Source organism: Salmo salar, chromosome 04, assembly GCF_965601325.2.
Source record: "Salmo salar chromosome 04, fSalSal1, whole genome shotgun sequence".
Lineage (NCBI taxonomy): Eukaryota > Metazoa > Chordata > Actinopteri > Salmoniformes > Salmonidae > Salmo > Salmo salar.
In genome coordinates this window covers 26,705,467-26,849,081 of record NC_138294.1, presented here as the reverse complement: position 1 = coordinate 26,849,081, position 143,615 = coordinate 26,705,467, and the positions used below count along the sequence as shown (strand labels likewise).

Sequence of the window (143,615 nt, the reverse complement as noted above, 5' to 3'; positions counted from 1 at the left end):
TATTTCTGTATTTTAAAATACAAAGTACATGTATTTTAATGAAATACCTTTTCAAAACACAAGTATTTTGTAGTTTATTTTGATACATTGATGTTTATGGCATTCATTTTTGCCCATCCCTGTTCCCTATGGGCACTGCTTAAAGGTAGTTCACTATAAGGAATATGATACCATTTGTTGTTGTAGTAGTAGTAGTAGTAGTAGTAGTAGTAGTAGTAGTAGTAGTAGTATTAGTAGTAGTATTAGTATTAGTAGTAGTAGTAGTAGTAGTAGTAGTATTAGTAGTAGTAGTAGTAGTATTAGTAGTAGTAGTAGTAGTAGTAGTAGTAGTAGTAGTAGTATTAGTAGTAGTAGCAGTAGTAGTAGTATTAGTAGTAGTAGTAGTAGTAGTAGTAGTATCAGTATTAGTATTAGTAGTAGTAGTAGTAGTAGTAACTGGGGTTAACCTTTGAATATTATCCATTGATCTGATAATTACCCTTATGACCTCCTCTCTCAGTAGAGGGTGAGCATTTCTACTTCCTTAATTTGTTGGATTAATTGATAGATTAGAGAGGGTTTAGTCTAATCCAGGCCAGTTTTAGTCCTCACTGCAGGCGGCCAAACATTGCCCGTTAGTCTTTTGAAAAACTGCCTCTGTGATTAATGACTACCGCATGACATGTACTATTGATTTAAAAAAATCGAATAAAATATTTTTGGTAAATATGGATTCCAAGATACCAATTTACTTTCTTTGCTGTTGTTTCCGTGTTATGACGCATCTCTCTCTCTCTCTCTCTCTCTCTCTCTCTCTCTCTCTCTCTCTCTCTCTCTCTCTCTCGCTGTCTCTCTCTCTCTCTCTCTCCCTCTCTCTCTCATATAGTAACCATTGAAATGAGCACATTTCCCCCCCAACCTCTCACATCATCCAACTCCACTCCTGCTACCTCCGGTCCCATCACTCCCATCACTTCCTGTGAGTGTAATATCTCCACTTCCTGTTCCTCTCCGACCAAGCCCAAGTCTCTGCCACCTGCGCTGGGTGTTGTCAAGGTCAACTGGAAAGGAAAGTCCTGTAAGGGGGACATACACCTGTCTCTCCTCTTGCACCATTCCTTACCACTCTGTTTTAACAGTTTGGCTAATCATAGCCTTCAACTGGCAGAGTTGTGTGAGAGGAAGGGCTGCGAGGGCTCCCCAAAGTGGACTGAGACCCCTGCTAGGTCTGAGGGTTACCAGATCGATAGGGATGGAAGGGTTACCAATAACTCCTGTACAACACTGAGGATCCAATGCGTAGGTGAGTCCTGTATGTTTGTGCGTCCTTTCTGTATATATTCCTCTAAGTGACTGACCGTCACACACGCATACAAGTACATGAATGTCTCTGTAAGTACACTTTTTGTATATTTTTGGAATTGTTTTATAAGGTGCTATAAAACAATAGCCTGGTTTCAATGTTTAGGCTGTCTTGCCAAATGACCATATGAGTTGGTAAGACAGCAACAAAAGAAAAACAGATCTGGGACCAGCCTAGTAAAGTCATGGTTAAATTTGAATCTCATCTCCTCTCCACTCCAGACGTCCCAGATCAGTTAGTGGGCTATAAGGTGGTGACTGGACTGCTGTGTGTTCTGGTGCTGGTGGTGCTGATGGTGCGTTTCGGGCAGCCCTCCCTCAAGGCCTTCCGTAAGAGACGTGAGTCCCAGAGACCTGGGCCTGTATCCACAAAGGGCCACAGAGTAGGACTGCTGATCTAGGACCTGTCCATATACTCGTATTCATGATGATCTAAAAGGCCAAACTGATCCTAGATCAGCACTTCTACTCTGAGACGCTGTGTGGTAACGGGCCCAGATCTAAACACTTAACACATGAACGTACGTTTAGGATGACAACAAAGTACTTCAATTACTGCAATAAAGTACTTAAAGAAAAAAGTCCACAGTACTTGGACCAATCCAATAGCGATTGATCAAATAATGTGTCGTAAGGTCATTTCTGAATAGAAAAGGATATTGATGCCAGGGTTGTTATTGTTATTGTGGCATTTATTTTATTCATATTTTGTCAGTTATGGATCAAGTGTTTTTTTTGTCACAACTGTGTCATTGAGGCATGTTATCTTGGTGTTGTGTGTTGGTAATAGAACGTTATAACATGACCTTTAATCAACATGTCAATGTCTGTGATTCAGTGTCAGACAAGAGACAGAGTCGGTGGATCGGACCTACGCAGAGCCAAAGTGGTGAGTCAATGACTCCTAGACACACGCACACCCACCAGGCCAAGTCGCAGGCCTAAGTAGGAGAGACGTGGAATCGGTGAATAATGCGTTGAGTTGATGAGTTCATGTTACACACACACAGATTTTGGTTGTTCTCTCTCAAATAATACAGCATCTTGGCAAGCGTTGTAATCCGTAACCACCTTTCCCCCTCCTACATCTGTCTGTCTCCCTCTCGCAGTCTCCTACCATAGAGGGAAGGCTGGACTCCAACTTAACGACAACACAGACAAGAGACACTCCTACCCTGGTGAGGCACTCACACACACACACACACCACACACACACACACACACACACACACACACACACGCGCACACGCACACGCACACACACACACACGCCCGCGCGCACACACACACACACACACACACACACACACACACACACACACGCGCGCAAACACACACACACACACACACACACACGCACACACACACACACACACATACACACACACATACACACACACATACACACGCACACACATACACACTTTCCATTCTTCTATTAACATGGGCGGAAGCCTAACCTGAGAATTGTGTGATTTACACAAACTTTGAATGACGCACGCATAGCCGTCTCAAGTTGGTATTGGACCCTAACGCGTTACGTTCCCTCTCGTTCTCCAAGGATTGGAGAGGCTGACGGTGAACACCAGCCGAGAGCCGTCGTCTAACAGAAACAGTGATTATGACTCTTATAACTTGTGATCATCATCATCAGTCATATTCTTCATCCTCCAAGACAATATACTGTACATGTATTTTTAATATTTTATTATATTTTTTTATGCTAAATGTAATATTTTTTTACGCACATAATCTCATTTTTTGTTGTTTCTGTATGTAATTCAATCATTCACTTCTTTAATTGAATAAAAAGTCAAGTTTGTTGTTGAATAAAACGTTTGGACCTCATACTGATAACTGAACAGGATGTTGTAAGTGAGAGAAAGAAAGAAAGGCAATGAAAAGCAGGATAAAAGAAAGAGGGAGAGAAAATAACGTTGCGAGAAAGAACGGGGGGATAAAAAAAGAGATGTAAATTGGGTTATGTAGAGACAAGGGAAATGATGAGTGAGTGGCTTCGCACACACACACACACACACACATACACACACACACACACACACACACACACACACACACACACACACACACACACCGCACACACACACACACACACACACACACACCGCGCACACACACACACACACACATACACACACACACACACACACACACACACATCACACACACACACACACACACACACACACACACACACACACACACACACACACACACACACACACACACACACACACACACACACACACACACACACACACACACCGCACACAAACTTCTGCAACGATGTGGCTTCCTGTGCCTTTGACACCAACATCCTGTTTCTGTTATTTCTGTCACACTTTCATTCCATCGTTCTAAATTTATGTGCATCGGTACACCTTTGTCCCTCTTCTTATCCTCGAACAACCTCTGTAATCCCCCTCTTTTCCCCCCCATCTCCGTCTTCCTGTCCTCTATTCATTTGGCTGTCGTGTCTACATTTTTCTCATTTATCTTCTCAAACCAAGACTATTGTTGGTGGAGGAGATTGTTCTTCCGTATCTTTTCACGTCTCTTTTGAGTTGAATGAAATAATGTTTTCTGTCTGGAATGGAAGTGGAGAAGATTGGCAAACTAAGCCTCAGTCATTCTTCTGTGTGTGTGTCTGTGTGTGTGTGTGTGTGTGTGTGTGTGTGTGTGTGTGTGTGTGTGTGTGTGTGTGTGTGTGTGTGTGTGTGTGTCTCTAACAGGGCAGTGTGTGACATAATATGTGTGTGTCTGTGAGCGAGAGTGTGTGGGTGTAGTTTTGTGTCTTCCTCTCTGTCAGGTCACGCTAGACTAGAGGATTAAATCTGTCCCGTTAGAGGAACAATGACAGATGACAACAGATTACACACAGAGATTATCTCAGAAAGAGGGAGAGATGTGGAGTGAGAGGGTGATAAGTGAGGGGGGAGAGGAGAGAGAGGGAGAGCAGAGAGAGGAGAGCGAGAGGATAGAGAGGAGAGAGAGGAGGGGAGAGAGAGGGGGAGAGAGGAGAGGAGAGAGACAGGAGAGAGAGAGGGGAGGAGAGGAGAGGAGAGAGAGAGGAGAGAGGATGGAAAGACAAAAGTATGATCAAGTGAACCTGCTGTGAATCCAGTCACTTTGACGCATTAAGTGAGTGAGTTCACAAAATACAACACGCATGATGAGCATTAACAGGCATACAGATATTAACATAGCTCTCTCACTCACAGATACACGCACAGATATGTCAAGCAGCATACACACACACTGAAATGACTGTACTCAGTGAAGTTCAGTCCATGTAAATGAAGATTATTACGTTACTAGGATGTAGTAACACCTCACCATCATTCATCTTATATTGCTCATTCTGATATCTCTTAATTTCTTGTTTTGACTTTTTCTGTGTGATTATTTGCGTATTCATATTGTAATGTTAGACACTTACTGCCCTGCCGGAGCTAGAAACATAGACATTTCGCTGCACCCGCTTTAACACCTGCTAATATCTGTATGTGACAAATGCAATTTGATTTGATTTGATTTTGATTTTTTTTAAATTGTAAGAAAAGAGAGACGGGGAGAAAAAAGAGAAAGGAAGTCAGTGAAGTGAATGAATAATGCCAGGATGCCAGGTAAAAGAAAGGAGGCGGAATGAAGAAGAGAGAGAGAAAGAGATGGATCCAGGAAGACGACTGGGAGTGTTTCCGATTCTACTAGTAATATGAGAATGCTTTGTGAAATGTAATGCTATGGGTTTTACGCTAATCCGTCCGTGTCGGGGACATGGGCCGCGTCTCAAATGTCACCCTATTCTCTATATAGTGCTCTACTTAGTGCACTGTGTAGGGAATAGGGTGCAATTTCGGGAGCAGGCATTGTCCCTAAGCCCCTTCTGTCGGTGTATTACTGGTGTATCACTGCACAGAAGTGCAGAGAGAGGGATCAAAACTACCCAGAATTAAATGAATATTGCGCCTCTCTCGGAGTCCTCTCCATATCTCTCTATCTTGTCATCCTCCTCTCTCCCCCTTTAGTTTTGATCCATCCTCCTCTCATCTCAACATATTTCCAGACAAATATTCTACACCCACCTACAGTTTTGTTTACGTGTACAGTATCTGTGTTCTGTAATGGCTGCCGTCAGATGACTGTTGTGGGGGAATCAAAGAAGTTGCATGAAAACATGGAGTAGTGGGTGTTTATACGGTGGTGGGGAATGCTGGTACTACCATAGTTAGAGAGAGAGAGGTGGGGGAGAGAGAGAGTGGCGGGGGAGATAGAGAGAGACAGAGAGAGAGAGTGACGGTCGGAGAGAGAGAGAGAGAGAGAGAGAGAGAGAGAGAGAGAGAGAGTGGCGGGGCAGAGAGAGAGAGAGAGAGAGAGAGAGAGAGTGGCGGGAGAGAGAGAGAGAGAGAGAGAGAGAGAGAGAGAGAGAGAGAGAGAGAGGAGAGTGGCGGGGGAGAGAGAGTGAGAGAATGGTGGGGGAGAGACTGGCGGGGAGAGAGAGGGAGGGGAGAGAGAGAGAGTGGTGAGGGAGATTGGGATTGGGGGAAAGCGAGGAGGAGAGTGGAAGAGCTGAGGGGACAGGCAGAGGGAGAAAGGTTTGGCGGGTTCACTTACAGATCTGTAATTTAATCAAATATGAAAGGAAATACGGAGGGAGGGAGGGAGGGAGGGAGGGAGGGAGGGAGGGAGGGAGGGAGGGAGGGAAAGATCAACAGAGAGGGAGAGAGTTCATATAGGATAGTGAGAGGAAAATACGGAGGGTTAACAAGGGATAGGATGGATGTGTTGATGACAGAAGGATAGAGAGATAGATAGAGGGAGAGAAAGAGGCATATCCGTGTTCTGTAGCAAACCCCATCACAGGGTCCGCATCCGAAATTGCACCTTATTCCCTCCATAGTGCACTACTTTTGACCAGAAAAGAATTTGGACACAGTCAGGGTATGCAAGTGTTAATGTCACAGAGAGAGAGAGAGAGAGTCAGGAAACATATAAATATATAAAACAGTCTGGCCACGAGCATAAAAAAAAGAAAAGTTGAAAGAGATTTATTTACTTTAAGAGACTGACTGTGTAGAGGAGAGTGGTTTAAACCCCTGATGCACCGCATTTAGAATTAAGCCTCAAAATTATTCAACTATTAAACATGAGCGGCTTAATGCAAGCAGATACATAGACCATCTGATGCTGAACAGAGTTGAAATCACTCCGAGATGAGAAGAGAGAGAGCGAGGGATGGACGGAGAGATAAAGACTGGGGGAAGGGGAGTGCTTAGCTAAAACTTTAAGGTGAATCAATCTTGCAGAGAAAGAGGGGAGAGGAAGAAAGAGGGGAAGGGAGGGGGAAGGATGCGGCAGAGGGAGAGAGGGATTATTCACCATTTCAAATGAGTAAATCCGTATTGTGTGAATCTGGCACACACAGAGAGAGAGGGAGCGAGGGTGGAAAAGAGAGAGCATCACCTCGACAAGACCTGAAGATCAAAGAGATCCTCAACAAAAATAGAAGGAAAGAAGAAAAGGGGAAGAACAATAACTGAATACAAAAGTGTTTTCATGATCTAGAATCTCTCTGCGTTGGACTTGGAATAAGCTTCTCTGCAGTTACAACCACCAGATACCAACCAACTAAAGAAGGCTTCACTTTAAAATAAACTTTGGAACAGCGACAGGAGCTGAAGCCCTGAACATGCGATAACAGAACATGAAAGAGAAGCGAACGAACGTGGCATTGGAATAAAGAGAAACTCAGCCTGGACACAGGTGTAGAAGAGAAGAGAGAGAGAATCGAGTGAAGAGATAAAAAGAGAAGAGAAGGAAAGCATCAGAGGGTATATTATTTCTGGGTCATCACCCCCGATGAGAGGACAACACCTGCCAGGTGACTTCTGTTGTTAAGCACAGCCAGGTGGGGACAGTGTCGCAAATAACTATATAACAGAATTATGTAAAATATCATATGTCACGTTTCAGTTTTGATAGTTGTAATTATATGAGGCGCTGTCAGTGCATACGTGGTTGATGTAGTAGTAGGACACTGTTTTGTCAACCACTAGAGCCTACCGTTTCATGAAGATATTGATGATGTAGGACCTGCTGGTTTATGAACGACAGTTTTTGGTGCATGCTCAATGTAAGCCTCCTCCAGGATGCATTTTTTTGCATGCGTGTGAACCTGAAACATCACGACACCTTCTCAACGCCTCAGAGCTGTAAGGGTGCTATGACACTTTTGGGGTTGTGTGGTTTTTTGGGATCCTTCAGGGGTGCAGTGATGGGTGAGCACAGCTGCCCCAGTGCATTGTGGGGGAGAGAGGGTGTGAAGGTACTCGCGCTCTATTCGCTCCTAGCAGTCGGTGAGTGAGGTTATTTTTCTTCCAAAAATATATTGCATTGATATACGTTTTCTGTGAGTGTATACGTACCAAAAATGTAGTTGCTACCTTTTTCATGTGTTTAAAATAGCTGATATGTGTGATTTACATTAGGTGTAGGCCTAACAATTGATGTGAAATTGATGTGAAATATACCAAAGAGAAGAGATACACAAACATATCAATATTTCACTCCTCTCCTTTTCTGTCGATCTCTTTCTCTCATCCACCAGTACACACATCCCATGCCCAGCCTCCCCTCCCTCTCTCCCTCCCGGCCAAAATCGTTGTCCCCCCTCCCTGGCACGCTCTGCCCCTGTTGCAGGCTGATCTGGGCTCACTGTTCTCCAACTCCAGCCCCTTCGCCTTCTCTCAGTCCCTGCTCATGGTGCCTCCGGCTGGGGAAGCCTCCAAAGCAGGGGTCCGGGCTTCCTTCGGGCCTTACTCTGTCAGCCAGGTAAATCAATTGGGATTGTGCTCATTGACAATCAGCAGAATGCTGCAGATCTCTGCTTATACATTTTGAGAATTAGTTCCATAGATTTCATATTATTCCTTTGTCCTGAGAAGCTGCAAGGTAATATGTAACGCAGAGATCTTCCTCTAACCCTCTCTCGCTCTCCTTCTCTCACTCCTCAGCTGGTCTCCGGGCCCATCCTCCCCCTCTCCCCTCCTCTGTCTGCGTCTCTCCTCTCTAAACACGTGGAGCGAGAGAGGGATGAAGGAGGAAAGGAGAGGTACCGGGTGCGGGTGTTGTTCCATGTGCGAGGGGACGCCAGCAGAGGGAGCTGTATCACCCTCCACGCCTTCAAAGAGACCGAGGAGCAGAAGGCTTCCTGTATCACACAGGTGTGTGCGTGCGTCCGGGGCACACACTATATTTCGCCACCATCACCTGTGACCATTCAAAAGACTCAAACCGGACTAAACGTTTTCTTTGGGACTCCAGCGGGACTCTGAAGGATGGATATGTTGTATTGTGTGTTTGTTACACTGGCCAACACACTGACATGTTCTGTTCTATATAAAGTATGACCCCAAACGCTCACCGATACCTCTCTTCATCCATTTCTCCTCTCTCCTTCCCAGCCTCCATTGGGTCTGTGTGTGGTGACCCTGGCCCTACCTAAGGACTGGTTTGAGGTGGACCAGACCAGCCAGCCCTACCTTGGCCCCAGCCAGCATGCCAGGCACACACACCGACACCGCACCCGTAATCGGGGACGACGGCACGAGGGTGTTGTCGTCGGTGGAGCCGATGGCATCCCCTTCCCAGGCGCCCTCAGATACAGCCCCGCCCACACCGGAGACCGCATCCAGTTGTACTACTCATTGTTTGGCACAGCGTCCAACATCAAACTAGCACCCCCTAGGTGTGTGGAAGACAAATTACCACAGTCTCAGAGACAGTTGATTTATATAGGAGCTGTGACTCTGAGGAAGTACAATAAGGGGAGAGAGGCCAACAGGACCAAAGAGGAAATAGACTGTTGCAATGGACAGGAAGAGGAAGAGCTACGGTTGGATTCCAACGTGCTGATTCGCTATCGCAGGGGACCGGTCCGCACGGGACAGCCAATAGGGATTTCTGTGAACCTGAAGGCCAATTTCAATGCAGAGTTTGTTGTTATCCGGTAAGTCTTTGTTACGTGATGCTCTGTGATGTAAGTGATAATCCAGCAAATTGAAAAGGGAGACCTGATGACGACCTAAACACATATAGGAACACAGCAGTGTGCAGGTTCTTCTCTTTCACTGATAAATACTGTATTCGTAGTATGAATAGTATGAATACAGTATGTAGTACATGTACATTGGGGCCGGCAGATCGCCTAGCGGTTAGAGAGGAGAGCCAGCAACCGGAGGGTTGCCAGTTCGAATCCTGGGTCCGACGGGAAAAATCTGTCAGGAAGTGAGCTGGCAACCGGAGGGTCGCTGGTATCAAATCCTAGATGCCATTGTCTGCCGTTGTGCCCACGTAACACCCCACAACAACAGCTCCCCGGGCACCTAGTGTGACAGCCCCCCGCTCCTCTCCAGAACCTGCATATGTGTGTGTGTGTCTTTCAGAGGGGTTGGGTTAAAAGCGGAAGTCAAATTTTGGATGAACATTAAAGTGACCTTTAGTCACCTTTAGTTCCATTTTAGTCATTTCCCAGACGCTCTGATTCAGAGCAACAAGCAGTAAGTCACGCTACATCTGTATGTATCTATTCCAGACTGAAGGTGAAGAAAGGCCTTTTGTCTCTGGTTGCCCAGCGCTCTCTGAACTCTGACCTCTGGGTTGTGAACCTGGAGAAAACCCAGGGCTCCAAACATGACGTCATCTCCATCATCTGCCATAAACTGGCGGGACACATGGACAGCGACAGGTATTACGTCATCATATATATTACTGTACAATATTACTCAGGTACAATGTTACCTCAGTGAAGGAACGTATTCAATTTAACCGGTTTGTGACGATACATTATTAAAATTGCATGCAAGTGATACCACATATGTGAGAGAATATTACTCTATTGAATATTATTTCCATCAAATCGCTTTTTTCTTATCCTCCCCACTCTTCTCCCTACTCTCTCTCTCTCTCTCTCTCTCTCTTCCCCACTCCTCACCCCTTTCCCTCCGCTTTCTCCTGTTGCCGTCCTCCCGCCTCCTCTCCCTCAGTCCCGCTGCTCTGCAGCAGGTTGCCTGTCTGTCAGTGGACGGCTTGCGAAGGAGTTTCGGGGTTGCCATGACTGTATCGGCCAGCTGGTGGGTGGAGTACTCAGGCCGTAATAACCCTCCGCCACCACACGGCGGAGTAGTGAGTAGCTTCTCCTTCACTGACAGAGAGATAGTGGGCATCTCTCCCATAACTGAGGTAGGTAGAACTTTATTAAATCAGGGCCAGTTTCCCGGGACACAGAATCTCCATTGAACATGCCTCTTATTCCAAAAACTCTTAGTCAGGAAAAATAAACATGCATCTTAGTCCAGAACTCTTAGTAAGGGAAATTGGCCCACGGTGTATTTGCTTCTTCTTGTTACATAATCTGTATGTACTATGCAGTAGAATAATGGATAATGCGATAGCTACAATACATCTCCATACATCTACGGTCCCTTAGTGTTTCGGTGGACTGTTTCTGCCTTAAAAAGCTCAATATGTTTATTCCTAAATAAGGCCAATAAACTGAACTTGTTGTCATCAATACACAGAGTGGCATGATCATCAACACGGCCATCTTGACCAGCGAGCCAGTGTCACTTCCTGTCATTGTGCTGGCAGTGGGGCATGATGGGAAGGTGTCTGATATCACCGCGGCGGTGAAGTGTCAGTCGTCCAACGATGATATCATCAAGGTAACCAGACAGGACTGTACATACTGTATACGCACACACACACACTCACACACAAAAGATGGCACAGCAGTGGAAAGCAGCCATTTTACGGGTTCCTGACCAATTCTGCTATTTTGTGGGGGTTTTTATGCTGATATTAACCGCCATTATTTCCTATGACGAAAACAGCTTCTGGACAACAGAACAGCAATCACTAACCTCGATTTGAATGACAATTTGTACTTCAGCCAGTTGGCACCTCTGGACGTCGGTACCTCTGGACCAAGCCATAATCCCTGGGACTCAAAAGAGGAAGAGAGAGGCAAACGAGCCGGCATCCTGATGAGACTACGTTGGCGAGCAGATAAACCACCTCTACCCTCTGTTCTATTGGCGAATGTAAAATCACTGGAGAACGAACTGGATGAGCTCCGTTTGAGAATATCCTATCAACAGGACCTGAACGACTGTAATAAGATGGGTGTGTTTTCTTGTTAACAACAGCTAGTGCGCGATCAGGAGAACATCCCTGGTCATCCCTACTGCCTCTGATCTGGCGGACTCACTAAACACATGCTTCGTTTGTAAAGGATGTCTGAGTGTTGGAGCGTCCCCCTGGCTACCATTAATGTAAAAAATATATGCTTTTACTTTTGATACCTGAGTAAAAGTCTAAAAGTATTTGGTTTTAAATATACTTAAGTATCAAAAGTAAATGTAATTGCTCAAATATACATAAGTAGGATTTTACTGGGTGACTTTCTTTTTTCATTTTCTATTAAGGTATCTTGACTTTTACTCAAGTATGACAATTAGGTACTTTTTCCACCACTGCTATTTACCAAGAGAGTTTACATCTATATTTTTTCCTAGCTGTTTATTTACCACCACAAACCGATGCTGGCACTAAGATCACACTCAACGAGCTGTATATGGCCATAAGCAAACATTGCACATCCAGAGGCGGCGCATCTCGTTGCTGGTGATTTTAATACACGGAAACTAAAATCAGTTTTACCTCATTTTTACTAGCATGTCAATGTGCAACTAGAGGCGACAAAACTCTTGTTCACCTTTACTCCTTACGCAGAAACGCATACAAGGCTCTCCCTCGCCCTTCCTTTGGAAAATCTGACCATAACGCTATGCTCCTAATTCCTGTTTACGAGCAAAAACTCAAACAGGAAGTACCAGTGACGCGCTCATTACGGAAGTGGGACATTGAAGCGGATGCTAAGCTACAGGACTGTTTTGCTAGCAGAGACTGGAATATGTTTCGGGATTCCTTTGATAACATTGAGGAGTTTACCACATCAGTCACTGGCTTCATTAACAAGTGCATCGACAAGTCGACGACATCATCCCCACAGTAACCGTACGTACATATCCCAACCAGAAGCCATAAATTACAGGCAATATCTGCTCTGAGCTAAAGACTAGAGCTACCGCTTTCAAGGAGCGGGACATTAATCCGGATGTTTATAAAAAAATCCTGCTATGATCTCCAACGAGCCATCAAACAGGCAAAGCATCAATACAGGACTAAGATCGAATCCTACGACGCCGGCTCTGATGGTTGTTGGATGTGGCGGGGCTTGCAAACTATCACAGATTACAAAGGGAAACCCCGCCGCGAGCTGCCCAGTGACGCAAGCCTACCAGACAAGCTAAATGCCTTCTATGCCCGCTTCGAGACAAGCAACACTGAATAATTGCATTATGAGGCCTAAAGTACGGAAATAGTATCCTCTGCGTGCATACTTCATATTTTGGCGAATTTAGTACAACATCCGGGAACTTTTTGGCATAATAACTATATCCAGACTATGACCAGTAAGCATACTATATACTCAATACACGTCACAAATAGTAGGGTTAGTATGATTATTTCAAACAGTTATTGTGTATTTATTCCTCTTGTTATTATTTTTATATTTTTCTCTCTGCATTGTTGGGAAGGGCCCGTATGTAAGCGTTTCACTGTTACTGTACACCTGTTGTTTTACTAAGCATGTGACAAATAAAATGGGATTTGTTTGGATTGATTTGACACACAGGCACACACAATCCTCCACTCCCTTTATCACAATCTGACTTTATTCAACAGGTGTCAAGTGATTGCTCAACCCTCTTCGTCGACGGAAGTGAATCAGGGGTGGGCAGCACCTGCGTAGGGGTGGAGTTTCTCCTGGGCACGCTCAGTGGTTCCCTATGTCTGTCCGTGTGGGCTCCTGTCGTCCCACTGCGCGTCTCACTGTCCGACAACGAGCTGAGCGCCATTGATGGCTGGAACCACTACACGGAGAACGGGTGAGTCCCTGTGCGTGCGTGTGTCTAGAGAAAGATGAAGACACACTGAGCAGGAATTACATAAAGCAGGATTTAACAATGTCATGCCATGCCATTAACATCAAGATTCCTAAAGCAGTTGATAGAATGATGGGGATTGGAACAGTTGGAACTCCCATTTTTATGTATTTTTATTTAACCTTTATTTATCTAGGCAAGTCAATTAAGAAGTAAGAATTTTTTACAATGATGGCCTGGCAATCTGTTCCCAGTTCACCTCCTGGTCTCCTTTTAGCATAATATCCTTTCCTAATCCGTCTTTATCTATCTCAAGACAGATCAGGAGGTTGAAACACCAAACCAGGAATGTCCAGTGGTGGAAAAAGTACTCCCTTTTCATACTTGAGTAAAAGTAGAGATACCTTAATAGAATATGACAAGTGTAAAAGTGTAAAAGTATTTGCTTTTAAATATACTTAAGTATCAAAGTAAATGTAATTGCTAAAATATACTGAAGAATTAAAAGTAAAAGTACGAATAATAAAGAATTCCTTATATTAAGTAAACCCGACAGCACCATTTACATTTTTTTATTTATTTACGCATAGCCAGGGTCACACCAACACTCAGACATCGTTTAAAAACAACGCATTTGTGTTTAGTGAGTCCGCCAGATAAGAGGCAGTAGGGATGACCAGGGATGTTCTCTTGATAAGTGTGCGTATTGGACCATTTTCTGTCCTGCTAAGCATTCAAAATGTTACGAGTACTTTTGCGTGTCAGGGAAAATGTATGGAGCAAAAAGTACATAATGTTCTTTAGGTATGTAGTGAAATAAAAGTAGTCAAAAATATAAATTTTAAAGAATAGTACAGATACCCCAAAAAACAACATAAGTAGTGCTTTAAAGTATTTTTACTTAAGTACTTTACACCACTGGGAATGTCTGGTAGAACAGTGAAGGGTTGTATCCCACTTGGCACGCTATTCCCTATATAGTGCACTACTTTTGACCAGAGCCATATGGACCCTTGTCAAAAGTAGTGCACTATATAGGGAATAAGGTGCGATTTGACATAAACCCAAGGTCTACTGCCAAAAAGCGTCATTCACCATACAAACACTACAGGCAAACAGCTGGTAGAAGAGTCTACTAATTCCCTAACCCAGAGCCTTTAAATAGGCTCTCTGCATTATCCACCTTTTATTCCTAGATGGCACATGCTCAAAAATTCAAACACAAACATTATGACTTGCTGTCACATCTCAACCAGGTTTGGGGTCAGTTCCATTTCAACTCCAGTCAATTCAGAAAGTACACCAAAATTCCAATTCCAATTATCTTCAATGATTTTCATGAGGAAAAATGGGAATTTGAATTGGAGTTTGGTTTACTTTTTGATTTGACTGGAATTTACCCCAACCCTCAACATATTTAAGCTTATGATGTCTCCATTTCTGGTTTTGCCCAGCTTCTATACCACATTCAGATGTGTATAATATCTCTCTCTCCTCATCCATCCATCCTTCTCTCTACCCCCCACCCCCTCTCTCATACCCCCCTCTCTCATACCTCTTTCTTCCTCCCTCCCTCCCTTTCTTTCCCTGCTCCCCAGCTGTTCTCCAGTGTATCAGAGGTCCACGGTTCAGGTTCTGACCCAGTTCAGTGCTCAGGGTGGCCAGGGTCAGCTGAACTACCTGCTGGGCTCCTCTGATTGGTTTGTGGATGCCACAGAGTTGGTCCGTAATTGGCTGAGGGTAGAGAATCCTCGCGTGGCGGTCCTCGACAAGCAGAGCAATCTGATTGGTCTACACCCGGGGAAAACTTCAGTTCATGTGAGTACCATAAACTCAGCAAAAAAAGAAACGTCCTCTCACTGTCAACTGTGTTAATTTTCAGCAAACTTAACAGGTGTAAATATTTGTATGAACATAACAAGATTCAACAACTGAGACATAAACTGAACAAGTTCCACAGATATTTGACTAACAGAAATTGAATAACGTGTCCCTGAACAAAGGGGGGGGGGGGGTTAAAATCAAAAGTAACAGTCAGTATCTGATGTGGCCACCAGCTGCATTAAGTACTGCAGTGCATCTCCTCATGGACTGCACCAGATTTGCCAGTTCTTGCATTGAGATGTTATCCCACTCTTCCACCAAGGCACCTGCATGTTCCCTGACATTTCTGGGAGGAATGGCCCCAGCCCTCACCCTCCGATCCAACAGGTCCCAGACGTGATCAATGGGATTGAGATCTGGGCTCTTCGCTGATCATGGCAGAACACTGACATTCCTGTCTTGCAGGAAAGCACTCACAGAACAAGCAGTATGGCTGGTGGCATTGTCATGCTGGAGGGTCATGTCAGGATGAGCCTGCAGGAAGGGTACCACATGAGGGAGGAGGATGTCTTCCCTGTAACGCACAGCATTGAGATTGCCTGCGATGACAACAAGCTCAGTCCGATGATGCTGTGACACATCGCCCCAGACCATGACGGACACTCCACCTCCAAATTGATCCCGCTCCAGAGTACAGGCCTCGGTGTAACGCTCATTTTTTTGACGATAAACGAAAATCCGACCATCACCCCTGGTGAGACAAAACCGCGACTCGTCAGTGAAGAGGACTTTTTGCCAGTCCTGTCTGGTCCAGTGACGGTGGGTTTGTGCCCATAGGCAACATTGTTGCCGGTGATGTCTGGTGAGGACCTGCCTTACAACAGGCCTACAAGCCCTCAGTCCAGCCTCTCTCAGCCTATTGCGGACAGTCTGACCACTGATGGAGGGATTGTGCGTTCCTGGTGTAACTCGGGCAGTTGTTGTTGCCATCCTGTACCTGTTGCCATCCTGCAGGTGTGATGTTCGGATGTACCGATCTGTGCAGGTGTTGTTACACGTGGTCTGCACTGTAGCGCTGTCTTAGGCGTCTCACAGTATGGACATTGCAATTTATTTCCCTGGCCACATCTGCAGTCCTCATGCCTCCTTGCAGCATGCCTAAGGCACGTTCACGCAGTTGAGCAGGGACCCTGGGCATCTTTCTTTTGGTGTTTTTCAGAGTCAGTAGAAAGGCCTCTTTAGTGTCCTAAGTTTTCATAACTATGACCTTAATTTCTCTACCGTCTGTAAGCTGTTAGTGTCTTAACGAACGTTCCACAGGTGCATGTTCATTAATTGTTTATGGTTCATTGAACAAGCATGGGAAACAGTGTTTAAAGCCTTTACAATGAAGATCTATGAAGTTATTTGGATTTTAACGAATTATCTTTGAAAGACAGGGTCCTGAAAAAGGGACGTTTCTTTTTTTGCCGAGTTTATAACACGAACAACTAATATGATGTTGTATTTTGAATAGCATGGTGAATTTTAGTTGAGGGATGGTCATTACCAAAGATGAGATCTGACCAAATGGGAGTAGGTCACATGAGACTAGGAGTAAGTAAACTTGAACAAGATACAAACAGCAAGTACCTTTATTGACACCCCTCTCTTGTCTCTCAGGTCATATCAAGCCAATGGGACGGTGTGCTGGGTAGCTGTGATGTCATTGTGACCTCTGAACCCGTGACCCCTGGTGACCTCTCAGTGCAGGTTGTGGGAGGACTCGGTATGTCAATCAATGCAAGCCCTGCCCACCCTGCTGTTGTCACAGCAACAGTGACCGCATACAACATTCTCTACAACCATGAGCAGGTGAGTTCTGTGTTTTTCTTTAACTTCACTAAAACGTTTTAGTTTTACATAACAGTAACTTCAGTGGGACGTTTTTTTCTTCAAAGGTAGGACATTTGTGCTTCAGTATAGCATGATACTGAACATTTCTCTTTCTCTCTCTCACCCTCTCTCTCTGCTTCTCTCTCCCTCCCCCATCCTTCTCTCTCCCTTGCCCTTCTCTCCCCCCTCTTGCTGCTTCTCTCTCGCTCTCTCTTTCCCTCCCCCCTTCTCTCTCTCCCCTGTCCTTCTATCTCCCCCCTCTCTCTCTCCACCAGGAAGCGTCCATCAGTGTCTGGCTCCAGTTCAGTGATGATAGCGCCACGTTGCTCTCCGCCTTCAGCCGTGGTACCTTCGCCCTGCGCCTCTCCTCATTGGCAGAGACCGTGGTCGCCGTGACGCCCGGCCCGTCGCTGCGCATCGTCGCCCAGGGCGAAGGGGGCGGGCCTTTACTGAAAGCAGAACTCCTGGTCCCCACCTGCAAGCCAATGGCGAACTCCGTCGACGGGGACCTGGCCAATCCGAAGGAAGGAAGCGGGACCAGGAGGCTGGCTAAAGGATCTGGTTGGATCAGGGTGAACCTGGACTCTGACCTTCGTCCAATGGGGAGCGAGGAGGCGAACTTGGAGCTGCTCAACATTTCGGACATGTTGATGGAGTCATCTGACAGGGATGTTCAGTACAGAAACTTCCCGGACAATGACATCATCATAGGGAACGTCACTGCCGTCAGCGGTGACGACTACTATGACAAGGCCGGCGATGGGATGATCGCCAGGAACGACCTGGAGAGAGCGGTGTTGACCCCGAATCACGAAGAGAGCGCGGTGTACTTCTCTCCCGGGGTGGAGCGAGAGAGGGAGGAGAAACTGGAGGATAAAGAGCTGGAGGTGGGTGTCGGGGCAGTTCTCTCCCTCCTCTGCCTCTCCGCACTCCTCTTCCTGGTGAATTGTCTGCCCTGTGCTTTGAGGGAGAGGAGGAAGAGGAAGGACATGAACGTGGAGGGGGTGGAGGGAGTGGTGGAGGAAGAGTGGGAGGAAGGAGAAGAGGAGGTGAAGGAGGAGGCGGAGGCAAAGGAGGTTGCAGAAAAGAACGAGAAAATAACATCATACCCCAGGGTAATATCACTTCACGAGACTACTACAGAAGAGAACGAGGGACAGTCAGATCAAAGCATGGACCATTAAGGCTGCATCCGAATAGACACCCCAATCCCTTTAAGAGCCCTGGTCAAAAGTAGTGTACTATGTAGGGAATACGGTGCCATTTTATTCAGGAGAGAAAGGTAATTGATAAAATCAACATTCTTAGGAAAATTGACTATATATTCCTGTCACTGTCTCACCAACAATGTATCTTAATGTCTTATGTCATCTTCGTATAGGCTAGTCTTTTTCTCAGTTATTTCTTTCTGAATGTTTGTCTATCACACATATACACTAACTATCCAACAAATATGTGTGCAGAAACAATGCACGTACACGACTACATATCTGCCATATTTATTTTATTGGTATTATTTCACATTCATCCATGTACAATTTGTCGTCATATCTTTTCGATTTAGGGCTCAATGCAATCCGTATCGCTGAAGTTCACCGCTATATTACAATTGAATTTTAAATGCAATGTTCCCACGTTTGCGGAGACTGAATATGTCAGTTCAATTGGAAACGACTTTTACATTTCAAGCACGCTGTAGCGCTGAACTTCGGTGATATGGATTGAATCAAGGCCTTAGGTCTATTGATGGAATAGTATAGGGGTTGAAAAATCCTGGTAATTTTCCCAAATTTCCCCCCCGGAATGACTCCCACATGCTTATTCCATTTTACATTTTAGTCATATGCTCTTATCCAGAGCAACTTACAGTAGTGAATGCATACATTTCATGCATTTTTTGTTTTTGTACTGGCCCCCCGTGGGAATCGAACCCACAACCCTGGCGTTGCACACACCATGCTGGCGTTGCAAACACCATGCGCTACCAACTGCGCCACAGGGATTCTGATTCCAGAGATTCTCCAACTGGGATTTTTGTAAGAACCGGGAATTTAGGGCAAGTTACCAGAATTTGCAACCCTAGTCCTGCACATTCTAGTTTTCTGGTTGATCTCCTAATCAACCAAACGGAAAACCCCACTTGTAAATAGACATTATAGAATAACTCATGTGAAACATGTTATTCTCCTGCTTGGCAAAGGTTGTCAATTAACTTAAAATGATTTCCTAACAATAAAATATTTCTTTTTGTATTTGATTTAGTGATAATTAGGAAAAAGTTTGATTACTTGATCAACCTTTTTTTTTTGGTCTAATTTATCAGTCAATCTGTTCAGAGTTTGTGTTTGTATACTGATGTGATTGTGCCTAGAGGTATTTGTCTGATCTGACCAGACCTCCAGCCAAGTGACTGGAGGAGAGCGGTCTGGCCCACATGGCTGGCTTAGAGCTGTCATGTATCCAGCTACCTCCAATTGATGCTGGATGACACAGAGCACTCGGTTCCTGGCAGTCTTCTCCAGCTAGTTCGACCCCATGCCGGTTGTCTGCCTCAAGCTTCAGTCTCCAGGTGTTTCTTGGACTATGGACCTGACCAGTAGAGGTCACAAACAGTGCTATTTCCCACTCCCATGTTGCCGCCTAGTGTGAATAAGGAGTGGCTCAAATGTAAGGCTTTCATCTCATATGCGTGGAGTTGTAGGTTTGATCCCAGGTAGAGCCTGTGGTTGTGTTGACACTGATGGTTGATGGACTGTGACAACTAATGAGGGTTTTGTATTTGAGGTTCCCCTTCCTGTGAACACCAGTGGTGATGGGGGGGGGGGGAGAAACTTCTCGAAAGAGTAGACACTTTTTTAAAATACTGCTTTTTCCTTGGGTTTCCCTTCATAACCGCTGCTGGGGACTGTTCTGGAACCACAGGGGGAATCCCAGGATTTAACCGCCCCCGCTTATTGCCTGCTTTCGGCCGACACACCAATCCCCAATCTCTTTTTTGGTTTAACACCCCCCTCCCCACTTTTCTCAGGCGGCCAGCACCCCCACTCTGAACCCACTCCATGCCGGCATACTATCAGTGTTGGAAACAGTACTAAATTGTCATACTTGAGTAAAAGTAAAGATACCTTAATAGAAAATGACTCAAGTAAAAGTCACCCAGTAAATTACTACTTGAGTAAAAGTCTAAAAGTATTTGGTTTTAAATATACTTAAGTATCAAAAGTAAATGTAATTGCTCAAATATTCTTAAATAGCAAGACTATCAATCAGTTCAAATTCCTTATATTAAATGTCGTGGAAATTCAACACAGGGACACTCGAAGTCAATATTAAATAAATCACTCTTTAATTGTCAGCAAGCTGGAGGTCACAGTCAAACTTGGATGCACTTTCAAACCCTTCATTCTGGGTTACCCAATCTAATTAGTAACTGATCCAAGCACAGGCAGGGACCAAGGATTATTTATGACAAAAATATAAACATTTTCAAGGCTGTCCCTCCAGTCCATACATTTCCTTCACATAAGCAAACCAGGTGGCATACATTTTTATTTATGGCTAGCCAGGGGCACACTCCAACACTCATACGCCATTGACAAATAAAGCATTTGTGTTTAGTGAGTCCGCCAGATCAGAGGCAGTAGGGATGACCAGGGATGTTCTCTTGATAAGTGTGTGAATTTGACCATTTTCCCGTCAAAATGTAACGAGTACTTTTGGTTGTCAGGGAAAATGTATAGAGTAAAAAGTACATCATTTTCTTTAGGAATGTAAATAGTAAAGTACAGATACTCAAAAAAAAAAAAAAAAAACACTAAAGTATTTTTACATAAGTACTTTACACCACTGCATACTACCTCATTAGTTGCTTGGTGGGAGGCACCAGCATGACCCTTTAAGCCACTCCAGAGCTCTAATATCAAGTGTTTGACCATCATCAGACTTGCCAGTCTTAACTTTGCATGAGTGAGGCTTTGAACCCCCATTGTCAGTTTGGAACATGTATTATATTTCTGTTCGGTGTATTCATTTGTCTCGGTGTATTGCACTCGCGTTTAAGATGGGAATGCAGTAGTTTAAACCTCACATTCCTGTAGCCACTAAAGAAATATGATGGTCAATTTGCCATGGGCTTGATGTGACTGACTGCTCTGGGATTTAGTTAGAATTCTCTTTTCACCACAGCAGTCTAGCAAAAGCTCATGTCATAACAGTACATTATCATAGATCAGAGTTATATTTTTCTTACAAAACTCACAGGAAATGTTGGGAGCTTGCAGATTGTGATTCTGGACAGGACATCTCTTTGAAACAATTCAGTACAAGCTTGTACCCACATTTTAGGTATGCCGCATGCCTACAGTAGCCTTTAGGCCAGGATCCCCCAACTGGCGCCCTAAACTATTGCCCGTGCATGGTTTTATTCGGCTCCCCAAGTTTTCTGTGCAAAAAGTGATTTTCATTTTGGAAATCTGTTCCCAAGTATTCCCACCCATAATAGAGATGTGATCGTATACAAAATGTAAGCAATGTTGGAAATGATTATGTTTTAGTCAAATATATCTGTTTGGGCTTCTTGTGGTCAATTTGCAGTCTAGAAATTGTATGAAAAGTAATTGGCTGAATGTAGTTGATGATCCTGCTTTAGACCGGTCCCCCCCCCCACCCCCCTTAATAAAAAGTAAACCATGAAGCACTGCATTTATTGATTTAGTGCGACATGCTGAGTCACATCCAATAACTACTGTGAAGCAGCTTTCATTTGCAAAGACAGACAGACGATACATGTCACATTAACTAGATTGTTGGACAAAATAATACAATTCAAATTAAAAATGGTGGAGTCATTTTGTACCTTGTCAGTCACTCCCTTTAGATTAGTGATGTCTGGACTACGGAGTCCTTCACTCATTAGATGAACTACGTGCAGGTGGTTGTGACCGGAGGTTGCTTCAGAAATAAATTGCCCACAAAATATTCAAAGTATGAGCACGGATTGGAGCAGGCGACCAAAATCTAACAACGCAGATCATAAAACGACCCCAACACTTACAGCGTGATTCTGCAACAGAAAGCAAAGACAGTCGACTACCATTTTCAATGAATTTTATGCAAACGAAATCAATTTCTTGATTCTGGATTAATACAATAATTCTCCATCTTCACCAAGGGCACAAAACAGCACATTTGTTTTACAGATTGTTTACAGATCTAAAACAAGTCAAGTACAGATGCAAAAGTGATCACATTATGGAAAAAAATATATTTATTGTGCACATGCAGATCCTTCTACACATTACATGATCTTAGAAATGGTCAATACAAAATGGAAGTTAACATGCTAGACAGTTGATAATATAACATAACAGCTACGACCAGCTTCTGAGCACTGCAACGTTTCTCTGTACAAATGTGTTGATGTATTTATGCCCTCTTGTGGATTCTTTGTGTATGGCAGGTGCTGAGATGATTTCAGGTCAGCCTCCTTGCTTCAGCTTCAAGACATGTGTCTTGAGGTATCAGTCATTTGAATCTCAGTTTACATGTCAGGTGTATCATCAGTGGTCCAGAAAAAAAAAAAGAACTCACCCTGTGAGCCTCCGGGATACGGTTTAAAGGACACTAGGCTACATCTTCTCATAGGTCAGTTCATGTCCACAGGTGTTACAGACCTTCCTGTAGAGATCCTCCTCTTCATCCACTAGCTCCTCGGGGCCGTACTCGTGCTGGTGAGCACTGGTGTCCTTTGTCCACACGCTGCTCCTCACTGCCCGGCGGAGCTCTGGTCACAACAGAGAAAAAGAACAATCCAATTAATGATCAGTAACAGGTGTGTAGGAATTATTCAATAAAGACAAAAGAAAAACCTGCACACCTGTTTGCCAGTAGCACTTGTGTTTTTGTGTTTACAGCCTTCTGATACATAAGCGCAATAAAGCCCCCCAAAAAAATGGCAAGCACAGTAGCTTTTTCGTTTTAAGTCAATAATGAAGAAATAAAACCTGCTTTCTATAATCCACTGGATGTGCTAGTGTTTTCTCTATGTTACTGTATCTCTCAGAGTTTTGTAACGAGAAAAGGTGACTAATGGGGAAATTTAAGATCACTAAAGTTCATATTCAGTTTAGAGTGATTAATACAGTGTTTAGCATGTAAATATATTTTCCCTTTAAGACACATTATTTCCATTGTTCTATTTGTGACCCTCAAGGTGCAGGTTGATGGTCACTAGACTTGATAGTGAATGTTATGGATTATTGTCATATCTGTTGATGGTGGTTGACGCCAGACTGGATGTATAAGGACACTGATTATTCACTGTTGTATTGTATTGATGATGTTCTGTGACTACAAGACTCTCAGGCTGGTGTTTCCAGAACATTTGGTGCTGTCTGATTAGGATATAAAGGACCTGTCTCCAAGAGGTCAGTTAGACATTTTCTCCGCTTCTGTGCTGGATGATGTCTCCATGTTGCAACTAGATTTTTAAACATTAACTTTACCAACAATTGCTAATCTGAGAATTCCTATTACAGTGACTTATTTATTGAGATGGCATTGTGTCTGAGTGAGGATCAGAAAACAGTGTTACTGACCTTTAACCTTTTTGTTGAAGCGCTTCTGCTTCTGCACCTCCCTGTTCTCCTCTCTGGCCTCCTTGGCCTCCTCCAGGGCCTCCTCGGAGTCCCACACCTCTAAGGAGCGCTTCTCCACCTGGAAACACAGCACAACATCATGTTTACTGATCTAACCTAAATACAGCTGGGTCACGCATCATAAAAAAAGTTTAGAAAAGTTTGAGAAGCAGACGCCTCACAAGTCCTCAACTGGCAGCTTCATTAAATAGTAAATAGTTGAGACACCGGTCTCAACGTCAACAGTGAAGAGGCGACTCCGGGACGCTGGCCTTCTAGGCAGTTTCTCAAACTAGACACTAATGTACTTGTCCTCTTGCCCAGTTGTGCACCAGGGCCTCCCACTCCTCTTTCTATTCTGGTTAGAGCCAGTTTGTGCTGTTCTGTGAAGGGAGTAGTACACAGCGTTGTACGAGATCTTCAGTTTCTTGGCAATTTCTTGCATGTAATAGCTTTCATTTCTCAGAACAAGAATAAACTGATGAGTTTCAGAAGAAAGTTATTTGTTTCTGGCCATTTTGAGCCTGTAATCGAACCCACAAATGCTGATGCTCCAGATACTCAACTAGTCTAAAGAAGGCCAGTTTTATTGCTTCTTTAATCAGAACAGCAGTTTGCAGCTGTGCTAACATAGTTGCAAAAGGGTTTTCTAATGATCAATTAGCCTTTTAAAATGATACACTTGGATTAACTAACACAACATGCCATTGGAACACAGGAGTGATTGTTGCTGATAATGGGCCTCTGTAGATATTCCATTTAAAACAAAATCAGCTGTTTCCAGATACAATAGTCATTTACAACATTAACAATGTCTACACTGTATTTCTGATCAATTTGGTGCTATTTTAATGGACAAAAGAAATAAAAAAGCTTTTCTTTCAAAAACAAAGACATTTCTAAGTGACCCCAAACTTTTGAACGATAGTGTATTTACCATTAAATAGGCATTCATCATTAAGAAATGCATGCATCATTTTGAAACTGAACACAGTTCTTATAGACAAGTCCAGGTAGAGGTAAACAAACAATAGTAGGGGAAAACTGGTACAGTGGCAGTCAGTTGAGGACAAGGTGAGGGAAAGCTAGCCTGGCATTCAAACTGATTGAAACAATATTGGTGAGAGCAGCGTGTTCAATCTGGTTTTACCAGGCTAAGGGAGAGCAGCCGGTTAGAACCAGCGATGGTTGGTATCGGTTAGCTCGTCCTACCTGCAGCTTGAGGTAGAGTTTCATGTCTCCCCAGTGAGGGTTGTGTGGGTTCTTCCTCAGGACAAACCTCAGCACTGGTTCCCTCTTGTCCAGGTCACAGTCCTTCAGTAGGTAGAGCTGCTTAGCCTCCGTACGGGATATCAGCTTGTGTTTCACCTCGTTGTCTCTGATTGGGGGGGGACATTAACAGAGGGAAGACAAGATAGAATACCTCTTCTGCATTTTGGCATCCTCTTACCATTGAAGCACAATGCAATACAACGGAAGTTAAAGCACTGTATATAATACTGCAGTGCAGGTAGTCTAGTGGTGAGAGCGTTGGGCCAGTAACCGAAAGGTTGCTTGATCGAATCCCTGAGCTGACAAGGTAAAAATCTGTTGTTCTGCCCCTGAACAAGGCAGTTAACCCACTGTTCCCCGGTAGGCCGTCATCATAAATAAGAATTTGTTCTTAACTGACTTGCCTAGTTAAATAAAAAATGTTTTTATAGTGAATGTGTTTATAGTAAACCTGTTATAGTGATCAACTTGTCCTGCACATAGAGTACCAAAAGTTTAGACACACCTACTCATTCAAGGGTTTCTTTATTTTTACTATTTTCTACATTGTACAATAATAGCGAAGACATCAAAACTATGAAATAACACATATGGAATTATGTAGTAACCAAAAAAAAGTGTTAAACAAATCTAAATATATTTATATTTGAGATTCTTCAAAGTAGCCACCCTTTGCCTTGATGACAGCTTTGCACACTCTTGGCATTCGCTCAACCAGCTTCATGAGGTAGTCACCTGGAATGCGTTACAATTAACAGGTGTGCTTTGTTAAAAGTACATTTGTGGAATTTCTTTCCTTCTTAATGCGTTTGAGCCAACCAGTTGTGTTGTGACAAGGTAGGGGTGGTATACAAAAGATAACTATATTTTGTAAAAGACCAAGTCCATATTATGGCAAGAACAGCTCAAATAAGCAAAGAGAAATGACAGTCCATCATTACTTTAAGACATAAAAGTCAGTCAGTCCGGAACATTTCAAGAATTTTGAAAGTTTCTTCAAGCACTATGATGAAACTGGCTCTCATGAGGACCACCACAGGAAAGGAAGACCCAGAGTTACCTCTGCTGCAGAGGATAAGTTCATTAGAGTTTGCTTCACAAAGTTCAAGTAACAGACACATCTCAACGTTAACTGTTCAGAGGAGACGGCGTGAATCAGGCCTTCATGGTCGAATTGATGCAAAGAAACCACTAATAAAGGACACCAATAAGATAAGAAGAAGAGACTTGCTTGGACCAAGAAACACGAGTAATGGACATTAGACGGGTGGCAATCTGTCCTTTGGTATGATGAGTCCAAATTTGAGATTTTTGGTTCCAAACGCTGTGTCTTTGTGAGACGCAGAGTAGGTGAACGGATGATCTCCGCATGTGTGGTTCCCACCGTGAAGCATGGAGGTGGTGTGATGGTGCTTTGCTGGTGACACTGTCAATGATGTATTTAGAATTCAAGGCACACTTAACCAGCATGGCTACCACACCATTCTGCAGTGATACGCCATCCCATCTGGTTTGCGCTTAGTGGAACTATCATTTGGTTTTCAACAGGACAATGACCCAACACACCTCTAGGCTAAGGGCTATTTGACCAAGAAGGAGAGTGATGTGGTGCTGCATCAGATGATCTGGCCTCCACAATCACCTGACCTCAACCCAATTGAGATGGCTTGGGATGAGTTGGACTGCAGAGTGAAGGAAAAGCAGCCAACAAGTGCTCAGCATATGTGGGAACTTCTTCAAGACTGTTGGAAAAGCATTCCTGATGAAGCTGGTTGAGAGAATGCTAAGTGTGCAAAGCTGTCATCAAGGCAAAGGGTGGCTACTTTGAAGAATCTCAAATATATTTTGATTTGTTTAACTTTTTTGGTTACTTACTACATGATTCCATGTGTTATTGCATAGTTTATGTCTTCACGATTATTGTACAATGTAGAAAATAGTACAAATAAAGAAAAACCCTTGAATGAGTAGGTGTGTCCAAACTTTTGACTGGTACTGTATGTGAACACTATTATGAGAAGCACACTGTACAATAATATATATATATATATGTATCAATATCGTTATTTGTGTTGGTTGTCATTGACACAAGAAGACTTTTACCTGCAGTTGTCACAGACTGCCAGATCGAAGCCGCTGCTGAGGTAGGAATCCATAAACGGCTTGTCACAGTCATCACACAGCAGATAGTCTGTCTCTATCACCGGGGCTAGGAAGACAGTCAGAGAGAGCAGTAGAACTCAACACTAGCCAGAATGCCAGTTAGTTTTCAAGAGCGCAGAGACTACTTATGGAATTGATGCCAAGCATGCCAAGCAGACTGGCACCCAGGCTCAACAATACAATACTACTACTACACTTAAATTATTACATTTGAGTCATTTCAGCGCACACACACGTATCCAGAATCATAATCAATGCAGAGAGAGAGTGCTAGGAAGAGAGGTCAGCCAAGGTGTCTTGTCAGTAAAACAAGTATCTACTAGTCATTCAGATAGTGGTTTGTTGGTTGTCACTGTGCCATAAATAATGTATTATGGACATCATTTATAATCTGTAATACCTGATTGAAAGAAAGTGACTCCACTCAGCAACTGGCATGTGGTATTACATGAATCCACAAGAGGGCGCACATGAACAAACAATGCATCTTCCTTTGTTACACCAGACATACAGAGGAGATAAGATTACGTCTGAAGTTTACGTCATGCAACAAATATGAATACTTCCCCCTGACATTTTTGATTGACTATAAATGCACATACCTGGTTGAAGCACCACTTCCTTTGTCCTTTGCTCCTCCTGTCCCTCCTCTTCTTCATCAATGAAGAACCCACCTCCAGAGTCGACTATCTTAGCGACTTTAGCCGAGGTTCCACCCCCTTCTCCTGCCGATGGTCTGCTGGCAAGTCGGGCTTGCCTCAGCATTAGAGCCCGCTGTCTGTTTCGTTCGATCTTGGCTCTCATCGCGGGGGACAGATCGCAGTTCTTGGCTTTGGACTCCGAAGGAGAAGAAGCATTATCCTTCACCGGTGTGGGAGGCTCCAACAGATCCATCGCAAAAAAACATGCACTAACTAACTTAGCTGTAGGCTAAACTCTCCAGCGTCTTGGAAATTACAATTAAGTAAAGTTGTTTACCAGCAAGACAGCTGGCAGAGCTCTAAGAGGGGTACAATTGTTTGTGTTTCTAGTTTTAACCCGTGGACACCGCGGTGTGTTCGAGTTACCGGCGGCTGCCATTTGTCGGTCGCACAACCAACTTCCGGGTTGTTATAATGTCAAAATAAAAGTGCTGTTATGAAACTGATGCAGCTTCTCTATGTGAACGCAAGGTGTCGCCGGAGAGCGGACATATACCATCCCCACCCAGCACTAATAGGTATTCACAGCTTTATCCTGTTCCTTCCTGTCCATGTCCTTCATTGCTGGTCCATATCCTGAAAGACCCAGTGGCAATGTGCCATATCTGATGTAATTGGCTTGCTGTAGCAATATCTCTGCTTGGTAAAGAGCTAAACATATGGCTCTGACTCTACCTGCAGTGGCTGTTGTCTTGTTCATTATAAATGTTCATTCTCTGTTGTTAATTAACTTGTATTATGACCCACCCTGTTCTCTTTCCTTCCAAAGAATCAGGTAGTCCACACATTCTTTTTATTTTACTTGGCAAGTCAGTTAAGAACAAATCCTTATTTTCAATGATTGCCTAGGAACAGTGGGTTAACTGCCTTGTTCAGGGGCAGATTAACAGATTTGTACCTTGTCAGCTCAGGGATTTGATCTTGCATCCTTTGGGTAACTAGTCCAATGCTCTAACCACTTGGCTACCTGCCGCCCCATAGATAGGCTAATCTGGTAATGGTTCCCACCTAGCAACATAGGGTCATTCTCACAGTAACCAAAGTAGGGGTCACGACCCCACTGGGGGAACTGCAGTGGAGAGGCCCAAAAAACAATACATATATTGATTTTTTTAAAGGAACAAAACATTAAGAGTACAGATTATTGGATGAGACAATATACAAACGTTTCTGAGAAATATCATTTTAAAAATGACATTTTATTGAGTAAATGTATTTCATTTTGATAAGAGATGAAAATGTAATGAATTGAAGGTTATTTGTTGATGTAAAAATCTAAATTGACTGATTTTAGGTTGTGTCATGTGATTTGGGGTGGAATGGGGTCCCCAAAAATTTGGGCGGAAAAAAGAGTGTCCCCGTTAAAAAAGTTTGAATAACCACTGCAGCAACCCATTAAGGGTGTCCATACACAATGCTTAGCATCTATTTAAAGCAGTGCAGCACATGAGCTTTAGTCATTACCGATCTTAATCTCATTTTCACAGAGTTGCATTAATCTATTGCTCTTTTCAGGGTATCACGGCGAGCGCTGCCAATATACTAGAATATAGACTATATTCCCCCGTATATTAGAAGTATAACACAGTCTTTTATGGGATCACGAATAGAAGACAGTTCAATTCAGTGTTAAATGGAGACTTACTGTGGGTTATATCGGTATTCCATGTGCTTGTGGTCCCAATGTCAATAATATCATTGCTTCATGCAGTAACTTTGAACCCTTGGTATTGACAAATTGGCATTGACCTTATATGCCTCTAAAAAATTATAAATATAATAAATATAATTTCACATTTAAAGGAAAATAAGAATCCTGTTTTTTATTACACCTCAGTTTGAGCATTATAAGAGTTCTACCTTAAATGACATTAAATGACAATTTAGCCCGTTATGTAATATATTTAGCCTGCCTTGGTTCGTCTTAATATAGCCGTGATGGCCGGTTTCATAGGCCTAACCAAGGTCAGCTTCAAAGTTATGAACAAAGTAACCTAACCTGTAAAGCAGTTTAGCTGTATACTAGTACCACAGGTGGCTGGTGGCACATTAATTGGGGAGGACGGGCTCATAATACTGTCTGGAATGGAATGAATGGTATCAAGCACATAGTTTCCATGTGTTTCATACCATTCCATTCACTCCATTCAAGACTGTATTATGAGCCGTCCTCCCCTCACCAGCCTCCTGTAACTAGTGCCCTTCTCTACTACACTTCTATCCTATACTTCTACTATACAGTACCTTCTTACACTTATAAAAGTCATGAGCATATTATTTTATCTCGGCATGGTAATAGACAAGAGCAAGAGCAACATTAGATATGGTAAGATAATACAAAGAAAAAAACAACTGTTTAAAAACACAAAATTGTACCATCATCTTTGAAATGCATGAGAAAGGCCCTAATGTATTATTCCAGCCCAGGTGCAATTTAGATGTTGGCCACTAGATGGCAGCAGTGTATGTGCAAAGTTTTAGACTGATCCAATGAACCGTTGCATTTCTGGTCAAAATGTTGTATCAAGACTGCCCAAATGTGCCTCATTTGTTTATTAATAACTTTTCAAGTTCAAAACTGTGCACTCTCCTCAAACAATAGCATGGTATTCTTTCACTGTAATAGCTACTGTAAATTGGACAGTGCAGTTAGATTATAACAAGAATTTAAGCTTTCTGCCAATGTCAGATATGTCTATGTCCTGGGAAATGTTCTTGTTACTTACAACCTCATGCTAATCGCATTAGCCTACGTTAGCTCAACCGTCCCGTGGGGGACCCACCGATCCTTTGGAGCAGGTTTGAAAACCATGTAATGTATTAATTCTGTAAAGATTTCTGTGTCAAAAGGCTCACGCTTCCTGTACTGAAATCCATATGCAGGCAATTGTACCGCCAACAGGTTCACAGCCAAAGAACAGGCACACAGCAGAACAAACATGTATGTCCCGTCTTCTTTACCTCATTCTACCTTTCTAACAGGTGATGGCTAACTGCTGCCTCACGGCCTGCCTATGTAAGGGGCCATGGGGGGAGGGGGGACAAGAGAGAGACCTGAAGAGAGCCAGTACAGGTCAGATAAGTTGAGCTCACCTTCAGCAGAGAGGCAGCAGAGCATTACAGCACTAATGGCTCACGTGTTTAGCCTGACCTCACCACCACCAGCTTTAGTCTCCAGAAGAAGAAGAAGAAGAAGAAGCTGTTGGAAGGATTCTAATACTACCCCCCCCCCCCCCCCCCCCCTCCTGCCCTCTGTCCATCCCTGAGTCTGCTTACCTACAGCACCATATGACACTGAGCCTCCGAAAGGACAGGTCTTTGACAGACGCCCAATTCTACACATGGACTGGTACTGTAGGTCTATGGCGAACACAGTGTGGCTTTTAAGTCTTGGTGACATTGTATTTTAAACCAGATATTATTTTATTTTCCTTTATAAAAATAAAAAAGCATCTCAATGAGTCTAAAGTCCACTGACGTTACCACAGAAAACATAATAAACATTTCCTTTACCGAAAGCTATGTCTTTGAAAATGTGCAACAATTGTAGTACATTTACATTTTGGTCGTTTAGCAGACGCTCTATCCAAAGCGACTTACAGTCAGTGCTTTCAATTAAAGGTAGATAAAGCAATCAGGAGATAGGCTCCTGCTCTTTGGGCCGTTCTGGCTCAGACAAGGCTTACTTACTTAAAGGGATACTTCGGGATTTTGGCAATGAGGCCCTTTATCTACTTCCCCAGTCAGATGAACTCGTGGATACCATTTTTATGTATCTGCGTGCAGTTTGAAGGAAGTTACTAACTAGCGTTAGTGCAATGACTGGAAGATTACACTTCCAGTCATTGCGCTATAATTTTCCAGTCATTGCGCTAATGCTAGTAAGCATTGGCTCATGAAACTACCTCTAACATCAGTCATACTGGACACAAAGACATACAAATGGTATCCACGAGTTCATCTGACTCTGGGTATTCAGACCCTTTACTCAGTACTTTGTTGAAGCACCTTTGGCAGTGATTACAGCCTCAAGTCTTCTTGGGTATGATGCTAGAAGCTTGGCACACCTTTATTTGGGGATTTTATCCCATTTTTCTCTGCAGATCCTCTCAAGCTCTGTCAGGTTGGATGGGGAGCATCACTGCAAAGCTATTTTCTGGTCTCTCTAGAGATGTTCGATCAGGTTCAAGTCCAGGCACTGGCTGGGCCACTCAAGGACATTCAGAGACTTGTCCCGAAGCCACTCCTGCGTTGTCTTGGCTGTGTGCTTTATGGTCGTTGTCCTATTGGAAGGTTGGCCCTGTGCTGGCCAACTGTGCTGGCCAACTGTAAATGTTGTTATTGTGAAGTGGAAACGTCTAGGAGCAACAATGGCTCAGCTGCGAAGTGGTAGGCCACAAAAGCTTACAGAACGGGACCGCCGAGTGCTGAAGCGCACGCTCACTACCGAGTTCCAAAATGCTTCATGAAATGGTTTTCCATGGCCGAGCATCCGCACACAAGCCTAAGATCACCATGCGCAATGCCAAGCCTCGGCTGGAGTAGTATAAAACTCGCTGCCATTGGACTCTGGAGCAGTGGAAACGCATTCTCTGGAGTGATGAATCAAGCTTCACCAATCTGAGTTTGGTGGATGCCAGGAGAACGCTACCTGCCCCAATGCATAGTGCTAACTGTAAAGTTTGGTGGAGGAGGAATAACAGTCTGGGGCTGTTTTTCATGGTTCGGGCTAGGCCCCTTAGTTAAGGGAAATCTTAACTCTACAGCATACAATGACATTCTGGACAGTTCTGTGCTTCCAACTTTGTGGCAACAATTTGGGGAAGGCTCCTTCCTGTTTCAGCATGACCACGCCCCTGTGCACAAAGTGAGGTCCATACAGAAATGGTTTGTCGAGATCGGTGTGGAAGAACTTGACTGGCCTAAACAGAGCCCTGACCTCAACCCCATTGAACACCTTTGGGAGGAACTGTAACGCAGATTTGTGAGCCAGGCCTAATCGCCCAACATCAGTGCTCACTAATGCTCTTGTGGCTGAATGGAAGCAAGTCCCCGTCGCAATGTTCCAACATCTAGTGGAAAGCCTTCCCAGAAGAGTGGAGGCGGTTATAGTAGCAAAAGGGGGACCAACTCCATATTAATGACCATGATTTTGGAATGAGATGTTCGACGAGCAGGTGTCCACATACTGGTCATTTCGTGTATGTGTATCAACCTGCTGGTAGAGCTCTTTTGGTTATTACACTATACAAACTGTCTTATGTAACCATACCAAACATAACATATGATACTAATTTGAGAGCCATAGATTTACATTGACTATGTTACATCTAGTCTTTGAGGCCAGGCTACAATACGATGGCCTGGTAGGATAAGGCCTATCAATAGGGTTGGGTTCTGGTCTTTCTAGCAACATGATCTCACGTTTTCACCTCAAGTCAAATAAAGACAGAAGAGGTTGATTCCTGTCACGTGGCCGGGTAGGCAGGTACACAAGGCAGAGGGGGAGGAGTCACCTCACCACAGGATTGACTGTTAGTGTCTGTAAGCTCCACCCCTTCGGTGCTAAGGAAATCTTAGAGCAGATTTACATTAGCTATTCACAGTCTACAGTTGGAGCCTATAGGAACTTGCCACTCAGGATTTGCTTTACTGGCATATTCCTCACCACCTACCTTTTTTTCTTCTGTACAGCATCCAACAGGAGACTGCAAGTGTGGTAAATTATTACTTTTATTTCAGTTGTTATGCATTGTTTTGTGAGGATTTATTTTGGTTCTGCAGATATTGTTCCGTTTGATATTGCATTGGTTTGGATGGTGGTTTGCGAGATGAACTAGGTGGTTAGTTGATTGGCTTTGGTCTGTGTCATGCAATTATGCAACAGAATAGGGCTCATTGTTGATCTATGGATATATTTGCTGTTTACATTGTTTTACATTCGTTTTGAGTCTTGTCGTTGGGGGAAATTGCCAGTAAAAAAAAAAGTGAACTGTAAGCTTGGAGGTTTTAAATTAGCCTAATTGGTTTAACAATTCTAAGCAGCTATCACCTATCACCTCACCTAACACACGACTTCTGCTTTTAGATATCTGCTCTGTCACAACCACACTAATAGATGCATGTTTTAAAAGATATCGGAAAGATTTTCAAGATACTTTCCCCAGGTTTTGATAATCATAATAGCCTAGGCTAAGCTTGGTTAAGCAAAGCTTGTTGGGTACTGACACAGGTACATGGAGAAATCAAACTGTAATCAAGTCAACCGAATGTATTTGAGATAGTTTGCTTCATGCAAAGTATTCATATTTCAAAATCAATATCTATTATGTTGCATTAAGCAATGATTTTGATTTATGTGAGAATGCCATTCAGCTGAGATTTGATTTTCAGCAGCACAGGCTTTTTAAAATCAGCGTGTTTACATATATTAGAGATAGCTGGGTAGGATTCATCTGTAAGGTAACGCAGCTGTATTTCATTTATGGTTACATACAAACACACCAACTAGAGTATATACATTAGATTGGACAGAAAATAGTGATCTAACTCAGTGTTTCTCAAGTCCTGGTCCGTGAGCGGCACCGGTCCCTGGGATAGTGCTGAATAATCCCTGAAACCAATTTAGCCCGTGGTAACTTGCCAATTTTGATTAAAGCGGAATTCAAAGAAAGAAGGACTAGGCCTATAGCTTACTGGTCCTTGGTAGGCGTACAGTAAATGTTGAGACACAGGGCTTGTACACTGAGTGTACAAAACATTAAGAACACCTTCCTAATATTGCATTTTATCCCCACTCCACTTTGGCCCTCAGAACAGACTAAATCCGTTGGGCATGGACTCTACAAGGTGTCGAAAGCGTTCCACAGGGATGCTGGCCCATGTTGACTCCAATTCTTCCCACAGTTGTGTCAAGTTGGCTGGATGTCCTTTGGGCGGTGGACCATTCTTGATACACACAGAAAACTGTTGAGCGTTTTAGTTACACCTACTACCATAATACCTCTCAATACCTCTCAATTGTCTCAACGCTTTAAAATCCTTCTTTAACCTGTCTCCAACTCTTCATCTACACTGATTGAAGTGGATTTAACAAGTGACATCAATAAGGGATCATAGATTTCACCTGGTCAGTCTGTGTCATGGAACGAGCAGGTGTTCGTAATGTTTTGTACACTCAGTGTATATAAATCTAGACCTAGGCCTATAACTTAGTCTAAACTAAGGTTCACATTGCGCCGGTTGATATCTCTACAGATGTGAGTGATGATTTACCTTGTAATAATCCTCTCTCTTCCCCGTTTGTGTTTTCCAGACACTAATATGAGGAAACCATTATATGCCCCAGACCCTGGAGAACATCAGGGGCCCGTCGGTTGTTGTGTTTAGAGGACTATGCTCTCCTCGACACTGTAAGGCAAGCGCTCGTGCTAAAACCAGCCAGAGCCAGAGCAGCCTCACAGCCAGCCTGAGCCTCAGCCTCCACCTATGCAACAGCGATGGAACTGATGCTTCCAGGTGCTGACATGGGGCCCCAGAAGGACTCCTTCCCCCTGAGCAGAAGGCATCACTACCTCCACGTCCGGAGAAAACTGAGGCCCATAAGGATTCTAGCTTTCGTCCTCAGCATCGTGACCCTCAGCACAGTCTTCTCATTGGGTGCCTTCCAGTGGACTACTTCTTCTACTGGGCTTGATGGAAACGGAGGTGATCTACTTTCCTCCTCCCCCGCGGCTATGTCCGGGGGAGACCTACTGCAGTCGGCCCCCCGCAGAACTCTGCTCACCACCAAGCACCAGGGAGGCCACAACGTCTCTATGATGGAGGACATGCCCGTGGCCATGAAGTCTTCCGTGGATGAGATGAGCCCGGGGGACTACCCCACGGATCTCTTCAACCTGGAGGAGAGAAGGCAGGGGGCCGTCTGTCTGCACATGTTTGGGATGTTGTACATGTTCATCGCCTTAGCCATTGTGTGCGACGAGTTCTTTGTCCCGGCCCTGACTGTGATCACGGAGAAGCTACAGATCTCGGACGACGTTGCTGGGGCAACCTTCATGGCGGCCGGGGGTTCTGCCCCGGAACTCTTCACCTCCGTCATCGGGGTGTTCATCTCCCACAGCAACGTGGGCATAGGAACCATTGTGGGTTCGGCCGTGTTCAACATCCTGTTTGTCATCGGGATGTGCGCGTTGTTCTCCAAGGAGATTCTCCAGTTGACCTGGTGGCCCCTCTTTAGAGACGTCTCCTTCTACATCATTGGTCTGTTGATGCTCATCCTGTTCTTTTTGGATAACCAGATCTTTCTGTGGGAAAGTATCGCCTTGCTGATGTGCTACTTGAGTTATGTGACATTTATGAAGTTCAATGCAGATGTAGAGACCTTCATAAAGAGTAAATTGGGCCAGAATCAAGTGGATGAGGTGGAGGCCGCTCCTAAGGTGAGTTTTGCCGCCACCTTTTCCTCCCCAGATGTATTCTTGACTCACGTTCCTTTTGCTTTTGGCAGGAGGCTGCTCGCGTGCAGCGTAAGGGAAGGGTATTTAGAAGTCGTCCTGCGGGCCAGGTAGACGGACAGACAGACGCCAAAAACCTCTGCCTTCCCAGGGATTAACACTGGGTTTAGCTCCATGTCACCTGTGCATGGCCACACAGAGATGACCCTCCCTATTCGTGCTGACTAAGTCAAACCACCAAGCAGGTCGCTCCATGGAGTCTTCCATCCACTCCCATGTTAAATTCCAGGCCTCCGAGCCCTTTGCAAAGCTGGCTCACCATACATACAGCCCTCGTAGTAGTCAGTCAACTAACGTTACGCAATCTAGATTTCCCCTAAAAGTTTTAAACATATTACTGTACACCATACACTTTTACACAACCAATGTTTAGGAAATATTTATATGCCATTTAAGAAATAAATATGTAGACTTTTTATCTTCTTGATGATGGATACTGTAATTACACACCATTTATTAACTTTGTCATGAACTTCGGCGTTCATCGACCAATAGGAAATCAGTTACACGTTAACTGGTTTACTGAATCCAGTGGTCTGTGGTTATCTGAGGGAGTTTTAAACATTGGAACCAACCAACTGTCAATATCTGGAATGGGCTGCAAATGGGGGAGGGTGGTTACTCTGACAAGGTCTCAATGTTTGGCGATTCCAATTTTTATTATCAACATGGCTCCAGAGGGTAGTTTGGTGTGGCCACATTCCTTCAAAGGATAGACACGTTTGAGTGGATAGGCCCAACAATGTGCACTGCACAGTGTGTCCCCTTGAACCAACTTCTCAACAGCTGTATTCATTCAACATCTCTTCATGGCCAGAGTTGAGATAAAGACAGTAGGCTAAAGTACGGCATTCGCCGTTTTCATAAAACTCCCACATGTACTAAACGTCATGACTTTATTATCAAGATCAGCTAGCTAGTAATTCTCCAGCAATGCTGGCCCTAATGTCAAAAAACAACACCAGCCCAACTTCAGATTTCAAGGAGGTTATACATACATGTCCATGGGATAAAACATTTAGGGCCAACCCCAAAAGACACAGCAAATAAATTGACGTGTACAGATATAGATAGAACAAATACAAAAAAAACCGGCATCATTATCATTCAAAACTCTACTGTTGTGACATATCTCCTACACGTGTCCAGCCTGCCGTGTTCTTGTCTTTGTCTTCAGTTGGAGTCTGACTCATTGCTCTCAGATGTTATATACTCAGAGTCACACTCTTACGGAGCCCAGGTGAACCCTAGCTGGGTGTTGGCTGTGATTGTTAGGGCTTACCTGTAGCTTTTGACTTGTATTGCATCCCAATTCCAGATCTTCATGGGTTTATACTTTAATACTACTGTGCAATTTGGACTCGATTATAGGCCTGTATTTGGCATTGAGAAGAAAATCATATCCACACGTACTAATTATTATCATCGTCTCACCACATTGAGACACTAGATATTGTAAAGAAATATCTAGCAATGAGGTTTGATATATGATTCCAGCAAGCAGTACTTTGAAAATTCTTATTTCAATGAATTAATGATAACTAAATTACGAGCCGCATTTTTTTCTTTATATGAGAACCAATGTTGTAGTGACAGCAACAATTAGTGGGTAGCGGCAAACTTGTCTGTAACATCTTTACATGACATACAGTATTTCATCAGTAGTTATTTGATGTGTGGTTCGTTCAGTTTACACCTCGGATCTTAACGTTGAGATGCGAGTGCCATTATTAAACCCGACTTGAAGAGGTGGTTACTATTTCTATCATCAGATTACATCAGTCATCAGTTTACACCTCAGATCTTAACGTTGAGATGCGAGTGCCATTATTAAACCCGACTTGAAGAGGTGGTTACTATTTCTATCATCAGATTACATCAGTCATCAGTTTACACCTCAGATCTTAACGTTGAGATGCGAGTGCCATTATTAAACCCGACTTGAAGAGGTGGTTACTATTTCTATCATCAGATTACATCAGTCATCAGTTTACACCTCAGATCTTAACGTTGAGATGCGAGTGCCATTATTAAACCCGACTTGAAGAGGTGGTTACTATTTCTATCATCAGATTACATCAGTCATCAGTTTACACCTCAGATCTTAACGTTGGGATGCGAGTGCCATTATTAAACCCGACTTGAAGAGCTGGTTACTATTTCTATCATCAGATTACATCAGTCATCAGTTTACACCTCAGATCTTAACGTTGAGATGCGAGTGCCATTATTAAACCCGACTTGAAGAGGTGGTTACTATTTCTATCATCAGATTACATCAGTCATCAGTTTACACCTCGGATCTTAACGTTGAGATGCGAGTGCCATTATTAAACCCGACTTGAAGAGGTGGTTACTATTTCTATCATCAGATTACATCAGTCATCAGTTTACACCTCAGATCTTAACGTTGAGATGCGAGTGCCATTATTAAACCCGACTTGAAGAGGTGGTTACTATTTCTATCATCAGATTACATCAGTCATCAGTTTACACCTCAGATCTTAACGTTGAGATGCGAGTGCCATTATTAAACCCAACTTGAAGAGGTGGTTACTATTTCTATCATCAGATTACATCAGTCATCAGTTTACACCTCAGATCTTAACGTTGAGATGCGAGTGCCATTATTAAACCGACTTGAAGAGGTGGTTACTATTTCTATCATCAGATTTCATCAGTTTACACCTCAGATCTTAACGTTGAGATGCGAGTGCCATTATTAAACCCGACTTGAAGAGGTGGTTACTATTTCTATCATCAGATTACATCAGTCATCAGTTTACACCTCAGATCTTAACGTTGAGATGCGAGTGCCATTATTAAACCCGACTTGAAGAGGTGGTTACTATTTCTATCATCAAGGGGATAGAAAAACTCTGTATTCCATCCTTCTGAGAAAACTGCCCTGTTCACAGGGAGTCTCTCATCCTTGTACTGGTCTGACTCCTTGGGGCTTTTTTTTAACCAGCCAGCACATGATGTACGACTTGCTTGCCCTCATATGTCTGTAGTTCTTAAGTAATCCCTCTGTAAATCCTCCAATCCATTTACCACAGGTAATTTTAGCCAGGTGCTTCTGCTGGTGTGGAGAGCAAAACTCACCCAACACTTAGAGCAAAACTCACCCAACACTTGGAAAAGTTCAAAACATTTGTTTTTTTTTACCAATTGTGTTTATTGTTTTGTCATTCAGAGTAGTCTGTGCTCTTAACCCAATATATATAGCTCGCCGAAACAATAAACACAATTGTTTAAAAAAAAGTGTATGTATGTATGTATGTATGTATGTATGTATGTATGTATGTATGTATGTATGTATGTATGTATATATATATATGCAGAGAGAGAGAGAGAGGTGTATATATATGTAAGATGGTGGAAGTCAGGAAGAACTCACCATACTTAATTATTCTAAGACTCCAATCCTTCTTAAACCCTTATCTGATTACCATTTGTGACGTCAGCAAATATAATGCGACTGACTCCTGGGCTGGGCCCAGTTTCCCAAAAGCATCTCAAGGCTAAGTTCATAGTTAGAACCCTCGTAGGAGCATCGTTAACTTTCCGAGCTGTTTCCCAAAACCATCGTTAGTAAAGTTGCACTTGAAAACGCTCATTGTTTACCAACTGCCTCCAGACCACTCGTACAACAGCTAAGTGTGTCGTTAAACGCTTATTTGCCCTTCTGCGTTACTTTATACACAGAAGATCTACACGAAACATAGCATCAAGATGTTTAGGCCTATCTGTATCTTCTGTGACCAGCCGCGGATAACGTCAGTTACAAATTTGCCAATGTTTTTGCAATTGTTACAAACAAGCAAGGGATATAAATATTCTTAAATGAAAAACAAGATGCCTGAATTAAAATATAAGTACAGTAAAGACCTATATATTTAAACCATATTGAAATCAATTTAATGTTCAATCAACTGATTTTTTTGTTGTTGCTAATTCTAGGCTACTGTATGTAATTGCCTCAATATATTTAATGTTGTGTAACAACATGTGCGCAATACCTAATTTGTGATCTAGTGCATTGGTATAGGGTTAGCATTAGAATAATCTGCCTCATTATTTGCAGCCTTAAGTGATAATATCTATATAGGAGCTGAACCGTCGTCAGTATTGTGGAATAATTATACTGTTAAAGTAAGACTTGAAAGGCGAAAGCTTATCCGACAGCAGTGCTGCCTTTCTTTCGATCCTCAGTATCGACATATGATCCAACAACACTGAATGTTTTGTGGTGTTTTGGGAAACGCATAATATCTTCAGCTGTTATAGGAACGATGCATCGTTAAAACACTCCTAAACTTAATGCTGCATTTTAACCGATTGGGAAAGTGGTATTTACCACATGACTAGAACATTTCAATTAAATTCCCCTCCAACTCCTAATTAGTTGTGGGAAACTTGTCTATCATCCCTGAGCTCCAATTTATCCCACATGCTGTCCTCTGACGTCACCTACTAAGGAAATTACCTCAATAACTGCATTTTCGGCAGTTAAATGTAACAACTAACATTATTTATTTAAAGCAATGTTTTATCAAGTGTTTGGAACATGATCATTTGTTTACAAGAATGATAGCTGTACTTATAGTTTATGGTTGACGCAGCTTGTTGGCCATCAGCCAATCAGCCTTTCTTGACAAAGTTCAAAGCACGTGAATGCATGATGCATCAAACTGTATTCATGACTTCACAACTGGTAATTCCCACTTGGTTTGGAACGCAGCATTAGTTCCATCGCTATCGGTAATCGAGCCCTGGGCATGATGTAACTAACCTGCTTGAGCTGACTGACTAAAGCTGACTGACTAAAGACACAGAAGCCTACAGTGACTCAAAGAACTAGCAATGAACAGAAGAGGATCTTTTTCACATTATGTTTCTCTATATCCACTATATATACACACTGAACAAAAATGTAAAAGCAACATGTAAAGTGTTGTTCTCATGTTTCATGAGCTGAAATAAAAGATCCCCAAAATGTTCCATATGCACAAAAAGCTTATTTCTCAAAGATGTGCACACATTTGTTTACATCCCTGTTTGTGAGCATTTCTCAATTTGCCAAGATAACCCATTCACCTGACAGGTGGGGCATATCAAGAAGCGGATTAAATAGCATGATCATTACACAGGTGCACCTTGTGCTTGGGACAATAAAAGGCCACTGTAAAATGTGTAGCTTTTTCACACAGCACAATGCCACAGATGTCTCAAGTTTTGAGGGAGCGTGTAATTGGCATGCTGACTGCAGGAATGTCCAACAGAGCTGTTGCTGGAAAATGTAATGCTCATTTCTCTACCAAAAGCTGCATCCAATGTTGTTTTAGGGAATTTGGCAGTACGTCCAACTGGCCTCCACAACCGCAGACCACGTATGGCGCTGTGTGGCGAGCGGTTTGCTGATGTCAATGTTGTGAACAGAGTGGGGTTATGGTATGGGCAGGCATAAGCTACGGACAATGAACACAATTGCATTTTATTGACGGAGATACCGTGACGAGACCCCGAGGCCCATTGTCGTGCCATTCGTCCGCTGCCATCACCTCATGTTTGAGCATGATAATGCGCAGCCCCATGTCACAAGGATCTGTAAGCAGACATGTCACCCATCGAGCATGTTTGGGATGCTCTGGATCGATGTGTATGACACCGTGTTTCAAAGTTCACGCCAATATCCAGAAACTTCGCACAGCCATTGAAGAGAAGTGGGACAGCATTCTACAGGTCACAATCAACAGCCTGATCAATCCCATGTGAAGGAGATTTGTCACGCTGCATGAGGTAAATGGTAGTCTGGTTTTCTGATCCACACCCCTACTTTTTTTTAAAGGTATCTGTGACCAACAGATGGATATCTGTATCCCCAATCATGTGAAATCCATAGATTAGGGCCTAATTTATTTCTTTCAATTGACTGATTTCCTTATATGAACTGTAACTCAGTAAAATAGTTGAAATTGTTGCATGTTCCATTTATATTTTTGTTCAGTATAATACACTAGCATACAGTACTTAGAATGAAGCAATGAATTGGGAATGCATTCTAAATAGTATGCTAGTATGGACATTGGAACTCACATGTAAGTGCTTTTGACCAGCATGATCTGACTGCACTAGGAAGTGTTTGCCGGAGATTTTTTGCAAGCGACAAGACTGCATGCTTATTTTGCAGGGCAAAATCCTCACTGATGATTTAGATAGAAAGCAACTACCAGTGTTCATGTATTTCCATCAACATTTTCCTTTCAATCATGCCTCTCAATGACATGTAAATGATTGTGGACCATGTTGTGGACCATGGTTCCGTAATCTTTAGTACAGGGCTCTCCGACCCTGTTCCTGGAGAGCTACCGTCCTGTAGGTTTTCACTTTAACCCTAATCAAGCGCACCTGATTCTAATAATTATCTGGTTGATGAGAAGAATCAGGTTAGTTACAACTGGGGTTGGGGTGAAAACCTACAGGAGGGTAGCTCTCCAGGAACAGGTTGGAGAGCCCAGCTTTAGTATAATGTTTACCTTTATTGTGAGGGTTCACTTCCTGTGCTAAACCCCAGGGCCACAACTGACCAATCAGCTACAGTGTGTTTCATTGGCTCAGAAATAGGGAAGACAATAAAAACAGCTGATGTCTGTATTGTCTATATTGCTTATGCTCCAGTCTTTGTTATTAATTGTACTTGTATTGTGATTGGGTTAACTTCTTTCCCATGAAGAAAGGGTACCGATAACACACTTAACATGTTATTCTATATCCAAGATCTTCTATATCCAATGGACACTGGGGCCCTTAAGGGTTGTAACCCCACCCAAGTAACAACCAATATTCAACCAAATACAAAATAAGTGTAATAAAAGTGTGAGGGTCGAATCAAACGTCACGTTGTGACATGTGAAGGTTGTTATGAGAGTTCACATGAAGGGTTTGAAATTACTGTTCTAAATACGGTTATCTCTGTGGATTAATCCTCTCTAAGTCTGGGAGCTTGGCGTGTCAGGTGGACACAATTGACTTCTGCCTCGCAAGGATACTTGCAGAAACTCCCGGCTTTGCAGAAAGCCCTGGCTGGCTGGCTGGCTGCGGCTGGCGCAGGCTGGCTGCAGGCTGGCTGCAGGCTGGCTGCAGGCTGGCTGCAGGCTGGCTGCAGGCTGGCTGCCTTATGGAACTTACGGCTACAGTATACTGTGAATAATAGTTATTTTCGAAAGCTTCACGTGTTCCTTATGAAGATCTTAAAGATAATTTTGATTGGCAGTTTGAATTAATGACACTTTAATTAATCGCATTAGATAACAAGGCAGTTAACCCACTGTTCCCCCGGGCACCGAAGACGTGGATGTTGATTAAGGTAGCCCCCCGGACCTCTCTGATTCAGAGGGGTTGGGTTAAATGCGGAAGACACATTTCAGTTGAATGCATTCAGTTATACAACTGACTAGGTATCCCCCTTTCCAATTCCTTCCCTAACATGCACTTTCCAATGGTGCAGTTACCCTCTGCAGTGCAAGTTTGATTGAATTCCAGACTTAGCTATTTCCTGTTATTGAGGCACTGAAATAAGTAAAAAATATGCATTTGATATATATATATATATATATATATATATATATATGTTGATTTTCTCTTCCAGATATTTGTTATAGTACAGCGTGTGTATATATATGTGTGTATGTCCAGTTTGTGTGTTTGCATGTATGTTCATGTATGGAGAGTATGAAAACCCTGCAAATTCCCTCTCCAAGCCATTCCCCAGCATTTTGGTAAATATTGTTTAAGCTATGAGGACATGTCTAGTGTTTGAATACGCTTTTACAGCCAAAACACTTTGTGCAAAATAGTACTTAAAGTAAAAAATATATAAGTATGTTTCCATTGTTATTGCAGAGGTATAAAGAGAGTTAGGGAGCCCAAGCTACGTGATATAAAAACAATGGCAGTGAATGTAAAGATCCCTATTAACCAGTGAACTTAAATTAACTTCAGTTACCCTGTTTGTGGAGCAAATGGATCACCCATTAGTGCATTGTTTACTCCATCCCAGATTCTGTACCTAGAGACATCTATGCCTCTGTTATAATTTTGGCAAGAGTTAATAACTATGAACTTGATGAGGCTCTATTATAATCATATGAATCACAGTTCATCCTGTGCTCCTTTCTTTTTGGTATTTGTTTTTATATGTCGACTCATACAGTGAGGGAAAAAAGTATTTGATCCCCTGCTGATTTTGTACGTTTGCCCACTGACAAAGACATGATCAGTCTATAATTTTAATGGTAGGTTTATTTGAACAGTGAGAGACAGAATAACAACAAAAAAATCCAGGAAAATTCATGTCAAAAATGTTATAAATTGATTTGCATTTCAATGAGGGAAGTAAGTATTTGACCCCCTCTCAATCAGAAAGATTTCTGGCTCCCAGGTGTCTTTTATGCAGGTAACGAGCTGAGATTAGGAGCACACTCTTAAAGGGAGTGCTCCTAATCTCAGCTTGTTACCTGTATAAAAGACACCTGTCCACAGAAGCAATCAATCAATCAGATTCCAAACTCTCCACCATGGCCAACACCAAAGAGCTCTCCAAGGATGTCAGGGACAAGATTGTAGACCTACACAAGGCTGGAAGGGGCTACAAGACCATCGCCAAGCAGCTTGTTGAGAAGGTGACAACAGTTGGTGCGATTATTCGCAAATGGAAGAAACGCAAAAGAACTGTCAATCTCCCTCGGCCTGGGGCTCCACGCAAGATCTCACCTCGTGGAGTTGCAATGATCATGAGAACGGATGAGGAATCTGCCCAGAACTACACGGGAGGATCTTCTCAATGATCTCAAGGCAGCTGGGACCATAGTCACCAAGAAAACAATTGGTAACACACTACGCCGTGAAGGACTGAAATCCTTTAGCGCCCGCAAAGTCCCCCTGCTCAAGAAAGCACATATACATGCCTGTCTGAAGTTTGCCAATGAACATCTGAATGACTCAGAGGACAACTGGTGAAAGTGTTGTGGTCAGATGAGACCAAAATGGAGCTCTTTGGCATCAACTCAACTCGCCGTGTTTGGATGAGGAGGAATGCTGCCTATGACCCCAAGAACACCATCCCCACCGTCAAACATGGAGGCGGAAACATTATGCTTTGGGGGTGTTTTTCTGCTAAGGGGACAGGACGACTTCACCGTAACAAAGGGACGATTGACGGGGCCATGTACTGTCAAATCTTGGGTGAGAACCTCCTTCCCTCAGCCAGGGCATTGAAAATGGGTCGTGGATGGGTATTCCAGCATGACAATGACCCAAAACACACGGCCAAGGCAACAAAGGAGTGGCTCAAGAAGAAGCACATTAAGGTCCTGGAGTGGCCTAGCCAGTCTCCAGACCTTAATCCCATAGAAAATCTGTGGAGGGAGCTGAAGGTTTGAGTTGCCAAACGTCAGCCTCGAAACCTTAATGACTTGGAGAAGATCTGCAAAGAGGAGTGGGACAAAATCCCTCCTGAGATGTGTGCAAACCTGGTGGCCAACTACAAGAAACGTCTGACCTCTGTGATTGCCAACAAGGGTTTTGCCACCAAGTACTAAGTCATGTTTTGCAGAGGGGTCAAATACTTATTTCCCTCATCAAAATGCAAATCATTTTATAACATTTTTGACATGCGTTTTTCTGGATTTTTTTGTTGTTATTCTGTCTCTCACTGTTCAAATAAACCTACCATTAAAATTATAGACTGATAATTTCTTTGTCAGTGGGCAAACGTACAAAATCAGCAGGGGATCAAATACTTTTTTCCCTCACTGTACATAATTCACCACAAAATGTTTGTCTAGATAGGCCTACAGAATTTGTCAAATCATTATTTGTTCTTTAATAAATCCCTTTCCTGCAGTCAAATGACCAAATTGCCCTCTAGTGGCCTCATGGGTGGACTATTAACATTTTTCATAATTTCATAATTAATCAACCTTATAAAACATTTAAACAAACTCTATGTCAAATGGTTTTGTTATATTTAAGTCTTCTGTGATGTATATAAAGTGTAATATTGGGACGCAAACTCAAAATGTATTACATTTAATCCCTATATGTGACAGGTACAGGTGTCTTTTTAAAGCCCATAACCATGTGTGTGAGGTTTATACTTTTGTTTCAAAGTAGATTTGTTTAAGACTACCAAGAAACACTCTGTGTGAACCTGATTTAGCCTACTGCAATACAGGGTTAATGCTATAAGCTGTAGCCTAGTATAAGGCCAATTACTTTTCAGTTGAACAAAGATGAATTTGCTAAATATTATTGCTATATTTGTATTGTGTCTACCCAATGTTTTGCTACCCTATTTGTGGCTACACCGAAAACCTTGAGTTTCTCCAAACACACTCCCCTCCTGACCTAGGTGGGAGTTCTGTTAAGAATCCATTTTTACAGTGTCAGTGTTTATGTCCTGTCGCCGTCAAATCAAAAATAAAAGGCATTCATCACATACACAGTTTATAAAAGGTATAAAAGGTGCAGTGAAGTGTTTGTGTGCTAGTTATGATAATGGCGCCCATTTCAGATCACATTACACGCAGCAGACCAACTGTTAAGCAAACTGGGCAGTGTGGTGAGAACGGGACAGGTTGGAAATGTGACTATGTGGCGGTGTTTTGGCGGTGGTTTCAGACGGGATAAAAGGCACCACGTCTGTACATTTGGCATTTTAGTCATTTAGCAGGCGCTCTTATCCGGAGCAACTTACAGGAGAAATTAGTTAATTGCCTTGCTCAAGGGCACGTCGGCAGATTTTTCACCTAGTCGGCTTGGTGATACGGACCAGCGACCTTTCGGTTACTGGTCCAAAGTTCTGCTAGACTACCTGCCTCCCACAGTAAGCCAGGCCACAATGCAAACCTTCAACAGCTCTCCTTCTTGCCAATCCATCCATTCCTAACCCTAAGCTCCGGCAGCAGATGCTCTGCAGGTTATTAGGCTCAATGCCCAATAACCCGTAGGGCCATGTGAGCATCAGGCAACAGCCAACCGCCAAGAATCAAAAAGAGCACAAGGCCTTAGCCTGCCTTACTGGAACGGCCTTAGTTTGGGCACTCACATGGCTAACACTCATCCGCTAACACTTTGAGAGACGGCTATTAGTGCCTATGGATGGATCCTCCTAAACCCAATGGAAGCACTTAACAAGACTACATGACTCGGTCTACATTGATCCAAAATGGTTGTGTAATTGTTGTCCCATTTTCTGGTAGACAAATAACAGGGCTGTTCAGGGTTTTCAACAATGCTAATTGAAGAAAATAATTGAAATTCAGTTTAAAAAAAATGTGGGTAATCATAATCTGTTTTAGAATTCAAACATACATTAGGCTAACACTACAGTATGGCTAACACTACAGTATGGCTAACACTACAATATGGCTAACACTACAATATGGCTAACACTACAGTATGGCTAACACTTGGCCGACGTCTGCGTAGTCAAATTGCTCCTGTAACTCAAGACTTTTTTGCTCCTATAATTCAAGCTGTTTCTTCTTCCGTTTTAAAAGGTAATAATTATTAGTATTGTCATGCTTGCCTGTTCTCTTGTTTTGTGGTGTGAAGATACACAGTTACGGGTAGTATAACAACGTGTCTGACCATAGCAAGCTGCTAAGGTGTTGCACAGTTCTGTTGTCTTTGCACAGGGTTGTATTGAAGTTATTCATTCATTTCAAATCATTGATTTTACAGTGCCTTCAGAGAGTATTCAAACCCCTTGACTTTTTCCACATTTTGTTATGTCACAGCCTGAATTTAAAATTGATTAAATGTAGATGTTTTTGTCACTGGCCTACATGCTACACCATATTGTCAATGTTTTTCAATTTTTCTATCAATTAAAAAGCAAAAGTACTCAACCCCTTTGTTATGGCAAGTCTAAATAAGTTCAGGAGCAAAAATGTGCAAAATAAGAGGCATGGACTCAATAATAATGTTTAACATGCTTTATGAATGTCTACATCTTTGTACCCCACACATACAATTATCTGTAAGGTCCTTCAGTCGAGCAGTGAATTTCAAACACAGATTCAACCATGGTCCTTGTGATATAGAATATATACAATTAGAAAAAAAACCAAAGCAATCCTCTATAGAGGTTAATTAAAACCTGTTATGGCTAGGGGGCAGTATTTTCACGGCTGGATAAAAAACGTGCCCGATTTAATCTGGTTACCACTCCTACCCAGTAACTAGAATATGCATATACTTATTACATATGGATAGAAAACACCCTAAAGTTTCTAAAACTGTTTGAATGGTGTCTGTGAGTATAACAGAACTCATTTGGCAGGCAAAAACCTGACAAGGTTTCAGGCAGGAAGTGGCCTGTCTGACAAGGTGTCGTTCTTCTTGTCTCTGTTTATTGAAGAGTGAGGATCTTAGCTGTCCCGTGACACTTCCTACGGCTGCCATAGGGTCTCAGAAGGCGGTAAAAAGCTGAATCGTGGCTTTGCAGGCTCTGGCTGAAACAAAGTAGCGTGTTTGGGTAGTGGCTGGTTACAGTACTGTGAGACTCAGGCGCGTGCCCGCGTCGACCGAATGCTTTGTTTTCTTTCCTCTGTTTAGCTAAAAGGAGATTCCCGGTCGGAATATTATCGCTTTTTTTACGAGAAAAATGGCATAAAAATGGATTTTAAACAGCGGTTGACATGCTTCGAAGTACGGTAATGGAATATTTCGATTTTTTTTGTCACGAATTGCGCCATGCGCGCGACCCTGATTTACCATTTCAGATAGTGTCTGGGACGCACGAACAAAACGCCGCTATTCGGATATAACGATGGATTATTTTGGACCAAACCAACATTTGTTATTGAAGTAGCAGTCCTGGGAGTGCATTCTGACGAAGACAACAAAAGGTAATGAAACTTTTATAATAGTAAAGCTGATATTGGTGAGTGCTAAACTTGCCGGGTGTCTAAATAGCTAGCCCGTGATGCCTGGGCTATGTACTTAGAATATTGCAAAATGTGCTTTCACCAAAAAGCTATTTTAAAATCGGACATATCGAGTGCATAGAGGAGGTCTGTATCTATAATTCTTAAAATAATTGTTATGCTTTTTGTGAACGTTTATCGTGAGTAATTTAGTAAAATGTTAGCGAATTCCCCGGAAGTTTGCGGGGGGTATGCTAGTTCTGAACGTCACATGCTAATGTAAAAAGCTGGTTTTTGATATAAATATGAACTTGATTGAACAAAACATGCATGTATTGTATAACATAATGTCCTAGGGTTGTCATCTGATGAACATCATCAAAGGTTAGTGTTGCATTTAGCTGTCTTCTAGGTTTTTGTGACATTATATGCTAGCTTGAAAAATGGGTGTCTGATTATTTCTGGCTTGGTACTCTGCTGACATAATCTAATGTTTTGCTTTCGTTGTAAAGCCTTTTTGAAATCGGACAGTGTGGTTAGATAAAGGAGAGTCTTATCTTTAAAATGCTGTGAAATAGTCATATGTTTGAAAAATTGAAGTTTTTGTATTTTAGAGGAGTTTGTATTTCGCGCCACGCCCATCATTGGATAATGGAGCAGGTGTTCCGCTAGCGGAACGTCTAGATGTAAGAGGTTTTAACAGAACGGGCATGTTACGTTGTGCAACAGTGGTGTGCATGTATGTACGCCACAAACCAAATGTTCCAATGTTCTGCTTTTTGCTTTGTGCATTCCCAACATGCCATGTCATCTTAGCCTGTTTTACTATACATGTCCCATAGTATTCATCAATGTATCCTATTCAAATAAGTCTTCACAAATGTCTTTCCTATTTTAGACAGGGACACCTACTGCTTGCTATGGTATCATACTGTACCTTACATTCCAAACAGAAAATCAGTATGCTTTCTCAATTGAATTTCTCTCTCAAACAGTTGTGTAGATGGGATTTTGTCTCCACAACTGTCCTGTATTTGTCCTCTGAAGAACTGTTGGCTTTAGATTAGAGGAGCTGCATCTGTAGGTTTTAAAGGCTTTGTCTGCCAAGCCGCCATGTCTTCCCAACTGCATTACAACCTGTACATTCTCAAAGGATCATTTTGAAACTGGCTGGCCTACTGAGAGTTTCATATCCTGACAATTTATCATGATGTCTGCTTTCATTTAATTCATTAGGCTACACCGTCTTGACAATAACTAGCATTTCTTGGCAGATTACATTTTCTGTTTAAGTGCGATTTTGTGTGACTTCATACATGCATTTCTTTCTCTTTACTTCTTTCCTTTGAAGGCAAGCACGGGTGATGAGGAAAACAAGTTGACGGTATGTTTATGTTCTGTTGTGGCATCTTAATATGTATTTGTACGTGTACTGTCATATTGACAGTACTGAATATCCAGTGCCCTTAAGCAAGCACACAAAGCATGTTGCCATAGAACGCAATGCTGCATTAATACAATTAAATATAAAGGGCTACAAATGTGTCAGTTAGTTTGCACCAGAGCCATGTGTTTAGAGTGTTGGGCCAATGGCGTTTCTGCATTAAGACACATTTACATGACACTTCAACATTCAACATGGTAGCCATGTTAGCTCCCCGCTAACATTACTTGAGGAATATTAAACGAATATTATGAAACTGAATGTCTAGAAGGAGCATTATGATGCATTTACATGACACTTCAACATTCTATGGCAGCCATGTTGGCTCCCCATTAACATTGGCAATATTTAAACAGTGCTATGTAACTGAATGTCTAGAATTAGATCAAAAGTTGACCTAACTCTCTAAATATATCAACTCTCTAAATATACGCCGCTGGTTTGCACTACAAGACCCTCATTATTGACACTCACGCACTTGACACGTCACACTGTGCATTCACTGTGCATACCGCTGTGTTCAACTGCCTCATTGTCACGCCACTGTGTACCAAAGACGCAGATGCATTGTGAGTTCAGGGTTGGGGTCAAACCAGTAAAGTAAAATTGAAACTCAATTCATACACTGAATCTCAGTTCACTTGACTGAATTGACAGCCAAATTGACTCCACACCTGCAGCTATAGATTAGAGTTATGTATTGAAGCTATAGATGATCTAGTATTGAAGCTATAGATGATCTAGTATTGAAGCTATAGATGATCATGTATTGAAGCTATAGATGATCTAGTATTGAAGCTATAGATGATCATGTATTGAAGCTATAGATGATCTAGTATTGAAGCTATAGGTGATCTAGTATTGAAGCTATAGGTGATCTAGTATTGAAGCTATAGGTGATCTAGTATTGAAGCTATAGGTGATCTAGTATTGAAGCTATAGATGATCTAGTATTGAAGCTATAGATGATCTAGTATTGAAGCTATAGATGATCATCTGGTATAGAGACGTTAAAGCAGCCTATGCCCTTGGTCTCTACTGCAGGCCAAGCCCCGTCTCCAGAGAGGAGGCTCATCGGCCTCCCTCCACAACACCCTGATGAGGAATAGCATCTTCCAGCTCATGATCCACACATTGGACCCCCTCAGTGAGGGTGAGGGACTGGGGGGTAAAACAACGGGTTTTTTGACACACCTTCAATATAGACACACTTTCAATATCTATATTTGATGTATTTGTTTCAATATGTTTCTGTATTAGGCATGTTTTCATAATTTCTCATTAATGGAAACAAAATAAAATATGTGTTATGTTTTATGTTTCCATTAGCGGGGAATCTGTAGCTAGGTTCATATCGTTGGGGTTCATCACTGACTCTCTGTAGCAATGATTGTGTTTCAGGGCGATTCAAAGAGAAGGCCTCCATTCTTCACAAGATGGCCAAACAGAAATGTCAAGATGGTGGGGACGGGGAAAAACCCAACGGTGTCGCAGGTGAGCTTTACATTTTAAATGTACATAAATGTTAAATATGTTAAAATACTTTATACGTGTTATATACTTTATTATAAACTGGGTGGTTCCAGCCCTGAATGCTGATTGGCTGAAAGCCGTGGTATATGAGACCGTATACCACGGGTATGACAAAACATCTATTTTTACTGTTCTAACTACATTCGTAACCAGTTTATAATATCAGTAAGGCACCTCTGGTGTTTGTGGTATATTTGCTTAAGAACAGCCCTTAGCCATGGTATATTGGCCATATACCACACCGCCTCAGGCCTTATTGCTTAAATATACTGTATATACATAATATATATTGCATTACATCCTCCAGTGCCTCTCACTGTCTCTCCTTCAAGACTAACTCCTGGCCTTTCTCTATATTTCTGTCTCTCTACGCAGACAAAAGCATCCCCAACAGTTCCAACGTGACAGTGGAAGTCACTTCGCCTGCGAACGGCGACATAGGACCGGTAGGCTTTGTCTACTAAATACCTCCAAAATCAGTGATGATGTTTAAGAGATTAACTGACACCCACTGGATAAATGAGTTCTGTTTAAATCAAATATGTTTTATAGCCTTGGTATTCCTGTCACTGTTTCTCTCTAACCCCCCCACCACTCTCTGTTTGGTAGGCTGAGGAGGAGGAGGAAGATGAGGACACTCCTCTGAGTTTGGAGTGGCCGGAGACGAACCGCAAACGAATAACGTATCTCCTTATCCTCCCCATCGTCTTCCCTCTGTGGCTCTCTCTGCCGGATGTCAGGAGAGAGGTAAGTGGAGCTGCTATACTCCTCAGACTACATTAACATTTGCGGTGTAGCTAGGATTGATTGATTGATTGGTAGGTAGGTTGTTTGGTTGATTGATTTGTGAAAATCTATGACGCTGACGCTTCGAAAGGACATTGAAAGTTTTCATGAAACCTTTTTTTTTTTTTTTTCAGACTTCCACGAAGTTCTTCCCCATAACCTTCCTTGGTTCAATCTGTTGGATTGCTGCCTTCTCCTACCTCATGGTGTGGTGGGCTCATCAGGTAAGCCCCTCCCTGACACCTGTCACTCTCATTCTGAGCCAATCAAAACATAGGGTTTGTTTTTATCGTTTCGACTCCTGATACAGGACAGGGTTGCGTTCAGGAGGGCCCAAAGTAAAATGTTGTGGAACGTTGCAGGTAGAAATGCCATGAATAGAGCCGACATGATTCTTTACTCTAGAATTGAGATGACTGTTATAAGGCCAAAAAATTTCCTAATAGCTAAGAAAATACTTCCAGTAGTACTTACTAGCTCCCCCGTCAGATCAACGTTAACCTCGACTATAGAACAAGAGCCAACCAATCCAAACAAGATCCAGTCATTTGATTGAGTTTCAGCTGCGTCTATTGCCAGACGTCATAACGCCGAATCGGATTCTTCGTCTTTGTTTGAACAATGTAGTTAACCCATTTTCACTCTCAGGTTGGAGAGACCTTCTGGATTACAGAGGAGATCATGGGATTGACCATATTAGCAGCTGGTACCTCAATCCCTGATCTAATCACCAGTGTCATCGTAGCACGGAAAGGCCTTGGTGACATGGCTGTGTCCAGCTCTGTGGGCTCCAACATATTTGACATCACTGTGGGGTAAGTCGGTCCAAAAGCACATTTATAACGCTCCAACTCCTGTTTGCATGAATGAGTCATTTTTGGATGTTTTCTCGGACAAGCTCTATCGCTGCACATTTGCAACGTTACAGTAGTTATGCACAGATCTATGCTCTTTTGAATGACGAAAATGTAAACCTAGAAAGTCAAAGGATCAACTGTAACTATGTTTTCACTTTACCACCGTATAGTCTACTCGAGACGGTAACGGTACATGTGATTTCCATGTTTCTCCGTCTACCCTTCCAGCCTGCCGTTCCCTTGGCTCATCTACGGCCTAATCAATGACTTCAAGGCGGTGCAGGTGAGCAGCAACGGCCTGTTCTGCGCCATCGTGCTCCTCTTCCTCATGTTGCTCTTCGTCATCATCTCCATCGCCTCCTGCAAGTGGAGGATGAGCAAGTTGCTGGGAGGCCTCATGTTCTTACTGTACATCTTCTTCCTGGTAACCAGCGTCATGCTGGAAGACAAGATCATCGTGTGTCCCATCTCCATCTGAAGGACCCTCTTCAACCCCAAACCCCCTGGAAACACAAACACACACATACAGCACACACAATCATATAATCCTCCGGTTGTCAATGGGGGGCTTCTGTTGGGAGGAGCTGTAGAAAACGAGCCTGGCGTGACTGCTTGATTTCAAATGTCCGAGCAGAACCTGCAGATTATCATTTGCGAACTTTGAGCAGGGCAGACGGACCTGTCGATGAGCGATTGATTCACGATGCTACTGCCCAACGGGGTGGGTTTCTCTCCTCGTCACATGACCACATCCGAGAGCTCCCGTTGGTTTAAATCCGTCGTTGGCTAACAAACAGACGAATGTAATCACACCCATGATGGAGAGTAGGGGACCACGTCTGGTTACTCCAATCCAGAGGACTATGTGATAAGATTAGAGAATATATTTGAATTAGTCAGGTATCAACTGTCTAACTGTCAATCGGGCTCAAAAACTTTGATGGCTGTATGAAGTGGAGCTCTGGAAAAGGTCCAGCATTGTCCTAACCAGAAAGTGGAACCTGGCAGAGAAGTGTCTGAAGATTGCACGGATCAAGTGGAAGTGTTTTTCTTGATTTTTGTAAATTAGTTTTCAGATGTATTTATATTACAAATGCTTAATTGCAAAACCCAAAAGGTTTTTGTTCTCAAATCAAAATCTAAAATTTGTACAGTTCTGATTTGGTTTATAACTGGTACATGGTTGTATGAACTTGCAAAGTTTGGAAAGGTAAACGTGTATATGAAGAGAAAATGATAGTAATATGAAGAGGGTTGTTTCGTTTGGGACAATTTTGTTAAGTAAATATAATATAGTATTTCTAATGTTAATTTATCTTCTGTTTCTTAACCCCAACCCATATTTTCCAACTTGTTTGACCCTTAATTAATATTAAGGTGAATCCAGTTGAGCAAATCTACTGTACCTAATGCTACAACATTTTTATGGTTGAAAACGTAACAATACAATTTTTTTCGGTAAAAGATATATATATACACAGTACTCCACTTATTCTATATGCAAATCAGTTGTGGAACATGACAAATGTAAATAGCTAAAATGGTCGACAGGTGTGAAATTCAGCACACCGTATGATGTAGGGACACACTATATTAAATCACTTTCGGTGTACAACAACCCCTTTCAATCAAATGTATTTATAAAGCCCTTTTTACATCAGCAGATGTCACAAAGTGCTATAGAGAAACCCAGACTAAAACCCCAAACAGTGCAGATGTAGAAGCAGATGTGAAGTGTAAAAACATCTAAAGGGGGGTTGTGAACTCTGTACAAATGATCATTTTTCCATGTTTGATACAGTTTGTATGCTTCAGAGTCATATAGGCAACATCTAAACATGTATTTTTATATATGTTATTTGTTTGCTTGTTTTCTCTGTATAATACAGCAAACAGTAACATGTATATCTGAATAACATCCTGTTTTTTTTCACTTGTGATCAACTGAACAGAATAAGGGGTTTAAGATTTTATATTGACCAAAGTAAAATAGCATGTGAATGATATTATCCGAATAATCAATGGTTCTACTCTGTAAAAAAATCTATGTTTCTTCTCCACTATGAGATCGAGCTTTAAAAATGTCAAACTGTTTAGTTGCTGCAGAATTGTTACCTTACCATTGCTGTACGGTGCTTACACTTTGACTGGCAATGGCAAAACATATCACTGGGATATACTTTATGTGATTTTTTAACAATAATAATTGAACCATCCAAAACTGAATAGGCAAAATGAATGAGCTACTATATTCACAACTAAAATAATGGATTATCTTTGTTAAAAGATTTTCCATTTATTACTGTATCCCCCTTCACTTTGTTAATTTCTCTAAGCCAATTTCCTCATTTTCAATTTGTTTTCTCTCGCGTATGCAATTTGTATGCATACAGTTTGTAAACTGTAATGTAAACTCAGAATATGATCATTCCATCTTATATTCAGACCAATATTGCTTCCACTACTTTAGGGTTTAATGTTGATATCTACAGAACACTGTTAGATGACAGATAACATCTTAACTTTAGACAGCCACATTAAAGTAAAGCACTTTCATATCTAGAGTGTGCAATTTGTTGATATTTTTTTCAATGGATCTTATGCGTGCGTAACATTTAATGTATGGATGAGCAGGATGGAAAAACTGTCAATATGCAGAACTATATGGATGGCGTGGAAGTCTATCATAATACAGAACAAACAATGAATGGCAATGCTTTTATATTTCTGTTACAAACCATATATTTAAGTATGAATCATGTATATGAATCATAATCATGTATACTTGAATCATGCATGTATAATATTGTAAAAATCATATCAGTCATTCTGTATAAAATGTCATATGATAATAAATGAAACTTTGTTTGAAATGTAGGTGTCAATTGCTTTTTTTCAGAATCAAATCACCCAAAACTAACCAATCAAAACTATCCAATAAATGCTGTCCTCTATAATATACAAAGATTCATTATAGGGCGCAATGGTGTGTACATTATGGATTTGGTTACAAACACCTGTTCTTTCTATTACAAACTGACCAGGTGAAAGCTATGATCTCTTATTAATGTCACTTGTTAAATCCACTTCAATCAGTGTAGATGAAGGGGAGGAGACATGTTAAAGGATTATTAAGCCTTGAGACAATTGAGACATGGATTGTGTATGTGTGCCATTCAGAGGGTGAATGGACAAGACAAAATATTTAAGTGTCTTTGAATGGGGTACGGTAGTCGGTACCAGGCACACCAGTTTGAGTGTGTCAAGAACTGTAACGCTGCTGGGTTTCACACAAACAGTTTCCCCATGTGTATCAAGAATGGTCCACCACCTAAAGGGAATCCAGCCAACTTGACACAAGTGTAGGAAGCATTGGAGTCAACATGGGCCAGCATCCTGGTGGAACGCTTTTGACACCTTGCAGAGTCCATGCCCAGAGGAACTCAGGCGGTTCTGAGGACAAAAAGGGGAGGGGGAGGGGGGGGGCAACTCAAGATTAGGAAGGTGTTCCTAATGTTTAATCCACTCAGTGTATACAATAACATAATCTAATAGCTCTTCCTAGTGGTTGAAAAGAACCACAGCAACCCGGGACAAATTCAGTTGGCAAACATAGTCGAACGTTGCAGGTAGAAATGTCATGAATAGAATAGGACACCTTATTACACACTGAACAAAAATATAAATGCAACATGGAACAATTTTAAAAAATGTACTGAGTTGGAGTTCATAGAAGGAAACTAGTCAAACGAAAGAAATCAATTCCTTAAAAAAAATAAAAGTAGGGGAGTGGATCAGAAAACCAGTCACTATCTGAAGTAAACACCATTTGCCTCATGCAGCACGACACATCTCCTTCCCATAGAGTTGATCAGGCTGTTCATTGCGGTGTGTGGAATGTAGTCCCACTCCTCTTCAATGGCTGTGCGAAGTTGCTGGATATTGGTGGGAACTGGAACACGCTGTCATACACGTCAATCCAGAGCATCCCAAACATGCTCAATGGGTGACATGTCTGGTCAGTATGCAGGCCATGGAAGAACTGGGACATTTTCAGCTTCCAGGAATTGTGTTCAGATCCTTGCGACATGGGTCTGTGCATTATCATGCTGAAATAGGAGGTGATGGCTGCGGATGAATGGCATGACAATGGGCCTCAGGATCTCATCAAGGTATCTCTGTGTATTCAAATTCCCATTAATAAAATGTAATTGTGTTCGTTGTGCGTAGCTTATGCCTGCCCATACCATAATGCCACTGCCACCACGGGGCACTCTGTTCACAACGTTGACATCAGCAAACCGCTCACCCACACAACTGCCCAGTACAGTCGAAACCGGGATTCATCCATGAAGAACACTTCTCCAGCATGCCAGTGGCCATCAAAGGTGAGCATTTGCCCAGTGTAGAACTGCAGTCAGGTCAACACCCTGATGAAGACGATGAGCATGCAGAGGGGCTTTATTTATATTGAATATTTTACAACATTGTGCCCTGCTGAACGCACCTGTTTCTTTCTTTTTTTATACAGTACCAGTCAAAAGTTTGGACACACCGCCTCATTCAATGGTTTTTCTTTATTTTTACTTTTTTCTACATTGTGGAACAGTGAAGACATCAAAACTATGAAGTAACACAGAATCATGTAGTAACCAAAAAAAGTGTTAAACAAATCAAAATATATTTTATATTTGAGATTCTTCAAAGTAGCCACCCTTCGCCTTGATGACAGCTTTGCACACTCTTGGCACACTCAACCAGCTTCATGAGGAATGCTTTTCCAATAGTCTTTAAGAAGTTCCGACATACAGTGGCTTGCGAAAGTATTCACCCCCTTGGCATTTTTCCTATTATGTTGCCTTACAACCTGGAATTAAAATAGATTTTTGGGGGGTTTGTATCATTTGATTTACACAACATGCCTACCACTTTGAAGATGCAAAATAGTTTTTATTGTGAAACAAACAAGAAATAAGACAAAAAAACTGAAAATTGAGCCTGCATAACTATTCACCCCCCCCCCCCCCCCCCCCCCAAAGTCAATACTTTGTAGAGCCACCTTTTGCAGCAATTACAGCTGCAAGTCTCTTGGGGTATGTCTCTATAAGCTTGGCACATCTAGCCACTGGGATTTATGCCCAATTTTCAACAAAAAACTGCTCCAGCTCCTTCAAGTTGGATAGGTTCACTGGTGTACAGCAATCTTTAAGTCATACCACAGATTCTCAATTGGATTGAGGTCTGGGCTTTGACTAGGCCATTCCAAGACATTTAAATGTTTCCCCTTAAACCACTCGAGTGTTGATTTAGCAGTATGCTTAGGGTCAATGTCCTGCTGGAAGATGAACCTCCGGTCCCAGTCTCAAATCTCTGGAAGACCGAAACAGGTTTCCCTCAAGAATCTTCCTGTAGTTAGCGCCATCCATCATTCCTTCAATTCTGACCAGTTTCCCAGTCCCTGCTGATGAAAAACATCCCCACAGCATGATGCTGCCACCACCATGCTTCACTGTTGGGATGGTGTTCTCGGGGTGATGAGAGGTGTTGGGTTTGCACCTGCGCCAGACATAGCATTTTCCTTGATGGCCAAAAAGCTCAATTTTAGTCTAATCTGACCAGAGTACATTCTTCCATATGTTTGGGGAGTCTCCCACATGCCTGTTGGCGAACACCAAATGTGTTTGCTTATTTTTTCTTTAAGCAATGGCTTTTTTCTGGCTACTCTTCCATAAAGCCCAGCTCTGTGGAGTGTATGGCTTAAAGTGGTCCTATGGACAGATACTCCAATCTCCGCTGTGGAGCTTTGCAGCTCCTTCAGGGTTATTTGGTCTCTTTGTTGCATCTCTGATTAATGCCCTCCTTGCCTGGTCCATGAGTTTTGGTGGGCGTCCCTCTCTTGGCAGGTTTGTTGCTGTACCATATTTAAACAATTTTAACAATGGATTTAATGGTGCTCCGTGGAATGTTCAAAGTTTCAGAGATTTTTTAATAACCCAACCCTGATCTGGACTTCACAACTTTGTCCCTGACCTGTTTGAAGAGCTCCTTGGTTTTCATTGTGCCGCTTGCTTGGTGGTGTTGCAGAGTCCGGGGCCTTTCCGAACTGGTGTATATATACTGAGCTCATGTGACACATTGCACACAGGTGGAATTTATTTAACTAATTATGTGACTTCTGAAGGTAATTGGTTGCACCAGATCTTATTTAGGGGCTTCATAACAAAGGGGGTGAATACATATGCGCGCACCACTTTTCCATTGAAATTTTACATTTCTTGAAACCAGTAATTTTTTTCATTTCACTTCACCAATTTGGACTATTTTGTATATGTCCATTACATGAAATCCAAATGAAAATCCATTTAAGTTACAGGTTGTAACGCAACAAAATAGGGGGTGAATACTTTTGCAAGGTACTGTATGCTGAGCACTTGTTGGCTGCTTTCCTTCACCCTGCGGTCCAACTCAATTGGGTTGAGGTCGGGTGATTGTGGAGGCCAGGTCATCTGATGCAGCACTCTATCACTCTCCTTGGTCAAATATCCCTTACAGTCTGGAGGTGTGGTGGGTCATTGTCCTGTTGAAAAACAAATAGTCCCACTAAGCGCAAACCAGATGGGATGCCCTATCGCTGCAGAATGCTGTGGTAACTATGCTGGTTAGTGTACCTTGAATTCTAAATAAATCACTGAGTGTCACCAGCAAAGCACCCCCACACTTCCTACTCCATGCTTCACTGTGGGAACCACACATGTAGAGATCATCCGTTCACCTACTCACAGGTCTTCCTTTCCTGTGGCAGTCCTCATGAGAGCCAGTTTCATCATAGCATTTGATGGTTTTTGCGACTGTACTTGAACTTGTCTTAAAGTAATGGACTGTCATTTCTCTTTGCTTATTTGAGCTGTTCTTACCATAATATGGACTTGGTCTTTTACCAAATAGGGCCATCTTCTGTATACCACCCCTACCTTGTCACAACACAACTGATTGGCTCAAACGCATTAAGGAAAGAAATTCCACAAATTAACAAGGCACACCTGTTAATTTCATTTCATTCCATTTGTCTTACCTCATGAAGCTGGTTGAGAGAATGCCAAGAGTGTGCAGAGCTGTCATCAAGGCAAAGGGAGGCTACTTTGAAGAATCTCAAATATATTTAAGACTTTTTTGGTTCCTACATGATTCCATATGTGTTATTTCATAGTTGATGTCTTCACTATTATTCTACAATGTAGAAAACAGTAAAAATATAGAAAAACCCTGGAATGAGTAGATGTATCCAAACTTGTGACTGGTACTGTATGTTCTCACTTTTGACACTCATTTGTACCAGAATTGTATCACAAAATAATATAATTTCAATCAAGGAGTGTGATTTCGTATGAAAAAGATAAAACAAATCATTGTTTGGCATTTTGTATTTGACATTTTTGTAGTGCAACATAACTGGCCATTTCATTTATACATGAACAGTTAAACATTCAATTAGAATGCAAACATTTCAGTCACTACTGAACCTACAGTTTGTATTTTTTCTTCTTAACTAGTAGTCAAGTCTGATTCATTGAATGTTTGTTTCCATCTAGTAAAAAAAACATGAAACCAGAAATATAAAACATGTCCCGTTAACAGAAACTTCTGGGCCTCTAAATAATATCTGGATTATCGATGTTCCCACAAGCATCTTTTCACTTTTCTCAGCCAGTAAAAGTGCATTGTGTTGTTTGGCATTGTGGTTACGGTATTACCATGGTTACAGTAGGCTATTACAAGGGTGATTACTTCACTCGGCACTTGATCTTTTTGCCGTAGCTGTCGACCACATCCGGGGTGATGCTCTCGTCCTCCTCCACGTCCTCTGTGACGGACTTGCCCACCAGCTGGAAGATGTCCTCGGGGGGAACGCCCTTCGGCTCGCCCACCTTCACCCCCAGCATGTCCATACCAAGCACCGTGCCTTTGGGGATCGCCACCTTGGCCACCACTGATTTCCCCAGCTGGAAGAGAACACAATCAATGTATTAAAAGAAGTCCTGACATCTTTTCCTGTTTGAAGCAACGAACCAAAGATCATATAGCCTATAGGGTACAGAGTTTTTCCAGGTCAGATGACAAGGTTAGGAAAACAAACTCCTGGCCCTAACACACACCCACCCCTGAATTGGAATAAACGCTTAAATAATGTTTGTAAAAAAAAAAAATGGCCCCATTGTCTTACATCAGATAGCCTGACTGCCATTAACCATTGCAGATGGCCATGTGGTAGCGTAAGAATAACGCCATCTGTTGGAATACAATGAAAAGTGCCAATCCAGGAACGTACCTTGTCGTGGCATGGCTTCTCACAGGGCAGCATCTGCTTAATGCCCGTCCCCAGAGACCTCTCCACCAATCGAATGGCATTCACCAGCTCTGTCAGCTCAGAGGGCTCCAGAGAAGCTTCGTGGTCACTTCCCTTCCAGCTTTTGTCCAGGGTCACATGACGCTCAATGACCTTTGCCCCCAGTGCCACTGCTGCCACGGAGATGTGGACCCCAGACTCATGGCCGGAATATCCAATGGGAATATCAGGGAATTCCTTCTGGTATTCCTATGAACGAGATCATGGGTCATTTTCCTGCCTCGAAACATGTATTCTCTCTGGATTTAGCCTTAATCACAGACTAGCAATGTGACTGTTGCACTAGTGGTCCATTGGGGCGGCAGGTAGCCTAGTGGTTAGAGCGATGGGCAGGAACCGAAAGGTTGCTAGATCGAATCCCCGAGCTGACAAGGTAAAAATCTGTCATTCTGCCCCTGAACAAGGCAGTTAACCCACTGTTCCTAAGCAGTCATTGTAAATACGAATTTGTTCTTAACTGACTTGCCTAGTTAAATAAAGGTTAAATAAAATAAAAATGTAATAACAGAAATAAGATGCACCATGTGTTTAGGGGTGATCTTGCCTGAAACAATTCCTTCATTCAAACCAATGAAAAACTCTTACAGCGATGACACGCAGGTTGACATCTTCAGCCTCCAATGGGTAGGCACTGGTGCACTGCAGGATGCAGAAGTTCTGATTGTGTTTCTTGACCGTCTGGTAGACCCGTCTCATTGTCTCCATTGACTGCATGCCACTGGATACCACCATGGGGCGACCTAGCATTAAACCAAAGAAATGTGAGATTTCACAACAAAAAACCTACGCTTCGCTTTATTCTTGATATTGCACATTTTTTACTACACTTTCACGAGTTTAAAGTAGACCAAATAATCAAATTACTTCAGAAGCTAAAATGTTCATTTTTACATTTAGCAGCCCAAGACACCCAATATCTATCATACTGTAAACTTTAATCACTGACCTTTTTTTGCAGTCGTTTCCAGATAGGGAAAGTTATTGGTGTCCCCTGAACCGACTTTGAAGAAGGGCACATCAAGCTCATGTAGGAACTCCACAGCCATCTAACAAGAGATATACAACAAATAATTAATAGATTTTATATGCATTATACAGGCCTATTCAATATAGTACCACAGTAGGAGTCATAATACCCCCCAAAAACTAACAGTCAAACAGGGAAATAGTTCCAATTGTTTCCCCCACATTTATTTTTCCCCATAGGGGATTTTAGAAACTCTTAAAATAAAGGCTGTGTTTCATGTAGGATCACCCTGGCGTGACATTTTGATAATTGTGTAAATCGCTCTAGGACAAGGTGACTTATCAATTTATTTGCCTGTATTTACCACACAAAAAAATAAAATGCTACTTAGCTGCTAATGTGGCTGTCATAAAGAACTACAAATGCCATGACACTGCTGAATCGAGGTGAAGAATCTCTGGATTAACTATATACAAATCGTCACCCTGTCCAAGAGATTTAGATGGTTATGAAAACATCACGCCAGGGTAAGGATTCCATAAACACAGCCCTTATTTTAGGTATTTCTAAAATTCCCTATAGGAAAAATGAATTGTGAAACAATTCGAACCATTTCTTTATTTGACCGCTAGGTTTTATGGGTATTATGACACCTCCACTGTGGGGCTCTATGGGCATATTCCACATCACCATCATTCTTACCTCGTCCATTCCTGAAGCAGTAAAGAAAATTCCAACCTCCTTTGCATATTTCTGAAGCTCTCTATATTGTTCATGACTGAACTCAAGATGGCGCTTGTGCTCTCCGTATGTCTTTCCCCAGGATTGCTTGGAGGTGTACGGACGCTCCAGGGCACGCTTGTTGAACTTGTACTCAAGCTCACTCTTCTGAAACTTGGCGCAGTCTGCCCCGCAGTCCTGTGAATTGATTGTCAATATGAGTAGGGTCACATAGTTGTAAAATGTGTTGCCAAGGAGGATGAGGAGGAAACCTTGTTTCAAATCGTCTATAATTTATTGCGACAGGTGGGTCCACACCCCAACGTGCCACACGTCATGATGACACTCACCTGTCTCGAACAATGAGAGAAGATTTGAAATAGACAAGGTGGTGACAGACATTGTCGGATTACCTCAGAGCGAAACATGAATACATTCAAATGCGTCACCTGCAACTGGACAATGACATTTTAGAAGATAAAGGTTTGGCCAAATCAAAAACAAAGATAGTATCGCCAAGTTAAGGCTTGTCAAAATGTCACTGTACTACACCAAACAGTACCTAACCTAACTCAGAGTAAGGCCAGAATGGCATTTCACTGTACTTGTGCACGTGACATTAAAAAAAACTTGACTTGAAACTTGAATGGATACCAAAAATCTTTGGTTAAATCACATTATCATGTTTAACAATCTATAGCTAACACACCCACTGCCTTTCATAAAACACAGTCAAGTGGTGTGATCATTTTGTATATGGGGGTGGGTATCTGTTGTGCCATATCTCTGGCAGGAATTCTATTTCCACCAATATCAGTCCTTAATAAATTGACCAATAGATGCCCATGGTCTCAATGGCACAAGTTCACAATTTGAAATACAACCCCAGCAAGCAACAGAGCAGGCTATTGTCATATGGGCACTGGAATCGATCATTTCCTCATAGGCGCAGGGCAGCAGTCAGACAAGAAGCAGTGTCATGCAAGAGACTGGACTGTCAGTTTTAAAACTGCCAAAAATAGTCAAATGCATTTATACTAAAGAAGCCGCTAGTTAACTAGCAAGTAAGTCAGTACCATGGTCCCCAATACAGCAGCTGAACTAAGTTAACTGATTCACTTTGCTACTAACATTACCTTGGCCATCTTGATCATTTTCTTGGCGATTTCAATATCTCCCTGGTGGTTCTGTCCAATTTCTGCAATAATAAAGCAGGGGTTAGAACCCCCAATCATCCTGCCAGGACAAAGCTCGAATTTCAGAGGCATTTTAGAAACGTGATCAATGCGGTTTCCTAAAATGTTTGTAGCGATAAGATGGCCAGGTTCGCTTGCTCTTAACCAGTACAGAGACAGTCAAGTGTGGGTTCTCGCGGAAGAAGTCGAGCTAATTTCCACGTTGCACATCCGGAATCCACGTGGTTTCCTCTCCACTCATGTTTCAAAATAAAAGTTCTCCCTTCACTCACAGGTCATTTCAGGATTCTCAAGAGTCAAAATGTGAGACATTGTAATTAATACTTTAAATATATATATATATATTATTATTACAGAAGAAGTATAAACGTCAATAATTATTTGTATACAGTGTATTTGACTTTTTTTTAACACATAATTCTATTTCACATCCTCTGATATAGAAAAGTAAACATCCACCACATGTATATAAATAAATGTACCTTATATAGACAGTCAAGTCTACTATATTGTAATCTAATCTGTTTGTTTCTACCTATAAAAAAATGTATAAATAAAAAACTGGCTTCTGACTATACATCACCCAGTGCCATGTTCAGTATTCAAACGTTGCAGATAGAAATTCAATGAATAGAGCCGACGTGATTCCTAACATGCAAACCTCACCAATCACCAAGGTTATTATAGTTTTGTAATTTAATATAAAACACATATTTTTATTCGATTTTAGATTTTTATTTGAAATTAAGTATAGTTTTAGTTCGTTTTCAAACTTGATGTACTAGTTTTTATTCGGTTTCGTTTTTTGTATTATTTCGTTTCAGTTTTAGTTTCAGGGACAGAAAGTAGCCTATGGGTGGAATTCTAGGAGCCATTTATGTTTACTTGGCCTATAGTTTGTGTTTTTTGGGGATGTCACTTCGTTCCACTGGGGGCAGTAATACTAACGTGATGGGCCAGGTCATATGTTTGGCTTGCTCAATCTTGACGTGACTTGGATTTAAAAGAATAATAGCCTAGACTGGTACAAGAATAATGTTGGAAGGAAACTCTCTTGCCCATGTTTACACCAATCCAAAGCTTTTTTCACTTTAGTAGTACATGTAAAAAGAATCAAGTAGCCTACCTTTACCTTTATCTGAGTGAAAGACAGAGGAAAAAAACAACAAATGAAGTCAAGGCACATTTGTTATGTTTATGTGATATTGTAGAATTTTGAAACTGAAAAACACATTTTTGGATGACAGCCAGGTGTATTTTGTTACACCAAAATGAACATCTGTTTTAGAGGAATGAGGACCAACAGTCTGCCACACAAACATTTTTAAATTGTCCACAATGAACGCTTGTGATGCAGTGTAAATATTATGTAACTAATAACATTTTCTGCTAGAGTTATTAAGGTTAAACATACCATTCACTAACACCTTCAAATAGGGTTAATAAAAAAACAGCTGCAACAACAGCTGCAAAAACAGCAAAAAAAATCCACATTTAACATGTTATGTTTATGTAATATTAGAGAATTTTGTATCTGAAAAATATATTATTGGGTGACAGCCAGCAGTATATTGATTGTTACACAGAAATGACTATCGGTTTTTTTGGGGGGAATGATGCAACTAATGTAGACATTAACAAATGCATTTCTATCACTTCCAAAATAAAAAAATTTAATTGAGGAGGATTACCAAGATGGCTGCACAGTGGCTTCAATACAGCACCACCTGTTAGTCATTCAGGTTTTATGCACATTATTGTTCGAAAACCCCATTAGTAAAAAAGGGCTTAAATTATAGTTTCAGTATAGCTTTAGTTTTTCAAATGTTTATTTATTATTTTATTTCAGTTTACTAAATAGTTTTTCATTTTTATTTTATTTTAAGTTTTTGTTTACCATATTTAACCTTTGCCGACCACATTGCGTGTGCGAGCGTTGCAAAATTACTGTACACTTACATGTTATTCAATCATTTCCCCCACATCTCTCACATGCTTAAACGTGCCTCTGTGTAGCCAAGAGCTAAAATAGAACTTGGTTCTATTTGAGATGCACATGTGTTGACTGTCGCCTCCTTATTGGATATAAGGAAAAAGATACAAACCCACGTGGATGCTTGACAGACACGAGGAGAGAATAATTAAAGATAATTAACTAGGTTTCCCTTTTCATCTGTGGTTTTGTCGCTGGAGTAGAGACACACACGATTTTGTATGACTCCGGGTCAAAATTCTACAAAGAACCAGCTAAAAACAGGACAATATGCAGGTAAAATAACAACCCAATGTTCATCTCCCAGGACAAGCTAACTAGCAACAGCTAGCTACCTAAATGTCCATGATTGTTTCATGTGTTTCGACCTGCCCGCAAATTAATATAGTTTGTTCACAGTTGGCTTTGATGTTTTAACCTGAGTGTCATGATCGCATCTGATGTGGATGAACAAAATAAGCATGCAGATGCAGGCGTGTGGCTGGTAGAATTAGCATGTTACAACTTCCCCAAACCAGCCCCTCAAGTGCATACACATGTTGATTTTGACTGTCCCCATCAGACTTTAGTTCATGACACGCAGATTAAATTAGCAAAACAACTACAGTATATTAATTTGGGGACAGGTCAAAACACACAACACATTCATGGATATTTAGCTAGCTAACTATTGCTAGTTAATTTGTCCTGGGACATAAACGTTGGGTTGTTCGTTTAGTTTAAATGTAGGGTCCCTTTTTTTGCTGGATCTTTGCCGAATTTTTCATTATACAAAATCATGTTCTCTACTCTGACAATTAATCCACAGATTAAAGGGGAAACCTAGTTAGTTTTTAGATAGGGTTCTTTGATTAATCTCTTCTCGTTCAACTGTCAATCACCCACGTGGGTTAGTATGCTCGCGAAAACCAATGAGTAAAATGGAGAGGGGGGACTTGCAGGCGTTAAGGTTCTGAAATCGAACCAAGTTCTATTTTAGCGCCTGGCTATGCAGACGCGCATGAGCAGTTAAATAATTGAATAATGGGTACATTTATTTTGCAACGATCCCGCACGAAACGTGCTACTGATAGTAGTTGCGATTGATGGTCTGTTTACATAGCAGGTTATGATAATTAACGTGGCAGGTTAGGTCAATTAACGTGGCAGGTTAGGGGAACCAACACAGTAGGTTAGGTGAAATAACAGGTCAGGAGACTGAGGTTAAAGTGAGGAAAAGGATTAGGGTTAGGTGTTGCTACAACACTAAAGTTGTCAACAACTGTTGTCTCTGACCCGACCACTAAATGAAGATGTAGGTCTACTCCATCTAGCCACAATGGTAGAAATGTAAACAGACGATCAGTCCTGACATACCATCAATATCATAACACCGGTCTAGTCAGCATATTAACATGTTTGTTTTACATAGCATCTTTCTATCTGAACGTTCCACAACGTTGTGTCCTGCTGAATGAACGCACACCTGGTTGACTCAGCCCTTGTTGTTGTAGCCGTCCACCATACTTGGCGTGACGCTCCCATCCTCCTCCACGTCCTCCGTGACGGCCTTGCCCAGCAGCTGTCCCATGTCTTCAGGAGAGATGCCCTTCGGCTCGCCCACCTTCACCCCCAGCATATCCATACTCAGCACCGTGCCTTTGGGTATCACCACCTTAGCCACCACTGACTTCCCGAGCTGGAAGAGAACATAATATGGAGATTTCCTCCTACAGTATGTGCTGTTGTAGGCTATACAGTACAAAGATAATACTTGATGTAAGGTAGGTTTATGACAAACATAATGGGCCTACCTTATAAAATAATTAATATAACATTATAATTTTGAGAAAGTTATTATTCCAAATGTCAATGGGAAAAATATTTATTTAGTATATTATTGATATATGTTGTATATTTTGTACATACAGTGCCTTCGGAAAGTATTCAGACACCTTCACTTTTTCCACATTTTGTTACTTAATTCTAAAATGGATGAAATAAAAAATGCTCCTCTTCAATCTACACACAATACCCCATAATGACAAAGCAAAAACTGGTTTTTAGAAATGTTTGCAAAACAGAAATACCTTATTTACATTAGTATTCCGGTGCCCCTGCACATTGACTCTGTACCAGCACCCCCCTGTATATATATATTTTTTTACTGCTTCTCTTTACTTACTTGATCATCCTTGAGATGATTCTACAACTTGATTGGAGTCCACCTGTGGTCAACTAAATTGATTCAACATGATTTGGAAAGGCACACACCTGTCTATATAAGCTCCCACAGTTGACAGTGCATGTCAGAGCAAAAACCAAGCCATGAGGTCAAAGGAACTGTCCGTAGCTCCAAGACAGGATTATGTCGAGGCACAGATCTGGGGAAGGGTACCAAAACATTTCTGCAGCATTGAAGGTCACAAAGAATACAGTGGCCTCCATCATTCTTAAATGGAAGAAGTTTGGAACCTCCAATAATTTTCCTAGAGCTAGCCAAACTGAGCAATCGGGGGAGAAGGGCCTTGGTCAGGGATGTGACCAAAAACCCGATGGTCACTCTGTCAGACCTCCAGAGTTCCTCTGTGGAGATGGGAGGACCATCTCTGCAGCACTCCACCAATTCGGCCTTTATGGTAGAGTGCACAGACGGAAGCCACTCCTCAGTAAAAGGCACATGACAGCCCGCTTGGAGTTTGCCAAAAGGCACCTAAAGGACTCTCAGACCATGAGAAACATGATTCTCTGGTCTGATGAAACCAAGATTGAACTCTTTGGCTTGAATCCCAAGCGTCATGTCTGGAGGAAATCAAGCACTGCTCATCACCTGGCCAATACCATACCTACTGTGAAGCATGGTGGTGGCAGCATCATGCTGTGGGGATGTTTTTCAGTGGCAGGGACTGAGAGACTAGTTGAGGGAAAGATGAACAGAGCAAAGTACAGAGAGATCCTTGATGAAAACCTTCTCCAGAGTGCTCAGGACCTCCGACGGGTGAAGTTCACCTTCCCACAGGACAACGACCCTAAGCACACAGCCAAGACAATGCAGGAGTGGCTTCGAGCAAATCTCTGAATGTCCTTGTGTGGCCCAGCCAGAGCCCGGACTTGAACCTGATCGTCTGGACTTGAACCTTGAAGGCGTTCCCACATATGATGAGCGCTTGCTGGCTGCTTTTCCTTCACTCCGCAGTCCAACTCATCCCAAACCATCTCAATTAGGTTGAGGTCGGGTGATTGTGGAGGCCAGGTCATCTGATGCAGCACTCATCACTCTCCCTCTTGGTCAAATAGCCTTCACACAGCCTGAAGTTGTGTTGGGTCATTGTCCTGTTGAAAAACAAATGATAGTCCCACTAAGCGCAAACCAGATGGGATGCCGTATTGCTGCAGAATGCTGTGGTAGCCATGCTGGTTAAGTGTGCATTGAATTCTAAATAAATCAGATGGTGTCACCAGCAAAGCACCATCACACCTCCTCCTCCATGCTTCACGGTGGGAACCACACATGCGGAGATCATCTGTTGACTAAATTTGGACTCATCGGACCAAAGGACAGATTTCCACCGGTCTAATGTCCAATGCTCGTGTTTCTTGGCCCAAGCAAGTCTCTTCTTATTGGTGTCCTTTAGTAGTGGTTTCTTTGCAGCAATCGACCATAAAGGCCTGATTCAGTCTCCTCTGAACAGTTGATGTTGAGATGTGTCTGTTACTTGAACTTTGTGGAGCATTTATTTGGGCTGCACAAACTCTAATGAACTTATCCTCTGCATCAGAGGTAACTCTGGGTCTTCCTTTCCTGTGGCAGTCCTCATGAGAGCCAGTTTCAGCATAGCGCTTGATGGTTTTTGCGAATGCACTTGAATAAACTTTTTTTCCAGATAGACTGACCTTCAGGTCTTAAAGTAATGATGGACTGTCGTTTTCTTAGCTTATTTGAGCTGTTCTTGCCATAATATGAACTTGGTCTTTTACCAAATAGGGCTGTCTTCTGTATACCACCCCTACCTTGTCACAACACAGCTGATTGGCTCAAAATCATTAAGGCACACCTGTTAATTGAAATGCATTCCAGGTGACTACCTCATGAAGCTGGTTGAGAGTATGCCAAGAGTGTGAAGAGCTGTCATCAAGGCAAAGGGTGGCTACTTTGAAGAATCACAAATATACAGTTGAAGTCGGAAGTTTACGTGCACCTTAGCCAAATACTTTCAAACTCAGTTTCACAATTCCTGACATTTAATCCTAGTAAAAATTCCCTGTCTTAGGTCAGTTAGTATCACTACTTTATTTTAAGTATGTGAAATGTCAGAATAACAGTAGAGAAAATGATTATTTTCAGCTTTTATTTCTTTCATCACATTCTCAGTGGATCAGAAGTTTACATACTCAATTAGTATTTGGTAGCATTGCCTTTAAATTGTTTACCTTGGGTCAAACATTTCGGGTAGCCTTCCACAAGCTTCCCACAATAAGTTGGGTGAATTTTGGCCCATTCCTCCTGACAGAGCTGGTGTAACTGAGTCAGGTTTGTTGGCCTCCTTGCTCGCAGACCCTTTTTCAGTTCTGCCCACAAATTTTCTATGGGATTGAGGTCAGGGCTTTGTGATGGCCACTCCAATACCTTGACTTTGTTGTCCTTAAGCCATTTTGCCACAACTTTGGAAGTCATTGTCCATTTGGAAGACCCATTTGCGACCAAGCTTTAATTTCCTGACTGATGTCTTGAGATGTTGCTTCAATATATCCACATAATTGTCCTTCCTTATGACGCCATCTATTTTGTGAAGTGCACCAGTCCCTCCTGCAACAAAGCACCCCCACAACATGATGCTGCCACCCCCGTACTTCACGGTTGGGATGGTGTTCTTCGGCTTGCAAGCCTCCCCCTTTTTCCTCCAAACATAACGATGGTCATTATGGCCAAATAGTTATATTTTTGTTTCATCAGACCAGAGGACACTTCTCCAAAAAGTACGATCTTTGTCCCCATGTGCAGTTGCAAACTGTAGTCTGGCTTTTTTATGGCGGTTTTGGAGCAGTGGATTCTTCCTTGCTGAGCGGCCTTTCAGGTTATGTCGATATAGGACTTGTTTAACTGTGGATATAGATACTTTTGTAACTGTTTACTCCAGCAACTTCACAAGGTGCTTTGCTGTTGTTCTGGGATTGATTTGCACTTTTCACACCAAAGTACGTTCATCTCTAGGAGACAGAATGCGTCTCCTTCCTGAGCGGTATGACGGCTGCGTGGTCCCATGGTATATATACGTGCGTACTATTGTTTGTACAGATGAACGTGGTACCTTCAGGCGTTTGGAAATTGCTCCCAAGGATGAACCAGACTTGTGGAGAACTACAATTATTTTTCTGAGGTCTTGGCTGATTTTGTTTTATATATTTCCCATGATATCAAGCAAAGAGGCACTGAGTTTGAAGGTAGGCCTTGAAATACATCCAAAGGTACTCCTCCAATTGACTCAAATGATGTCAATTAGCCTATCAGAAGCTTCTAAAGCCATGACATAACTTTCTGGAATTTTCCAAGCTGTTTAAAGGCACAGTCAACTTAGTGTATGTAAACTTCTGACCCACTGGAATTGTGATACAGTGAAATACTCTGTAAACAATTGTTGGAAAAATTACTTGTGTCATGCACAAAGTAGATGTCCTAACCGACTTACCAAAACTATAGTTTGATAACAAGAAATTTGTGGAGTGGTTGAAAAACGAGTTTTAATGACTCCAACCTAAGTGTATGTAAACTTCTGACTTCAACTGTAAATATATTTAGATTTGTTTAACAATTTTTTGGTTACTACATGATTCCACATGTGTTATTTCATAGTTTTGATGTCTTCACTATTATTCTACAATGTAGAAAATAGTACAAATAAAGTAAAAACCGTTGAATGAGTAGGTGTGTCCAAACTTTTGACTGGTACTGTATGTAAATGTGATATTCCGGTTTTAAATGTTTTATAAATTAGCAAAAATTTCTAAAAACCTTTTTTTGTCTTAAGTCATTATGGGGTATTGTGTGTAGATTGATGAGAGGGGGAAAAAAAACAATTTAATACTTTTTAGAATAAGGCTGTAACGTAACAAAATGTGGAACAAGGGACGGGGTCTGAAAGATATACTATATAAATATTTTCCCTTTCCCATTCATAATATTAACAGTCTCCAAAAAGTATGTGATATTTATTTTCAATTAAACCTCCCGAGGCCAACTCACCTTGTCATGGCAGGTTTCTCACAGGGTAGCATCTGTTTGATGCCCGTGTCTCTGGCCCGCTCCACCAGGCGGATGGCTCTGACCAGCTCTGTCAGCTCAGAAGGCTCCAGCGACGCTTCGTGGTCGTTGCCCTTCCAGCTCTTGTCCAGGGTCACGTGACGCTCCACCACTTTTGCCCCCATTGCCACTGCTGCCATGGTGATGCTGATACCCCTCTCATGGCCGGAATATCTGATGGGAATATCAGAGAATTCCTTCTGGTATTCCTACAGTATGTCAGGAAAATGGAGAGTGAAATACCATTACCATGGCCATCTTGATCATTTTCTTGGCGATTTCAATATCTCCCTGGTGGTTCTGTCCAATTTCTGCAATAATAAGACAGGGGTTAGAACCCCCAATCATCCTGCCAGGACCAAGTTCGAATTTCAGAGGCATTTTCAAAATAAAAGTGATAAATTAAGTTGGTAAATGATTAAGAGCCTATGGCAAGTTAATCACGCTCTTTTTAAGGATGAGATTTTCAGAGGCAGTCTTGCACAGTGGATCGAGGAAGAAATTGCTTATCATCTGCCCTTTTATACACGTCCCTAAAGTCAGCCTATCCAATGATAAGCCAGTGTCCTCACCAGTCATGCAAAAAAGTGACTGCTAGGGCCTGTTTTTTGTAGTCTGTGTGCTAGTCTATTTCTGTTCACCTTATGGAATCTTCCTTAGTCAATCTAATTTGGCAAGAGCACAAACAAATCTGTGACAGGCACCTTTTTTGTGGGCGACCCAAATATTAGCAAATATATTCAGTAAGGACATTGTACAGTGAGACCAAGTTCTCTCTCATGTACTGTTTAGACATGTACAATTAGTGAGAGAGATGGTCTTATAAGTAAGATGTTGTTTTTTAACTGGGAAAAAATACCCACATTGAACGCAGTTTATTAAAAATATGATTGATTTTGAGAAAATGTAAAATAATGTTTTATATTACTGTTTTATATCTTTACCTTTTTATAGCATTATATCATCTTAGTATGACTAGGTTGTTTTTTATATATCTTTAGGGATTGAAAGTAGTGTTAGGTTCAAGCTCTTTGTGTATGAGAAGTGTCATTATTTAGTGGACTGCAGTGGACTGTAGGAACGCGTACTCCCAATAACTCAAGGCCTCTCCTGACTGATAAGAAATCCTGTGATACGCACAAAGAAATCCTGGGTGATGGAAAAGTACTGAAGTACATCTTTGTGGAAGGGAGAGGGTGAGAGCTGTGGGTGTAAGTGGACAAGGCACTGTATTGAATGTTTGTGTTCAGCTGGACATCTTTGTTGAGTACACATGTGAAACGTCACTTTGAGTTTGGCCTCTTTTGTATGATAAATATGTCTATGGTATATTGAGATATTGGTCTTCTTAACAATTGGTGTTGTCGGTAGGATATCACACTTAAGGAACAGAGAGTTTTCCGTAGAGAGTGAAGTTTCAAAAGTTTAAACAAATCTTAGATATGGCCATTTAGGGAACATCCTGTGTGTGTGTGTGTGTGTGTGTGTGTGTGTGTGTGTGTGCGTGCGTGTGACAGTTGGATACATCCTGTCAGTAACTGGTTGTTAGAGCAACCGTTACTAAATCTGAGGGGATAGAGATAGTATTTAGGACTTAACAGCGTACGGTTCTGGGGTTGGAATTGTATCTAACACAGATTCCCACCGGAGGAGAATATATTGTGCATATACAAAATATTCCTAAATAAATGAATGAATCAAGAAATTCAGACTAGAAAATGAACACAATTAGTGAGTGATGATTGGTGCTGAAAGGATACATTATAAAAGCGTCACAATATAACCCACAACTTGGGATGAAAGTCGTTTTAGAAGAAGGAGTCACTGCTTACTGGGAATAAACTTGGGTTCCAATTCAGGAATATGATGGGAATGAGAGACATCATGAGAGTTCATTGAACCTATACAGTCAGCCTTCGAAAAGTCGTTTTTGTAACAAAAAATAAAGGGAGGCAAGGACTGAGAGCTTTCCGGTGATGGGGCTCATCCTGCTTCCCAATCCACCGACTGGTGGGCACAAACAGTGAAGCAAGCAGAAGAGAAGTTTAAAAGTGGGTATAGAGGTAGTCACAGTACGTTTCCAGAGACAGGAAAGGACGTCTCAGAGGATGTGTTGAAAGAAGTGAACACGGTATGTTATCACCGAGCTATAGTAAGAACTACAGACAGCCTCCAAGATGGCTGAACACCGATTTGCGGGGGCTGATATCTTGCTAGTTCCGGTTTCAGGAGCTCATTAGTACTTGCCCACTAGCACTGGAACCCAGCCAAGACGTGCATTCCAGGAAAAAGCCAGAGCAGGCCGTAGATATTGATTAGTGGTGGAGGGGAAATCTGCAGGCATGAAGAACCACCACACAACCACTGAAAACATTAAGAAAATGTGTACGTAAGTAAGTTATTCAGTACTAAGAGGAAAGTGCTCTAGCTTGCTCTATATGTTTTTGATTCTTTGTTTTTTAACCTTTATTTAACTAGGCAAGTCAGTTAAGAACAAATTCTTATTTACAACGACGACCTACCCCCGCCAAACCCGGACGATGCTGGGCCAATTGTGCGCCACCCTATTAGTGATGGGCATTCCGGCTCTTTTCAGTGAGCCGGCTCGTTCGGCTCAGCTCACCAAAAAGAGCCGAGTCTTTTGGCTCCCAAACGGCTCTTTAAAAAAAATATGTTTTGTATTTTTTCAAGTCAAACAGTTTGCGATAGTTTGACTATGATTGGTGTTAAAATAATTATGATTAAATGAAATCATACTCTACCATAACCACAATGTATTTAAAAATGCAATGGTTTGTTATGAAAAAGAATGCTATTAAACATTTGCATTTTAATGTATATAAACAAAGTGCATATAAATCTAACCATTCAAAACGAATACAATCTGAACAGCATAATATAAAATTGCACCATATCATAGAAAAATAAATAGCAATGTGCAGAACTGCAGCATCCCACTTAAAACATTAAACTGGTCCCTCTTTTCAGTCACAACTCTGTCACATGTCCTGTGGTTACATTTGCTTCTCTCTGGCTGCTGGCTGTGATTCGCAAAGCGTTGGCCTCTATCTACTTGCCTATCGAATCCCGGAGCTGACAAGGTAAAAACCTGGCCCTGAGCAAGGCAGTTAACAGTTCCCCGGGCGCCGAAGACGTGGATGTCAATTAAGGCAGTCCCACTTCTCGGTAGCTGCACCTGAGCCTGGTCCCAGATCTGCCAACTCTATTCCTGTCTTTGTCAAGCCAAAAATCGTTGGCATGATAATGAGTGACAGAGTTGGCATAATAGCACAAACATACTGTCAATAGTATATGATACCTGATGGTGTGGACCACTGGATCTAATTAAGAAATGCATTTGCAATGTAATACAGTATAGGCCGACAGTAGCCCATCACTGCCATAATAGACACCAATTATCAAATATACCACTTGGGTGAAATTAGAAGCCTATCAAATTGCGTATAGATATCAGAGACATCCCATATCCCATTGACTCTATATCTTCGATTAACCCCAGGAGAGTTGAACATTATGATCATAGACTAGCCAGTATTGTTGACAGTATAATTCACGTGTCTTTGCACTTAAACTTTTTTTCTTTGAACCAATCGTTACTTTACACATTTCTATAGTGCAGAAAATATGATGCACACTTGCTGTACCCTGCATATAGATGGCTATAAATTAAATTCCTAATATTCTAATTCCTAATTCTATAGTACCCTTGAGATTCAAGATTGGCAAACCCCTAGGCACGCTGTAGATCATGGGACCCTTACGTATCAGGTGCAATCGTATTCCTTTTGTGGTTGGTGCACAGCACAGTCAATAACAATTCCTAGTTTCTGACTGGCCCTGCTAGCGTTTCCGCTTTTCATTCTCTCCTCCCTTAACTGTCGAGTTCATCCACTGATCTACTCCCGGTTAGATACTGTAACGTTATCGATAGGTAACCACCATCGTCAAATAGCTAGATATGGACGATTTTGACATGCTCAGCGCACCACAGGCTGCGGCCGGCAATGGGACGGACGAAGACCCCGCTGCCGCATTCTTGGCCCAGCAAGAAAGCGAGATCGCGGGGATTGAGAACGACGAAGGATTCAGCATCCTGGACAGCGGAGAGGTTCCAACGTCGCTAGACAACAATCTGACAGGCGACGCAAACGGTAACAATGTTCCCTGAACTCTTAACGTGTCAAGTTACATTAGCTAGCTCGTTCGTATTATTTTGTGGAGTCAAAGCCTAGCAAATTAGCTATAACTACCTAGCAATGTGCTAGCCAGTTACACAGTTAGCTAGCTGAAGCTAGCCATCTTACTTAGGAAACTAGCCAGCCAACGAGCTCCCTTACCTAGTTAGCTAACTTACATCGACTGTCTGCAGGGGACTTGAATGAAAGAGATCGTGAGAAAAACAAATTACGTCAATTTAGCTGGCTGGATCCAATATTTCAGGCCATCTATTTTAAAATGTTAGGGAAACTAGCTCGTTATGCGCAAGGTAACGCTAGTTACCCCATTTTGTAAACTCACTAACGGCGCTAGTTAGCAACTACATTACGTGTATATGATAGCTAATTTAGCTACACGCAACTTGACTTATTGACATCTTGATGTTTTGTGAGTGTCGTGAATCAACTAACAGAAAATATCGTGTCTTTGAATTACAGTTTAGCTAGTTATGTATATTTCCTGGCTAGCTTGCTAACGTAAGCCTGTCATTGATTGATCCCACTGCACCAACATACTGGCCACTTCATTACTGCAATTTTATATATGGCTCAATGACCATTGGACTTTCATACAAAACTGTCGCCTTCAGGAAGTGAGATTATTGACCGATTAGTTAGCTGCATTGGCCCGAAACATTTTCACGTTATTCAACTCTTTAATGAAGGGATGTGGGCATTTAGCTAGATGGTTACAATGAATGAATCGCTCATCGTAAAGATATTGCCTAACCAAGCGTTTATGCACCAATGCACTAGACTACAACAAACCTACGTGTAACGTTTAGTATCTTTCAAATTTACAATGACAAAATCCAACATTTAATCTGAATTTGATTCTTGTCAAAGCTTGCTGATTCGTGACGGGTCGTGGCGGTTTTGAAAGCAAATGCAACCATCCTATCCGTCTTGTTCCATAATGTAAGACGCATAGAAAAGTCTGATGCACAGCCGCTCTGTAATGTTAACTGATGATGTAGGCCATTTCCTTGTCTTTGCTGTGGCTTCGTTCATGATAAATGCTTAATTTATTTTGCAGATGCAGTGGATGGTGTTGTTAATGGAGACTTTCACGAGGTAATATCTTAAGTTTTCCATTTTGTCATACAGCAGAGATTGTGACTGTATTGACTCAAGGAAAACATTTGAATACTTAACCATGCATGTTTGTTTTAACATAGCCTAATGAATACTAAATGCCATGGTTGTGTCATCAGTATGCACAAATCGGGGGGGGGGGGGGGGAATGCTCTGAAACAGAGTGAAAGGGGGGAGATGCTATCGACTTGTCCAATGAGAAACGTTTTAATTTTGCTTCGGTGTGCCCTGTTGAACACCACCCATGTGTTTGTTAGGAGAGCAACGGCCCGTCTGACGCGTACTCGGCCATCTCCAGTGCCGACCGGCTGCAGGCTGAGCCAGAGAGCCTGCGTAAATGGAGGGAGGAGCAGAGAGAGAGGCTGGAGGTCCTAGGTAAGGATAGGCCTCTGGTATATCCTGGCTAGAGGACCATAGCAGCGTGCAGCATAACAGTAGAATAGAAGGAATCCAAAGCGCTGAACACCCCCTTCAAACACCACAACCATTGGAAAATGTATGTCCCTGACCAGCAATGCTAGAAAAACACTAAGCACATTTTGAAACGCCACTAAAAATCTGGTTAACTCACCCCTGATGTTGAAATCGCCCCTGGTTTTTAGAAGGCTTCTTTTTGTGATCTCACTTTTCAAGAGAATTGCCTGTACTGTGTGAATCATAAGACCTCCTCTTCTTCCTAATTTCCCCTTCCCCAGACGCTAACTCTCGTAAGCAGGAGTCTGAGTGGAAGGACAAGGCCAAGGTAGAGCTGGAGGAGTGGCACACTAGACAGGACGAGCAGCTGGAGAAGACTAAAGTGAACAACAGGTAAAAATGCATAGAAAGAGTCTAGTCATTGTATTTCAATGTAAAAACAGCCCAGGTTGAGCCAGGAGGACTAAAACCTACTGGACTCCAAGGGAACCTTTTGTCCACTGACTCACTTTTTCTCTACAGGAGCCGTGGAAAGGAAACCCTGTCCATTTGAGTATAAATAACATGCTCTCCTGCTGAAATCCCCTTGCAGAATAGTTAGTTATTGTGCTGCAATGGTTCCTATTGGTCCCTCTATGTTCTCTACTACCTGTTATGTGTTTCAAGGTTCATACAGGCCTAAACTAAGACGTAGACTGCACACAGCTAGCCTATGGTAGAACAGTGAAAAGATCAGTACAGTATGTTCCCGGAATGAATAATGATCATGTATATTCATTCATAGGTTAATTTATTTGTGATAATGACCTGGAGCGGCAATCCAAGTTATGCATGGTGTTGCTAAGAGGTGAAACGCTGTTGATAAATGACGAGACCCCGGAATTGACCCTTGAACTGCAAGACATTGGAGCACAGAATATTCCGAAATATCTGGTTGAGATCAGGAATTATAATATCAATTGGTGTTAATATCTATTGAAAGGTAACAGGACAGACCCAGCAGCAAACAGAAATGTAGGATGTTTAAAAAAATATCTGTATTTCAGTTTGATAAGTCTTAAGATAAGGGTTTTGGAACTCCTTGCCGTTCTTCAAGTGATCTACAGTGTTCCAAGACAGTGAAACCTAGACTTTATACTAACTTGAGCGTCTGTAACCCAAGCCCTCCCTCTGGCTGATATATTATTCAGAGCAATGTTCCAGTCTCTGTCAAATGTCTCGCTACCTCTAACCTGCCTCTGTTATGTTGTTTCTGGTCTTCGTAAAGTGCGTCCCAAATGGCACCCTATTCCCTGTGTAGTCTCGTAGGGCTCTGGTCAAAAGTAGTGCACTAGGTAGGGAATAGGGTGCCCTTTTGGACGTGTGTGTGAGCTCTGGGCTGGGTTTGTTCTGTCGTTTGTTCTCTTTTTACCGATCTGTCTCTCTCTCTCTTTCCTGCTTGCTGCTTTCCTCTGGGACATCCCCTGTGTCTCCAGGGTGCTGGATGAGGATTTCTACAAACAACCCTTCTCTGACCTGATTGGTTATGTGTATGTTGCTAAACTAACATTGTTAATTTTTTTCGCGTCAATCGCCTGCCGCATCTTCCATTTTAACACACATTTTTGCGTTCGGCTTCCCCCTTCATTTTTTTTGTTCGTTTTTTACGTTATTTTTCAAAGAAGTAGACTTTCATTTATCTTGAGTGTGCGTGACTGTTTTTGCATGTTTTTACGAATATAAACCCACCCGGTGTCCTATTTTCTTTTTTAATGCAGTGAATGTGTAGGCTGAATGTCATTGCATCAGCCTTAATGCTCCATTGCCCAGTTTCCATATAAATTCTGTTCCCATAACTGTAGTGTAGTACATCGAGTGGCCATTTTTGTTTTAGTTTGGTTTTGTGTAATTCCATCGTCCGTGATCCATCTATATGTCCCTTCATTTATCATGCCATTTGCACATGTTTTGTCTTAGATCTATACCTGTATTATTCATATGTGTACATGGAGAACTAGAATTTGACGCTATGTAGAAAACATTGGTACGGTGTGTTACTTGGGATGTACTACTTTAAATGTGTTGAGGAAACCGTATAGCTGCAACCTCAGCTGCGTGCTGATACCATCTGGTGGTAAAGGCCCTGCAATAGACTAGCGTCCTGTCCAGGGAGGTGCACGCTACAGAAACAGGAGTCGGAGCTCCTGCTCCTATGAGCCGTTCCCGGCTAGCACAATCCAAGGCTCGTAGGAGGCGATTTACGAAAACAAAACCCAACAGTTGAAGTCTATTTTCAGTAGCCTTTACAGCCTGGTGCTGTCGCGGAGCCCTGGATGTAGACCGTCAACTGTTGCGGGGATGTTGCTTGTACGTCTGCAATTTCTAAACTGAAGGCGCCTTGGCTCCGCCGCTGCTTCAAACACCTGTAAATGTGATTTGTTTAGAATCTTAGTACCTACTAACAAGCCGCTGTCTACAGTAGAATGACACGCTACTGTTGTCGCCTAACTCGCCCTCTTAAGATACGAGGCCTGCAATACTATCTGCCACTTTTTTTTAATGAATTCGATCGCTGAAGAGCAAACGTTCCCGTATAACCCGGCGTCCTTGTCTCTGCCAAAACACAGACCCACAGCTAGAGGCAGAGAGGGCATGTATTGCCTCACCCAACCAACCCAATGGCACAGCAGATGAAGGCCGCAAGCTAAGCACACTTCTTAGAGCACCAACAACAAAAAAATCCCCCCCCGAAAAGGACAGTTTTATTTATTTTTTCTCTCTGGGGAAAATGCATGCTGGCTTTTGTCATCTGCATAAAGCTCATTTACTTTTCATTTCTATATATCTGACTTGTGATCTGTTTCTCCTTGTTTCTTTTCCTATGCACCTTTTTAAGCACACACATTAACCATCCTTGCTACCGCCTAGACCAGTTAAGTAAAAAAATAAAAAAAAAGACAATATCCTAGTAGGGAGAAGTAAATTGGCCTAGAAAAATGGCATAACGATAGTAGTAGTGCACAATTAGACTAGACTGTAGTCGGGGCTCTCCAACCCTAATCTAGCGCACCTGGTTTTAATAATTAGCCGGTTGATAAGCTGAATCGGGTTAGTTACAACTGGGGTTGGAGTGAACCTACAGGAGGGTAGCTCTCCAGGAACAGGATTGGAGAGCCCTGCTGTAGATGAATACGAATCCACTGCCAATTACATGTATTTTAGAAGCTGGGTGTTGTCCCCCCCCCCCCCCCCCCCCCCCTCCTGTGATGCGTTGGTCCACTGGTCCTGTGCGTATCTGTAGTTTCTTTGTGACAGTGAAGTTTCATTGGCTTCTCATCCCCATTTTGCTGTGTGTATTGTGTTCCAGTTTATAGAGGGGTTCTTTCATTTTGTTAACTCCTTTGCAGTAGAAGTTTGTGGGTTTGGGTTTTGGTATGCCCTCTGGCTTGCATTTCAAAATGTCTTATTGTGATTGTGGCACGGTACCATTTTAATTTATTTCATTTCAGGTATTACGTATTGTAAGCCTTCTAGTGGAATTAGATTCCCTTTTGGGTTTGGTATTGGAGTAAAGATGATATAAGTTATTAGTGAAGATTGTGACATGTATTTGCTGCATTTCAAATGGTCTGCTTTCCAACCACAGCAAAATGCAAATGCATGGCAAAGTCTCAGGTTTTGGTTGTTAAAAAACGAACTTGCCACGACGCGCTCTCATCAAGTATAAAGGACAAACATATTCCTCATGCTATACTTGGGATCTTGAGAGAATATTTGAACGTAACCAAAAGGCAAGTTAGGGGCGTCACCCCGCCCAGTTCTGTGACGAACTGCATTTTTAACCAACCAAACCGCGTTTTATAGCCGTTCCAGAACCCCTTGGTTAGTCTGACAGGGAAAAGCAGGTGACTGGCTAGCTGTATGACCGGGGGTTATAGGGGGCATGCTATGTGCTCTTATCCAGCCCTGTTCTCTTCGTCTGTTTTTGATGTGGCCGCCCGGCGAATGTTTATTTTTGGATGTACTGTAATGTAGTTGGGTCGACTGTTCTTAGTTGGGCCTCCGCTGCTGTCTACTCGACATTTCCTCCTCAAGCAAAGTTTTAGATTCAGACCTCACTAAAATGGTGAAAAAGCCATGCTAAAATGGCACCATTTTTGATAATGAATCCTTTTAAAAAAAAAAAACATGTTATTGGCAACTCACTAAATTATGTCATGCTGAAGGGATCTAAACTACCTGCATGTATTTCTATGGGGATTCTCCATGTTTATCCCTGAAGTGTTGCAGAGGAGGTGGTGTGTTAGCGGGAAGCAGTAAGGCCCTCTGTAAAGCTCTGCTGATCTCCAGGGCCCAGGCCTGCTCCCTCCCTCTCTAAAGCTCTGTTCCCCTCCTGTGTTGCCTTTGCAGAGCGGCCGAGGAGGCCATGCTGTCGGACATGGACGAGAACAACCCGGGCACTGAGTGGGAGCGCGTGGCGCGCCTCTGCGACTTCAACCCAAAGTCGAGCAAGCAGGCCAAAGACGTGTCCCGCATGCGCTCAGTCCTCATCTCCCTCAAGCAGGCCCCTCTGGTCCGCTAACCCTAACCCTCTTCTCTCTGTTAGATGTCTCAATTCAGTCCCTACCCTTCCCCCTTGGCACTAACCATTCAGTGTTTGAATATCTGAAGGCTCTGAATACGTACTGTATAAGCAGTGTAGTGGAGGAGCTTCCACAATCCACCATGTTGCTTTCACCTTACAGATCTGTTAACATTGAGGGGAAGGGAGTGAATTGAGACGGCTGTATCTCTACCCTTCGCTAACGCTCTCTGGACCCAGATTGCAACCAAACTTTCATAGGGAGATGTATCATCCCGACTACCTGACCTGGGGTCGTTTCCCTCCCACCCCGACTACCTGACCTGGGGTCGTTTCCCTCCCACCCCGACTACCTGACCTGGGGTCGTTTCCCTCCCACCCCGACTACCTGACCTGGGGTCGTTTCCCTCCCACCCCGACTACCTGACCTGGGGTCGTTTCCCTCCCACCCCGACTACCTGACCTGGGGTCGTTTCCCTCCCACCCCGACTACCTGACCTGGGGTCGTTGTTGTACATGGATTGATGATATTCCTCTTTTCCATCTCCCTTTCTGTCATTAAAGAACAAAATAAGTATACACTTATTTTTTGTTTCTATTCTTTAAGGACCAAACTCTGTTTATTAAGTGTGTTGTTCGAAACCATTTTAGAACCAGCTTGTGGCATTTATTGTGACTATTTCAATCTATGCATTTTTTCCCATTTGAACCGTGAATCAAGTACGGTAAATATACGTTATCTATGTGTGTGTGTGTGTGTGTGTGTGTGTGTGTAAGTATAACCGATGTGAAATGGCCTGCTAGTTAGCGGTGGTGCGCGCTAATAGTGTTTCAATCGGTGACGTCACTCGCTCTGAGACCTTAAAGTAGTTGTTCCCCTTGCTCTGCAAGAGCCGCGGCTTTTGTGGCAACAATGCTTCGAGGGTGGCTGTTGTCTGTGTGCAGAGGGTCCCTGATTCGAGCCCAGGTAGGGGCGAGGAGAGGGACGGAAGCTAAACTGTTACATAAGCATCAAGGTTGGGGTCAATTCCATTTTAAATTCCAGTTAATTCAGAAAGTACACAATTCCACATCAAATTTTTGATAATTGAAGAGAATTGGAATTTCAGTCTACTTCCTGAATTTAAATGGAATTGCCCCCAACCCTGGTAAACATCATGTACTCTATATGCGTGTCCCTATGTACATATACAGGCAATATACAAAACGTTAATGTCAAACAGAGTAGAATTGTGGTTTAAAGATTAACTGTAGCACCAAGTGTTGCTTTTAATGTGTTCATTGTCCATCGATTTCAATATCAGTAAAACATTAAACTTTTGTCGTCAGGATCGTTATTGAAGTGTGGTCCGTGACATTCAAATTATGGTTGCACCTAATTGGTGGAAGTAAAATTTCAGGTGAGACCCAACATATTTTATACTGCATTTTCAATTAAATTGTTTAGTGCCCCTAGTGGGAGGGCCTACTGTTGTTTGACCGTGGGTTCAAAATAATCTGGTTCAAATGAATCTCTGGTTAAATGGCAGAGGTGGTGAAATGAGGGGTTTTACTCCTGTTAAAATCTGTCCATGGTAAGCAGACCGCCTGCCTTTGGGAATACTCCCATCATTAGGGCGAAGACCATCTCAAATGTTTTTTTTTTTTAACTTGATCAAAACCACGCTGTTGGTTGGGAGGTGGCCAGTCAAAATGTGACATCTTTGAGCTTGAATCTGTTCAAATGAATGGCTTCATTAGTTATGTTCATATTTTGTGTAGCAACAAGCTACTGTGGATTTTATAAATGCAACCTAATTTGGAACGTCTATATCAGGAGTATTCAAGCAGAAGTTGGCTAAGAGTTGATCTGAAATGTGGTTGGAGGGTGTGACACAATGGCAGAGGCCGAATTGAGCTCCATACGCGTTGCAAAATAAATTTTAGAAATCTGTTATTCAATTATTGCACCCACACTGCTCGTGCCGCCAAGGGCTAAAATAGAAGTCAGTTCTATTTCTGACACAGATCACGCTGCAAGTCCTGCCTCTCCCATCTCATTGGTTTATAGAAGCAGGTACCCACCTCCTCATTGGTTATACCCATGTGGGTGACTGAAAGACGAACGAGGTCAGGGGCGGTAATGCACCTAATTTATGAAAGTTGCCAATCGCAATAAAGTCAAGAGAAGGAAAAAGCCTGGAAGGAAGAGATGACTAGAAACGATTCGGTTTACCGTTTGTGTGGATTAATTGGCGGAGTAGAGGACCTTGGGATTGAGTTGTAATTTTACCTGAAATGCACAAGACATTAGCTAGCAAATCCAAGCTAACTAGCCATATGTTTAATGCTTTTCGACCTGTCCCCAAATTAAAATAGTTGTTTTGATATGCGTGTCGTGATCGGGGTGGAGGGACAAAATACATTTATGCGCAGCCGGTTTGGGTTCCGTGTTACAACAAATGCATACATATTGTAAATAAGGTGTTTTTTCTTTACCAAGTAGATACCTGGTCATTTCTGTACAATAAGAATGCAACTGTTTTGTGAACCTGATGTGATTCTAGAAAATCACACGACCGTGCCCAAACAACTGGTGGTGGATCCTGTTTGCCAACTGGAGATGAAGTGCATGGGAAGAAATCAGTCATCCTGGTTTGCGGTGTCTCAATCACACCATCACCTGATTGTAGGCACTATGTACTGAGGTTCTCTGTAGCACAGTTGGTTGGTAGAACTTGGAGCTTGCAACACCAGGATAGTTGATTCCATTCCAGGGAACATACATAGGTAATAGTGGCAGGTATGTCACATCACAATCGGTGACAAGAAGTGTGTATGACATGGGAATGTGTATTGAATTAAGTGTTTAATATACAGTGTTTATTTTGTACACAGCAGTATAGGGTTGAATACTAATTTTCCCTCAGGGACATTAAAGTTAAATCCTATGATGGAACAAACAGGCTGGCATTCCAACCAGCCCTGTTTACGATGTAGCCTAGTTCAACCACACCTAAAACGATGAAGAGCATCGACTGAATCATACATCAATCCACCTTTAAACAATTTTTCTCGTGTGTGTTTAATGTGTAAAATGACCATTGCATTGATAGGTCACAAAGTACCCAGGTGAAGTAAAATAAAATAGCTTCAGTATCTAAGACATGATCAAAAACAGGAATACACAAATGGGATAATCACATGACTGATTCGTATACTGTAGTCTCTTCAAATATAAGGCAAAAAAAGGTGTGCATAAAACAAAAGAATGATAATGAAGACAAGTGATTTGGCAGCACACAGTCAAGACAACTGACATACATAGCCTTGGCACGTCATTTGAGGGTAGGTCGTAACTGCGATCCTAGAGAAGGTAGACCTTGGGTCAGACAAATACATATACTGTTAATGTAACATGCTGCTTTCATAACGTGGCTTAAAAAAATAACATCTTGTACGTTTAGAATTGAGAAGTAACAAAAACCATGGAATTATGAGGGTCAAAATATGGTCATGTAGTACAAGCATAAATGAATGTGAATGATCCTTATTTGGTCACATCTTTTGTCTGGACACACCCAGCCATTCACTGGTACTGTACTCATGACTTTATAGGCTGTTATATGTATTCAGACACACACACACACACACACACACACACACACACTACTATTTCAGTACTGTAGTTAACAGTACTTCTATTTCAGGACTGTCATTTATAGTACTACCATTTAAGTACTGTATTAGGCATTTCACCCGCTGTAGAAATGATATGTTGACATTGAAATTAGTTAGTCTATCAATAAAGAAACCTTTGGAAAATACACATAACTTGTCATTGTCTGACTGTAATAAATTATCGCCAATGGTTCGTCCAATAAAAGGTGTGATAGCTAGAAGAGCATGTCAGATTGTCCCATCTGGGATAGTAGTATAGATGTAGGTCCTATTGGGCGGATCTATCTGTTGATCCTACCTTCTATCTTAGCCATTTCTATTTGCTAATAGCAAGTTCATCTTTCTACACCAGGGAATTGCAAGATATGGCCCTCCTCCTTTGGGGACCAATTAAATGAAAACTAGAACTTGGCAACTGACCAATGTTCTTAATAGATGTGCCTGGTTGTGTAGTCCAGTACCGTCATGTTGTTAATAGATGTGCCTGGTTGTGTAGTCCAGTACCGTCATGTTGTTAATAGATGTGCCTGGTTGTGGTAGTCCAGCACCGTCATGTTGTTAATAGATGTGCCTGGTTGTGTAGTCCAGCACCGTAATTTTCTTAATAGATGCGCCTGGTTGTGTAGTCCAGCACCATGCTAGCGGCCCCCAGCAGGGCGGGCTCTTCGAGGTCGGATGTCAGGACCTGGATGTTCTGGGCCGAGGTGAGGGCTCTCTGACCTATGACCTGCTGGACAGGAGCCTGGTAGTGGGCGGCCAGCACCCCCGACAGGATGACCAGGGAGGGGTTGACCATGTGTAGGATGTTGACGATGCCCACTCCAAGGGCCATGCCAGCTGAGGAGGAAAAGGGGAGAGGGGTTAGCGATAAAATACAGGATGGCTTTCATAGAGATGGCACAATGATTCGAACTGGGTCTAATATGATGTCAATGTCACATTTGGTAACATTTGATACCTTGTTGTCATGTATCATAATTCAGCTAGTAAATTAAAACGATGGTGGGAGGAAAGTGGTTTATCAAATGCATTTGACCAGGTCAGTAATTGAGGGAAAATAAATGTACAATACCTAGAGAGTCTACACCCCCTTGAACTCTTCACATTTTGTTGCGTTACAAAGTGGGATTGAAATGGATTGAATTGTAATTTCTGGTCATTGATCTATACAAATTACTCCATAATGTCAAAGTGAAAAGAAAAGTACACATTTTTACAAATGAATAACAATTTAAATAACTAAAAGTAATTGCACAAGTATTCATTCCCTTTGTTTAGGCAAGCCTAAATTAGTTCAGAAGATACATTTGTTATATGGACTCAGTGTCACATAATAGGGCTTGACATGATTTCTGGATGACTACCTCTCTCCCCCATACATACATACATCTAAGGTCCTTCAGTCAAGTATTGAATTTCAAGCACAGATTAATCTACAGAGACCAGGGAGCTTTTCGAAAGCCTCAAAGAAGGGCAGTAACTGGTAGATGACTAACTAACAAATCTGACATTGATTATCTCTTTAAGCAAGGTCAAGTTAATAATTATGCTGTGGGTGAGGTATTAAACCACCTAGACACAAAGATGCAGTAGTGCTTCTGAACTGAGCTGCAGGACAGGAAGGAAACTGCTTAGAGACGTCACCATGAGGCCATTGGTGATTTTAAAAACAGAGTTCAATGGCTGTGATGGGAGTAAAACTGAACATTGTAGTGACTCCACAATAATGGCATAAATGACAGTGAAAAGAAACATACTAATATACAACAAGGTACTAAAGTAATACTGCAACAACAAAAAAAACATATGCAAAGCCTTACGTTTGGGGCAAATCCAACAACACGTCACTGTGTAATTGCCTGCTTATTTATAAGCATGGTGGTGGCTGCATCATGGTATGGGTATGCTTGACATCGGCAAATACTGGGGAGTTTTACAAGGTGAAAATAAACAGGATGGAGCAAGGCGCAGCCAAAATTCTAGAGGAAAAACTGATTCAGTGTGCTTTACACCAGACACTGGGAGAGGAATTCACCTTTCAGCAGGACAATGACCTACACTGGAGTTGCTTACAAAGAACACAGTGAATGCTCCTGAGTGGCCAAGTTACAACTGACTTAAAATCTGTTTGAAAATCTATAGCAAGACTTGAAAATGGCTGTCTAGCGATGATCCCAAAAAACCTTGGCAGAGCTTGAAGAATTAAAAAATATATATAAAATGTCCAAATATTGCACAATCCAGGTGTGCAAAGCTCTTAGGAGACTTACCCAAGAAGACTCACAGCTGTAATCACTACCAAAAGTATCCCTAACTTGTATTGACTACTGGGGGTGAATACTTATCTAATGAAGGTATATTAGTGCTTTATGTTTCATTCATCTTTTTTTTTTTTTAATGTTTTCAGAGTAATTTGTGTAGATCATTGATCATACTTTAAGAGTATTTTGTGTAGATCATTGACAATATAAAATGTAATACCACTTTGTAACAATAAAATGTGAATAAATCCAAGGGGGGTGTAGACTTTCTATGGGCAAGGTATTACTTTAACTTATGAAGGAGTAGGTCTGATTTAAGGTGATGTTCAACCAACATAAGGAGTGTGGACCCACCCGTTCTGAGGACAGCTTCAGCCTTGCGGTTGCCCAGACGGGCTGCGTTGATGAGGTGGATGGCGCTGACGGACTCAGCCTTCTTCAGATCCACCATCCCTTCCACCTCCAGCAGTTCCTCTAGGGAACCAAACAGACACGGGCCAGGGGTCGAATCAACATCTCTTTTTTCACAAGACAAAGACATGTTGCTTTAAGCTTTGCATCCCTCCCTGGTGAAGACTGACACCCAATGTGTTCCAATGAACAAGTGCCTGGTTCAATGCATTATAACCACCATGCATTGTGCCTCTTGGTTTTAAGTAAAGGATTACAAAACAATCTCATTAAGAAGTGTTCTAACTAACCGTCATGGAGCCTCTTGGCTTCTTTCTGCAGGGCCATGCCTGATGCGTAGGCCTCGATGCAGCCACGGCTGCCACACATGCACTCCGGCCCGTCCAGAGACACCATAATGTGGCCCAGCTCAGCCGCGCAGAACGTGCTGCCGTGGATCAGCTCGTTGTGCTGGATGATGCCCCCGCCGATGCCTGTTCACAAAACAAACAGAATGGTTAGTGTGCCACCGCCGATGTCGGTGTGGCTTCGCGATCAGCACGACTACCTTATTCGTTTGGGGTCCTTTGTTAGCAAGGTTAAGTTACCCCTATAGTGACAAATGTTGTTTTGATAGCTACGCATGATGCGTAGCTATACGAATTGTGGCGTACAGCAGGTCAGCCACCAGGGGGAGACTCGTCGAGGCCTGGTGGCAAACGGAGTCTACATCACGAGGCGATGGCTCCCTCTGCTGGACGTGCCAGGTCTTGACGGGCTCTCCGGCCAGGACTAATTGGGGCTGATTGTGGTTGGTTGGTAATCAAGGGCTGAAGGGCAGCACACAAGGGAAGGGACTAGGGGAAGAAAGGTGACTTCCGTATAGTTGGAGATGGTGCCTGAGCTAAAAGGAGGGAGTTCAGTTTTTGTGCCCGACAGGATACAGCAAGACCCGGAGCCTAGAAGACGGTATCCCGGAGAGGGTCTCATGGTCGGAGACGTATCCTTTTCTTTTGATTCATTATTTAAATAAACACCCTTGAAACCGAGCTAATCCTACTCTGTCCGTGTCTGATCTGTGTAAACGTCCTGACCAAAACCCCTGGTCTGCCACAGTATCTACGCTGGCATGAACGAGCAAGCCTTATGTTGTGACTCACAGAAGAACTAACGTGTGGTGTATCTTGTGCACCAGCTTGATGATGGCTAACATTAGCTAGCTGACTAATTAGCGAGCTATTCAGTTAATTGTTATGTTTGTTCTCTCTTGGAAAAGAGATGTTAATCTCAATGAGAAAAAACCTGTATAAATAAAAGGTCAAATAAAAAAGACAAACCGGGGCGTAGGTTTAACATTTAATTAGATACTTCAGCTAGCAATACAATGGTAGAGCAACGTAGCAATCAAAATAACTTAAATCGTCACTATGGGCGACGGAATTCTGCTAAGAACGGATCCTGTGCAAAGCAGGAAGAGCCATGCTCATTGGGTCGCTACGCCTGTTCAGAAATTACATAACGGTTAAGTCCAGAGACATATTTTGAGAGAGTGCGGTCAGATTTTAGAACGGATGCCATGTTAGGGTCTTTATTCTCTACATTTTGGAGATGTAACACGAGAGCGCCTCCGACAATTCCCTCTATGAAATGACCGGCTGTAAACATGCGAAACGGAGGGAATTTTGACGTTTTTATTGATTAACATCTGTATCCAAGTCTGTCGTGTGTTGTGGTGTCAACAAATTGCATATCAGCTTTCACTGGACATATTCATTCGTTTTCCCATTCCTATCAGAAATAAACTGCACGGAAGCGTCAATTATAACCTAGCAACGGCTATGGAGGAGAAAGTGGCGCTCTCCGGAACGTTCAGACAGAAACCGCATTGTCCCAACTCTAGATATGACTGGTTAAGTGTAAGTAATTAAAATGACCAATATTTGTATTTATTTTGTATGTATTAGTTGTTCTCTATTGCTCCTCTTTTGTTCCTCAAGCAAGAAAGGAGGCCAACGACATCACGGAAAGCCATCAGACCAATTCCTTGAATGCCCTACTCTGAGGTTTGCAGTGGTCTGAAACACACTATTTTGCTCAAAATGTATTGTTTTACCCTTTAGTGTGTATACATAACTTTATTTATACTTGGGATGTCGCTTAAGGACGTCCAATGTGTTTTGGCAAAAAAGTCACAAGAGTTTACAGTCATCATCCAGGGTTTGAAATGTACAGATATGCCACATTTCCTGTCAACGTGCCAAGGACCAACCAGAATGTGGAATTTGACTATAGAAAACCATACTATTGGTGGCTGACATGAAAGAAGATAGAGGTGTGGAAAGAATGTCACCATGCAGGTTTGCAGACAGTAGAAACGTTTCAAACCCCAAACAATTATGTGCAACAAAAAAAAAAGAAAAAACACTCAGATGTGAAGTAAACAGAAAATTGTTGACAAGGGTGAGGTATTTTTTTGTCAGTGAAATAGATTATCCGACAAATGGCGATTCAGGATTTACCCACTAGGGCTTACCCTATAGGTGCCAACCTGTTCAGGTTTACCTTCTGGGACTTACCATCTACCACAAAGCTACGACCGGTCGTTACACAATGGGCCTACCGAATTAAACTCAGGCTCTCCAGGTCCGTATCCTATAATGTTCAGCCTACGATTCTCATCTCCCCAAGATGTCAAAACGAGTGGAAACAGATATAGGAACTTGCCTACCTTGTTTGTTGCCAGCTCTGCTCCACTGATCTGGAGTCTTTGGTTTGACTACAAATCGTGGTGAACCCTGCTCGCAACGCCATCTGTTAGGTTCTAAAGTAAATAACTCACAGACACTAGAGATGCTTAACCAAGTTGAATTCTTCCCAAAGCGTCGACACAGCTGTATTCAGACAAAGACATGTTTCTACCACTACAAGTATATATACACTCCACTTTAGGCACTCCTCCTCCTCTCCAATCCTTACATCTATCTTATGGTTCCACAGGAAGAGGGTAACAGAATAATGAACCATACTTTCTCCCTTCAGGGGATCTGACCTGACCTCAACCCCTCCTTCGCCTAATTCACAGATGTCCATCCGCTTCCCCTCTAGCAATCCTGTGATCTCCTCCCGTCCACCCAACACATTCCAAAGCCATCTGTCTTTCTACAGAGAACCATTAAGCTCTGAAATAAAAACCAGTCTCTTCCACTCCTTTATATACTATGCTTATGCGTATAACAATGTTCAAAGTTTACCCAGAATCCAACATCTTTTTGGCATGTATATGTAACCGGTGTGAAATGGTTAGCTAGTTAGCGGGGTGTGCGCTAATAGTGTTTCAATTGGTGACGTCACTTTGCTCTGAGACCTTGAAGTAGTTGTTTCCCTTGCTCTGCAAGGCCCGCGGCTTTTGTTGAGCGATAGGTAACGATGCTTCTTGGGAGGCAGATGTGTGCAGAGGGTCCCTGGTTCGAGGCCAGGTAGGGACGAGGAAAGGGAAAAAAATATAGCCTATTGATAGAATAACCAGGTGTCTCAACTTTAAGCTTTAATTAAGCTGTCATTAACCTATGGTTTACACATAAGCACTGCCTTAAGAGATTATATACAAGCATGTGCTTTCATCTTTGCAATCGTTTCCAATGCCTCATGCCATGTAGATTAAAATGTCATTGTCCTCAGGAAAAGTTCTCAAGTGAACCAATTAGACATGTTAATAGTATCAGTAGCGTTGTCAAAACATGGTTACAGTGAGGTCTTTTCTTTTAGTCTCACACTTTTGTAAAACTAAATGGTTTGCAAATGCCTCAACAACAATCCCTCATTCAATAGGGGTAGCCGTGGAGGACTGTTTCAGGACACAAATCCAGTTTTTCCAATACCTTTTCAATCCACTCAAAATGAAAAAGGTACTGACTGACATCTGATTGCCTCGTTTCGATTGGCCTGTTATGCACTCGATCCACCCATACTGTCATTGTTTACTATCCATCTCATCTCACGCCATTATGGGTGTGGAATGAATTCTCAACCTTTACTTACCATAACTTTAAAAAAATTTTTTTTTTACAATGACAGTCATGTATATTTCATAGAAATACAATGAACAGAAAATTAATGACCAGAGTGAATCATTCTAATTTTATGGTGGCAATATTACCTGTTCCAGTGATGATGGTGACAAAGTTCTCCACTCCTTTACCGTGGCCAAACTTCTTCTCTGCCAGGGCGGCACAGTTGCCGTCGTTATCGACCCAGACGGGCAGGTGGAGGGCGTCAGAGATGGGGGTGCGGATGTCGATGGAGCTCCACTCCTGGATCAGCTTGGTGGAGTGGAGGATCACACCCTCCTGGGGGTTCACTCTGCCCCCTGTCGACACACCTGAGGGGGGAGATTGCAAGAGAATCAGATCCTGTCAAACTAGGGGTATTTTTCTACTAGCTACAGACCACTTCTTTAGTGAGGAAAAATGTACTTACGACTGTGATGTGGTTGTCTCACCTAGCTACCATAAGACGAATGCACTAAGTTGCTCTGGATAAGATTGTCTGCGAAATTACTCAAATGTAAAAATTATTATATAGTGAGAAAACTAGGGTCTATGCAGACTTTGAAGCGTATTTATTGTCGTTGAGCACAAATAATTGGGGCAAGAGATTGTGACGTTTTACGTATTTAAAAACATTTCATAAAGTTCAGTTATTTGACACATGCTCAAGAACAGTGAAATGGTTCAATTGCAAGCCCCACCCAACAATGTGCTTCTTGACAGATTCGCATAAGAAAATGCTGCCGTATTCAAGTGCAAATCAAAACATAAAAGGGACATTTCACGAAGGAGAGAAAGCCACATACCCACTCCCAGAATCCGGCAGTTGAGATGAACAGCATCAATGACTGCCTCCGTACACATCTTCAGTATCAGCTCCATCCTCGTCTCATAGGTTCTGGGGTTCGCCTGAGTGTACTTCTTCACTATCTTACCCTACAATTAAAAATACGTATAAATCAGACCAATACAATAATATTTAAAATAAAATGTTCTTTAAAAATTAAATGTTCTTTAATTGTTGCCCATTTATAAAATAAAGTATATGCCATTTAGGGGACAATTTGTTCCGAAGCAACTTAGTCATTCTTGTTTGTATGCATCACTATTGGTGGCCCCAGCAGAGCTCTAACCCACAACCATACAAGTGCCTTGCTCTACCAACTGAGCCACAGAGAACCACAAAGTTTTAAATTGTTGCCCACAAATATATTTCATGCAGATCAATCCACTTGTTCAACACAATCAACCCATAAGTACATTATTTGATAAAGGAAGGCCACACAAGCAGTGGAAAACACAATGTGTTGGTTGACAAGTCAGTGCTTGTCTGTCGTCAGCGTTTTAATCAGCGTCTCAGAAGAATGCTATAACTGACAGCCACTTTCATCTGAGCGGCAGATGCTCGTGGTGGTTCTCACGTAAAGTCAAATCTTAAATTACAAATGGGGCCTAATCAAATAGAAAATGTGTGTTTAAGACGACTTCCGTTGGTTGACTGTTGACATTCTATTCTCCAACTTCAGAACTAATGGTTAGAAGATGACTTCTCACTGTTGACATGTGTGTTCAACTCCAACTTACTCACTGACGAAAAGACGTTTTAGACAATACACATGCCCGTGACAAATAATAAATTACATTTCTATAGCGCTTTTCATCACCTGAAACCACTTACAAAAGCAAAAAATAAACAAGCAATACATCATGAGTAGCCTAGCTATAGTTAGGTCAACCAAATATGCGTAGGTCTAGAACAGATTGTACATCACGCCACCTTGGTATGGTACAGTTGAAGTCGGAAGTGTAAATGCACCTTAGCCAAATACATTTAAACTCAGTTCTTCACAATTCCTGACATTTAATCCTTGTAAAAATTCCCTGTCTTAGGTCAGTTAGGATCACCACTTTATTTTAAGAATGTGAAATGTCAGAATAATAGTAGAGAGAATAATTAATTTCAGCTTTTATTTCTTTCATCACATTCCCAGTGGGTCAGAAGTTTACATACACTCAATTAGTATTTGGTAGCATTGCCTTAAACAATTTCAACATGGGTCAAACGTTTCGGGTAGCCTTCTACAAGCTTCCCACATAAGGTTGGGTGAATTTTGGCCCATTCCTCCTAACAGAGCTGGAGTAACTGAGTCAGGTTTGTATGCCTCCTTGCTCGCACACGCCTTTTAAGTTCTGCCCACAAATGTTCTATAGGTTTGAGGTCAGGGCTTTGTGATGGCCACTCCAATACCTTGACTTTGTTGTCCTTAAGCCATTTTGCCACAACTTTGGAAGTATGCTTGGGGTCATTGTCCATTTGGAAGACCCATTTGCGACCAAGCTTTAACTTCCTAACTGATGTCTTAACCTCTATGGGCAAGCGTCCCACCTACTCAACAGCCAGTGTAATCCCGTGGCGCGTTATTCAAATACCTCAAAAATGCAAAAACTTCAATTTTTCAAACATATGACTATTTTACACCATTTTAAAAGACAAGACTCGTTAATCTAACCACACTGTCCGATTTCAAAAAGGCTTTACAACGAAAGCAAAACATTAGATTATGTCAGCAGAGTACCCAGCCAGAAATAATGAGACACCCATTTTTCAAGCTAGCATATAATGTCACATAAACCCAAACCACAGCTAAATGCAGCACTAACCTTTGATGATCTTCATCAGATGACAACCCTAGGACATTATGTTATACAATACATGCATGTTTTGTTCAATCAAGTTCATATTTATATCAAAAACCAGCTTTTAACATTAGCATGTGACTAGCATGTGCGCCCACCGAAAACTGCCGGTGAATTTACTAAATTACTCACGATAAACGTTCACAAAAAACATAATTATTTTAAGAATTATCGATACAGAACTCCTCTATGCACTCGATATGTCCGATTTTAAAATAGCTTTTCGGTGAAAGCACATTTTGCAATATTCTCAGTAGATAGCCCGGCATCACAGGGCTAGCTATTTAAACACCCAGCAAGTTTAGCACTCACCAAAGTCAGATTTACTATAAGAAAAATGTTATTACCTTTGCTGTTCTTCGTCAGAATGCACTCCCAGGACTTCTACTTCAATAACAAATGTTGGTTTGGTCCCAAATAATCCATTGTTATATCCAAATAGCGGCGTTTTGTTCATGCGTTCAAGACACTATCCGAAAGGGTAAATAAGGGTGACGAACATGGCGCATTTCGTGACAAAAAAATTCTAAATATTCCATTACCGTACTTCGAAGCATGTCAACCGCTGTTTAAAATCAATTTTTATGCCATTTTTCTCGTAAAAAAGCGATAATATTCCGACCGGGAATCTGCGTTTAGGTAAACAGACGAAAGAAAATAAAGCATGGGGTCGACTCGGGCACGCGCCTAAGCCCATAGTACTCTGATCGGCCACTTGCCAAACGCGATAATGTGTTTCAGCCAGAGGCTGCCTCGATATCATTCCGCTTTTTCCCGGGCTCTGAGAGCCTATGGGAGCCGTAGGAAGTGTCACGTTATAGCAAAGATCCTCAGTCTTCAATAAAAAGAGCCAAGATGAACAACAACTTGTCAGACAGGCCACTTCCTGCATGGAATCTTCTCAGGTTTTGGCCTGCCATATGAGTTCTGTTATACTCACAGACACCATTCAAACAGTTTTAGAAACTTTAGGGTGTTTTCTATCCAAAGCCAATAATTATATGCATATTCTAGTTACTGGGCAGGAGTAGTAACCAGATTAAATCGGGTACGTTTTTTATCCGGCCGTGTCAATACTGCCCCCTAGCCCTAACAGGTTAAGATGTTGCTTCAATATATCCACGTAATTTTCCTTCCTCATGACGGCATCTATTTTGTGAAGTGCACCAGTCCCTCCTGCAGCAAAGCACCCCCACAACATGATGCTGCCACCCAGTGCTTCACGGTTGGGATGAGGTTCTTCGGCTTGCAAACCTCCCCTTTTTCCTCCAAACATAACGATGGCCATTATGGCCAAACAGTTCTATTTTTGTTTCATCAGACCAGAGGACATTTCTCTAAAAAGTACGATCTTTGTCCCCATGTGCAGTTGCAATCCGTAGTCTGGCTTTTTTATGGCGGTTTTGGAGCAGTGGCTTCTTCTTTGCTGAGCGACCTTTCAGGTTATGTTGATATAGGACTCGTTTTACTATGGATATAGATACTTTTGTACCCGTTTCCTCCAGCATCTTCACAAGGTCCTTTGCTGTTGTTCTGGGATTGATTTGCACTTTTCACACCAAAGTACGTTAATCTCTAGGAGACAGAACGCGTCTCCTTCCTGAGCGGTATGACGGCTGCGTGGTCCCATGGTGTTTATACTTGCGTACTATTGTTTGTACAGATGAATGTGGTATCTTCAGGCATTTGGAAATTGCTCCCAAGGATGAACCAGACTTGTCTACAATTCTTTTTCTGAGGTCTTGGCTAATTTATTTTGATTTGCCCATGATGTAAAGCAAAGAGGCACTGAGTTTGAAGGAAGGCCTTGAAATACATTCACAGGTACACCTCCAATTGACTCAAATGATGTCAATTAGCCTATCAGAAGCTTCTAAAGCCATGACATCATTTTCTAGAATTTTCCAAGCTCTTTAAAGGCACAGTCAACTTAGTGTATTGTATGTATATAAACTTCTGACCCACAGGAATTGTGATACAGTGAATTATAAGTGAAATAATCTGTCTGTAAACAATTGTTGGAAAAATTACTTGTGTCATGCACAAAGTAGATGCCCTAACCGACTTGCCAAAACTATAGTTTGTTATCAAGAAATTTGTGGAGTGGTTGAAAAACGAGTTTTAATGACTCCAACCTAAGTGTATGTAAACTTCCGACTTCAACTGTACATCATCTTTTTATCTGCAAAAAGACCAATCACGACGAATAAGATGAATAATAATAAATCTAACATGTGGTGTAACCCCCACCTCACGCACCCCCCTCTCCAACCCACCCCTACCACCATACCCTCATGCTGACGATGGCCACGCGGAGGTTGGTCCCCCCCAGGTCAACGGCTAGGGCGCTCTGAGTCTCCAGGATGTGGTCGATGTCCTGGGAGATGTCCCACTCCTTGACGGGGGGGAAGCAGAAGGTCTTCTGCAGCGGCTCATCAAGGTCGATGGTCTGCAGGAACTTCAGGATGCGAGGCACCGCGTTCCCGTCGCCGTAGATCTTCGAGCTGAGGGGGGATTCCACAGGATGAAGAGGGGAATATTAGTGAGATTTCAGTTCTATGAAAAATTGCAATTTTGATGGTTACTATAAAAATAGAGGATTTGAGCTTTTAGACCAAATCTCAGTTATAAGAAACAATGAAAGAGCCAATGCTGCCGCAAATAAATTAATATTTTTATTTTATTAAAGGTATAAGAAGATGTCTTAAAGGATGACTGCACTGATTTGGCCTTGTTTTGAAGATTGCTCATTAAGAAATGCTAGCGGCCACGACTGAAGCCGAATGAGAGTTGTGGTTTGATGTGGGTGTGATATGTTTGCATATTATAAACTGGTTGGTTCGAGCCCCGAATGCTGATTGGCTGACAGCCGTGGTATATCAGATCATATACCACGGGTATGACAAAACATGTATTTTTACTGCTCCAATTATGTTGGTAACCAGTTTATAATAGCAATAAGGCCCCTCATTGGTTTGTGGTATATGGCCAATATACCACGGCTAAAGGCTGTATCCAGGCACTCGGCGTTGCGTCGTGCTTAAGAACAGCCTTTAGCCGTGGTATATTGGCCATATACCGCACCCCCTCAGGCCATATTTCTTAATTGTACCGTGGCAGGTACTGTTGTTTGTCCCTCCCGAGTCACCGTAACAACAACATAGCCACTTCCTCAACATTTTTAAATAGTCTGAATTAATCTGGAATCAAGAAATCTGTAATTGATTTAGAAGTTTTTGCAGAGAAGGTCTTAGTCGCGCAACTTGACATCTAGCTAAGATGTTTGGTGCAGTATTTCTCAAGTAAACAAAATGTGCATGATAGATTCTCTGCTGTGCACTGACTAGTTTATCGAGTGGCTAGGCGCTCGGGACTGACTTCTGAGAACAACAACACGTCTACAACTTCATCATCTGCAAGCTGTCAAACTATGGTAAATAAAGCACAAGCTACACGCTGTTTATCAGTGCCTTAAAAAAAAAAAAATCGCTTGCTAGCTAGCTAAGTTCCAACTCTGTGTTTGTCAATGAAGCTAGAAAATAGTAGCCGTCAGGCACATTGAACAGCCAGGCCACAATCAGCTTATCAAGTCACTGGCAAGGTTTTGCTTTTTACAACTTTCTCACCATTACCAGAGTGTGCCTGTCTGGCAGTGTTTAATAGGGAATGATGTTACAAAACAGGTTGTGGGGGGACACTATGCTTACGAATTGGTTTAAGAATATTGACAAGTTACAGTTGGGATACAAGTGCACTCTGTCTCAATTCTAATTTTGGCCAAATAAGTGGAAGACTCAAGTGATTGACACTAAGAAACACATCAGCAAGTGACCACACCATAAAAGGGCTTAGGGCCAAGGGTTATTTCGACATAACATTGGCGACATGTTCTCTTACGTAAACAAGTCTGAGGTGCTGAGTAACGGGCAGGCCTGTCTCACTGTCTGGAGGTTCTGGCTGCTACGATTGGATAGAGCTCAATCAGCACTACTGTTTCTCTTCTGTTAGTGGGCACTGGGCAAGATCGTAATCCATCCCCAAGTATGTCGTGACAAACTCAGTTTTGGACGAGACTGACTTTGACCAAAATGATCCTATTTTACACTTTGTAATCAATTTTGACACTAGAATGAATGTTCGACTCGTATCGATGCCACATAGACTGTTTAAAACCAAATACGTTGGTTCTAAGGGGCAGTTGACTAACGTTCAGTTCAGAGTTTCTGTAATACACACTTTCCAGTGTTCTATTTGTGACACTCAAGGTGCAGGTTGATGGTCACTAGACTTGATACTCCCCAAGCTCCACAATGAAATAGGGTGCAGGCCAGGCAGCAGGCTGTTAGCCAGCCTGCCAGCTTAGTGGAGTCTGCCACTAGCACAGTCAGTGTAGTCAGCTCAGCTATCCCCATTGAGACCGTGTCTGTGCCTCGACCTAGGTTGGGCAAAACTAAACATGGCGGTGTTCGCCTTAGCAATCTCACTAGAATAAAGACCTCCTCCATTCCTGCCATTATTGAAAGAGATCGTGATATCTCACATCTCAAAATAGGGCTACTTAATGTTAGATCCCTCACTTCAAAGGCAGTTATAGTCAATGAACTAATCACTGATCATAATCTTGATGTGATTGGCCTGACTGAAACATGGCTTAAGCCTGATGAATTTACTGTGTTAAATGAGGCCTCACCTCCTGGTTACACTAGTGACCATATCCCCCGTGCATCCCGCAAAAGGCGGCGGTGTTGCTAACATTTACGATAGCAAATTTCAATTTACAAAAAACAAAACAACGTTTTCCTCTTTTGAGCTTCTAGTCATGAAATCTATGCAGCCTACTCAATCACTTTTTATAGCTACTGTTTACAGGCCTCCTGGGCCATATACAGTGTTCCTCACTGAGTTCCCTGAATTCCTATCGGACATTGTAGTCACAGCAGATAATATTCACATTTTTGGTGACGTTAATATTCACATGGAAAAGTCCACAGACCCACTACAAAAGGCTTTCAGAGGCATCATCGACTCAGTGGGTTTTGTCCAACATGTCTCTGGACCTACTCAATGCCACAGTCATACTCTGGATCTAGTTTAGTCCCGTGGAATAAATGTTGTGGATCTTAATGTTTTTCCTCATAATCCTGGACTATCGGACCACCATTTTATTACGTTTGCAATCGCAACAAATAATCTGCTCAGACCCCAACCAAGGAGCATCAAAAGTCGTGCTATAAATTCTCAGACAACCCAAAGATTCCTTGATGCACTTCCAGACTCCCTCTGCCTACCCAAGGACATCAGAGGACAAAAATCAGTTAACCACCTAACTGAGGAACTCAATTTAACTTTGCGCAATACCCTAGATGCAGTTGCACCCCTAAAAACTAAAAACATTTGTCATAAGAAACTAGCTCCCTGGTATACAGAAAATACACGAGCTCTGAAGCAAGCTTCCAGAAAATTGGAACGGAAATGGCGCCACACCAAACTGGAAGTCTTTTGACTAGCTTGGAAAGACAGTACCGTGCAGTATCGAAGAGCCCTCACTGCTGCTCGATCATCCTATTTTTCCAACTTAATTGAGGAAAATAAGAACAATCCGAAATTTATTTTTGATACTGTCGCGAAGCTAACTAAAAAGCAGCATTCCCCAAGAGAGGCTGGCTTTCACTTCAGCAGTAATAAATTCATGAACTTCTTTGAGGAAAAGATCACGATCATTAGAAACAAATTACGGACTCCTCTCTAAATCTGCGTATTCCTCCAAAGCTCCGTTGTCCTGAGTCTGCACAACTCTGCCAGGACCTAGGATCAAGGGAGACACTAAAGTGTTTTAGTACTATATCTCTTGACACAATGATGAAAATAATCATGGCCTCTAAACCTTCAAGCTGCATACTGGACCCTATTCCAACTAAACTACTGAAAGAGCTGCTTCCTGTGCTTGGCCCGCCTATGTTGAACATAATAAACGGCTCTCTATCCACCGGATGTGTACCAAACTCACTAAAAGTGGCAGTAATAAAGCCCCTCTTGAAAAAGCCAAATCTTGACCCAGAAAATATAAAAAACTAATAGGCCTATATCGAATCTTCCATTCCTCTCAAAAAATAATTAAAAAGCTGTTGCGCAGCAACTCACTGCCTTCCTGAAGACAAACTATGTATACGAAACGCTTCAGTCTGGTTTTAGACCCCATCATAGCACTGAGACTGCACTTGTGAAGGTGGCAAATGACCTTTTAATGGTGTCAGACCGAGGCTCTGCATCCGTCCTTGTGCTCCTAGATCTTAGTGCTGCTTTTGATACCATCGATCACCACATTCTTTTGGAGAGATTGGAAACCCAAATTGGTCTACACGGACAAGTTCTGGCCTGGTTTAGATCTTATCTGTCGGAAAGATAGTTTGTCTCTGTGAATGGTTTGTCCTCTGACAAATCAACTGTAAATTTCGGTGTTCCTCAAGGTTCCATTTTAGGACCACTATTGTTTTCACTACATATTTTACCTCTTGGGGATGTCATTCGAAAACATCATGTTCAATTTCACTGCTATGCGGATGACACACAGCTGTACATTTCAATGAAACATGGTGAAGCCCCAAAATTGCCCTCGCTAGAAGCCTGTTTCAGACATAAGGAAGTAGATGGCTGCAAACTTTATACTTTTAAACTCAGACAAAACAGAGATGCTTGTTCTAGGTCCTAAGAAACAAAGAGATCTTCTGTTGAATCTGACAATTAATCTTGATGGTTGTACAGTCGTCTCAAATAAAACTGAAGGACCTCGGCGTTACTCTGGACCCTGATCTCTCTTTTGAAGAACATATCAAGACTGTTTCAAGGACAGCTTTTTTTCCATCTACGTAACATTGCAAAAATCAGAAACTTTCTGTCCAAAAATGATGCAGAAAAATTCATCCATACTTTTGTTACTTCTAGGTTTGACTACTGCAATGATCTACTTTCCGGCTACTCGGATAAAGCACTAAATAAACTTCAGTTAGTGCTAAATACAGCTGCTAGAATCCTGACTAGAACCAACATTTTTTTATCATATTACTCCAGTGCTAGCCTCCTGTTAAGGCAAGGGCTGATTTCAAGGTTTTACTGCTAACCTACAAAGCATTACATGGGCTTGCTCCTACCTATCTTTCTGATTTGGTCCTGCCGTACATATCTACACGTACGCTACGGTCACAAGACGCAGGCCTCCTAATTGTCCCTAGAATTTCTAAGCAAACAGCAAGAGGCAGGGCTTTCTCCTATAGAGCTCCATTTTTATGGAATGGTCTGCCTACCCATGTGAGAGATACAGACTCGGTCTTAATCTTTAAGTCTTTACTGAAGACTCATCTCTTCAGTAGGTCCTATGATTGAGTGTAGTCTGGCCCAGAGTATGAAGGTGAACGGAAAGGCTCTGGAGCAATGAACCGCCCTTGCTGTCTCTGCCTGGCCGGTTCCCCTCTCTCCACTGGGATTCTCTGCCTCTAACCCTATTACAGGGGCTGAGTCACTGGCTTATTGGTGTTCTTCCATGACGTCCCTAGGAGGGGTGCGTCACTTGAGTGGGTTGAGTCACTGACGTGGTCTTCCTGTCTGGGTTGGCGCCCCAGACAGGCGGAGATCTTTGTGGGCAATACTCTGCCTTGTCTCAGGATGGTAAGTTGGTGGTTGAAGATATCCCTCTAGTGGTGTGGGGGCTGTGCTTTGGCAAAGTGGGTGGGGTTATATCCTGCCTGTTTGGCCCTGTCCCGGGGGTATCATCGGATGGGGCCACAGTGTCTCCCGACCCCTCCTGTCTCAGACTCCAGTATTTATGCTGCAGTAGTTTGTGTCGGGGGGCTAGGGTCAGTCTGTTATATCTGGAGTATTTCTCCTGTCTTATCCGGTGCTCTCTCTCTCTCTCTCTCTCTACCTGAGCCGTAGGACCATGCCTCAGGACTACCTGGCATGACTCCTTGCTGTCCCCAGTCCACCTGGCCGTGCTGCTGCTCCAGTTTCAACTGTTTTGCCTGCCTCTATGGAACCCTGACCTGTTCACCGGACGTGCAACCTGTCCCAGACCTGCTGTTTTCAACTCTCTAGAGACAGCAGGAGCGGTAGAGATACTCTCAATGATCGGCTATGAAAAGCCAACTGACATTTACTCCTGAGGTGCTGACTTGTTGCACTCTCGACAACTACTGTGATTATTATTATTTGACCATGCTGGTCATTTATGAACATTTGAACATCTTGGCCATGTTCTGTTATAATCTCCACCAGGCACAGCCAGAAGAGGACTGGCCACCCCTCATAACCTGGTTCCTCTCTAGGTTTCTTCTTAGGTTTTGGCGTTTCTAGGGAGTTTTTCCTAGCCACCGTGCTTCTACACCTGCATTGCTTGCCGTTTGGGGTTTTAGGCTGAGTTTCTGTACAGCACTTTGAGATATCAGCTGATGTAAGTAGGGCTATATAAATACATTTGATTTGATACTGAATGTTATGGATTATTGTCATATCTGTTGATGGTGGTTGACGCCAGACTGGATGTACAAGGACACTGATTATTCACTGTTGTATTGTATTGATGATGTTCTGTGACTACAAGACTCTCAGGCTGGTGTTTCCAGAACATTTGGTGCTGTCTGATTAGGATATAAAGGACCTGTCTCCAAGAGGCCAGTTAGACATTTTCTCTGCTTCTGTGCTGGGTGGTGTCTCCCTGTTGGAACTTGTTATAATCCTGTAATAACCCCTTTTGTAGAGGTTATGTAATGGTGCTTACCAGGGGTATCTCTTCCCAAACTGCAGCTCCAGGGCATGGTAGATCTTATTCTGAGTGTCTGCATCTCGGACATGGAGGACGTTTTCACCTGGGAATAGAAAATACAGCTCAACATCCTATAAGCATTCGTAATGGGACGACTGGAAGAATGACAACAAAGCAATCGCCAAACACTCATACTGTACTGGCAAAGCCTTTAATTAAGAACTATATCAGGAAACATTAAAAAAAGTAACACTGGTTACCACAAGTAGGCCCCCTAGTCTGCTCCAAATGGAGGCCACGCTTGCCTCCATAATGGCACACCATTTCTCCATTTAGTGCACTACTTTTGACCAGGACCCATATTCAAGCACTATATAGGGAATAGGGTGCCATTTTGGACGAAACCCATGATTCTAGACCACCTGGTAAATGGTCATTGACTTCAGTAGACCCACCTACCAGTCTCTCTCCCAGTCTGCCTGGACCCCAGGTTGATGACGGGGGTCCCGAAGGCCCCCGCCTCTCTGACGCCACAGCTGCTGTTGCCGATCATGGCCCCAGCGTGACACACCAGCTGGATGAACTGCTCGAAGGGCACGTGCTTCACCGCCCGGAAGTTAGGGTGCTGCTCGACACCCTTTTTCCTCATCACGCGCACCATCTCCTTACTTCCTGTTGGGGTCATCACGGAGACGGGACAGGGGTTGTCAGGGGTTACAAGACGGAACGGAGAAGACTGTGGGATGTCTAATTTCATCGACTCCTACACAGTCTACAGTTGGAGATTCAACTGCAGCCATGTCATGTTTTGCAGTAGTGTTTTGTTGGATTTTAAGTAATGGTTGGTCACTTGGTATCTAATCCTTTCTGGGGAAGTTCTACGCCCTTCAAACCAGTCCTAGCCCTAATCATGAGACAGACTGAAGGATTGCAGCTGAACTAGATAAGCACTATTGACCAAGGGAGGGCTGACACTGTAGCTCCAGCTCCACGATGTGTGTGTGTGTGTGTGTGGTTGCGCAATATGACGGGGCAAAGAGGAGAGAAATAAGGAAAGGGCGACGGAAAACAAACAGAGATTCACCACTGACCTGCGTCTATGTTGGGGAAGAGGACGAGTGTTTTCTTGTTGAAGGAGATGAGGGCGTCCAACATCAGCTCGTAGATCTTGACGGAGTTCTTGATGTCGGTGGTGACCGGGTGCTGCAGGGCCACGATGTAGTCGTGCTCCTTCACATTGTCTCCTGTGGATGTAATTTAGAGCATTCTCAGCATTCTAGTACTTTCTGAACAGGGGGAAGTCAACAGTCTACCGCTACCACTGTAGGGACTTTCTGCCCCGTAGGGACTAGCTAAAAGCCCCAGAAATCTATGAACTGATTTAACAACATTCTTATAACACGTTTTCCACATCTTTCCACGCCGAAGGTACTAGCTACTGTATCATATCACTGTACTATATAGTGGTATATGTACTATACCACTGTCCTAAAGGTTGTAATAAAAAGGCTGGCCCTTTCAACCCGATTGGCCTGTAGCCTTGTCAATCGCCCTTTTACTCAAGCCTCCACCTGATTCCAACCAATCAGGTCACTTGGACGCACTCCAGGGCACCGCCTACTCACGCTCCAAGTTAGGGTGCGTTACCTGTATCTCGAGAAGACAAGTTGTTGGGATGCTGACTGACTTTTTGTGCGTCATTTGACGAGTGCGTGTTTGAAATGCTAGTGGGTTCATGTTGGGTGTGATGTCAGCCAGTGTTAGTTAGAACTGTATGACAAAGACACAGCGACCTTGTCACCTTGGCGATGTAAAGGCAGGCCATGAAACCTAAAACAAAAACGCCATCACTGTCCTCAGTCCAGGTAACTGTAGCGGACTAGGCCATCAAGGTCAGTACTATTTCCGACCAAGAGATCTCTGCATATTCAAATAGGAGTTCAAAGCTGGTGCTGTGCAGAAACTATAGCCGTTTTAGTTTGGTTGCATGACACTGAGAGCAGAGGTTGTTATTCCCTGCCTGACCATGAAAAACTCTGGGCCCTGGAACCAGTCTATTAGTCTGGTATACTGCATTGAACTGCGCTCCCCACTGAAAAAGTTGGAACGCCACTGATATAGGGGTGAAGGATAGGTACTACTACATGTACCGAGCCAGTTCCTGATGATGTCCATGTAGTCGTCACGGTGATGGGCGGCCAGCAGCTTGTCATAGGAGGGGCAGCCGGCCAACAGGATGCGAGTGTGGTCCTCACACATGGCGATGAGGTGCTGTTCGGCGGTGCGCGTGCAGCAGGCGTGGTAGTGGGCCAGCTTGGAGATGGCGTGGCGGATGGAGTCGTCGATGGTGCCACTCACCTGGGATGGGAAAGGAGGAAGGATCAGACATCAGAGTAAAAGTCTGTTTATTGTCTCTGTGGCAGTTCCATTGAGTGTCTGAAGCACTGCTATTGCCCTTAGGGAACAAATAGTTGTTTTTATTGAACCAAGACCATCGTTATCTCTGTTATGTTGCCTTCTTTGGTTTCCAGTACTTCTGTGTATTTTTGGTAGCCTTGTTATTTTTTTATGGTAATAACTCAGTAATTACAGAGTTAAAATGGCAATTACAGAGTAAATAGTAACTAAAACACACAAAACGACAGTTCAAAATGTCCTATATCAAATACCAGGTAACTTCAAGTGGAGGGAGCCAACCAATAATTGTATCTAGTTATATTCAGCTCCCAACACAGATATACCCTACTTCCTGAAAAACCTTGAGATACATGACATCACTTCCTCCATCTCCTCACCTCTCCTCCCTCCAGGTGCAGGATGCGAATGTTCATCAGGGCGGCAGCCGTTGCCAGGGCGAGGGCATCGAAGCGGTCCCCGTGGACGACCAGAATGTCAGGGCGAAGGCGGTGGAGAACATCGGGCAGCTTAACCAGCGCCAGACCCACTGACTCCACCATGGCTGCCTCGTCCTCCCCACGCACGATGGTGTGCAGCTTGGAGCCGATGTCAAAGTCATCCTGCTCAATCATCCGGAACGTGTTGCTAAAAGGAGGACAGGTGTTCAAACCAATCATTTCATTCATGAAAGAATACATTTTAGACAAATTAAAAATACATAAAGTTGATTCAACTAAGTGAAATGAACAATAAAAACACAAAACATCGTCACGGATAAAAGCACAAATTCAGACTTATTTCCATTGTGGTCCTCATTTAGGACAGGAGTTTTCCCTGGTCAGGTCAAGCAATCAGAAAAAACTTGAGACATGATTACTCAATTAACACTTTTTCCTCAGAGTGCAAATAAACAATGACTGTCATTGTAAAAACATTTATAAATAGTTGTGATTTCAGCGGATCGGGAAAAACTAGTTCCAGCACCACCACCTTCAGCTCAAACTCACCCATAATCATCAATGAGATGGGATCCCAGCACCACCACCTCTAGCTCAAACTCATCCGGGTTGGCCTTGATGCCAAACATGATGGGCGCCAGCTTGGAGTAGTCCGCCCGGTTACACGTTGCCACGCACACCCGCAGCTTCCTCTTGGCTTTGTTCTCCTCCATCTTGTCAGTCTTCTCTCTCATCCTCTGCATTCTCAGATAGTACAGTTCCTGGTGAGAAGAGAAAGAGCGATGGTGTTCAGAGTTGAGATGCTGGAATGTCAGTCAAAAGAAGCTGTGCTGAAAACAATGAGGTCTGATGCTCCTCGTCCTGTTGTGGCATGGTGGATATATGTTAAAGCTAGAATCTACAGTTGCTACATCTGTTTTTGGACTTAGCAATTAATGATATATACCCATTGATTCTTGAAGAACACAACTTATAAAATGCCTCATGAGCTAAGTTCAACTGTCGTACATCATCAGAACCCAGAATATAAACTTGTTTTACTCTGTTTGTAAACAGTGTAAATGTAAACAGACTCAACATCGTTAAAACTATAATTTTGACATCAAGGATGGTCAGTCATTGAATCCATAGATCCATCTATGAATCTGAGAGCGGCTACATTTCGCTAGGCCCATCCTTCAGCTTTTTACCACAACAGAGGTGAACGCTTTGTTTTTGTTTTAACTAAAGATTTTAGGATTAAGGTTGAGCAATAACTGACAATCTTCATTGGCTCTTCTGAGGGGTATACTACAAAGCAAGCTAGATGTTCCTCAGGTTTTTATAAAGCTAGTCAGCTTCACTTTTCAGCTCAGGTTATATATGTATTACGGATATTGATCGTGCACCCGCAGTTTACACGAGCCTGCTCGAGCTGGGCTTCTAACTGCGCGTTCATTGCGCACGTGGCTAGTCGAACTCTGAACTCTTCATTGAAACGTCAATCCATGGGTGAGTCAGTGCCACATTTTCATTTGTGCTGAAATCCAAATGAAAGAAAAAGTTATTTTGCAAATTCAGCAGGAAATGGTGTGAAATAGGCTATTTGAAGTGTTATTTTATTACGTACCGTTAATGCCGTCTTTGGTATGCACAAGCATAGCATTGATTAAAAAAATAATCTATTTATTAAGTCATACAAAAGTTTTCCTGTGCAGGAAGTTTCAAATGCATTCTGTCATTACGAAATGTGTAATGTGATAGCTACTTTAACATTACTGTTTAACACGCAAAAAAAACATTTGATTAATAAAATATTAAAATGAACACCCGCCACCTGCCAAACGCCGGTAGATTTTGGCATCGTCGGGTAAGAATGTCTAATTCAACAGCACGTGGTCACACTTCGGCCTCTACAATGTGAGGATTTTATAATAACAGCCAAGTATGGGCACAAGTACGAGTTGTGATTTAGAGCTAAATAAATGCTGCAGTAGCTGTTTTCAAAGAATTTCTGCCATTTTGTTTCATATAAGGTAATCCACAAAGAAATGTAAATCTAACGTTATTGGGGGGGCGCTCAAGATGGCGGCATTAGAGGTCATAGAATTTCTAGCTTAAGAAGAATTTAGGGTTCTCTCAAAGTTTATAATTTTAGGCTGCACTTGCAATAAAAAAAATATAGCCATACAGTGTAGCTATTTTGAATAATTTTGTAATTACTCAAGCCATTTAAATATTTTTGGGCCGATTTCCAACGAACAAGCTAGCTAGCTATTGAAAACAGTTTCAGCATGTTTAGCTAACATCTTCATGGCTAGCAGCATGGAGTCAGGACAAACTGTTGCTGTGATAAAGGATGTTGAGACTTCCAATGGAGAAAAAAAAAATAGGTATTTCTTAAACTCATTAATATGCTTGTAGTGTAGAAAAGGGGGGTGAATGGGATTCATACCCGAATACCCCAACCAAGGAGCAGCTTCCAAAGAGGCCGAGAAGCGAACCATCACTGGTTCACCTACAGGACAACATCGTGCGCATCCTCACAGCTTAAATCAGAGAGTGCAGATGACATCATGAACTTGGGTGAAAAAGAACACTCCGAATCCTTTACCTGAAGAAAGCAAGTAAATAAATACTCTAAAACAACAGAACGCAACATTGAAAACTCACAGAAATGGAGTCAAAGGTTAAGACTGACCGGTACAGTCGGAGAAGGAATCTTTCGAATTTACGGAATCGCAGATAGATCTGACAAGAACATTAAAGCAAAGGTGAAGGACATTTGCAGGGCAATAGTCCCGGAGGCCGGGCTGAGTGTTCTTGCAGGTTCCCTGGATGTGGTGCACCGCCTGGGTAGGCTGAGAGATGGGTAGAACAACCAGCCACCACGACCAGTGATCATGAGATTCATCTCCAGGACAAGCGAGGGATCTGACATGGAAAAGTGCAAAGAAAAATGACTATTTAAAGAAAAACAGCCCGAGGTTCAAGGAGGACTGGACAGCATTTGATAAAGAAGCTTGGAATCGTCTGTGGCCGATGATTGAGAGCGGAAAGAAGGAGGGGAAAAGTACGTACTTCGCAGGAGCCAAGGCTTGTCAAATGTCAGGGAAATTCACACTGACAACTAGCTTCTTAACAGCGACTGGATTTACCAAGTGAGTGGTGCAGGATTTTTTTTATTTGCAACTGGTAAACATTTCATTTTTTGAGGAAAGCGCATTCTTTGTTTTTCGTTAACTTTTTTTTATGGCAGGGAAATCCACACTGACACTTAATGTTAGCTTGATGGCTATTCGTTATACCAATGCATGGCGCAAATGTCAGATTTAATTTACAATTGGTTAAAAAAAATACATTTAAAAGCATTTTCACCTGCATGGTGCAAAGGACTGTTTTATTTGTAACTGGCAAGAACGTTTCATTTTGTGAGAACCCGTTTCACATGAACACTCCCGAGTGGTGCAGCGGTCTAAGGCACTGCATCTCAGTGCTAGAGGTGTCACTACAGACCCTGGTTCGATTCCAGGCTGTATCACAACCGGCCGTGATTGGGAGTCCCATAGGGCGGAGCACAATTGGCCTAGCATCGTCTGGGTTTGGCCAGGGTAGGCCGCCATTGTAAATAAGAATTTGTTCTTAAATGACTGCCTAGTTAAAAGGCGAAAAACAAATACAAATTATTCTTCATATAGTCACTGTGATAGTAAATGTAAAAAATTTAAATTACCAGCGGAATTTAATATTTTGAAAACGAAGTGTTTATTTTTGTATTGTAGAAGGTAAGTGCCGACTTATTTAATTCAAGAAACTCATGCCTGTTCCACAGATATGGTGTTTTGGAACCGTCAATGGGTTAATGATATTTGGCTTTCGTTTAGTACCAGTCGGTCAGCAGGTGTCGCTATTCTAAAAATCAACTTTAAAAGATCATATTACTGTGACGAAGCAGACAACGCAGGGACATGGATTATGCTATTGGTAGATGTCAACCACATTCAATTCATTGTGATGAATACTTGTGCTACCAATTACAAGTCAAGTATCTATTTTATTTAGAGACATTGAGAGGACAATAAGTAAAATTGTCAACATTTCCGTTGGTCAAAGTAACATGAGGGTGGAGATTTTAATACAGCATGACATGATAATCTAGATAGACGGCCTCCTAAGGATAGCAACTCTGATTGTGAGATAAGGAATTATGTTTAAGGTTAAGTGTTTGAGATATTTGGAGACATAAGAACCCATATAAGAAGATGTTTACATGGAGTACTAAAGACTTATCTATACAGTCCCGTATTGATTTCTGATATCTGGAGATAAGGTTGAAAGTCTCAATTGAACCATCGATTTCAATAGACCATAAAGGGATTTCATAACGATAAATATGCATGGTTTGTCAGCAAACAAAAAGTTAAAAGGTTACTGGAAACTGAATAAGACTTTAGAGAGTATTTAAGAAGGAAGTAGCAGGAATTATTGATCAATATTGAAACAGTGTGTTATGAATACATTTGGAAGTTACTGGGAACTGATTCAATTTTATAAGGCTTTTGGCTAGTTCAATGGGAACGAAATTGCGCGTGCCAAGAAAGAAAAATAATATAATATCATAAAGGGAATAATGGATTAAAAAAAATAAAAATAATAGTCAAACTAAAATCAGGAATTACTGGAGCTATCAACACTGCAAATGCAGTTAGACTGTTCCTTTGTGTAATTATGGCAATAAAATATTTAGGCTGGTAAATTCTATATATTTTTTAACGAGTGGCCGGTAGATTTTATTATTATTATTATTATTTTTATCTACCTGCCACAGTGGCTGGTATACAACCAGTTAGTTTTAGGCCGTCTTCCTCAAATGAAAGGGATGATGACAATCTATGCGAGAGGGAGGGAATCTGATTTCATTGGTCCTCAACTCACAGCAGAGACACTTCATTCAGGATAAATGGAGTTAGCCTGCCCCGGAGAAGCTTTGTTCTGAAGGATTCGTTGCCAAAGAAATGTACCTGGCTGAAAAGGTGAGACTTTCGTGTCACTGGTTATCCCGAGTTGACCAAAGTTTCCTCACTAACGAATTAAATCTTTGTATGAATCCATTAAGTCTAAGTTGGGGAAGAGTTTCCTCCAAAGGTCGACAGAAGGCCCTGCTGTACACTCCAGCCGCTAACAAATTACCTGTATATGTGGTCAAGAAATGTCAATACTGATGTAATGGTGAAGTTGGTCACCTGGAAGCTTAACTAGACATGATCTACTGGTTTATTGAAACTCTACACTCAAACTGTTGTGATATGTTTAATTTGATTACTGTAACCATTTTTTTTAAGGCACATGACACAAAAGCAGGTATAAAAAGAGATTAACAAGGAAGTAAAGCTTTGAGAAAATGTACTTGAGATGTCTAGTACTTTTCTCCCGGGTGCCCTGTCATGGCTTCCAGCTTCAACGCCTGTCATGTCTCCGCTTGTCTTTGTCAATAAAACATCTCAAACTCTGTAAGCCGTCCTGATTACAGAATGTTTCTGAACGTATTATGAATCTACTTCAGTGTTGGTCTAACGCTAAAATCAAATTCAACAGAACCCCAAAAAATTATTTAAAAAAAGCCAGAACTGATACCACATCAAGATAGTTCCTAGGCGAATATTTACACAGTATAGGCTAACCCCTGATATGATCAGCAAAAGAAAGGAGATGATCTTGGACTTCAGGAAACAGCAGAGGGAGCACCCCCCTATCCACGTCGACAGGACAGCAGTGGAGAAGATGGAAAGTTTAAGTTCCTGGGCGTACACATCACGGACAAACTGAAATGGTCCACCCACACAGACAGTGTGGTGAAGAAGGCGCAACAGCGCCTCTTCAACCTCAGGAGGCTGAAGAAATTTGGCTTGTCACCTAAAACCCTCAAACTTTTACAGATGCACAATTGAGAGCATCCTGTCGGGCTGCATCACCGCCTGGTAAGGCAACTGCACTGCCCACAACCACAGGGCTCTCCAGAGGTTGGTGCGGTCTGCACAACACATCACCGGGGGGAAACTACCTGCCCTCCAGGACACCTACAGCACCCGATGTCACAGGAAGGCCAAAAAGATCATCAAGGACAACAACCACCCGAGCCACTGCCTGTTCATCCCGCTACCATCCAGAAGGCGAAGTCAGTACTGGTGCATCAAAGCTGGGACCGAGAGACTGAAAAATAGTTTCCATCTCCAGGCCATCAGACTGTTAAACAGCCATCACTAGCACATTAGAGGCTGCTGCCTACATACAGACTTGAAATTATTGGCCACTTTAATAAATGGATCACTAGTCACTTTAATAATGTTTACATATCTTGCATTACTCATCTCATATGTATATATACTGTATTTTATACCATCTATTGCATCTTGCCTATGCCGCTCAGTCATGGCCCATCCATATATTTCTATGTACATATTCTTATTCCATTCCTTTACTTTGATGCATGTGTATTAGGTAGTTGTGGAATTGTTAGATTACTTGTTAGATATTGCTGCACTGTCAGAACTAGAAGCACAAACATTTCGCTACTCGCAATAACATCTGCTAACCATGTGTACGTGACCAATAACATTTGATTAGATTTGTAATGTTACTGAGACTAGGGAACATTGAGAGGTCTTCCACTAGCTGTGAAGTAATGATTAACTAGCAGCAGAGCGACAGTGTACCAACGCCCAGGCAAAGAGACTCCTAAAACAACTGCTGCCAAAAGAACAAGACTGTAAAGGTTAGTTAACTACAGGCTAATATTGACAGAAGCGTCAACAAATAACCCAGCCTGGACCTTCCTGGAGGTGGTTTACAACCAGACTGTTGCCAGACTTGGTCCTGAAGTAATCAACTTTGGAGCAGATGATAAATCAATGTAAACTGAGATTTAAGTTCGGTTTTCCCAGACCCACGATTAAGCCTTCTCCACTGAAAATGATTTTTAGAATGTAGGACAGGCTAAAAACCAAGGCTGCTCACCACAGTATAGTTTTGAGGCTTCTCATAAAAGCTTTCAATGACACCCGGTTAAACAAAATAACTCATGTAGTGCGGATCAAGACAATGGGCCTACATTCAGGCACCGTCACAGCATCCAAACGACAACAAATACTCGAGACACCTAGCTGACCTTTTCCCAGTAAACCTGGGATATCAAGGTATAGCCTGTGAACCGCTGACCATGATCCAAAGATATAGCTAGTGACCCAAATCTTGTGACATTCTTAACATAAGGAGTCAAAGCTTTCCGATGACCATCAGGTTAGCCTCATCAATGTATTAGCCTACAACCCAACATTGTTTCCAAGGTGACACACAACAAACACATTTTATTCAGTGACACGTGGAGTGATGAAAGACACGGTGCCTCCATTGAACATGTCGCATTCACATATTCTCAAAGCCATATAAGAAGTATTAAAAATGATTAGGCTACACGATCAACCAGAAGAGGAACCGTCGCATTTTTGAATGAACAAACATTGGCCAACTACCCACACAGTACAGTTTGATCACAGCCATACAAGAGGCATGAAAAAATCCCATTCAATTGCAACATGAAATTAAATCTTTATCCTTTGGTTTGTTGAATAACAACAACAGAGAAATTGGTCAGTGCTGGCATTTAGACAGTTAGTCCATGCATTCATCACAACAAGCCATCCACTCCTCAGTCTCTCATCAGCCCCTCCCTTCTCTGCATCTCTCTCCCTCTGTCACACACACACACTACATTTCTTCACAGACACATATCCGGCCTAGTCTACAGGCTGTCTCACTGAAAAGCTAACATACTAGCCAGGCATTTTTCTCCCTGCACTGGGTTGGTTCTTAGGCTGCGCTTACATAGGCAGCCCAATTCTGATCGTCTTTTCACGAATTGGTCTAATGACCAAACAGATCAGCTTTGAAAAAGATCCGACATGAAAAGAGCTGATGTGATTGGTCATAAGAAACAAATATAATCATCAGAATGGGTCTGCCTGTCTAAAACGTAGCCTTCCGAGCCAGAATTCCCCCCCCCCCCTCCCTCCGACACACACTGCCCTTGTTTCCAATGAAGTGTCACAAGACCGGGTCTGCTTCCTGACGATGAGGGGAGCAGCAGCAGGCAAGGAGGGGAAAAAAATAGGATAAAAGCCACCTTGACTCACATGAGGGTTTCTGGCTATAGGCCCTGGACGCATGGTCAGCCCACTCCGTGATCCACTCCTCTCTCTATCCTTCTCTCCCCCTTTATTTAGTCTCTTCCCTTCCCTTCGAATCATTAGAAAGGCTCACTGTAAAAAGGATAGCTGATCTTCCTCCTAGCCCGACAAAGCAGCAGCAAGCAGCCTGTCGAGAGAGAGAGTAGAGGGGAGGGGGGGGAGGGGCTTCCCTCATCCGACTCAAGAGAGCCCTGATTGGCTGCTGGGCGAGAGGGACCGGTTGAAGCTTCCTGCATCGATGCCTCTTACAGCCAGGGCCCAACATATTACAGACTGACCATGATCTCAACCCAGATAAATCAATGATTAATAGGAAATGTGAGGCCTATAACCATATTGATAATGAAGCGAAGTCTTTTTTTCCCCCCTAATGTTGCAAACCCAGCTTTCTGTTGTCACACCCTGTTGTCACCCCCAAGGTAAAAGGCCCGTCACACAATATTTTAAACCAGCAGGTTTTTAAGGACAATAGAGTCCAGTCGTGTTCTTTGTTGTCATGGAAAATCAAGCATCATGATTCGTGGTGTTGCAATACTGGTACTGTGACAACCATAGGTCTGGGAATCAATGACCATCATTTCCCCCTTCCTAATCAATAAGTATATGTCAGTATCAACACATCAGCAGTGAATTATAGACCAAAGGGTTTCTTGACAACACTGCAAGAGCCCATCTCTTTAATGATGGTGGCTATGCCACCATAGATGCACTCTCAAACATTTCTAGAACACTTCTTCCTACTCAAAGCTTTTCATTGTGATGGAGTCAAACATGTTTTTCTTTTGTTTGGCATCATTTGTCAGCCTTTCCAGTTCCTTGGAGTTGCAGGCACAATATTTGTCTTAGATAATCACTTGATCAGCCATCCTTTGAAGTGGTAGACCTAGCTTAGCGCTGGGCGTTATGGACAAATCTATGGGTGATTAACGACATACACTTACTGGGTGTGAACTGCTCACCGATATATTGTGCATCCCTACTAAAAACATGTTGGTTCACTATTTAAAAAGATGGAGAACAAGCTATAGGATGAATACTGGAGTTTTGGCACAGGTACAGCCAACTAGCGCTAGCTAACGCTACCTAGCAACAACAAAAATATTTGTACAATTCGATACTTTGAGTCAAAGTATAATATTATATATAATATTATATTGTGATATGTATAATTTTGCGATATGTAGCTATGAATTCCCCCCACGCCCATCACTACTACTGTAGATAAGCCTAAGTCCTAAACACTTACTGTGTGTGAACTGACATCTGCCAAAGCCAGGAATGTTCCCCATCATGAAACATGAAGTTGGAAAGTAACCTGCGCCTCTCTACACATGCACGTACACACATGCCCAATTCTCTCATGCCAAAAAGCCTCCTCTGTGCTGAATAAAGTTTCCATTGTTGTTCAAAATGGAAGGACAACGCATAGGCCAATTAAGTACCTACGTTGGGCAGATATACGTGTGCTATCTGGGAACATATTGCACACTGTCTGCTGCAGAGAGACAAAGGGCATGAGAACATTTGTTTTGATCAGTCATGGAAATAAAAAAAGCTAAAAACTAGCGATGCACCGATATGACATTTTTGGCCGATATCGATGTCTGATATTTTCCTTGCCCCCCCCCCCCCCCAAAAAAAACGATACCGATACTTTAAAATGTTAGTGGCCTTTTAAGCATTCTAGTACAGTTAAATAGTTAACACACACACACGGACGCAGAGGTCTAAGGTACTGCATCTCAGTGCAAGAGGTGTCTTCAAGAGAGCGAGAGTTGCACCCCTTCTCAAAAAACCTACACTCGATCCCTCCGATGTCAACAACTACAGACCAGTATCCCTTCTTTCTTTTCTCTCCAAAACTCTTGAGCGTGCCGTCCTTGGCCAGCTCTCTTGCTATCGCTCTCAGAATGACCTTCTTGATCCAAATCAGTCAGGTTTCAAGACTGGTCATTCAACTGAGACTGCTCTTCTCTGTGTCACGGAGGCTCTCCGCACTGCTAAAGCTAACTCTCTCTCCTCTGCTCTCATCCTTCTAGACCCATCTGCTGCCTTTGATACTGTGAACCATCAGATCCTCCTCCACCCTCTCCGAGTTGGGCATCTCCTACCTGACAGGTCGCTCCTACCAGGTGGTGTGGCGAGAATCCGTCTCCGCACCACGTGCTCTCACCACTGGTGTCCCCCAGGGCTCAGTTCTAGACCCTCTCCAATTCTCGCTATACACCAAGTCACTTGGCTCTGTCATATCCTCACATGGTCTCTCCTATCATTGCTACGCAGACGACACACAATTAATCTTCTCCTTTCCCCCTTCTGATAACCAGGTGGCGAATCGCATCTCTGCATGTCTGGCAGACATATCAGTGTGGATGACGGATCACCACCTCAAGCTGAACCTCGGCAAGACGGAGCTGCTCTTCCTCCCGGAGAAGGACTGCCCGTTCCATGATCTCGCCATCACGGTTGACAACTCCATTGTGTCCTCCTCCCAGAGTGCTAAGAGCCTTGGCGTGACCCTGGACAACACCCTGTCGTTCTCCGCTAACATCAAGGCGGTGACCCGATCATGTAGGTTCATGCTCTACAACATTCGCAGAGTACGACCCTGCCTTACACAGGAAGCGGCGCAGGTCCTAATCCAGGCACTTGTCATCTCCCGTCTGGATTACTGCAACTCGCTGTTGGCGGGGCTCCCTGCCTGTGCCATTAAACCCCTACAACTCATCCAGAACGCCGCAGCCCGTCTGGTGTTCAACCTTCCCAAGTTCTCTCACGTCACCCCGCTCCTCCGCACACTCCACTGGCTTCCAGTTGAAGCTCGCATCTGCTACAAGACCATGGTGCTTGCCTACGGAGCTGTGAGGGGAACGGCACCTCCGTACCTTCAGGCTCTGATCAGTCCCTACACCCAAAGAAGGGCACTGCGTTCATCCACCTCTGGCCTGCTCGCCTCCCTACCTCTGCGGAAGCACAGTTCCCGCTCAGCCCAATCAAAACTGTTCGCTGCTCTGGCACCCCAATGGTGGAATAAGCTCCCTCACGACGCCAGGACAGCGGAGTCAATCACCACCTTCCGTAGACACCTGAAACCCCACCTCTTTAAGGAATACCTGGGATAGGATAAAGTAATCCTTCTAACCCCCCCCCACAAAAAAGATATAGCTGTACTATTGTAAAGTGGTTGTTCCACTGGATATCATAAGGTGAATGCACCAATTTGTAAGTCGCTCTGGATAAGAGCGTCTGCTACATGACGTAAATGTAAATATACAGTCCCTGGTTTGAATCCAGGCTGTATCACAATGCAAGTGGTCTGGGTAGCCATTTGATTACCTGTTCAGGAATCTTATGGCTTGGGGGTAGAAGCTGTTTAGAAGCCTCTTGGACCTAGACTTGGCGCTCCGGTACCGCTTGCCATGCGGTAGCAGAGAGAACAGTCTATGACTAAGGTGGCTGGAGTCTGACAATTTTTAGGGCCTTCCTCTGACACCGCCTGGTATAGAGGTCCTACATGTCAAGCAGTGAAGTTTCAGCTCTGTCTGTCCGTGGCCTCTCTTCCTCGGTGCGCAGTGGCACTGTGTCCGTTTCCATCTTGTCCAGCTGTGTATGTAACATTTGTCTGCATCGAAGTAGCGGTCCTTGTACCTAGCATCGACCATGGTGGCGACACAGTAAAGAAGCTCAGAGAGAATAGTACCGAATCTCTTGTTCACAGCCTCTTGAGTACTTTTGCAAGTTTTAACCCCACGGTCTGTGTCGACAGTTTTGTTGAGCAGGCGTTTCAATGCAATGACAGAGGGTATCACGTCTGCTGCAGACGCTGTTGATGAGCTTATTTCTCGACTCAGTTGTTCGAATGGCGCTAGGAGTGTGTTCATGTTTCAAACGTGTTCTCAAATGCCATTGAAATGGCAGCAGCGGTATGAGAACCAGCACATTCTTGAGCGTACAATACGGCTTTCCTCAGTACAAAATCCTCGTCGACCCACTGTGCTGTCAGACTCGCAATGTTCATGGGGCTGATATCGCTGGTCCAAATGTCAGTCGTGACACCCATAGCAAGTAGCATAATGAAATCCATTATCTTGGCGTTAATGGATTTCGCCTTTGACTTGTCTCGCTGAAATCTTCTTACACTTTCAAAAGTGTGCGCTTAGTATATTTCTGCTTTTGTTCTGTGTAGCGCTGTATTTTCCGTGGCGTCATTACGTTATAAAGGTGTGCACGTCAGCTTTGACATCGGTTTTGCACATCGGCGTTAAACTAGACATCGGGCCGATACCGATGTTGGCATTTTTAGCTAATATCGGCCGATTACGATATGTTCACCGATATCGTGCATCCCTACTAAAAACATGTTGGCTCACTATTTAAAAAGATGGAGAACAAGCTATAGGATGAATACTGGAGTTTTGGCACAGGTACAGCCAACTAGCGCTAGCTAACGCTACCTAGCAGCAACAATAATATTTTTACAATTCGATACTTTGAGTCAAAGTATAATATCGTCCAAAATAATATTGCGATACGTAGCTTTGAATTCCCCCCCCCCCCCCATCACTACTACTGTAGATAAGTCTAAGTCCTAAACACTTACTGGAGTCTGCGCCTCTCTACACGTGGACGTACACACATGCCCAATTCTCTCATGCCAAAAAGCCTCCTCTGTGCTGAAATAAAGTTTCCATTGTTGTTCAAAACGGAAGGACAACGCATAGGCCAATTTAAGTAACACAAAAATAGATCCGGCCTAGCAAGTGAAGAATTGACAAGAACTTGGTGACATATTTTCCATCCCAGACGCATGACACAATCATTCTGCCAGGAGTAGTACTAGACTTATAAAATACAGTGCTCCTTTCTATAACCTAGCAAAAAGAAAAACTAGCCCTTTTCAAATTCACCGACCCACAGTAAAATATAAAACCTAAACTAACCCCCCCCCCCCAAATAGAATTACAAAAATATCAACTCACAGTGCAGTCTTCCTTTCTAAAAAAACTGTGCAGAAGAAAGACAGTGAAACTAAACTAAAAGCAGGTAACATCAACCTAGCCTGGACTCCACTCTCTTTAGCCATAGTCCACTTCTAGCTAGTTATTGTACCACGTGGTCTGTCGCCCCAGGCTAGTAGTACTAACAAATATTTACTAGCCTTTTTCCAAGAACAACATAGGTCAATCACAGATAATTAGGCTAATAATTATAATAAGGCAAACAATAGAGCTAGTTACTAATAGTTGTATGGTGAGATACTTCACAATAGACAGATGCTTAGTAATAACAGTTGAGTTCCAGGCATGACATAGGACTTAATTCAACATGGGCTATTGACACACTGGGTGTGGATTGATACACCCAAATGGATCCAGCCAACAAAAAACATGTTAGCTCTAAGCACACAGTGTGAAATGTGGTCCAGAATGAAACATCTAGGCCTATCCTGTGTCAGAAACAATTAGCAAAATAGGCTACACTCGCAAAAGGAAATGACTAGGTAAGTTGTAGCGAGCACCAGAATGTTCATGGATACTTTTCTGATGCAACGTCATGATACTTGAGAAAGAGGCTAGATTTCACCTCATGTTGCGTTCGTCCTAGCTCTACTACTCCCATCCATTGTTCCATTGTCCAAATTGTTCCTTCCACGCCCAATATTTTTTTATTTTTTTATATACATTTGAGTAGAAATAACTACTCCCTGCACTGGCACTTCCAAAACATCACTTGAGAAATAGACGTAGCTCAGGGCTGAATCAGGTTCCACAACTGGGGTTGGAGCAAAAACAAACAGGATGATACCAGAAACAGGGCTGGCATCAGCGCTTAACTGCTGCTTTCTGGAACCTATTTGACAGAACAATAATTTTCACTTAGCAATTAAAGAATTTGAATAAAAGAAACGGAGTTAAATCAGGTTGACTGCCCCCCCTCCTTAAGCCACAACAAATAAACAAGTGAAATCTGTGAACAATCATATTAACATGTTTTCACAACTAAACATTTCCCTGTTGACAGCCCCTCTTTTTGCACACTCAACAAAGGAATGAAGGAGGGCAAGAGGTGGCGATGGAAAGCACAGTTGTGAAATATTCTGTAGACAAAAAGGTCATGTCAGCCTATTAATTATAAAAAATATATATACATTTACTATTGAAAATCTAATTAAAATTGCACTATATATTGTAGGCTAACTATTCTGTAAGCCGCCCTGCACAATCAATGTTTGGTAGCATAGCATAAGGACCAGTCCATACAGTGTGCATAATAATACTGTCTACACTGCGGCCGATTACTTGAGTTTGTTTCATTTTGCAGTAGACCAATTACAGTGCATTTGGAGAGTATTCGGACCCCTCGACTTTTCCCACATTTTGTTACTTTCAGCCTTATTCTAAAATATATATTTTTTATTTATTAAATCTAAATATACACACATTACCACATAATATGAAAGTGAAAACTTGTTTAGACATTTTTTCAAATGTATAAAAAATAAAAACACGTTATTTAACTAAGTATTTAGACCCTTTGCTAGGAGACTCGAAATTGGGCTCAGGTGCATCCTGTTTCCATTGATCATCCTTGATGTTTCTACAACTTGGACTCCACCTGTGGTAAATTCAATTGATTGAACATGATTTGGAAAGGCAAACACCTGTCTATATAAGGTTCCACAGTTGACAGTGCATGTCAGAGCAAAAACTAAGCCATGAGGTCGAAGGAATTGTCTGTTGAGCTCTGAGACAGGATTGTGTCGAGGCACAGATCTGGGGAAGGGTACCAAAAAATGTCTGCAGCATTGAAGGTTCCTAAGAACACAGTGGCCTTCATCATTCTTAAATGTAAGAAGTTCGGAACCACCAAGGCTCTTAATAGAGCTGGCCGCACAGCCAAACTGAGCAAACGGGGGAGAAGGGCCTTTGTCAGGGAGGTAACTAAGAACCTGATGGTCACTGAAAGACCTCCAGAGTTCCTCTGTGGAGATGGGAGAACCTTCCAGAAGGACAACCATCTCTGCAGCACTCCACCAATCAGATCTTTATGGTAGATGGAAGCCACTCCTCAGTAAAAAGCACATGACAGCCCGCTTGGAGTTTGCCAAAAGGCACCTAAAGACTCTCAGACCATGAGAAACAAGATTCTCTGGTCTGATGAAACCAAGATCGAACTCTTTGGCCTGAATGCCAAGCGTTACGTCTGGAGGAAACCTGGCACCATCCCTACGGTGAAGCATGGTGGTGGCAGCATCCTGCTGTGGGGATGTTTTTCAGTGGCAGGGACTGGGAGACTAGTCCGGAATGAGGCAAAGATGAACAGAGAAAAATACAGCGAGATCCTTGATTAAAACCTACTCCAGAGTGCTCAGTAACTCAGACTGGGGCAAAGGTTCACCTTCCAATAGGACAACGACCCTAAGCATACAGCCAAGACAACGCAGGAGTGGCCACGGGACAGGTCTCTGAATGTCCTTGAGTGGCCCAGCCAGAGCCCGATCTAACATTTCTAGATAGACCTGAAAATAGCTGTGCAGCGCAACGCTCCCCATCCAACCTGAAAGAGCTTGAGAGGATCTGCAGAGAAGAATGGGAGAAACTCCCCAAATACAGGTGTACCAAGCTTGTAGCGTCATACCCAAGAAGACGCAAGTCATTAATTGCTGCCAAAGTTGCTTCAATAAAGTAATGAGTAAAAGGGTCTGAATACTTCTGTAAATGTCATTTAATTTGATAGAATTTTTAGCAAATCTAAACGTGTTTTTGCATTGTCATTATGGGGTATGTGTGTAGATTGGAGGGGAAAAAACTATTTAATCCATTTTAGAATAAGGCTGTTATGTAACAAAATGTGGAAAAAGTCAAGGGGTCTGAATACTTTCCGAATGCACTGTATGTACCAAAATACTTCTTAAATCTATGGGCTTTTTTTTTTTTATGTAGTTCTGCCGTGCGTAATATGCGGAAGTCAACTGCGCCACAGTACCCACTTGATTTGTCTACTGCGCCACAGTACCCACTTGATTTGTCTACTGCGCCACAGTACCCACTTGATTTGTCTACTGCGCCACAGTACCCACTTGATTTGTCTACAGCGCCAGAGTACCCACTTGATTTGTCTACTGCGCCACAGTACCCACTTGATTTGTCTACTGCGCCACAGTACCCACTTGATTTGTCTACTGCGCCACAGTACCCACTTGATTTGTCTACCTACTACTGTTATTATAAATCTTACTCATAAAAGAATAAATGTAAAAACTTTAGCTCCTCCCCAACATGTACTTGTGTCCTCTTGCAAACAATGATTGGTCCTTGTTTGTTTAGGCTTACATCCAGAGTCCTTGGCCTTCCTTTGTGTAACTATCATAGTCCAGATGGGAAAGCTGCCACATCTGATAAAGGAGATTTATCCCCCCCCCCCTCAAGTGTTTGAAATTATTATTTCTAACCCTTATTTTACCAGGTTTGAGGGACCGGTTGGAACGGTGCAATGATACAACCTGAGGGGTATATTACAAAGCAGGACCAATGAGTTAGCCAGCAATCTTTGATAAGCAACCAGAAAAAAAAAGAATTTTTTTTTTAGACCCATTCACCTGCTGTCTGTTTACATCCTCTTATCCATCCTGGTCCAAGCCGAGGACACTGAATAGACGCTGTTTGCACAGACACTGCCATTCTCCATCTATATAGTGAGAACATTGCTTGCATAGGATGTTAATAATCCTACCACATCGCCTAGCCCAAAACATAGATCACGATTAGGCAAGGCATATTAACATGAGATAGTTACAGTAAGCTCCAAAAGTATTGGGACAGTGACCCATTTGTTGTTATGGCTCTGTACTCCAGTACGTTGGATTTGAAATTAGATAATGACAATGGAGGTTAAAGTGCAGACTGTCAGCTTTAATTGGAGTGTATTTTCATCCATATCGGTGAACCGTTTAGAAATTACAGCACTTTTTGTACATAGTCCCTCCCATTTAAGGGGACCAAAAGTATTGGGCAAAATTCACTTATGTGTATTAAAGTAGTCAAATGTTTAGTATTTTGTCCCATATTCCTTGCACGCAATGATTACATCAAGCGTGTGACTCTACAAACTTGTTGGATGCATTTGCTGTTTTGGTTGTGTTTCAGATTAATTGTGGCCCAATAGAAATGAACGGTAAATAATGTGTGGTCATTTTGTGTCCATTTATTGTATATAGGAATATAATGTTTCTAAACACTTCTACAATAATGTAGATACTACATTGGTTACGGAGAGTCCTGAATTAATCGTTGATCATGTGGAGTGAGAAAGTTAGAGGCATAAATATCATACCCTCCCAAAATGTTATTGTAATGGTGAGCGGTTAGCATGTCTTGGGGTGTAGAGATGTTAATCGGTTAGGTCGGCAAGAATACATTTGACCAGTCATGTTTATCGGTCTATAGGTCAATTTGCATACATTTTGAAATCAAATTGGCTCGTGTGTATTTTTGTTAGTCGTCATGCATCTTAAATATCACAGCATACAGAGTCTATAGCCCACCTACCACCTGTCAGACAGCGCGATAGTAGCTCCTCAAAAAGCCTGTAGACTATGGAGTGAAACCTGCTTTTGTAAACTCAGTCATTGCGCAACAAATAACATTTCTAAATAGAATCGCATTTAAAAAAAAGTTGTGGCCACGATTTAAAAAGGACCTATTTTTATCTATCAATCTCAACTCGTAAAGCGCGCCTCCCATTCGGATGCATAGTCTATAGCCTGCCTACCGTTGACTAACAGCACGCCACCCTGTGACCTTGAGGCAGCATAATTGTTAAACCTGATTTCCAGTGTTTTTGATACTCACGGTGCGGGTTGATGGTCACTAGACTTGATACTCAATGTTATGGACTATTCTCATATGTTGATAGTGGTTGACGCCAGACTGGATGTACAAGGACCGAGGACACTGATTATTCACTGTTGTATTGTAGACATCCTGTGAACTCTGATTCTGTAGCAGCCGACAGTCATTGCCTTTTTGTTTTGACTTCCTACAAGACTCTCAGGCTGGTGTTTTCAGAACATTTGGTGCTGTCTGATTAGGATATAAAGGGCATGTCTCCAAGATTGTGTAGTCTAGACATAGGCCTGCATAACACGTTTATTTCGTACCTAATCAATGACAGATCCTAGTCTATTTATATTATACTGTACAGTCAAATCCAAAGGCAGTTTATGAAAATAACGTGTTGCTGATAGTGAAATTGCGCCACCCACTGGTAAATAAAGGGATACTAAGAATGTACTTTGATGTACATACATTGTGTTGTGTTAGGACAAAATATTTGATTCCACACCTGATGCAACAAATACAAATCTACTGTATTCTCTAATAGCCAGCTATACATTCACGGCACAAATGTACATTAAATAATAGTTTAATGGGCATTGCTTAACTCAGATGTAGGTAAAGAGAATTAGCCAGTTTCAACTAACTATAACGTTATATTTCTCATGAAAGGTCTCTCTCTCTCTTCTAGCTATTTACAATGTAGCTACTTCAATGATACAGTATGTTAGCTAGCTATAATAAACTTGCTAGGAAATAGATTTCAGGCTAACTGTTCATTTTTGTATAGTCAGCCTTGCCATATCAAAGTCAGTTTCAATTGATAAAAGTAGCTAACGTTATCTCGCTACATACCTATTAGCTTAAAAAGTTCGCCTAAATCAGCAAGTGATGGTGGCCCTGTTCTGTTGCTAACAAGCTATTAGCAGTTAGCTATCTAACTTGCTTGTAACGTCGTTAGCGGGATAGCTAGTTAGCTCAACCCGCTTTTATTCACACGGATTAGTTAGCAAACAATGGCACATTTAACGTTTGTTAAATTAGACAGTTGGCTACAAGTAACGTTATCTATGTATGATATGACGATTAGCTGGCTAGTAGTGTTACCTTGCCTACTTGCTAGCTAGCTAGATAGCTATCGGTATACTAGCCAGCTAGCTCACGTGTGCTAACTTCAGCTAACTTTCAACTAGGCTAGCTAGCTTTGTGATTCATAGTGAAAATGCGCATATTACATTAACTAAATAGCGTAGTTTGTTATAACGGAGCACAATATGTGTGTCTTGTCCTTCTTGCGTTAGCTAGCTAACTATATAACTCTAGCCAAAAGTGTAGTTCCGCTAACGTTAGCTAGCTATGTAGCTAGATCAAAGTTAGCTAGCTAGTTACCGCCAAGCTATCGCTGGTATGCACTACTCTGAAGCGTGAACGTTGCACTAAATTAACTTTACCTACCTTTATTCAAGCGGATCTTCTTAATCTCTTGCAATGGCTCTCATCATGTCTCTTTCAAATGTAGGCTTGCGTGAAAGTGAAATGGTCCCGGGTACTTATGAGTCAGAGGCTAGGTTTGAACATTACTGGTGCATATATTGCTCTTGTGCGCGAAATCTTAAAAAACATACTTCAAACACCTGCCTTCATTAACGGAACAGCGCGAAAAAATTGCCCGACAGACTTGGTAGAAGGATACTGTTTACTGGTTATTAGTACAGCAGGCGGGAGGCTAGTTGGCGACACTGTGTGTTAGCTTGCTAGTTAGCTAGCAATAAATCAAATGTATTTATAAAGCCCTTTTCACATCAGCAAATGTCACAAAGTGTTATACAGAAACCCAGCCTAAAACCCAAAACAGCAAGCAATGCAGATGTAGAAGCACGGTGGCTAGGAAAAACTCTAGAAAGGCAGGAACCTAGGAAGAACCATACAGAGGAACCAGGCTTTGAGGGGTGGCCAGTCCTCTTCGGGCTGTGCTGGGTTGAAATTATAACAGTACATGGCCAAGATGTTCAAACGTTCATAGATGACCAGCAGGGTCAAATAAAAATAATAATCATAGTGGTTGTAGAGGCTGTAACAGGTCATCACCTCAGGAGTAAAAGTTGGCTTTTCATAGGTGAGCATTCCTAATTAGAGACAGCAGATGCAGTAGAGAGAGAGCGGTGAAAACAGCAGATCCGGGACAAGGTAGCACGTCCCGTGAACAGGTCAGGGTTCCATAGCCGCAGGCAGAACAGTTGAAACTGGAGCAGCAGCACGACCACGTGGACTGGGGACAGCAAGGAGGCATCAGGCTAGGTAGTCCTGAGGCATGGTCCTAGGGCTCAGGTACTCTGGGAGGGGAGAGAGAGAATTAGAAGGACCATACTGAAATTCACACAGGACACCAGATAAGACAGGAAAAATACTCCAGATATAACAGACTGACCCTAGCCCCCCGAAACACAAACTATTGCAGCATAAATACTGGAGGCTGAGACAGGAGGGGTCTGGAGACACTGTGGCTCTGTCCAGCGATACCCCCAGACGTGGCCAACCAGGCAGGATATAACCCCACCCACTTTGCCAAAGCACAGCCCCCACACCCCTAGAGGGATAGCTTCAACCACCAACTTACCATCCTGAGACAAGACTGAGTTTAGCCCATGAAGATCTCCCCCACGGCACAAACCCGAGGAGGGCGCCAAACCCGGACAGGAAGATCACGTCAGTGACTCAACCCACTCAAGTGACGCACCCCTCCTTGGAACGGGATGGAAGAGTACCAGTAAGCCAGTGACTCAGCCCCCGTAATAGCGTTCCCCGTTCTCCTGGTGGAGAGAGGGGAACCGGCCAGGCAGACAGCAAGGGTGGTTCATCGCTCCAGTGCCTTTCCGTTCACCTTCACACCCCTGGGCCAGACTACACTCAATCATAGGACCAAAAATCTCAAATTTCGACTCCAGACCAAAGGACACATTTCCACCGGTCTAATGTCCATTGCTCGTGTTTGTTGGCCCATGAAGTGTCTCCTTCTTATTGGTGCGCTTTAGTAGTGGTTTCTTTGCAGCAATTTGACCATGAAGGCCTGATTCACGCAGTCTGCTCTGAACAGTTGATGTTGAGATGTGTCCATTACTTGAACTCTGAAGCATTTATTTGAGCTGCAATTTCTGAGGATGGTAACTCTACTGAGCTTATCCTCTGCAGCAGAAGCAACTCGGGGTCTTCCATTCCTGTGGTGGTCCTCATGAGAGCCAGTTTCATCATAGCGCTTGATGGTTTTTGCGACTGCACTTGAAGAAACTTTCAACGTTCTTGAAATATTTCGTATTGACTGACCTTCATGTCTTAAAGTAATGATGGACTGTCGTTTCTCTTTGCTTATTTGAGCTGTTCTTGTCATAATATGGACTTGGTATTTTTACCAAATAGGGCTATCTTCTGTATACCACCCCTATCTTGTCACAACACAACTGATTGGCTCAAATGCATTAAGAAGGAAAGAAATTCCACAAATGAACTTTTAAGAAGGCACACCTGTTAATTGAAATGCATTCCAGGTGACTACATCATGAAGCTGGTTGAGAGAATGCCAAGAGTGTGCAAAGCTGTCATCAAGGCAAAGGGTGGCTACTTTGAAGAATCTCAAATATAAAATATATTTTGATTTGTTCAACACTTTTTTTGGTTACTCCATGATTCCATATGTGTTATTTCGTAGTTTTGATGTCTTCACTATTATTCTACAATGTAGAAAATAGTCAAAATAAAGAAAAACCATTGAATGAGTAGGTGCTCTAAAACTTTTGACCGGTAGTGTATGTATGGCTTGACAATGACAGCAGTGGAGTTGGCGAAAGCACAAACAGATCTGGGACCAGGCTAGCTCTAATATAGACCAATACTTACAACTCATCTAACTAGACTATATACACTGTATCTAAAACATGTAGTAAAAGCTGAAGCAAGAACACATATTTTCTTCTGAAAATGTACCTTTTCTAGTTTCTGAAGGATTCTCATTACCAGTTGATGGAGCTATTTCTCTGAAATGTTTCTTTAATCAATGACAACCACTGGCCTGGATGAGTTTCATTGAATAGGCTGTGTATCAAATGTTGGTCCTCACCGGTCTATGGTTGTCACTCAACTCATAATATCCTGCTAAGCTAAAGTCTAAGTGTTATCTCTCTGAGCTTCAGGTCTTAGGCAAGGTTACCCATCAGGCAAATGAGAGCACGTAGCTCAGCGAACTAACTACCAGGCTACCTCTGCTACGACACCTTTCAAGTTATTTTGGTCCTCTTAGCTTAGATATTCTATCAAATGTCTGATCAACTCTTTCTCCATTATGAAGTTTTCTTAATTCTGCAAATCTGCATGCTTGCATACAGTCATCAAAGGCAGCAATGGATTAGCCTTCAGAAAAACTGAAGATTTGAAAAATACGTTTTCTTCTCAAGGACTTTCTTCTCTTGAGTGTTCAATCTCCTCTCTTCAAACACAGCTACTGTGTGCTGAACCTCGCTCTCTCGCTTGCAGCCACTTCACTGAGCACATCTCTCAGCCCCCATCCTGAGCACAACCCAACAGCAGCAGTGCGGCTTGCTATTTTATAACTGTGCTGCATTGCAGGGCTATTTCCACAAATGAGGGCTGGATTGCATAAGAGCTGACTGGTGTTAAGCCTTGAGAGCTGCAAAGTGAGAGAGAAGAGGGGAGAGAGAGAGAGAGAGAGAGAGAGAGAGAGAGAGGTAGGGGGGCGATAGAGGGGGCGGGTTGTGTGACGCAGTAGGACGTGCATAGAGACCAGAATGCAGACACTCCTTCTTCCCAACACCCCTCCCTACCCCCCACCACTCAACCCCAGACATCATGAAAGAACAGCGCTACCCCGGGGACTTGTCCAGGTAAGTGTTGAATGAACCAAAGGCTGTCACACTGCTGCAATGGGCTCCTTGGAACGGACTCTGATTTCAGCTGGCACCCTATTTCATGCATTTTACACATGCAAACAGCACACATTTGTCTTTTTTGCACACTTAGATTAAATTAGGTATTTGCAAACACCTCTTTCAATGGGCGTTAGGTAAACAAAGCGAACTGCTAGTCCCCAGGTTGACTCACTTAACAGTCGCGAAGTAGTCGCGAAGTATGTACAGTATCTGGCTGACTATGAGGTCGCCCCTTAAAAGGCTTATAATTAGACCTTTACTTCACTGGTCTGCGTCACAACACAACCCCATTGCATTGTCCACGAGGGGCAGGTTATCTGCTATTCCCCTCTCTTATCCAGCTCCACTGCTCATGGGTTCCCCCACAACACTGGATTTCCTCTCCAGCCCCCCCACCACCACCACTATTTAACAGCCAAGCCAAAAGATAATTTTCCTGTCCACTTTCAACTCAGGTTTGCTTATGGGGCAGTACAGGAAGCACTTATCACAGTGCTCTGTGTTATAGGAGGACTTATCTGTACGAAAAAAAGACGAGGTAAATATCCAAATGGATAGGCTACATCGACAATGTATGTATTTTCTATTATACTTGTCACTTAATTTAGTACAACACAAAAAACAAGCTCTGCTCTGAGCCAGGCCATCTACGTTTGATTTGAATTATGTTTCAAATGTCTGTTGACTAACTGACATGACCATTTGGATAGTGTTTGCCCTTAACAGCAATTTTAGGTGTAGGCTAAACAGTGTATAAGTTACAGGATAGCATCCAATTCACCCCTTTTAAAAGCAGTTTATAATTTGAATAATGAATTAAGTAATTACAGCAGAGAGGAAGCTGTTTGAACAACCCAGACGGTTGTGTGGACCAACAATTCAGGCGTACGACTGCCACCCGCGATCCACCCCTGCAATTTAAACGCCGGTGTGGTCACCGCTCGTCTGATTCGGATGCAGTTCCCTGGTTTGGTCAGAGGAGAGAGGTAGAGCGAATACAGTAAGAGAGAGCATTTCATCATCCCTGCAATGCTAGTGAAGGTCTCTCAAGGGCAACCCATTATATCTGCAAAGTCATACACACACACTTGGAGGTATTTCTGTGTGGACCACACAAAGCATGTGAATTATGGCATAGTTTATGTACTGCATATGCTATCATCATTTGAGGTGGAGATCATTTTTAAAGGAGAGGTATGACCTGAAATATCTTTAGAAGATTCTGATATATCTGGTATCTCACTGTTTTCTCCCTCGCCTACCCTTTAAAGCTGTAAAATATGTATGACCCCTTGAATGTATTACTAAATGTATTCATGGACCGACACAGCGATTGAAAGACCAGCATTGGCAGTTTGTGTGTGATTTGTGTGCGCACCCGCCCTTGTGTGTGTGTGTGTGTGTGTGTGTGTGTGTGTGTGTGTGTGTGTGTGTGTGTGTGTGTGTGTGTGTGTGTGTGTGTGTGTGTCAAAGCTGGAAATCATGTCATCAATACACCAACACACGGTCTGTGTGGAGTCGTCAGGAGACAGCAGCATAGAACAGAACAAAACAAATCTCTCTTCAAAATGATTGTGAAAATGCAAACTGATTTAGAGCCACCTTTACCACCCACACAACTCCTATTCAACCACTGAATGTTGTACACAAATGTTTACACGGATGTGTTAATATCATTGTTATAACAAAATATGATCAAATATCCGTTTGACTCTTCTCTTTTCAATACATGACTCACAGTCGATGAGGGACACAGTAACAGCAAAGCACTACTCAAACACTACAGAATAAAAGCTCACTGTTCTACGAGGACACAGAGAGAGAACAAACAAAGCCCTTAGTAAACAATGAACACAATATCAAACGTTCCCTCCGCCACTGAACTCCAGAGGATGTTAGGAGGCTGAACTGAAGACATACCCCCGCACCCCATTGCCTTTCTGCCTGCCTGTCACTCTGGTCTGCCTCTTCCAGCCTTTCTGTCCTGCCTCCCTCCCTGCTTATACTTCCCTGCCTGCCTGCCTGCCTGCCTGCCTGCCTGCCTGCCTGCCTGCCTGCCTGTCTGGTCTGTCTCCCCCAGCCTACCTGGTCTCCCTGACTGGTCTGTTTCCCCCAGCCTGCCTTCCTGTCTGCCTCCCCCTGCCTGGCCCCTAGCCAGAGCCTGTAAAGAGTGCTGGGTCAGCAGAGGGTGAGGGGGACCATAAAACAAAGTGGGACGGCATGACTGCCCCTCATAAAACTACTAACCATCAACCGTGCAGTATCGATCAACAGCCTTTAATCAATACAGGGCATATACTGTGGCCCCCAGATTTCTCTCTTTCTGCAGAGTTAGCGAATCTAGAACCACGTTATTCAATGCTCATTGGGGGGGGGGGGGGGGAAACTAAGATGGTGGATGGATACATTTTTGTGATGATGGATATTTTTGTTTTGCGTGACGGAGGCCTTTGGGTATGGATTTAGAGGGTTCCGATGACCAGTGATGAATATCACTGAGCGTTAAAAGGCATTTGGACTGGATCTGTGTTTTAACAGAGTACAATAGGCTTTTTGCCATAACAATGCAGGGAGAGGTTACGGCATAGACAGTTCCGAAACACTCTGACAAAATGGGGGGAGGAGTACAGTTGCAGTCTCTGAGGTATTATTTCGCAAGTCATCACAGAATTCTTGCTTTATCAAACCAGCATTGTTGTGCATGCAAAGATCAAAAGGTAACAGCATGAGCATACACGGAGAAAGCAAAAACCTGAACAGTGTTCCACTAGTTTACTTAAGTATGATTTTGCGAGGGCATATTCCCTATGCACAGTAGCAAGGAGCGGAAGCCAGTTGGGTTCAACATCTTACAGACTTTCTGTATCACACACAGAGTACTCTCTCTACTAATTGAGTTAACATTGCTTTCAACCAAATATCCCTCACTGCACTAATTAGAAGAACCCAAAACCCTTCAGGGGCAACACACATCCAACGTCATGCACAAATGCTTTCTCTTAAAAACCCGAAGTGAAAGGGGGTGTGTAATGTGTGAAAGAGAGAGAAGGGTGGGGGGGGGGGCATTTTGGTATGGCGGTGGTGTTGGGGGGGGGCTAAGAAAATGATCTGGCTGCCTCCGAGTAGTCTAGGAACGGGAGTCGGGTCGCAATCTACAGAACATCCCCAGCTCTCTGTACTGGATGCAGCACTTTGGACACTTTCCAGCTCCCTCCCTGTTGTCTGGGCCGTTTCCGTCGCCCAGCTCCAGCACCAGCCAGACAGAGTCAGGGCCCAGGGGCAGTCAGTGGGGAGGGAGATCACTCAAAGCTCTTAACATCAAAATCAAATCAAATGAAATTGTACTGGTCACATACACATGGTTAGCAGATGTTAATCAAATCAAAGTTTATTTGTCATGTGCGCCAAATACAACAGGTGTAGTAGACCTTACAGTGAAATGCTTACTTACAGGCTCTAACCAATAGTGCAAAAAAGGTATTAGGTGAACAATAGGTAAAGAAATAAAAACAGCAGTAAAAAGACAGGCTATATACAGTAGCGAGGCTATAAAAGTAGCGAGGCTACATACAGACACCGGTTAGTCAGGCTGATTGAGGTAGTATGTACATGTAGATATGATTAAAGTGACTATGCATATATGATGATCAGAGAGTAGCAGTAGCGTAAAAGAGGGGTTGGCGGGTGGTGGGTGGGACACAATGCAGATAGCCCGGTTAGCCAATGTGCGGGAGCAGTGGTTGGTCGGCCCAATTGAGGTAGTATGTACATGAGTGTATAGTTATAGTGACTATGCATATATGATAAACAGAGAGTAGCAGCAGCGTAAAAACAAGGGTTGGGGGGGGGGGCACTCTGGTACCGCTTGCCATGCAGTAGTAGAGAGAACAGTCTATGACTGGGGTGGATGGGGTCTTTGACAATTTTTAGGGCCTTTCTCACCGCCTGGTGTAGAGGTCCTGGATGGCAGGCTGCTAAGCCCCAGTGATGTACTGTGCCGTACGCACTACCCTCTGTAGTGCCTTGCGGTCAGAGGCCGAGCAGTTGCCGTACCAGGCAGTGATGCAACCAGTCAGGATGCTCTCGATGTTGCAGCTGTAGAACCTTTTGAGGATCTCAGGACCCATGCCAAATCTTTTTAGTTTCCTGAGGGGGAATAGGCTTTGTCGTGCCCTCTTCACGACTGTCTTGGTGTGTTTGACCATTCTAGTTTGTTGTTGATGTGGACCCAAGGAACTTGAACCTCTCAACCTGCTCCACTACAGCCCCGTCGATGAGAATGGGGGCGTGCTCGGTGCTCCTTTTCCTGTAGTCCACAATAATCTCCTTAGTCTTGGTTACGTTGAGGGAAAGGTTGTTATTCTGGCACCACCCGGCCAGATCTCTGACTTCCTCCCTATAGGCTGTCTCGTCATTGTCGGTGATCAGGCCTACCACTGTTGTGTCGTCTGCAATGCGAGTGTAGGGAAATGCTTGGGCTTCTAGTTCCGACAGTGCAGTAATATCTAACAAGTAATCCAACAATTTCACAACAACTACCTAATACACACAAATCTAAAGGGATGGAATAAGAATATGTACATATAAATATGTGGATGAGCAATGACCGAGCGGCATAGGCAAGATGCAATAGATGGTATAAAATACAGTATATACACATGAAATGAGTATGTAAGATATGTAAACATTATTAAAGTGGCGTTATTTAAAGTGACTAGTGATCCATTTATTAAAGTGGCCAATGATTTCAAGTCTGTATGTAGGCAGCAGCCTCTAATGTGCTAGTGATGGCTGTTTAACAGTCTGATGGCCTGGAGATGGAAACTATTTTTCAGTCTCTCGGTCCCAGCTTTGATGTACCTGTCCACTGGGATTCTCTGCCTCTAACCCTATTACAGTGGCTGAGTCACTGGCTTACTGGTGCTCTTCCATGCCGTCCCTAGGAGGGCTGCGTCACTTGTGTGGGTTGAGTCACTGACGTGATCTTCCTGTCCGAGTTGGCGCCCCTTCCTTGGGTTGTGCCATGGGGGAGATCTTTGTGGGCTATACTCTGCCTTGTCTCAGGATGGTAACTTGGTGGTTGAATATATCCCTCTAGTGGTGTGGGGGCTGTGCTTTGGCAAAATGGGTGGGGTTATAACCTACCTGTTTGGCCCTGTCTGGGGGTATCGTCGGACAGGGCCACAGTGTCTCCCGACCCTCCTGTCTCAATGCTGCAGTACTTTATGTGTTGGGGGGCTAGGGTCAGTCTGTTATATCTGGACTATTTCTCCTGTCTTATTTTACATTTTTGTCATTTAGCAGACGCTCTTATCCAGAGCGACTTACAGTAGTGAATGCATACATTTCATTTCATGCATTTTATTTTATTTATTTATATATCTTTTTTTTTGTACTGGCCCCCCGTGGGAATCAAACCCACAACCCTGGCGTTGCACACACCATGCTGGCGTTGCAAACACCATGCTCTACCAACTGAGCCACATCGAAGGATGGTGTCCTGTGTGAATTTAAGTATGTTCTCTCTAATTCTTTCTCTCTTTCTTTCGTTCTTTCTTTCTCTCAGAGGACCAGAGCCCTAGGACCATGCCTCAGGACTACCTGGCCTGATGACTCCTTGCTGTCCCCCGTCCACCTGGTCGTGCTGCTGCTCCAGTTTCAACTGTTCTGCCTGCGGTTATGGAACCCTGACCTGTTCACCGGACGTGCTACCTGTCCCAGACCTGCTATTTTCAACTCTCTAGAGACAGCAGGAGCGGTAGAGATACTCTGAATGATCGGCTATGAAAAGCCAACTGACATTTACTCCTGAGGTGCTGACCTGTTACACCCTCTACAACCACTGTGATTATTATTATTTGACCCTGCTGGTCATCTCTGAACATTTGATCATCTTGGCCATGTTCTGTAATAATCTCCACCCAGCACAGCCAGAAGAGGACTGGCCACCCCTCATAGCCTGGTTCCTCTCTAGGTTTCTCCTAGGTTCCGGACTTTCTAGGGAGTTTTTCCTAGCCACCGTGCTTCTACACCTGCATTGCTTGCTGTTTGGGGTTTTAAGCTGGGTTTCTGTACAGCACTTTGTGACATCAGCGTATGTAAGAAGGGCTTTATAAATATATTTGATTGATTGATGGCCATCTTAAAGCATGTGGGGACAGCAGACTGGGATAGGGAGAGATTGAATATGTCCGTAAACACACCAGCCAGCTGGTCTGCGCACGCTCTGAGGACACGGCTACGGATGCCGTCTGGGCCGGCAGCCTTGCGAGGGTTAACACGTTGAAATGTCTCTCTCATCACAATAGCTGCAGGACGTCCGGCCGAGCTGGACCCGCCCTCGCTGGGGAGTGAACCCTTTACGCATTGCAGTGGAAGCCCAGCTAGGCAGACAGGCAAGCAGGCAGTCACACCTACTCCAGAGACCACAGAGTGCAGTTGATTGACACTAATATCAAAGCAAACGTGCCCTCCTCCTCGGCTCTGCTCTACTTCAGGAAAAGCACATAGAGACAGAGAGAGAGGTGTCCTTCAGCTCTGCACAGATGAGGGGAATTGAACTAAGAATATCATGGGGAGCGTGATAGTAGGAAAAGGAATGCGTGCACTACTGTAAGTCGCTATGGATAAGAGCATCTGCAAAATGACTGAAATGTATATGTGAAATGCATGAAATGTACAATTGATGAATATTTCTCAGATTGTAATGATACTGAAAACACTACAGGCCCCCACAACATTTTCCCACAATGTCAAATATCCTTTACTGATAATCGGAGCTTTTTACACAGGACTAAAAGCAACATTTCGCACATAGCCAACCACTGTGTTAGCAGTCAATTAGTGAAATAGTTCAATCTCTTCCTCTCCTCCAACGTTCTCCAATACAGCTCAATGGAACTCCTAGAACCCTCCTCTCTGGTGTGAGTTCCGTAACGGAGTGATGTCATTTTTACAGCACACGAAGGTTCTATATAGAGAATGATGGTTGTTTGTGTCAGTGTGTTTCTACCGGACACAGTCCCAGTGTCTTGATGAATGAATGGATTCTATGACAGCCCTTCTTCTAACCCTCTACTGCAGTCAGTTATTAGTATAGCTGCCTGGCTTTAAAGACTCACAGTGGGGCTTGGTATATAGGCACTAGGCAGTGGGGCGCAGGCAGCATGTCAAGCACGCCAAGACGAAGTCACCCTTGCAGGGACTGTTAAATAATGCAAATGTTGTTTCAGAGAGAGAGAGAGAGAGAGGAGGGGGGGAGAGAAGTGAAGAGGGGGAGATTGAAAAGATTGAGGGAGAAAGGGGGAGAGAATGAGAATGCAAGAGAGACAGAGAGGGAGGGGGCATGGGGGGGACAGGGAGGGAGATAGAAGGGGGAGAGGCTGAGATAAGTGTGTGTGAGAGAGAGATTGAAAAAGATAGAGGGGGAGAGAGTGAGCAGAGATTGAGGGAGCAGATAGGAGATGGCAGATTAATAGTTAATTCATACATTAGCTTCTGGGCATGTGCAGTGTTTTAGGAGACCTGTTTCTCCTCTCTATGGGGTTATTTAGGAGACCTGTTTCTCCTCTCTATGGGGTTATTTAGGAGACCTGTTTCTCCTCTCTATGGGGTTATTTAGGAGACCTGTTTCTCCTCTCTATGGGGTTATTTAGGAGACCTGTTTCTCCTCTCTATGGGGTTATTTAGGAGACCTGTTTCTCCTCTCTATGGGGTTATTTAGGAGACCTGTTTCTCCTCTCTATAGGGTTATTTAGGAGACCTGTTTCTCCTCTCTATGGGGTTATTTAGGAGACCTGTTTCTCCTCTCTATGGGGTTATTTAGGAGACCTGTTTCTCCTCTCTATGGGGTTATTTAGGAGACCTGTTTCTCCTCTCTATGGGGTTATTTAGGAGACCTGTTTCTCCTCTCTATGGGGTTATTTAGGAGACCTGTTTCTCCTCTCTATAGGGTTATTTAGGAGACCTGTTTCTCCTCTCTATGGGGTTATTTAGGAGACCTGTTTCTCCTCTCTATAGGGTTATTTAGGAGACCTGTTTCTCCTCTCTATGGGGTTATTTAGGAGACCTGTTTCTCCTCTCTATAGGGTTATTTAGGAGACCTGTTTCTCCTCTCTATGGGGTTATTTAGGAGACCTGTTTCTCCTCTCTATGGGGTTATTTAGGAGACCTGTTTCTCCTCTCTATGGGGTTATTTAGGAGACCTGTTTCTCCTCTCTATAGGGTTATTTAGGAGACCTGTTTCTCCTCTCTATGGGGTTATTTAGGAGACCTGTTTCTCCTCTCTATGGGGTTATTTAGGAGACCTGTTTCTCCTCTCTATAGGGTTATTTAGGAGACCTGTTTCTCCTCTCTATAGGGTTATTTAGGAGACCTGTTTCTCCTCCCTATGGGGTTATTTAGGAGACCTGTTTCTCCTCTCTATGGGGTTATTTAGGAGACCTGTTTCTCCTCTCTATGGGGTTATTTAGGAGACCTGTTTCTCCTCTCTATGGGGTTATTTAGCTTTTTTGTATGTTTTTCTTATTTTCTGTTAGATTTTTCTGTCCATGTTCTCCCTTGAATAATGGGACAGCCTGGTAAAATAAAGGTCAAATAAAACATTTAGTAACCTTGTCTGGTTGTCTTAAGCTCAATTAGTGTAATTGAAATGAGATGCACCAATGCATCAACTGAATTGCCATCCCTTTTTATTTTGACGCTCATTTGACTTATAAACTGAATAGTTTCAAATAACCGACTACAGAAAATAGAAATGAAAAACACCCTTGTTGACCCTGTGTATCCTTTTCGGAATGGGGAATTAATGTTCCAAACCCAAACCCCGTTTATCATCACAAAGAAACACTTCTTCAGTTTCAGATAAGAGTAGGATAAAGGTCAGTTGAAGAAATGGTTTATGACATTTTAAATAGTTTTCTGAGCAGCTTTGGAGCCTGGTGGGGAATATAAATGAAAAAGGTAGTTTTTTTCAACTGCCAAACATTCGCCGAAGTGCCTTCTATCCATTCGCTATATTTGACAGTGGCTTATGCATTAACCAAATTCGTATTGGTCTCATATAGCGTTGTTTTCATGCAGGTTTGCACAGTCACATTGACTGGAAGAAAATACAGTGAAATTACCATTACCATTAAATATCGGGGTAATTTGATGCTTGACAAGAACATGAGCTTGTTTTATATTTCGTTTTATGTTGAATATTCGAGATATTTTTTTATCTCGACAATAGCTATTGAACCAAGCATGCCATGACTATGAAAATGTTATATTCCGAATCAGTGGTGGGGGGAGAACAATCCACGCCTTTTTTTGTTGATTGAAAAAAAAATATATATATACAATTTCGGATTTCCAGCGTGCCATGAAAACCGCTTATCCAGCAGCATACCACCCTGCATCCCAATGTTGGCTTGCCTCTGAAGCTAAGCAGGGTCTGTCCTGGTCGCCCCTGGATGGGAGACCAGATGCTGCTGGAAGTGGTGTTGGAGGACCAGACTTCCCTCTGGTCTAAGGAGATCTCAATGCCACAGTGAAGGGGAAATTGTCCTGCGTAGGGAGCCGTCTGGTGGGACATTAAACAAAAGTCCTGACTCTGTGGTCATTACAAATCCTATGGAATTTATTGTAAGAGTAGGGGTGATAACCCCGGTATCATGGCTAAATTACCATCATGGCCACTTAATCATCCCCCGCATTCCTAATTGGCATATATCACTCCTCACCTCTCTAACTAATGTGTTTTGAGCGTTTTGGCACAAAAATGGTCGCTGTGCATCACCCAGGTGGGTGCTACACATTGATGGTGGATGAGGTGTTTTCACCAACTACGTAAAGCGCTGTGACATATCCATTCCAATGAATTAACGAGCTACTGAAATGGTGCATGACGTGAGTAACCTACAGAAGCCTACGTAAACTGAAGTGTGCATTCACCCTAGTTGCGAAAACATTTAGGTCAGACTTTTGAAGATAGATTTATCAGAGAGTTTATATATAGCTAATCTGGGGTATCTAAAGTGGCGGTTTGCCAAACAGTGTAACCTAGTAGCCTAATCTTGTGTAATAGGGGCAGTAGACGTTTTGCAGTAGGTTTTTGTCAGTGAAGACGTGGGACGTTTGGGAGAAGGTTGGTCGAACTCCATGTGATTACCCTCCTCTCCTCATCATCAGACAGCAACTGCAGTTCCCTCCTCTGACGCGCGTGCAGTCGTTGTGCAGAAGCCAGGAAGACGGTGGGAAATACAGCAGGGATGCTCAAAGTGAGCATCTAAGGACCTCCACACCCTCTTCATTTCGCGACAACTTCTATATTTGCCAGGATAACGTTGCTATTTTGAGAGATCCAAGGCGCACGGAAAGGTAATCGCATGTCCCGATCGCAAGACACAAGAGATGTTGTGGGACGAATTGGGAGCTGTCCCCCAAAAATGGTGCTGAAATCGCTCCGCGCTCGAGAAAGGAAGTGATTTTTGCTGTTGCTTTTGTAGCTGTGTGTGGGTTCAAACAAGGTTATGTGTCGGGAATATACAAAATATATTTTAAAAAACGTGATCAATTCAAATTAGCCATGGTTGGGATTATGATTAGCCGATTTGAGACGTCGTAGGCTACAACTCGCGGTGCATTTGCGTTTTCAACCATGTGACTGAATCCGGACAATTGAAAGTTTGACATTGAACGCGGATTATGGGCTCGAGGAATTGATTAGCCTTGTATATTTCCCCTGATCAAATGAACCCTGTTATCGGCATTGGTGTGCTATATCTTGTCTGGTAGCCTATGCTTACATGAGGCTGCTTCTTCCCATTTGAAGTACAGTATAGGAAAGCTACTTGGCCTCATGAAACGTACCAGGCTATGCTATTGCAGGTTACCAACGTTGGGCCGGTTATTTACGACACCTGTGCCGTCAATATATAACCTTTTTACAAAATATGCCACAAGAAAACCGCTCTAAATTGACATTTTTTTTCTGACCTTCACGGGGCTCTCTCAGTGGAATCCACCCCGTCAGAATAAATTCATAAAATAGAGTGGTTTATACATTTGAGGTTAGCACTACCCGGAGAAGGTGTAGCCGACAACGCATCTTGTTTGTAAATCACACCATTCACTTTGCAAACTAAAAGGAGGGAGCAGAGACACACTGTCATTGATGGAGAAAGTTAGTTATGGGTCAATATAACCACTCAACCTCTACTGTCTTCATTTCTAAGGTTTCTTTCTCCTGGCACCTGGGCAGCATCTGTCCTGTCTGACGTGAAACTGTGAATCTGAGGAGAGGCAAGACTTAAATCCTCATCATGAATTTTGTAATGAAGGCAGCTATGGGAGGTAAGTTGATTAATGCGTTGCACCATTACCACAGTCGTGTCGGACACTCAAAGGCAATGCAGCACGGGATGGGAAAGGAGATTACGTGTGACATTCTTTCAATTCTATCCATTATTTCTAAGTTAATGAATAGGTATATAGTTATAAGCTATATCCATAACATATTATTAAAACTAATATTGTCCCTTTATCATTAGATGGGTATGGACAAAACTGCTGTGGACTATATTATTAAAAAATGTTAAGGTCAAACTTGATAAGTGAACACCTAGTGTAGAGAAATATAATACTGTACATCTGTGGTACTTTTTCATCATATTTGCTGGGGTCTTCCGCATTGTTAGGGGCTTCTGCTGCACTGGCTGAGCAGCCTATAGAAATGGTGTGTGGGAGTCGAGATTGCGAGAGGTAGCCTACATTTCTCATTGAAATGCAGGACCAACCACCAACTTCTGCATAGCCCCGTGCTCTCTCCAGTCTCCATGATAAGAATCCTTAAACAAACAGTAGCATTGCCCCTTTTCACATACCAGCATTAAAGTGTTTGACTGTAGATGCACTATTCTATTCTACTTTACACGCATATAATCTGGCCTGTTATCTATTTGAATATCAAACTAGTATTTTTGTATTAATTTAACTCATTCAGGCTTAACTACATTTATTTTTCTTACAGTTAACTTTGAGATACCTGTCACAAATATAATGTTGATTGTCAGCCAATACATTTAAACAAATAACTAATCTGCCCCTTTTAGACCACTTGAACAACAGAGCCTGAATGCAGAGGAACAGTCATGACAGTACAGCATAAGGGATGGACTTAACCTTCTCAACAGACAC

At 42.6% G+C, this 143,615-nt stretch overlaps 8 protein-coding genes and 1 pseudogene across 20 annotated transcripts in view; 5 read left to right on the top strand and 4 right to left on the bottom strand.

The window, feature by feature from the left end:
* LOC106602649 (T-cell surface glycoprotein CD5) overlaps positions 1 to 3,176 on the top strand; it is a 6,198-nt gene extending 3,022 nt beyond the window's left edge. Inside the window, exons 2-6 of one of the 3 annotated variants that reach the window (XR_006769565.2) lie at positions 866 to 1,282; positions 1,564 to 1,680; positions 2,180 to 2,306; positions 2,451 to 2,519; positions 2,903 to 3,176. Coding sequence is in view for 2 of the 3 variants with exons in the window: in XM_014195395.3 (XP_014050870.3) it covers positions 866 to 1,282; positions 1,564 to 1,680; positions 2,180 to 2,230; positions 2,451 to 2,519; positions 2,903 to 2,982 (734 nt within the window). In the remaining variant the exon portion in view is untranslated. The remainder of the gene's footprint in view (positions 1 to 865; positions 1,283 to 1,563; positions 1,681 to 2,179; positions 2,307 to 2,450; positions 2,520 to 2,902) is intronic. The other 2 variants (XM_014195396.3, XM_014195395.3) reach the window with 2 other exon arrangements.
* Positions 3,177 to 6,090: 2,914 nt separating this feature from the next.
* LOC106602589 (transmembrane protein 132A-like) lies at positions 6,091 to 19,321 on the top strand. 2 transcript variants are annotated; one of them, XM_014195311.3, is made up of 12 exons: positions 6,091 to 7,270; positions 7,627 to 7,718; positions 7,970 to 8,193; positions 8,376 to 8,585; positions 8,826 to 9,370; positions 9,956 to 10,108; positions 10,407 to 10,602; positions 10,941 to 11,084; positions 13,171 to 13,373; positions 14,969 to 15,188; positions 16,857 to 17,048; positions 17,345 to 19,321. In XM_014195311.3, exons 2-12 carry the CDS (start codon positions 7,637 to 7,639, stop codon positions 18,251 to 18,253), a joined length of 3,078 nt encoding a protein of 1,025 aa, XP_014050786.3. In that variant the 5' UTR covers positions 6,091 to 7,270; positions 7,627 to 7,636; the 3' UTR covers positions 18,254 to 19,321. The 2 variants fall into 2 exon arrangements, with proteins under 2 accessions (XP_014050786.3, XP_014050784.3); XM_014195309.3 differs by having other exon boundaries at positions 6,091 to 7,718.
* Positions 19,322 to 22,158: 2,837 nt separating this feature from the next.
* Positions 22,159 to 28,250, bottom strand: LOC106602590 (DNA repair protein complementing XP-A cells homolog). Its single transcript, XM_014195312.3, has 5 exons — positions 27,742 to 28,250; positions 27,080 to 27,185; positions 24,917 to 25,082; positions 23,666 to 23,783; positions 22,159 to 22,851 (listed from the first exon to the last, which is right to left on the bottom strand). Exons 1-5 carry the CDS (start codon positions 28,031 to 28,033, stop codon positions 22,697 to 22,699), a joined length of 837 nt encoding a protein of 278 aa, XP_014050787.3. The 5' UTR covers positions 28,034 to 28,250; the 3' UTR covers positions 22,159 to 22,696.
* A 6,911-nt stretch (positions 28,251 to 35,161) lies between these two features.
* On the top strand, positions 35,162 to 55,656 carry LOC106602593 (sodium/potassium/calcium exchanger 2). Of its 2 annotated transcripts, none has more exons than XM_014195314.3 (9): positions 35,162 to 36,281; positions 50,643 to 50,675; positions 51,780 to 51,888; positions 52,137 to 52,229; positions 52,644 to 52,714; positions 52,878 to 53,015; positions 53,189 to 53,278; positions 53,703 to 53,869; positions 54,140 to 55,656. In XM_014195314.3, the coding sequence occupies exons 1-9, from the start codon at positions 35,340 to 35,342 to the stop codon at positions 54,387 to 54,389; spliced, it is 1,893 nt and encodes a 630-aa protein (XP_014050789.3). In that variant the 5' UTR covers positions 35,162 to 35,339; the 3' UTR covers positions 54,390 to 55,656. The 2 variants fall into 2 exon arrangements, with proteins under 2 accessions (XP_014050789.3, XP_014050788.3); XM_014195313.3 differs by having other exon boundaries at positions 51,780 to 51,903.
* A 5,661-nt stretch (positions 55,657 to 61,317) lies between these two features.
* nansa (N-acetylneuraminic acid synthase a) lies at positions 61,318 to 65,351 on the bottom strand. The gene is given in 6 exon segments (NM_001140095.1): positions 61,318 to 61,911; positions 62,238 to 62,504; positions 62,901 to 63,055; positions 63,262 to 63,361; positions 63,985 to 64,200; positions 65,139 to 65,351. Coding segments are annotated over 6 exon segments (1,089 nt in total). The 5' UTR covers positions 65,271 to 65,351; the 3' UTR covers positions 61,318 to 61,692.
* A 1,041-nt stretch (positions 65,352 to 66,392) lies between these two features.
* Positions 66,393 to 73,680, bottom strand: LOC106602532 (N-acetylneuraminate-9-phosphate synthase-like; annotated as a pseudogene). The gene is made up of 2 exons (XR_014392114.1): positions 73,412 to 73,680; positions 66,393 to 68,869 (listed from the first exon to the last, which is right to left on the bottom strand). The product of XR_014392114.1 is annotated as an N-acetylneuraminate-9-phosphate synthase-like (transcript).
* A 3,656-nt stretch (positions 73,681 to 77,336) lies between these two features.
* LOC106602594 (clathrin light chain A) lies at positions 77,337 to 84,355 on the top strand. 3 transcript variants are annotated; one of them, XM_014195315.3, is made up of 7 exons: positions 77,337 to 77,640; positions 78,743 to 78,780; positions 79,059 to 79,176; positions 79,497 to 79,608; positions 80,691 to 80,744; positions 82,091 to 82,126; positions 83,605 to 84,355. In XM_014195315.3, exons 1-7 carry the CDS (start codon positions 77,448 to 77,450, stop codon positions 83,774 to 83,776), a joined length of 723 nt encoding a protein of 240 aa, XP_014050790.1. In that variant the 5' UTR covers positions 77,337 to 77,447; the 3' UTR covers positions 83,777 to 84,355. The 3 variants fall into 3 exon arrangements, with proteins under 3 accessions (XP_014050790.1, XP_014050791.1, XP_014050793.1); XM_014195316.3 differs by lacking the exon at positions 82,091 to 82,126; XM_014195318.3 differs by lacking the exons at positions 80,691 to 80,744; positions 82,091 to 82,126 and having other exon boundaries at positions 77,339 to 77,640.
* Positions 84,356 to 86,605: 2,250 nt separating this feature from the next.
* Positions 86,606 to 128,538, bottom strand: LOC106602595 (bifunctional UDP-N-acetylglucosamine 2-epimerase/N-acetylmannosamine kinase). Of its 6 annotated transcripts, none has more exons than XM_082974216.1 (14): positions 116,609 to 116,912; positions 108,990 to 109,201; positions 108,381 to 108,627; positions 107,736 to 107,943; positions 106,677 to 106,829; positions 106,045 to 106,257; positions 105,601 to 105,688; positions 99,121 to 99,334; positions 94,940 to 95,069; positions 94,244 to 94,465; positions 90,399 to 90,581; positions 90,052 to 90,171; positions 88,008 to 88,273; positions 86,606 to 87,963 (listed from the first exon to the last, which is right to left on the bottom strand). In XM_082974216.1, exons 1-13 carry the CDS (start codon positions 116,720 to 116,722, stop codon positions 88,038 to 88,040), a joined length of 2,340 nt encoding a protein of 779 aa, XP_082830342.1. In that variant the 5' UTR covers positions 116,723 to 116,912; the 3' UTR covers positions 86,606 to 87,963; positions 88,008 to 88,037. The 6 variants fall into 6 exon arrangements, with proteins under 6 accessions (XP_082830342.1, XP_082830343.1, XP_014050798.2 ...); XM_082974217.1 differs by having other exon boundaries at positions 86,606 to 87,920; XM_014195323.3 differs by lacking the exon at positions 116,609 to 116,912 and adding an exon at positions 127,954 to 128,538 and having other exon boundaries at positions 86,606 to 88,273.
* A 13,133-nt stretch (positions 128,539 to 141,671) lies between these two features.
* Positions 141,672 to 143,615, top strand: part of cplx1 (Complexin-1) — a 10,784-nt gene continuing 8,840 nt past the window's right edge. Inside the window, 2 exon segments of the mRNA NM_001140038.1 lie at positions 141,672 to 141,797; positions 142,655 to 142,772. Coding sequence (NP_001133510.1) covers positions 142,742 to 142,772 — 31 coding nt within the window. The 5' untranslated portion in view covers positions 141,672 to 141,797; positions 142,655 to 142,741.

What these genes read in the sequence shown, in the direction of transcription:
- LOC106602589 (XM_014195309.3), top strand. Translation starts at nt 7,466, where the DNA reads ATGAACGACAGTTTTTGGTGCATGCTCAATGTAAGCCTCCTCCAGGAT. An exon ending in GCAGAGTTTGTTGTTATCCG is followed by an intron (nt 9,371 to 9,955) that starts GTAAGTCTTTGT and finishes TATCTATTCCAG; the next exon opens with ACTGAAGGTGAAGAAAGGCC. An exon ending in AACCACTACACGGAGAACGG is followed by an intron (nt 13,374 to 14,968) that starts GTGAGTCCCTGT and finishes CCTGCTCCCCAG; the next exon opens with CTGTTCTCCAGTGTATCAGA.
- LOC106602590 (XM_014195312.3), bottom strand. Translation starts at nt 28,033, where the DNA reads ATGGATCTGTTGGAGCCTCCCACACCGGTGAAGGATAATGCTTCTTCT. An exon ending in GCAGTCTGTGACAACTGCAG is followed by an intron (nt 25,083 to 27,079) that starts GTAAAAGTCTTC and finishes CCCCCCAATCAG; the next exon opens with AGACAACGAGGTGAAACACA. An exon ending in CTTCAACAAAAAGGTTAAAG is followed by an intron (nt 22,852 to 23,665) that starts GTCAGTAACACT and finishes TGTTGTGACCAG; the next exon opens with AGCTCCGCCGGGCAGTGAGG.
- LOC106602593 (XM_014195313.3), top strand. Translation starts at nt 35,340, where the DNA reads ATGGAACTGATGCTTCCAGGTGCTGACATGGGGCCCCAGAAGGACTCC. An exon ending in AGGTGGAGGCCGCTCCTAAG is followed by an intron (nt 36,282 to 50,642) that starts GTGAGTTTTGCC and finishes TTTCCTTTGAAG; the next exon opens with GCAAGCACGGGTGATGAGGA. An exon ending in ATATTTGACATCACTGTGGG is followed by an intron (nt 53,870 to 54,139) that starts GTAAGTCGGTCC and finishes CTACCCTTCCAG; the next exon opens with CCTGCCGTTCCCTTGGCTCA.
- LOC106602594 (XM_014195315.3), top strand. Translation starts at nt 77,448, where the DNA reads ATGGACGATTTTGACATGCTCAGCGCACCACAGGCTGCGGCCGGCAAT. An exon ending in AAGACTAAAGTGAACAACAG is followed by an intron (nt 79,609 to 80,690) that starts GTAAAAATGCAT and finishes CTGTGTCTCCAG; the next exon opens with GGTGCTGGATGAGGATTTCT. An exon ending in TCTGACCTGATTGGTTATGT is followed by an intron (nt 80,745 to 82,090) that starts GTATGTTGCTAA and finishes CACCTTTTTAAG; the next exon opens with CACACACATTAACCATCCTT.
- LOC106602595 (XM_014195320.3), bottom strand. Translation starts at nt 116,722, where the DNA reads ATGATTCGAAGGGAAGGGAAGAGACTAAATAAAGGGGGAGAGAAGGAT. An exon ending in GCAGACTGGGAGAGAGACTG is followed by an intron (nt 105,689 to 106,044) that starts GTAGGTGGGTCT and finishes TTCTATTCCCAG; the next exon opens with GTGAAAACGTCCTCCATGTC. An exon ending in TTTGGGAAGAGATACCCCTG is followed by an intron (nt 99,335 to 105,600) that starts GTAAGCACCATT and finishes ATCCCCCCTCAG; the next exon opens with CTCGAAGATCTACGGCGACG.